This window comes from Pelodiscus sinensis, chromosome 4 (assembly GCF_052426305.1).
Source record: "Pelodiscus sinensis isolate ZL-2025 chromosome 4, ASM5242630v1, whole genome shotgun sequence".
NCBI classification, from domain to species: Eukaryota; Metazoa; Chordata; order Testudines; family Trionychidae; genus Pelodiscus; species Pelodiscus sinensis.
The window spans coordinates 28,411,975-28,556,153 of NC_143055.1; the positions used below are offsets into that span (position 1 = coordinate 28,411,975).

At 42.1% G+C, this 144,179-nt stretch overlaps 2 long non-coding RNA genes across 4 annotated transcripts; both read right to left on the reverse strand.

Moving 5' to 3' along the window:
* Nucleotides 1-21,765: 21,765 nt before the first annotated feature.
* Nucleotides 21,766-107,540, reverse strand: LOC149524499 (uncharacterized). Of its 2 annotated transcripts, none has more exons than XR_016349401.1 (3): nucleotides 107,231-107,540; nucleotides 35,818-35,965; nucleotides 21,766-22,251 (listed from the first exon to the last, which is right to left on the reverse strand). It is a non-coding gene; the product is annotated as an uncharacterized LOC149524499 (long non-coding RNA). The 2 variants fall into 2 exon arrangements; XR_016349402.1 differs by lacking the exon at nucleotides 21,766-22,251 and adding an exon at nucleotides 33,290-35,311.
* LOC102463868 (uncharacterized) lies at nucleotides 35,987-56,841 on the reverse strand. Of its 2 annotated transcripts, none has more exons than XR_016349399.1 (4): nucleotides 56,724-56,841; nucleotides 55,687-55,763; nucleotides 43,207-43,308; nucleotides 35,987-37,327 (listed from the first exon to the last, which is right to left on the reverse strand). It is a non-coding gene; the product is annotated as an uncharacterized LOC102463868 (long non-coding RNA). The 2 variants fall into 2 exon arrangements; XR_016349400.1 differs by lacking the exon at nucleotides 35,987-37,327 and adding an exon at nucleotides 39,451-40,063.
* Nucleotides 107,541-144,179: the final 36,639 nt, after the last annotated feature.

Here is a 144,179-nt window from a genome sequence, read left to right on the forward strand (position 1 = left end):
CTCACATGAACAGTAACAAAGAGTCAATGCTTGCAGTTAAGTGTGGGTGTAGGTTCTGATCCTGCAAACACCTAAGTGCCTATGTTGCTGTGTCCTGAAACAATTACAGCTGTTTTAATATGCTTACTTAAAGTTACACATTGGATATCACTTGAAATACCAGTAGCAGGTATATCTGCTGAGCTGTGTAATATTTTTGAGGCTGAGTAGTTACCCATTCTAATTACCCAAAAGAGGTGCATGATTTTGTACTCATACTTTAGGTTTGTTGTTTAGCCAGTACTTCAACCTCAAAATAGGGTCTACACTGTAAAGATCTGTTCCTGCAGTGTTTTCAGCATTATAACTGCTCAAGTTAGTAAGATGGCTTTAAAGTTGACTCTGCCCTAGAGTTCTGGTACAGCATAGAAACTGACCATTAAAGTCTGGGCGACATGAGTGATTTATCTGAGCAGTAGTCATGCAGGTTCAAACTGAGGGCCGACGTAATAATTCTTATGGTTGCCAGTTAATTCCCAGTAGATAGACAGTCACGTTATTAATAAAGCCCCATTAATAGTTTAGAAAACCCTTAGTTGAACCCTACTTTCAGTTTCATTAATTAATTGCAGTAATTAACATTACAGATTGCAAAAGCTTAATAAAAGGCATTTCCATTAATAGGTTTGTCACTTGTAGTGAAATCAGAGCCCTACAGTACTGTAATCAGGGAGCATGTTTGGAGCAATCCAAAACCAGGAATAAAACAGCAGTTCAAACCAGGAATGTACCTTTGAACTTAGAAAAGCCAGTCATCATCATCAGTCTCGAACAAGAGACGTTTTCTGTCAAATTATTAATATAACAGGGATTTATCATTTTTAAACTAATTTATCTATTACCTTATATGACACTATGCTTTTCTATGTTAATCTAATACATCAGCTTTATGGACAGTTCTGATTTCTCTTTATTTCAACATTTAATAATAAAATAATAAAATAATAATAATAATAATAATAATAATAATAATAATCAGATGGATTTGTTACCATTTGTTACCCCAAAGTGGATCACAACCCTTTTTTAATAGAGTTGCCAGGGATGGCATTAGACTCAGCCAAAAGCCTCAGTCCCACCCTCAGGCTTCAGCTTTGCCCCCTCCCGCCCCAAGCAACAAGACTCAAAGAGACTCAGATTTCAGTCCCCTCTTCGGGGGCTGTATAATAATTTTTGTTGTGAGAAAGAGGTCACAGTGCAATGAAGTCTGAGAAGTCCTAGACTGTGGGGAAATAGGGAACAATCTGCCAAGGGAAGTGGTAGTAAATAGATCCAGAAAAGCACTGCCATCCAAACAGGAACAAAGCACAAGGGGGCCATCTTAATCGGTTGATGCTCCTTTTGATAGGAAGACAGGGCTCATTCATGATAATATGAGGACTACACTGCACTATTCTTTAGTATGATATAAGATGCCTGGCACAGTTAGCAATAACGCATTAGGGCATAAATGAGAATGTGACCCTCTTTCTTCTGAGCTGTTAGTGAACCAGTCTTTTCCTGGTGTTAATACAGTGCTGTTGTACAACTGGAGAGGATGTCTTTCAAATGAGATGTGAAAACAAAACCTTGATTTAGGCCACAGCTACACTAACAGGACCATCAATGCTGTGGTGATCTTCCAGCATTTGATTTAGCAGGTCTAGTAAAGATCTGCTAAATCAAATGCTGACGGTGCCCCCATTGATCGTGGCACTCCTCTCTGTTGCTATTGCATGGAGTAAGGGAAGTTCATGGGATTCTCCTGCTGATCTCCCACTGTGGGAATGATGCCAAAGTTCAGCTTAAGATACATTGACTCCAGCTACTTTATTTATGTAGCTGGAACTGCATACCTTAAGCCGACCTTACCCTGAAGTATAGACCTGGACTTAACTAATGTATTTGAGCTTTTTCTACAGTATGCAACTCTGTAGACTCCAAAGATACCATTGCATACTCAGCAAGAGAAGGAATGTTGACCACAACGTCACAGCCAAATTCCAATTGGATAATTCCATTCTGCCTACCTTCCCCTTTTTCCATAAGACAAACTATTCTTCTCCCACTGTTTAAACTATCAGATATTGTCGTGTGCTGTTAATTATTTTCTGCATTTCACTCCAAAAGCAGATGCATTTCATTGGTAGATTAAAGTAATCCCTGGGTATTTTTTGTAAAAAGTTTTGAGCCTTCTGAATGAAAGTCCTATATAAGTATAACATCACTGTCATTAATTCACATTCTAATACTTATCCTGCCCAGTAAGAACTCTAAACAGGCTTAGAAAGTAAAAATCAGTTCTATCTTTAAAACATAAAAACAGTCAACTACTAGCAGGGTCCCATACTCTACAGGCCTGATACTAGCAAAGGTTAATGGGATCAGACTATTATTCCTGCCTTTGTTCTGAGGCCGTGAATGAAAAAAAATGGTAACAAAAGTATTCAGTAACATTTTACAAAGATTTTGATGCTCTGCATTAGATGTTCAAACTCATGCTCTGTAAAAGAGGTATATCTTTATTCCATTTAAAATGTGTATTTTTTTCAAGCCTATAAGCTTTAAATATTTCTAGATTAATCTAAGATAAAGAAAACAAATGCACCTTTCATGACAACTGATTCAAAATATAATTTCATAAAATCATATTTTCATTATTCCTCTGAGCATACTGTGACCAGGGACTTTATTGTCAACTTTATCCTGACATTTGGCAGCCATCCAGAAATCATGTAATTTCAAGTTAGCGCTTTCACTCCATTCTGAACTCTTACTGACCATAATTTAGAAATAAAAATGCTGAGAGAACTGTGAATCCAGAGTGATGCAGCTGATGTGTCTATTAATACTTTAGCTAAGTATAAAATATTAATCATCGATGTTACTCTTGCATATGCACTACTAGAGAGACAGGCAACTTTGGTCCCTGATTAGGTCTCAAGCTATGTTTTTAAATAATATATACAATAGTAACTTAAGTCAACTTCCTCATCTGCATCTTGTATAAATGACAGCAGGATTTTGGCTGGAAAAACGTGAGGCCATGAGCTGAGGTAGTGTCTGACCCAGTGCATGCCAAAGGGTAGCTGGCAAACCAGAGGATATGGAAGGAGGTTCTTTTCACAGTCATCTGCTGGAATCCATGTTGTAGCACCAGTTGAATATTTTTCAAGGTAATCCACAGCTTAGATATAGCCTCTGTCCTCAGCCAGGGCCAGACCCCTGACAAGCTACGTTCTGTGTCGTTACCATTTTAAACAGCCATTTGATGATTCCTTGGTATAGGGGAATACTTAGGTTGCACAGAACCATTATAGGTGCCTACAGCACACTGACACCTCGCTTTGTGCTAGGTCTCTATGCCTTGGACTCCAGCTGTTGCAGTGACTTTCTAGTCTGTGCAAATCTAGACATTAGAGCAGCCATGAGGTTGTTCTATTTTATGTCTATCTCTGGGATCACAGTTCTGGGGCATACAGGTGACTTAAAATTACAGAGAGAACATCTCTGGTACATCCCAGAGTGCTGGTTGAATTTTCTGGCTCAACTGTGTCTTTATAACACAACATGTAGTAGGATACAGCACTGAGATAAATTCTCTCTCTTATGGGCTATGTCTACCCTATGGGGCTTTATCGGATAGCCTTTTTCTGATAGTTTTTTTGGAAGAGATTTTTCCAAAATTTGGCCCATCTACACTGGGCCAAATTTTGGGGAGAAAAACCCCTTTTGGAAGAGACCTTCTTCCTCGTGGCAGGAGAAAAACAGGGCTTCTGAAAGAGTGCATCTGCTCTTCTGCAAAAAAAAGTGGAAGACCAGATGCATTCCCTGCATTCCCTGGACTCCATAACTATGGAGAGGTATATGGAATGCTAAAGAGCCAGAACTGTGACTCTCTGACTTTCTGTAGGGGTTCAACAGGGCTCCGTCCTTGGTCCTTTTCTCTTTTCCCTCTACACCTTACCTCTGGTAATCTCATTCACAACACAAATTCAATTGGCATCTCTGCTGACAAACTCACAGACCTATCTCTCTATTCCCCACTGTCTCCTGTTCAGACTAAAATGTTAGCCGGACTCTCGGTTACAGCCTTTCAGATGTCTTGCTGTTATCTGAAGCTAAATATTGCTAAAACAGAGCTCCTAATCTTCCTTCCCTCCTACTTGCTTTTTGGATTACTATGAACAAAATCATTAAAAAAACACCTATTATGCTTTCTCCTGTGCTGCCCCACATGTTTGGAAGGACCACCCCATGAACATCCACAAAGCTACCTCATTATCCACCTTCTAATCCCTCCTCAAAGCTCTCCTTTGCCATCATGCCTACAAAAAAAGCTTGACAGCATTGTAGTGGAAATGCGGAAGACAATTGTGAGGTCGAGGAAATTAGGTGATGTACCACAATCGTTCCTTTTGTGCCTGCATTTTCTTACAGGCTTGGATGCTCTAGGCAGCCATTTGTGCTTTTTGCTTCTTATTATTCTTTTGTTATTCTCAAAGAGTTAGCTGTTTGCTCAAGATGGTACATTGTAGGAATGCACTGTTGACTTTCAACAAGTTCTGGGACAGGTCTCAAGGCCATGCACCTGGTATGGGAGTGCAGGAGGGCTTGGGAAGATCACATAGCTATCTTTGCTGAATGTTTCCCATCTGATAATGCTAATTATTTGGCCTGGGAAAATATGCAAAGTATCAACAAGCTAATTATTGGATCTGGGAAGATATGCAATGTATCAACGATCTTGTTAGGTTCTCAAAACAACAGGGTTGTGTCTATACTGGGCCACTTATTCCGGAAAATCAGCCGCTTTTCCGGAATAAGCTGCGAGCTGTCTACACTGGCCCTTGAATTTCCGGAATAGCATCTAGCTCTACTGTACAAAATCAGCCGCTATTCCAGAAAAACTATTCTGCTCCCGCTCGGGCATAAGTCCTTATTCCAGAACACTGTTCCGGAAAAGGGCCAGTGTAGACAGCCCAGTAGTCTTTTCCGGAAAAAAGCCCCGATCACGAAAATGGCGATCGGGGCTCTTTTCCGGATAAGCGCATCTACATTGACCACAGACGCTTTTCTGGGAAAAGGGCTTTTCCGGAAAAGCAGCCTGCCATTGTAGATGCTCCTTTTCCGGAAAAACTGAAAACGGAATAGTATTCCGTTTTAAGCAGTTCCAGAAATTCATGCCAGTGTAGACACAGCCCAGGTGTAATTCAAAATTACTGTAGCTCCAACAGTATATAAGTACCGGAGATATTCCTAACATTAGAACCTCAGTGTAGACCAAAGCCTCAGAAGGTGCTATGCATTGGCCACCGGGGTCCATCCGCTGTCCTTCTTCAGGGGGTTCCCGGCAGCAAAAGGGAAATAGGCATTGCATTTTATTCCAAGATCTGCTTAGGCTTAATAACCAGGGCTTGACAAGCAGCAGTGAGCCCTCCTCACCAGCCACGCAGTTTGGCACGCTGCGCATGCACTGATTGCGCTGCGGCACCGTGCCGGGCTAAAATCTATTCTCCACGAGTCAGTAGATTTTCCTAATTGTCGAGCCCTGTTAATAAGTATTGTACTTTCTTAATAAGCATTGCATTTTTTTCTAAGGTTTGCTTAGGCTTAATAAGTATTGTATTGTTTTAGTAAGCATTGTATTTTATTTTGAGGTTTGCTTAGGCTTAATAAGTATTGTATTTTACCCTAATATTTGCTTAGTAAAATCTTTAAGCCTTCACCCATTTTTTTCCTTAAGCTCCTCCATCTATCTGTAGGCACTGGTTGTTTCTTGTCTTTTATCTGAATTGTAAGCTCCTGGAGCCCGAATCATTCTTTTGGTTCTATGTTTGCACAGAAGGACCCTGGCCCATGGGTAGGGCTCCTAGACACTAAAGTAATATAGACAAATAGTAATAATTCCCATACAGAGGGACAGATAAGGAATGTGAGGTTCTTTGCAAATTTGCTTACCTGTATGGAAAAAGGCAAAACCAAACCTCCTTATTAAGTCTCACAGTCACACACACAACTGTGAGTGTATAGGTACCCAGAACAATGGGGCACTGGATTTGACGGGCGCTGCTATGATATATGATTATAAACTAATCACAGTGAAACAGGTTGGCCCATTATTCTTTGAGAGAGCTGACATATAACCTTTCTTTGCCAATCTCATGTAATATTTTTCAGCTCATAAGAACTAAAGAATTAATGTCACTGCAGAACAAATCAAAACCTCCACAACACCCACATCCTGCCACATATTATGCTCCCTGTTTACTTGACATTCAAGCCATGTTCACCAAAGGTTTCATGAAACATAATGGAACTCAGTGTGAACCAATGGCTGAATTTGTGGCTATAATTTGGGTCAGACTCATGTTACGAAAGTTTGGTGCAGTGCTACTTACATAATATGGTACATTTTTACTACTTTTATTCATGATCTTGTGTAAGTTTCTGGCAGTTTCAATATATTAGATCCCATTTAGACAACATTAAACTGAGAATTCACTACTGTATAAATTTAATTCCAATTATTCTTATTCCCTTGTCATCTTCTGGTTGTATTCTAAAGTACTTTCAAAATCGGCATATTTAAGAGGTTATAATTCACTTGACAGCTGTAGAAATTACAATTAAAGGAAAAAATAATTGGTGTTATTTTTTATGTTCCTTTTATTATAGTTCATGTTTAAGATTATTTCTTTTTAAGATAGATAACAGAGAAATGTGTTCCCTATCTGCCTACATTATCATAGTCCTAGTGCCTCCCAAGAATTTAAAAACAGAAATAATAATCTACTCTTTCTTCTTTCACAAGAGTTAAAGGCCAAAAGGAATCACTAGATCACCTAAGGTACACTCCTGCCAATAGAATTTCATCTAGTTATTCCAGTATTGAGTCCAATAACTTGTGTTCAGCTAAAGCATATCTTTCAAAGAAGTATCCAGTCTTGATCTCATGAAATGGAGAATCCAGAACTTCCCCTGGTACTTTGTTTCAATGGTTAATCACTCTATCAACAATATGGCCTTATTTCCAATTTAAAATGAGTCACATTCAACTTCTGGCTATTGATTCTTATTTTGCCTTTCTCTACTAGATTAAAGATGTCTTTAAAGCTCTATATTTTCTCCCCATCAAGGTTTTTATATATTGTATTCAAATCACCTCTTGAAAGTCTCTATAATAAACTGAGCAGCTGGAGCTCTTTAATTTTGTCACTGCAAGACATTTTTCTCAACATTTAAATCATTTTTGTGGCTGTTCTCTGTGTCTTTTCTAATTGTTCAACATTGTAAGTGGTGTGTACACCAGAAAGGGACAACATGTTACAGTACTAGTCTCTCAACTATGGCATTTAGAGGTAAGAACACCTATTCACTAATTCTGCTGTTTATGCATCCAAGGAGTACACTAGCCTTTTTTGCCACAACTATATTTATCTATAGTGTTAGATTCTCCTTTTTTTGATGTACTGAGATCAAGACTGAGCATCTTGCTGGAAGATACACATTAGTCAAACACAAGTTACTGGGCTCCGTTGAATGGTCAGCTGGGTTAAACTCTATGGCTGCATCTAGACTGGCATGATTTTGCCGAAATATTTTTAACAGAAAAGTTTTTCCGTTAAAAGTATTTCCACAAAAGCGCATCTAGATTGGCATGGATGCTTTTGCGCAAAAGCATCTGTGGCCAGTCTAGATGCAATTTTGCACAACGAAGCCCCAATCGCCATTTTAGCCATCGGGGCTTTTTTGCACAAAGCAGTTCTTCCCTGTCTAAATTGGCCCTCTTGCGCAAGTATTCTTGAGCAAGCGGGCTTTTTCCCCAAGCGGGAGCGTGAAAGTATTTGCACAAGAAGCACTGATTTTGTACATTACAAAGTCAGTGCTCTTGCACAAATTCCAGTGGCCAGTGTAGACAGCTGGCAAGTTTTTGCACAAAAGCAGCTGCTTTTGCGCAAAATCTTGCCAGTCAAGACGCACCCTATGGGCTGGATAATAGAGGAAGTCAGACAAGATTATCTAATGGTACCTTCTGGCCGTAAAAATATATGAATCTGCTTTCTGGGATACAGACCACCCCAGTCTGTAAGTATGGCCTGCAGTCTTTGTCCTAGCTATATGGCCTTCCAATAATCTATATTAAAACACATTTTATTTGAATGGGCCCAGCTTAGCCAGTGAACCATGTTGTTCTATATAACTATACAGTAGCTAACACTGTTTACCACTCCCCAAGTCTTGGGTCATCCCCACATTTTTGTCAGTACTAGATCACTGATAAAAATATTGAATAGCATCAGTCCTGAAACTAATGCCTGTGGCACCCCACTAGAAACATCCCTATTCTCTGAGACTCCCCATTTATAACTAGTTTTTAAAAATCCATCAGTCCATTCTCACTGCATTTAACATGTGCTTAATTGTTATTGCACAGTGTTAATTATTTAATAAGGATATCAGGTGGTACTAACTCAAATGCCTTACAAAAGCCAAGCCTATTGAGCCCCCTCTTTCCATTGCCAGTCTCTGCACTTCACCCCTTGGCAAGAAGAACCTTAGATAAAACACCCTCCCCTATCTGCAGTCAGCCTTCCCCTTAGCAAGAGACTGGGCTTGTAGTCTTTCCCTAGAGTAGCGATTCCAGCCTCCCCTTCAGGAGTACTTCACTCCCCTGCAATCTCTTAGCACAATGGTTGTTGGTGTTTCTGTCTATCTATCCCTCCTTCAGAAAGCACCTGAAGGCTTTTTAAAAAGGTCTTCAGCTGTCCTGAAGTGGATTCAGCTGACCCTAATTGGGCCAAGATAACCCTGTCCCAGCTGATCCTAATCTGCCTAAGACAACCCCTTGTCAGCTGCTCCTGCCTGACCTGAAGTAACTCACTTCTAATTAACAGAGGACTTGGCTTTTTTTTTCACAAAGGCTACGCCGACACTGGCAGCTTCTTGTGCAAAAACTCTTCCAGAAGAGAGCATCTACAATGGCTTGTGCTTTTTGCACAAGAGAGGCACTTTTGCGCAAGAGCATCCATGGCAGTGTAGACGCTCTCTTCCGCAAGAAAGCTCTGATGGCCATTTTAACCATAGGGTCTTCTTGCGCAAGAAATTCATGTTGCCTGTCTACACTGGCCTCTTCTAGAAGAGCTCTTGCACAAGAGGGCTTCTTCCTGAGAGGGAGCATCAGAGTTCTTGTGCAAGAAGCCCTGGTTTTCTACAGTACAACGTCAGTTTACTTGCGCAAGAACACACGGCCAGTGTAGACAGGTGGCATGTTTTTGTGCAAAGAGCTGCCATTTTCACACAAAAACCCACCAGTGTAGACACAGCCAAAGTGTAAAAAATGAACTTATTGAGATGAAGCTAATTTGGATCAATCAATTTTGCATTTAGGCACTGATTCAGTGAACCATCCCTATTTAATAAAGCACTTAAGTACATAGTTAACATTAAGCACCAGTTCTTCTGTGCCTTGCTGAATAGGAGCATTAGTTCCTAATGTGTTGCAGTTAGTGGTCATATTTATTTCATGTGGTAGTCTAGATCTCATCTAAGTCTAGATTCATCTCCTGTAAATATACACACACCCAGCCAATCCACAAAGAGCCACTAATGTGAGCATTGGAGAGGTCAACACATCCTGTTTGCCTCACAGCATGACTGCAGTGGTGGCCATATGTTAAAGGAGATGGGTGTGATAAAAAAATAAAACTCCAGAACAACAGAATAGGGAAAACCTGGGACCATGTCTGAATCAGGCTTTAGTTTGCAGCCAAGTGCAGCAAAAAGGGGAGGAAAAAACAACTACTGCCTAGAGCTCTGTTCTAACCAGGAAAAGATAACTTATAGCCTTCTATAACACAGTGGCTCACCCCTTGAGGGTAAGCATTAGCCAGTCATGATTACACAATGGGCCATGCCTAGGAGAGATCAGCGTGATTGCTCTACAGGAGCAACAGGAAGTTGCAATGAAGGAGGAAAGCTGAGGCGGTGTGTCAGAGTCTGCAGAGAGTGAAGAAAAACCTCTTGCAGAGAAGACCCAGAGATTGGGGGAGTTGCCTAAGGCCTGGCAGGAGGAAGAGAAACTTTTTGTTGTGTGGACTTACATAGTGTTGGGGGATTTTGAACTTTATTTGCAATGCATTACATTAATAAACCCACTACCCAAGAGGGAGGAGTATTTTTGACAAAGAAAAGGCCTGAGCGAATGTTTATACAAACACTCCAAGAGGGAAAACTGAGGCAAGCTACCTAGAGCATGCCCCTCAAACCAAGAGCAGGTGCATGAAAGATGGCTAGCCCACTACACCCTCAACTGATTTTTTTCCCTAATAAACTCTTTTAAAGTCTTAGGGCTTTCACTACATAATCAGTTCACCGGTGTCTTTTTTCTTAGCAAGTTAGGCCCCAGTGCTACAAACACTTCCCTTTGCTAACCTGAGATGTCCCACTGAGCTCCATGGAACTGCACATGCAAGTGACATTTGTAAATATTTGCAAGAGTTTTAGCCTCCACAGTGCATGGACACTGGAAGGAATGGAACCCATAAATTACCATTGCTAGCTCCAGGAGCAACAGCTGTGACAAAGTCAGGTTAGAAGGTTTGATTAGAAGGGGAGAGAAGCAGCTCTAAGAAACAGAAAACCCCCTCTCAATTAGCCAGAGCCTGCTTCAGGGCAGCCAGGAACAGCTGACCCAGAATTATTAGGGGTGGAGTGAGAACAGGGATGCTATAAATCAATTAAGGGGCAATTTAGTGTACTTCAGGGTGTCATGGGGTCCTTTAAAAGACCTTCCCGGCTGGGTTGAGCAGTTTGAAGGGAGGCAGAGAGGTGGTATGGTTGCTATGGTAAAGAGTCCCAGGCAGGGCTAAAGAGAACAGTAGCTTTGTTAGAGAACAGGGAAGGTGAGGGGCTTCCTTCTCCAAGTAGCCAGAGGGTCCAGCTGGTAACTGGAGAGGACTGGTTGCCCAGGCTGATGAAGGGCTTCTGTCCCAATGTTTTTTTTTAGCCAAGGGATAGAAACCCAAACACTAGGCAGGGCAAGAAGGATCAGTTCAGTACCTAGACTGTGGACTGAACAGAGTTCTGGGGCCCATAGGTGGGACTGACTATGTCACACAGTGGAAACCTAATGCAGACAGTTGTACTGCCTTTTTACCACTGTCTTCACCATTCTTACAGGGGTCAGGGCAATAATGCTTGGACATGCTGTTCTACATTTGCACCAGTAGTGAACCCCAGATCCCATGTTTGCTACTACAGACAAGTCTGAAGGAAGTTAACCTGTGGTAGAGCTTAAGAATATCTCCCCTTCCAAAAATAGTTACTTCCACTGAGAAGCATTATTAATGAAGCTTACTCTTGTCAGTGCATGAAATTAACCTTTTCCCTCTGTTTCTGGCAAAGGATGAAATTGTTGCAACTGTTAAATTATCAGCTTTCTAATATCCATGTAACAGAATACTTATTTATACTTGCTCTGAAGTGCTCAACTGTGTATTCACAAACTTTCAGCGGGTGAGCCTTATATGGTGACACCATTATGAAGCAGGTACATGGGTACTGTCTCCATTTTACAGTCTGGGAAATTGAGGCATTGATCCAAAGCTTATTGAAGTCAGTGAGAGTCAGTCAATTCCACTGTGCTTTTTGAAAGGGAGTCAGGGTCAGTAAGTCCAGGGAATAGTCTTGAAGATCACACCATTTTTCCTGATGCAGTGGGTTTGAAAGAAAAGCCCTTCAGCCTGATTCACCAATAAGACTGCTCAGTTCAAGGCAATGCAATAAAATGAAAGATGTAATGAATTTTTTAAAAATATTGGTAGGCTATTAAAATGATCCTTAGTCACGGGGAGAGCAGAATGCCTTTTCCATTTGATTGCTGTTAATTATTAATTTTTGTAATTGTTTTTTACAACAATGCAATATTAAGGGCTGTGTCTACATTGGCAAGATTTTGCGCAAAAGCAAGTGCTTTTGCGCAGAAACTTGCCGCCTGTCTACACTGGCCGTGAGTTCTTGAACAAGAATCCTGATGTTCTAATGTAAGAAATCAGTGCTTCTTGCGCAAGAACTATGACGCTCCCACTCATGGATAAGCCCTCTTGCGCAAGTGTAGATTGGCAAAATCAATTTCTTCCGCAAGAAAGCCCAATGGCTAAAATGGCCATCGGAGTTTTCTTGCACAAGAGAGCATCTACACTGGCACGGATGCTTTTGCACAAAAGCACATCTCTTGCGCGAAAGCACATGCCAGTGTAGACTCTCTCTTGAGCAAATACTTTAACGCAAAAACTCTTGTGTTAAAAGTATTTGAGCAAATTCTTGCCAATGTAGACGTAGCCTAAATGTCTAGAAGGGAGTGTGGTCTAGTGAGTTAAGCAGGGGACCATGGACGTAATTCCCATTTCTTTGCCCCATGTATAGCCAGTGACATCTGTGAAAAACAAGTGCTAAGTGACAATAAAGCTCTACCTTTCTGATTTGATGGAATCATATACCTATTTTACAATCCCGTTGTGTAACCCACAGATCTGGGTGGGTGTACTGTCCCATGTAGTGGCACTTAGATCACTTACAAAGAGAAAGAATGAGTTTGTTCTGTGGCTTTAGCTGACAACCAGCTGGCTTTTAGCTCAAGTTGTAGTGGCTCCTACACTAAGCTCTAGAAGTCCCAGGTTCAGTTCTGTGTGTTGACATTACGTTTGAACTGGTGCAACTGACTTCTCAAAGGGCAAGCAATGCGGAATAGTATAAGTCAGGATTCCTGGGTTCTGTTCCCAGCTCACAAGGACTATGTCTACACTGCATGCTTATTGTGAAATAACAGAGTGTGCATCTACACAGCAAGCCCGTTATTTCAAAGAAATTTTGAAATAACAGGCTTCTTACTCTGGCTTCTGTAACCCTCATATCACGAGGAATAAGGAAAGTCAAAGGAAGAGTGTTCTTCCTTCGACTTCCAGCTGTATAGATTTCACCAAAAGTTGAGTTAAGGTACTTTGACTTCAGCTACGCAATTAGCGTACTCAAAGTTATGTATCTTAAGTAAAATTTAGCCCACAGTCTAGATGTACCCATTGTCACTTCTTTAATACTAACAGGCTACGTCTACACTGGCCCCTTTTCCGGAAGGGGCATGTAAATTTCATGAGTCGTAGTAGGGAAATGCGCGGGGGATTTAAATATCCCCCGCGGCATTTAAATAAAAATGTCCGCCGCTTTTTTCCGGCTTTTAAAAAAGCCGGAAAAGAGCGTCTACACTGGCCCCGATCCTCCGGAAAAAGCGCCCTTTTCCGGAGGCTCTTATTCCTACTTCAAAGTTTGAAGTAGGAATAAGAGCCTCCGGAAAAGGGCGCTTTTTCCGGAGGATCGGGGCCAGTGTAGACGCTCTTTTCCGGCTTTTTTAAAAGCCGGAAAAAAGCGGCGGACATTTTTATTTAAATGCCGCGGGGGATATTTAAATCCCCCGCGCATTTCCCTACTACGACTCATGAAATTTACATGCCCCTTCCGGAAAAGGGGCCAGTGTAGACTTAGCCACAGTGAAAAGTGCCCCAACCATAAAGTGAACAAATGGGGAAGCTTTCACAAATTATTCCACAAAGCCACAGCAAGCCAATCTGATATTCTGTGCAAAATGTATATACAGAATATCTGCTTCTGAACACTTTCTATACACAAATGCAACAGACAGGCAGGGCAAGAAAACAAGTTAACTTTAATTATCTGGATAGTTAAAAGGAAATGTGTGCAATGTTATTACCTGTTTAACTTAAAAAAGCTAATAACTACTTTATTTTTAAATTGGACAATTGGGAGTAATCAATACTTTTTTAATACTAGTGTGTGTATTTTATCTTAAGGCCCATTGCATTCTCTTTGTTTGGCTCTACTGACCAATAGCATCTGCGTATCAAGGTGCTTAAACTCTATTGAAAAGCAATATTTGTGGATGAATTCTCCTTTCAGCCCGATGTATCCCATGAGACAAATCAAAATTACATATCTGACTTAGCTAAATAAATAAATAAAATAAAAAGCAGAGGGCATTTTTATTCATTACCATAAAAGAAACCTCTCCTGACATAAGTGCCATTTTCATGCCTCTTGTTTAAAATGTGTATACAACAAAGGGATCCTGAATTGCACACTGTTTCTGGTTGTAATGAAAGCCATCTGAGTCATTTTTGTGTCTTTCAGATGAGTAGCAATGAGGAACATCCTTTTAGACAGACAAATGATCTGAGACAGTTCCCAAAAGATATGATTATATATAAGCACCTGCTTGCTGTTATGATGATTCAGTCAAGAACAGTTGTGAATGCTTTTCTGAGTTCTGCAAAGCTATTAACCTTAGTGGAGAGCAAACCAGCTTTTCCCTGAAGTGTTACAGATTCTGAAAATCTCCAGCAGTGCTCAGGCATAATACGATGGCCAGGTCCTTGTTTACTGATACTGGACACCAGACAATCCAGTAAAAACTAGTTTCAGGCTGCAGAACCACAAGCATCTCATCCTCAGTGAATTTATAGGTGTAGGCAATTGTTTAGCAACTGAAAATAAAAGATTCTAAATCCAGAATCTATCGAACCTTGACTGGCAAGATTAACAGTGTTGCCAGACTGAATGCCATTTTGACAATGGTTTCTGGCAGATTGTCTTCTAGAAGAATCATTCAATAATCCCATGTTGTGGATTTTAATGGAAGAAAGGAAGTATTTGGACAAAGACTGTATGGCATGAACTCCAAAATTAGACCCCCTTTAGACTCAACACAGAGGAGGGGAAAAAAGTGACAATAACATCATACTGATGGCAATTTTGAGGGAAGGATCTGGCAGTCAAATAAACTAATAGGGTATGTCTACACTACCCCGCTAGTTCGAACTAGCGGGGTAATGTATGCATACCTCACTTGCTAATGAAGCCCGGGATTTGAATTTCCCGGGCTTCATTAGCATAAGCGGGGAGCCGCCATTTTTAAATCCCCGCTGCTTCGAACCCCGTGGCTACACGGGGCTCGAACTAGGTAGTTCGGACTAGGGTGCCTATTCCGAACTACCGGTACACCTCGTGAAACGAGGTGTAACGGTAGTTCGGAATAGGACCCTAGTCCGAACTACCTAGTTCGAGCCCCGTGTAGCCGCGCTACACGGGGTTCGAAGCAGCGGGGATTTAAAAATGGCGGCTCCCCGCTTATGCTAATGAAGCCCGGGAAATTCAAATCCCGGGCTTCATTAGCAAGTGCGGTATGCATACATTACCCTCCTAGTTCGAACTAGGAGGGTAGTGTAGACATACCCACAGTGAATATCCAAGAGGTGGATCAGCATGGAGCAATTGTTCTTAGTGAGTGCTACAACTATAGCTATTCATGATAGTTAAGCTTGGAATGTTTACATTTTTATTAACGTTGGCAAACATCTATTTCACTGTGCACACACAAACCAACAAAATATTTCCACTAATAATAATCAAAATTGACAAATAGACAAAGAAAAATATTGTTCACGGGAGGAGTCTCTGTCTACCATAGTATCCATGAGTGCTCTGCATGGGTATGTCTACACTTTCCCCCTAGTTCAGACTAGGGAGGCAAACGAAGCATAACGAAGTTGCTAAGTGCACGAGGAGTAACAATTAATTTGAGGGAAGGGTTTTGGATCGGCCTACCGCGGCAAGTTAAATTGGGCGACCAGCATTTTAAAACAGCAACTAGCTGTGAATATGCTAATCAAGTGCGGGATATTTAAATCCCGCACTTCATTAACAACTTCGGCATGCTTCATTTGCCTCCCTAGTCCGAACTAGGGGGCGAGTGTAGACATACCCCATGGTACTTGTGGGGTACCACATACAGCTTGCTTAAAAGCAGCTCATCACTGGATCCTCTGTTGTACTTCCTAGCCTTGTGGTACACCTGCTGCCATTCTATCATTTCCATGTGGCACTGATGCTCATCTTTGGCATAGTCCTTCTCCTGCATCCCTTGTGCAATCTTTCATAGATGTCCAAATTTCTATAACTGGTCTGTAGCTGTGCTTGCAAAGGTTCTTCTCCAAATGGGGCTAGTCTACTCCAGACAGAAGCATGTTTAGATCATGTAGCCAGTATGGTTGGTTCAGCAGTTGTGCACAATAGCGTAAAGCTATAGGGTGTGCTCACCAAGCTAGACAGTCAGGGTAATGCTATTCATGGGTAGGTTACTTTGAAACTAGATCAACAACAGCACAACCAACTTATGTCACAGTAACACTTTTCCCCATATGTGGCCAGCCTCAACAATAAATATCCAAGTGAGTAGAGATGGAATATTGTTTGCTAACAGTCCACAATTGAAAGAGCCCTGAATCACAGGAGAGTGTGACTAAGCCGAGCAAAATACATTAATAAGAAAAGGCCATTTCTCCTCCCTCTCAATGCATGAATAATACACCGATAAAGCTTTATGCCAATTTTTGATTTAACAAAGTGCTCTCAGGCCTTCCGTCGCACTGAATGCTGACTTGATTGCACATTGTAAAGAGTGACTAGCATAAAGGTATATATAGTTTCTCCATGTTTTGTTTACTTTGGTCTCATTTTGAAATGTGGAGATTTGTACTGCCTTTTTTTTTCCTACTGTGGTTTTCCAGACATGCTCAAACAAAAAAGTGCTGATCATATCACCCAAATCAATAAACACTCCTACACTGTATAAGGAAATTGGGTAACTGAGTCGAGTTTTACAGTACTCTCAGCAGTGTGCATTTTCTAGCATGCATAACCTGAGTGACATACTTGAAGTGGTTTGGCTAGCCATGATTGACAAGAGATTAAGCTAATCTTGGGTTTCATGCACAGGCTTGGACAGGGGAAGCTGATTTTTGCTTATTTGTATTTTCTGTACCAATGGGAACAGGTAGCATGTTTGCAGAGCCTGGTGGAGGAGGGCTGAGCATTAACAGTAACAATTCACTAGCTTTCTCCAGTCAAACAAAGGATTGTGCTGTGGGAAGCAAAGGATTATGCTATATGCAGTTTGTTGCATTTACAGTCTGAAGGCCTGCTTTCGCTGCAGAATCATCTAAAAACCTGGGTGATGTCCCTAATCCAGTTCCCATCCACACAGAGAAACCTCACACCGAAGGCTTCGCACCTGAGCTGGCTGACTAAACTGGAACTGCAGGCTAACACATAAGAGCTGCTTGCTCTTGGGCTGATAACCCACTCACTATGCAGTAAATGCAAGCTAGACCACTCACATGCTGATCGTTCTTTCATTGCCTTCCCACAGTTCTCTCCCGTGTGCCCAGAAGAACAGACAAGCTCACTCACAATTAAGTTAGATAGACATCTGTCAGGGGTGGTGTAGACAGAGCTTGGTCCTGCCTTGAGGGCGGGGGGCTGGACTCGATGACCTCTCGAGGTCCCTTCCAGTCCTATGATTCTATGAATTCATTGGGAAAGATTTATAGAACAGCTCACTTTAGTGCAGCTCTAAGAAACTTGGCATATGGTCCCACAAGTGATAGCAACACATACCGGGGAGCATTGTTGAGTGAATGCAGTCAAGTATGAATTTGCAGTGTGGGTGCTCAGACCTGAACTAGACTAACCTGGGTGTTGAGCTGCAGAGTTAAGTATGCAGTGAGGACTATCACTGAGGTTTCTAGTAGACTGAATCTCCAGGAATTCCTTTTTTATTCTTTTCATGGGGAATCCATTCACCTGCTATTTTACTTCACTTGTTACTATTTAGATTAGGGGATAGTTCCAGCTGTCCAACAGAAGTGAGTCTGCTTTTATACCTTTGGCTTCCTAGCTACCTGAGGGCCTGATCTAACTCTTTCAAGTCAATGGACAGACTTTCATTGACTTCAGGGAGACTTAGATCAGGCCCTAAGGGCCTAGTCCTAGGCATGGTCTGCACTTAAAACTTAGGTTGACCTAGCTACATCACTTAGGGTTGTGAAAATTTCACATCTACACATCCTAGTTGGGACAACCTTACCCCTACTCTAAACACAGGCCAGGGCAAGAATTCTTCCATCAGCCTAGCTCCTGTCCTATGAGACGGTAGATTTACTAGAATGATGGAAAAACCCCTTCTGTTGCTGTAGCAAGGGTCAAAACTACAATGCTACAATGAGCTTCATCTGTGCTGCCATAACACTTGTGGTTCAGAGACATCCTCCCACTGAAATCAGTTATAAAACTCCCACTGTGTTCATTGAACTAGATTCAGGCCTCTAAGCTGTGCTCTGAGAAATGGATTCTCAAAGTCAAGAGTGCGCGCCACTCTGACTTTTTCAACTGCAACAATGCTGAGTGGGGTGTAAATATGAATATAATCAGCTAGCCTGCCATATACATAGATTTTTCTAGCAAGAGGATGGGGATGGGACAGGAGCAGATGCAGTGGAGTTGCTTCCCTAAATAAATTGTCATTGCAACATTTATCAGATATATGTCCCCCACCCCCAGGCTGTGTCTAGACTGCCCAGTTTTTCCGGAAAAACTTGCCAGCTGTCTACACTGGCCGCTTGAATTTCCGCAAAAGCACTGATGATCTCATGTAAGATTGTCAGTGCTTTTGCGGAAATACTATGCTGCTCCCATTCAGGCAAAAGTCTTTTTCCGAAAAACTTTTGCACAAAAGGGCCAGTGTAGACAGCAAAGATTTGTTTTCCGCAAAAAAGCCCCAATTGCGAAAATGGCGATCGGGGCTTTTTTGCGAAAAAGCACGTCTAGATTGGCATGGACGCTTTTCCGCAAAAGCATTTCCGGAAAATCATGCCAGTGTAGACGTAGCCTCAGTGTTTGGAAATTGCCTCTAGTCTTTTAGTCTCAGTGGAAAGGCCTGACTTTTTCATTTAAAAATTCACTTTAAGACAGATGAGCTTTAAAAATTCAATATACTTCCACTGAATGAAAGGGTGGATAACTTTTAACTCAAAAAAACCACAGGGAATGTTTTTAATGTGTTTCATTTTTAAATGAGCAAGATTGAGCTATGGGATGCCGAGCTGAAATGCAGAGAAAATCTTCACATCTGATTATTGAACCTCCAAAAATCAAGTTATATTTCCATTTCTGACAGGCTTCTAGCTAGGAGGGTCCTCGAGGGCAGCTTATGTTACTGAAAATTGGCACCGCACAAGGAAGATCAGGACTGGGAGGGCAAATGATCCGGGTACTATTATTAAACTTACCACATATTGCCAGTGACTCTGGTCAGATCACTGAGGTAATGTCTACATTGCAGCTCAGAGTGTGGTCCGCCATTTGCACCAGTGGACTCGAAGGAGTGTGCTAGAAACAGCAGTGTGGACCCTGTGCTCAGGCACTGAAATTTTAGGGGGCTGGGCTGGACATCCTGAGCATCAGCCAGAACCACAACTCTACTGTTATTTTTAGTGCACTATTTCAAACCCCAGTAGGATGAGTCTGCCTAGGCTGGGAGGCTTCCTTCAAGCTGCCATGTGTGTAGACATATCTGAGAGCCTGGCCTAAAACCCACTGAAGGCAGTAGAAAGACTCCCATTAACTTTTTGGGGCTTTGGATCAGGCATTTAGGGCTCAGTTATGAGCTGCTTTATGCACTGCACAGGGGAGTAATGGGTATAAAGTTGCCTCTTAGGGCACGTCTATACAGCAAGGCAAAAGCCAAAATAAGTTATTCAACTAAGCTACGCAACTGATGTAGCTCAAGTCGAAATAGCTTATTTCAGCTTTTGGCACTGTCTACACAGGAAGAGGTCTGAGGAAGAGCATTGCCTGTAGTGTAGATGAGGACTATGTTATTTCAAAATACCGTCAATCATTTCCAAATAATGCTGCTGTGTATTTCACAGCTGTGAATAAAAACTCCTGAAATAGCTATTTCAAAATATTGCATCCACAAGACAAATGCAAGAGAAATTGCACATCTGCACTGATTGGAGGCTGAATCACATATAAAGTCACCTGGAAGCACTCTGGGCTGGGCATCCAGACAGCAGCCATTTCCTACAGCTGTGCCTGGGGCTCATGCTTAAAGGGGTTACCCTCTACGGCCATGTCGCAGGCCCTTCACCTTTGCCTGTTTCCTTGGGGGACAGCAAACTCATCTCACTGCCTGCTCTGGTTGCCCTTCTAGGCATCACAGCACTCCAGCCATGGAGCTAGACCTGCTGCAAAGCACTCACCGGCTCTTACACCTCCTGCTGCACCGCCTGTGCAGTTACTGGAGGCTGCCCTCCTGGCTCTGCAGGAACAGGACCCATCACTTCCTGTGAGGCATCTCCTCACCTTTGTCCATGTGGTGCTCGTGCAGCATAGCCTCACCTGCTTTCCCCTGCACACCGTGCACTGCCGCTTCTGGTGACAAGACACCAGTACTGACTGGTGGGACCAGATTGTCATGGAGCGGTGGGACGATCAGCAGTGGATCCAGGACTTCCACATGCAGAAGGACACCTTCCTGGAGCTGTGTGAGTGGCTCGCCCCTGCCCTCAGATGATGGCACATGCCCTCAGATGATAGTCACATGTGACCCGCCATCTCCCTCCAGAAGTAGGTCGCCATTGTACTTTGGAAGCTCACCGGACAGCTACCACTCCGTTGGGAATCAGTTTGGCATGGGGGGTTTGACGCTCTCATGCTATTGTCCCAGAAGGGTGGTGAATCACTGGAATGGCGTTGCCTAGGGAAGGCGGGGTGGACTCTCCCTCCATGGAGGTTTTGCAGTCCCATCTTCCCAGAACCCTGGCGGAGATGGAGTTAATTGAGGTTGCTCCTGCTTTGGGAGGGTTTTTGGGCTTGGGGAACTCGTGAGGGTTCTGGCAACCTGATGATTTTCTGTACACTCTCACATACGATGGTGGTGAGGGCCATCAATGCCATCCTGCTGCGCAAGGTCATCATCCTGGGTGACATGGACCCTGCTGACTTCCCCAACTGCAAGGTGGCCATTGATGGCACCCACGTCCCCATCTGGGCCCCCAACCACCTGGCCTCTGATTTACATCAACTAGAATAGGTACTTTGCAATCATGCTGAAGGCCCTCGTGGACCACCTATACCACTTCACTGACATCAACGTTGGGGAATCAGAGAAGGCACATGACTCCTACATCTTCAGGAACTCCAGGCTGTTCCGGAGGATGTATGACAGCACATTTTTCCCCAACCACACAACCAGGGTTGGGGACATGGACATGCTGATGTGCATCATGGGGGACACAGCCTACCCTCTGCTCCCCTGGCTAATGAAGCCCTACACGGGACACCTGGACCCCAACAAAGGAATGTTTCAATGACAGGCTTAGCAGGGCCCACATCATCATGGAGGGCACTTTCAGGTGTTTGAAGGGGAGGTTCTTCTGTCTCCTCACCCTCCACAACCTCTGCAAGTGGAACGTCTCCCAGATGGTATCAGACTACTGTGTCATGTACAACTTGTGAAAGAACAATGGGGAGACATTCCTGCCAGGGTGGGGGTCAGGGGCTCAGCAGCTTGAAAGGGCCTTTGAACAGACATGTACTACTGCCATCTGGCTGGCCCATCCAGAAAGCTGTGTGTATCCAGAAGACCCTGCAGGAGAGTTTCATACAAGGACATCTGTGACACTCTCCCCTGGGCCTCCCCACAAGGGGCTTCTGCAGTGCACCTCCGTGCCTTTCCTTCTGCACCTTCCTTCCCCAGCCTTCCTTTCTCCCTGCCCCCTTCTCCTGCAGATGCAATAAACCAGACTTTCTGTTTTCAAAGAATAACCAGTTTTTATTTGGGGTAAATATAACTGGGGAGGGACCGGGGAAAGAATCTGGGAGAAGAGAGGTGGAAAGGGGGGAGGTGCTCAGGGCTGGGGCTGTTGCCTGCCTCAGGTGGTCCCACCACCTCATGTGTGGGGTCCTCAGCAGCCATGGGGAGATGAAGGGGAGAAGTCAGAGGGGCGGGGCAGAAGCAGGAGGTCAGGGGACTGCTCAATGGCAGTCACCAGGCGGTGGCGGTGTAGGCCACACACATGCTCCAGGTCTCTTGGGGCAACTCCCGCTAGATGGTGCGGTGCAGCTCCCTGTCAGCATGGCACTCCTCCAGGCCGGCAGCCACCCTCCAGTCCTTCCATTCCAAAAACTGCTGCAAGGAATGCAGGCAGGCAACATGTTCCTGCTGCAGGTCTTCCTGGGATCATCTGCAGTGGCAGCTCTCACAGGGTCATGAAGCTGGTGCGGGAAGTATTGGACATGCTTCTCATGCAGCTGGTCCTGCTGTGAAGAACAGAGAGAAGGGCAGTCATCCCATGAGACAGGGAGCCTGAAAAGCCTAGCCCTCATGTGTGAGCCAACACTAAAAGGTCTCATTTCACACAATGGTGATGTGCCTCAAGCAAGGCCATCTGTGGCCTAGACAGCGGGCACTGTCCTGCAAGAGCACAGATGTCCCAGGGGAGCCTCGCTACCCCCATGTCCCAAAGACAAGAAGGCATGAGAAGGTGCCGGTCATGCCAGGAGCCTGCAAGTGGGAGGGAGTAACAAGGCAGTTCACCTTCCTTCAATGCTGCACAAACTCCAGGTCTGGCAATGGTGGCATCCCACAGGGAAAGGACTTGCTGCGCAGACACTCACCTTATTTCAAAATAACACTGCAGTGTAGACATGCCCTTAGTGCGCTGTGTAAATTAACAGAATTGCTAGTCCATGTGCAAGAAAACCTCAACTATTGCAGGGCCTTTCTCACTCCCAGGTAAGTGGGTAGACAGTAGACAAGCAAAAGGAGAGTGGGTGGAGCCTTAACTTAGCTTGACACCAAAAAGCCAGCCAAAATATCTTGCTTTCTCTGTGAGCAAGAGGGAATCAGGAACTGGATCAGAACTAACTGAGTCAGTTTAGTCCCTCATCTGCTTCTGGGGCCACAGGTCTCATGTCAGTTCTATGCATAGTCCTTGACCTCTATGCTTAAAAACTAAGAACAAGACTTACATAGTTGTATGCGGTGCTGTTATTGTCATGCTGATCCTACCTTATCAAAGAGGCATGAGCGGGGGATAAGGTGATATGTTTTATTTGACCAGCTTCTGTTGGTGGGACAGATGAGAACTCACGCTTACACAGAAGTTGATCCAATAAAAGATATTGTCTCACCTCCCTTGTCTCATTTTCAATGCCTTCTGTTGGTAAAAGAAACTTTCAAGCTTACACAGAACTCTTCTACTTGTCAAACAATGTGGTGAGGTTCATTTTATTAATAATGTTGGTGAAGCACTTTGAGAATTTTGCAGAGAAGGCATTAGACAAAGTTTTGTAAATAACAATGCAAAAAGAAAAAAAAAGGTATAATGATGATGGACCCCAAAACAGCTAAACTACAGCAATCTATATCTATATGTCAAATCCAGATTTCAGCTCCTTACAATTCATCTGGAAGGGAGCTCATTTGCAACACAAGCCAATATAGTGTTAGTATTAGCTACCAAATTCATCCAGATCCAGGCTTTGACTCACACACATACTTGGTATGTTGAGATCCAGGGACTGGTTCAGGCCCACTGCTACTTAAAAATACTTAAAAACACATTAACTCAGAGCAATCTCACATCTTCCCTTCAAATAATTTTTGAGAGAGCAATATAATTGCAGTTATTAGGTCAATTTAATATAATATATATGTTTTAACCTTCACTTCTCTTGCCGAATTGGGGGTCATGACTCATCGACACACAGTCTTCAAAGTCTGCCAGCCTGGATGCTTTCCCTAATGATATTGCTTGCTTTGTGGGTTGATATAGTGACAGCTGAAAAAAATGCTTATTCTTTGAAAGGTCAGAGTACAGCTTAATCCACATCAGAGCGACCATTTTCTGCAAAGCTTATTGCTGAAACATAGATTTTAACCTTTTTACTTCTCAGCTTTTCAGACTTCTTTTCATTTACTGTGCTCCAGACTGACACACCACATATCTTACTTTATAAGTTTCCTTTCTTCTCTTTAAATGCTAAGCTTGGTGGATCAGAAAGTATATTCTTCCTTCATAATATTCCATCTTAAGCAAAAGACTGGTGTTTCAGAGATTTGTGCTAAACAATTCATATAACTTATATTGCATGGTGATCCTATGCTTTTTGGTAACAATCATATCTGAAAGCATCCACCAATGGTTTTTCACTACAGACAAAACTTGTATACCATTCTTTTATGCTGGTTGCAGTCAAAGTGTTATGAATAAGCAACTCAGATTGAAGTCAGTTTTCTCAGAGCAACAGTACACTCTTATTCTCTCTGTAATAATATCAAAAGCATATTCCTCCAATGCAATAGTCCCAAAATAGTCCATAAACTATATAGAGCAGAGCTACTCAACTTTGGAAGCCCCAGGGGCCACAACGATACTCACAGCACATGCTGAGGGCTGCAACTTAAGTGTGGTTGCATATACATGCAAATATATATGCAAATATATGCAAATAGCTTCTTTCACTGATGGACGTAAATACAAAGATTAAGGGAAGACTACACCACATTCAGGGTCAATTTAAGTCACTTCTGCTGATATTAATAAAATGCAATATTTACCCAATTTCCACCCATATGACAGCACTTTTAATGAGCAATGACAGTCCAGGAATTTAACTACTAAAACGCATATCAACAGAAGACCATTATATTGACTCACTGTTGTGGAGCGTGTTCCCAGTGGAGGCCATGTTCAAAGGATCCCACCTGTGGGACACATGTTGGGCCCTGTGTAAATCCAAACTGCACTGTGGACCACAGGAGGCCCATGAGCCACATATTGAGTAGCCTTGATATATAGCATCTAATGCCAAATTTACATACATAGGGGACTATAATACACTGTTACAAAAGAATTTTAGAGATTACAAGTTTTTTTCATTACAACTAGAGAAACAATTTAGGGTGGCCAAAAGATACTTGCAAGTACCTAATAAGCAATCAATAGAAAATCAGTAAACAAAATATAATTATACTACAGGAGTGATCAGAAAATTATTATGTGATTACATAACAGTTCAAATCCTTTTCAGATCACTTTACTGATCTCACTTGGCACAAAAAAATCAATTAAACAGCTTCTCATAGCAAGTAAATAATGGCCAAAGGTTATTTTTTTTTATGAAGCAGTTCTGTTGTACATTTCAGGGAGATAAATGTATATAGTTAAATATTAAGATATTTGAAACCAGTCATTTATAACTGGCAATCAAGGTTAATTACAACTTTATTAACTGAATGTGCATGGGTTTAAATTATTTTAACTCTATTGAGAAAACAACATACCAATGAATTGACACACCAGGTCTAGAGGCGTTGTATTGTTCTACTACATAGAAAAGACATTCCTTCTTTTGCTTTGTAGAGCCAAATTCTTCCCTAGTCTATAATTCATAGAGCACTACTGTAATCAATGCATTGCATGAGGTATAAGCCGGGGCCATATATGGGCCATACACACCACATAAAAAACACATGTATTGCTTTGTGCCTGGTATACATTATAAAAATAGTTAATTTTAAAAACTAGAGAAATGCGGCCATTTCTGAGTTTAGGGGCAATAGCCAGGCAGAACACCCAGGCTACATCTAGACTGGCATGATTTTCCGGAAATGCTTTTAACGGAAAAGTTTTCCGTTAAAAGCATTTTTGGAACAGAGTGTCTAGATTGGCATGACGCTTTTCCACAAAAGCACTTTTTGCGGAAAAGCATCCGTGGCCAATCGAGACGCGCTTTTGTGCAAAAGGGACTTTTGCGCGAATGGGAACAGCATAGTATTTCTGCAAGAAGCACTGATTTCTTACAGTAGGAAGTCAGTGCTTTTGCGGAAATTCAAGCAGCTGATTTTCCGGAAAAACTGGACAGTCTAGACACAGCCCCATTGTACAACAAGGGCATGAAAAGATTTGATTAGCAACACTGTTCAACAAATACAATGATATCTTTAATGTCTGTAAAGAACAATCAAGACCTTAGTGTTTAAAACCCTGATCCCAACTGAAGTCAATTCATAGGAGATTAGGTTGGAAGAAATCTCAAGAGGTCATCTAGTTCAACCCCTGCTCAAAGCAGACCAACCCCAGCTAAATCATTCCAGCCAGTGCTTTGTCAAACCAGCCCTTAAAAACCTGTAAGATGGAGATATCACCACCTCGCTAGGTAATCCATTCTAGTGCTTCACCACCCTCTTAGTGAAATACTTTTTCCCAATATAGAATCTGTATCTCCCCCACTACAACTTCAGACCATTGGTCCTTGTTCTGTCACCTTCTATTGCTGAGAATAGCCTGGCTCCATCCTTTTTAGAATCCCCCTTTGTGTAGTTGAAGGCTGCTATTAAACCCTCCCTCTTCTCTTCTGCTAACTAAATAAACCCAGTTAGGGTATTGTCGTTTACTTCAATAAAAGCAAAATCAGTGCCTAAGTCCTTACCCAATAAAAAGACATGACAATATTTCTCTCAACAGGAGGAAGGGATAAGGTGGCCATGTCTGAATTTAAATCTGTAGTTTCAGACTTAGCTGTTAGGCCATTCAACCATGCCTGTCGTATTTAGGCACCAAAAATTACCACATAAGAAGCATGATGGAGCACAAATTGATTGGAAAATGGTTCCGTATGAATTCAACAAAGCAAATATGGTTACTTTTTACACCATGAATTTTATGCTCAGCATTTAAAGCATTCACCGCATAAGATATTTCAAAGCCACACATCATTTGTGATCATCATTTATAGCTTATGAAGGAGACCATTTCCACAGGGATCCATGCATACTACCTAGTCTCAGTAAAATTTAATTCTTATTCACTGATGCAAGCAGTAAAATTCAGGGGAAAGTGGATACTTATATAATCACCTAATTACAACAGAGCTGCACAGAGATGTAAACAGTAGAAATGTTCAAAAGGGGTGGTTTCTTCACAACTGCTTATACCATTGTTTGCCATTTAATTCTAAACAATTTTGTGCTCCACACACTTCCATTTCAACCAGGCCATATTTGTCATTTCACATTTTGATTAGTTTGTTTTTTTTAGGTTCTCATACACTGGGCTAGAGCAGGGAAACACTGCCTGGACATGTGCATTTGAAAGAGGCAGGATATAATATTTCTTTCTCCCCAATGCCATTCCATTCCTGCTACCTGTAACTCTAGCCCAAGCAACAGTCAAACACAGCACAGATGGTGAAAGGGGACAGAGAACAATTAAAGATTATAAGACAATAAGAAACTCATAGCATCATAGAATCCTAGGGCTGGAAGACACCTCAGGAGATTATTGAGTCCAGTCGCCTGCCCAAAGCAGAATCAACCCTAACTCAATCATCCCATCCAGGGCTTTGTCAAGCCGGGACTTAAAAACCTCTAGGGATGGAGATTCCACCACCTCCCTAGGTAACCCATTCCAGTGCTTCACCACCCTCCTGGTGAAATAGTTCTTCCTAATATCCAACCTAGACCTCCCCCACTGTAACTTGAGACCATTGCTCCTTGTTCTGCCATCCATCACTACTGAGAACAGCCTCTCTCCATCCTCTTTGGAACCTCCCTTCAAGAAGTTGAAGGTCTGCTATCAAATCCCCCCTCACTCTTCCCTTCTGAAGACTAAATAAGCCAAAATACCTCAGCCTCTCCTTGTACGTCATGTGCTTCAGCCCCGTAATCCTTTTGGTTGCCCTCCGCTGGACCCTCTCCAATGCATCCACATCCTTTCTATAGTGGGGGGGAAGAAGGGCAGAACTGGACACAATACTCCACATGTGGCCTCACCAGTGCCAAATAAAGGGGAATAATCACTTCTCTAGATCTGCTGGCAGTGCTCCTCTTAATGCACCCTAATATGCCATTAGCCTTCTTGGCTACAAGGGCACACTGTTGACTCATATCCAGCTGCTCATCCACTGTTATCCCCGGGTCCTTTTCTGCTGACCTGCTACTTAGCCCGTTGGTCCTCAGCCTGTAACGATGCTTGGGATTCTTCTGTACTTGTTGAACCTCATCAGTTTTCACTCTGGACCCTATCCCTACTGTCCAACATATCTACTTCTCCCCCTCATTGAATTCCTTAACTTGTTCATGCCAGGAAATCTAAAATGTGTTTTTTAAATTCATAATCTTTTTTTGTCAAGAAAATTTAATACTGTTTTTGAATGTTATCTGGGCTCCAATTAAACCCGTTTTCAATCCTAACACTGCCTCTATACAGCCATTTGTTGAAGAATTATTCTGTGTGTTCTGTTACTCTGTAAACTATCAGTAAAGAAAAAGAAATGCATACTATACAAGGTGATTTTAAGGAAAAATATTAAAGAAAAATGTTAGAACAAGAATTCCTTCAAGTTAATTGAGTAGTCCAAGCAGTGAAATACCTGCCCATACATTTATACTTATCATTACTCTTTACCATGCATATATTGTGACTATCCTACTGAAATAATGTTCTGCTGTCTTTTTAATTATTTATTAGTCTGTTTCTAAGACAAGGGGAATAATATTACTTTTAATAAAAAACAATCTCCAGTATCATATAATCATATGATTGGAAGGGATCTTAAGAGGTCATCAAGTCCAGTCCCCTGCACTCATGGCAGGACCAAGCCCAATCTAACAGGTGTTTGATCCTAACAGGTGTTTGTCTAAACTGCTCTTAAAATCTCCTGTGAAGGAGATTCTACAACCTCTTGAGGCAATTTATTTCAGTTCTTATCTACCCTGACAGGAAGTTTTTCCTAATATCCAACCTAAACTGCCTTTGCTGCAATTTCAGCTCATTGCTTCTTATACTATCCTCAAAATTTCGAGAACAAATTTTCTCCTTCCTCCTTGCAACAACCTTTCACATACATGAAAGCTTGTATTTTGTCCCCCTCAGTCTTCTCCACACTAAACAAACCGTTTTTTCAATGTTTGTTCACAGGTCATGTTTTCTCAAACTTTAATCATTGGTATGCTCTGGACTTTCATCAATTGTCCACGACTTTCTTCAAATATTTTAAAGGATGAGTCCGAAATCTGTAAGTTGCTATGAATCAGATCTCATAACAACTATCTATGGGATGTAGACAGATCATTGTGCTGCTATGGAATTCTAATAAAGCCCTGCATGGGCGACCTAGATGAGTCATATTATGAGATGAGGGCCGAGATTTGGACATAAATATAGATCTGAACACCTTCAAATATTAGGTTTCAGATTTAGGATTTTGGAGCCAGCTGCTGAGAGGTGCTAAGCACTCACAACTCCAAATGACTGTAGATGAATAGCACATCCCTGGAGCACATACCTCATTTAGAAATAGAGAGTAGCCAATCCTACAAATAAGGGCTAGCCTACTTCTCAGATGAATGGACCATAATGACTCATTCTGGTTTAAATTGTTTGAATCTACTGAAATTGGATGTGAAGATTTCCAAGTTCAGATCAGAGCTAGGATTTCTGTTTAGACCTACAACATAATGCTTCAAATGCCAATCAAAGTTCACCTTTGTTGGGAGATACTCACTTCTTGTGAGTGCCTCCTGTCAGCCAGGTGCAAACCTGTACTTCCTCTGGTCTCAGCATCCCTATGTCACCTATTAATCCGATCTGGTGGGTCTTCAGTGGCTCAGACCTCCAGCTAAATCTAGGATTGCTACCGCTTCTAATTACTGGACCTCCAAAGCTCCTCTCCTTGCTCTGCCTCCTCCCCTCTACCTCTGTCACTCATTAGATCATCGCTATCTGTCTGCCACCCCATAACCACCAGAAGCTGGGCTCCCTCTGCTCCAGGACTGGGAAAGAAGCTGCTGCAACTGACAAGGAACCTGTCTGCAGGCAGAAGGAGGCCCCAGCTGAACAGAGTCTGGCATGGGTGAATGATCTGGAGCCTCCCTCTGCCCTGCAATAACCCTGAGACCCTATGCTGCCAGCACACCTAGATATCTTCAAGATACCACTGACTTCCTGAGGAAGCTATAGAATGTCATTAATCTTCCTGAAAGCACTATCTTGGCCACCATGGACGCAGAAGCTCTTTACAGCAACATTCCACATGAAGATGGATTACAAGTAATCAGGAACACCATCCCCGATGATACCACTTCACACTTGGTTATAGAGCTCTGCAACTTTGTCTTTGCCCACAACTACTTCCGATTGGGATACAATTTGTATCTCCAAGTCAGCAGCTCAGCCATGGGCACCCTCATGGCCCCACAATATGCCAGCGTCTTTATGACTGACCTTGAACAACGTTTATTCAGCTCTCGCCCTCTAGCACCCTTACTTTACTTATGCCACATTGATATCGTCATATGGACCCACAGGAAAGAGACCCTTGAAGAATTTCTCAGGGATTTCAACAACTTCCACTCCACCATCAACCTCAGCCTGGATCAGTCCACATGGGAGATCAACTTCCTTGACAATACAGTAGAATTACATGATGGACACATTTCCACCATCTTATACTGGAAACCTACTGACTGCTACACTTACCTTCATACCCCTAGCTTCCATCCAAGACACATTTCTCAATCTATGGTTTACAGCCAAGCCCTAAGATACAACTGGATTTGCTCCAGTCCCACAGACAGAGACAAATACCTGCAGCATCTATACAGAGAATTCTTAAAACTGAAATACCCACCCAGAGAAGTGAAAAAACAGATTTACAGAGCCAGAAGAGTACCCAGATATGAACAACTTCAAGACAGGCCAAAAAGAGAAAACAACAGAATTCCACTTGTCATCACCTATAGCCCACAACTTAAACCCCTTCAATGCATTATCAACAATCTATCACCTATACTGGAAAATGGCCCCTCACTCTCACAGGCCTCAGGGGGAAAGCCAATCCTTGCCTACAGACAACTCCCTAACCTCAAACAAATTCTTTCCAGTAACCATGAAGTACACCTCCATCATAATCATTCAGGAACCCACCCCTGCAATGAGCCCAGATGCCAACTCTGTCCACACATCTACACAAGCGATTTCATCATTGAACTCAACCACATCAGCCCTTTGTTGGTGTCTGCAGCCCTGTTTCTGGGCTTAGTTCTTAGCCCCTCTGATTAGCCTGAAGTCTTCCTCTGCCTTGACATAGAACAATGACCCCAAGTCTTTCTCCCTGGATCCTCTTTGTCTTTTGTATTTCCATGTTTTCCCAGGTCTCCAGTCAGGTCACTTTTTAAGTCCAGTCCCTTTCCAGGGTAATACAATCCAACAAATGGTTGGCTGTCTCCAGAGTCTTCAGCCTCATCTCTTGGCCTGTTTAAACTCCCAGTCCCGTTCCTGGGCTTTTAATACAGCGTCTTATTTCCTTGAGGCTTAGGCAACTTCCCATGGCCAGTGGTGGGACCTGTGCCCACACACTACTCTGGGTCCCAAGCCAACAAACCTACAATAGTTTCTTTAATAGTTGCTGCTTCTTCATTCCTGAACTCAAGGTCTTCTCTCAGATCTCTTTGTCTTAAGAGTTTGTAATCATCCCTGGTCTTTTTTTTACTCAGGATTCTCTCTCCCAGGCCTCTGTGCCTGTTGAGCTTCCCAGTGCTATCCCTTCTTGAGTAGGGTTTCTCACCAGTCTCTTTACCCATGGAGTTTCACAGTATTTTAGTCCTTTTCTCCTTTCTGGTCCCAGCCAGCAATTGACCTGCTCAGGCTCTGGCAACTCCTTTTTAATGGGGCTGCTGAACTCTGACTGGGCACTTATCTGCAGATCTTCTAGGAAAACCTGGAGGACCTACCTTCACTGTTCTTTCGCTGGGACAGGGTATTGTAGGACCACAAGGCCTCCGGAAGAGGTCCTTAAAGGGCTCAGTACACCTGATAATAGCACCGCATTACAGAGCTTTCTTTGGGATAGGTAAGCTCTGATTCACCTCAATGCAGGCTACGCACTTCATGGGGCATTCTTACCTTCAGTGTGCCTGAACAACTGCCAATGGAAAACATGTGCATGTTTCAAGAGGAGAGAAAAGACATGTTTGAGATTGCAATAACAGTCACCGATCTGGTCTCCTTTACATTTTATACAGAGAGAACTACATCAATTTTTAAGGTGGACTTTATCTAGCAATACATTTTAGAAATGTGCACCTGTTTGTGTCTGTCCATTATTCTATTTGTTCAAGAATTCCTACTAACAGTAAAAACTAGAACCACCAAATTTAGTATGTAGCTTCCTCTTATCTTAACTTAAAGCAAGGTCAGGGTTTGGTATGCCAGGAAAATGGGAAGTACTGGGAATGGGACTGTTTTCCACAACATGGAAAGATAGGAGCTCAGGGAGGAGGGATATGATGCTAAGAGTGGTCACTGGGGAAAGTGAGTGTAGGGGAGAGCTATACTGCAGAGGGACCACTAGAGGCAGCCATACTACCAAGACAGTGGCCTGCTGGGGCTGGGGCTCACCATCAGACTGAGTAAGTAGCCCCCTGTCTCAAATCCCTTTCCCTGCTGGGCGGGGGGGGGGGGGGCTGGGGAGAGAGAGAAGGTCCCTGTGAGGCAGGAGGCTGGAGAAGAGAGAGAAGGCCCCTGACATCAGAGACTGGGGGGGACAAAAGGCCCCTGGCAGCTGGGCAGGGAGCTGCAGGGAGACAAAAGGCCCTTTCAGCTGGGATGTTCTGGGGGAGAGACAGAAGGTATGTGCCAGCTAGAGGGCTGCAAGGGGAGAGAAGTCCCCTACCAGCAAGAGAGGGGAAAGAAAGGTGGATGGTTCCCCCACCCTGAAACCTCACTCTTATACCTCCCTACATCTCCATCCCAAAGCCCCTTCTCAACCCCTCACCATGACTCCTGCACCCTCCATGTTCCCAGACTTCTGCCCTGCCCCCTCCCACCTTCATCCAAAGGCTTTACCATGACTCCTGCACCTCCCACACCATCCCCCCTTGCCCTGAAGGACCCAGGCAATGCTAGGTACATCTTCTAGTAAGAAATAATTAAACATGCAAGAGCAGAGTCAATGAAACTCAGCAATCATATTATTTTTTCAAGCACACCAACTCCTGCCTCATGATGCATAGCACATGTCACAACCTAATATTTCCCAGTAGAGCCCGTAACAGTGAGAACTATTGATTAAATGTTAACCCGGTGACTTTGGAAGTTGAGATTGTACAAAGTGCATCCTATTATCTGCAATGGTGATATGTCAAGAAAGACCAAAAATGTCAAACAGTTGCTTTAATATGAATTTTTATCCAAGTGTTCAAATTTAAATTAAGATAATTTGAGGTTTTTTCCATTGTGTTTATATTTCTCTACACTAACATCAGGTATATCTATATGTAGTAGTAGTCAAATTAATCCCTATCTGATAAATAGTGTTACCCATGTGGTAGTAGTCAAATTTTGAGAATTGCAGCCATGTAAATATAAATATGCATGTTATTCATTATACAGATATGATAAAATACACATGTATATGGCCAGTTATTACTTATTTTAATTATTTAAATATCTCTGAATTGGTCATTTGCTCCTAGAATAATTGTATTTGTGCATGCAGATTAGATGCACAAATGAATGCATAGTATTCCATTTTATTCTTACTTAAACTGATGTAATTTATTTTACTCTGAATTTCATTTCTGGTCATTTTTCCTGAACCTCATCTTCCAGCTATTCTTTTTTTTTCTTTTTTTCCTAAATCCTTAGCATCTTAGCTGTAAAAGAAATTCATTATTTTCTTAGCTGTAAAAGAAATTCATATAGATGAATATTTATGAGGCAGAATTTTCTTTATCCAAAAAAAATATATATAATCTCATTCAGAAAATGTTTTAGATTTTACAATATAAATATAATTGGCAAATTCAGAAATAGGCAATGTCCAAAAGTGTGATTCAGATAATAATCTGAGGCTCTGGAGCAAAACTCCATTGTGAAATATTCTGGGATAAATTCCTTGGAATGCTTTGCCTGGCTGTGTGCTCTTTTCCTGATTGATACAAAAAGTGATTGCATTCAGAACATCTTATAGGACGCATGGTTTTTAATACAGATGGTCCTGAAGCAAAATCCAGGATCTATGAAACATTTAGATCCGAATCAAAATATTGTAGTTTGGATAAATCTTCAGTTTTTGTATTTTTCTTTATTGTTCAAGAAAATAATAGCCTGGCACTTAATGCTCAGATACTGGTTTCATCAGAGCTATCGGTACCAAGTTTCTGCCTCTCCAACTTCTCTCAAATTTGTCAATAGCATTCTTTAAGGAACACAATAATGATTTAATGTATAGTACAGTCTAGGCTTTAGTACAGTCTAGGCTTTAGTACAGTCTAGGCTTTTGCACAGAAGTGGCATGTGCAGCGTCTGCCTTGAAATATTTGGAAGGCACTTAAAATGTCCTCAGTGACACACTCTCTTTGTAAAGGCCTCTATAAATCAAATTGCTCCATCACTTTATCTGCTAACCTATAAAAGAACTCTAAGAAAGTTCTTTGCAAGGTATAGTCAATTCCAACAACTGTCATGGCTTTCATTTACTGTGAACAGTATAAGTAAGACTCAAGCAATGTACCAAATACGGTAGGAACATAAGAGAAGTCCTGCCACTTTTATAGAATGCATTACAGGGGAGTTCCGCTGTGGTGGACTTTATGGTCTTGTGATTTTATGCAGTGTGCCTTCGATTACTTGTTTTTTATCTGGATCTATTTAATCAATTACTTTAATTTACTTTCTGAGCTGCCTGCTAGTTATTGCGTGACAGCTTTTCAGTGCCTGCAAACTGTACATAACAATAATCGTTACAGAGAATAACTGTACCCTGAAGTGCTTTCTGAGCCTCTCTTCTTTTTGTTTATTATTAATTATTATTATTACTAATACTATTAGTAGTAGTAGAAGTAGTAAAATACTGGAGGAATGGCACAATAGTGGCAGGTGCTTTTTTGCTTTTATATGTGAACTATATCATTATTTCATTCCAAACTGAATTCTGATTATTGAATATTCAAAAAGATCCAATTTAATGAATGTTAAATGAATCAATTACTGGTAAATTTGAATGTGGAAACAATCTGAACCATCATAAAGAAGTGCACCTTGATAATTTCCTAGAGCTCAGGTCCACTAGTTGGTAAAACTAGCAACTCCTTCTCATCCCCAGTTTGAAGCAGAGGTTCCAGCCTGGCTCATGGCATATGAATATAGCATGGCCATTAGTGCTTGATTATGTCTGACCAGCTGCTGCCAGACCTCACTGTGCACACTCTTCTGACCACTCTTTGGTGAGCTCAGCATGTGCTTCTTTTGCACTTCCTGTCTTTTCTGCTGCTTTCTCGTTTCTACTCTTCCTTTTGCTGTCATTTTCTCATCTGAAAGAAACCACAGAAAGAAAATCTTTCTTTGACTCTTCCCAACCTTCACACTTGAGAATTACTTCAATTGTTATACCAGTGCTTCAAGTGTAAATCTCAGGCCAGGTCTACACTGGGAGGCTGTGTCTAGACTACACCTCTCTGTGAACAGAGAGATGTAGATTAGGCACTTTGAAATTGCTAATGAAGCAGGGATTTAAATATCCGGTGCTTCATTAGCATAAATATGGCCGCCGCTTTTTTTTTTTAAACGGAGCTTTTTTGAAAAAAAACAAACAAACCTGCAGTCTGGAGGCGGTTCTGTCGAAAAATAAACCCTTTTTTCAACAGATCTGTAAACCTCATTGGTTTCTCTCACCAATCGTTCTTCCCAACCATGGCTGATTTTCCCCTAGTTAGGAGCTTACCTTGCCTTCCTAGGAAAGACCTTAGCTTGAGCAGGCTTCCTACCTACATTCCATTCATAGAAACTTCAATCTCCTTGCCTACGTTGAAGGACCCACCTTTCTCAGCTTGCAAAAGCTCTAGCTTCTTGTGTGTGTCCAGTGATGGAAGTCCAAGATTGTGTCTGGTTTTGACGTTACATTTCCAGTGTTCAAAGTCTTTGATTCAAGATGGTGATAGAAATGTAGCCGTGTTAGTCTGGTGTAGCTGAAACAAAAAACAGGACTATGTAGCACTTTAAAAACTAACAAGATGGTTTATTAGGTGATGAGCTTTTGTGGGCCAGACCCACTTCCTCAGATCAAATAGTGGAAGAAAATTGTCACAACCATATATACCAAAGGATACAATTAAAAAAAAGAACACATATGAAAAGGACAAATCAAATTTCAGAACAGAAGGGGAATGAGGAGGGGGAAAGGTAAATGTCTGTGAGAACTCATGCAGAGGAGCCAACAGACTCTGAGGACCATGGGCAAGCTGGGGTGTGGGGGTGAGGGGGGGGCGGTCAGCTCCATGCTTCTGGAAGAGGTGGGACCTCAGGCAGAAGGGGCAGGACTAGGGGCAGCCAGCCCTCAGTGCCACCCAGACTGTGGTGTGCCACGCCAGCCCTTAGAGTTTTTGGCCGCTGCTGCCACAGGCCCGTTTGAGTTGCAGCTACCCTCTTTTCCTCTTTCCTCCACCGTTGGCGGGTCTGAACTCATGTTGCTCTTTCCTTTCTATGGACCTCCCATCCCTTTGCTGATGTCTATTTAAATGGAGCTTCCATTGGTTTTGGTCACACTGTGCTTAATCTCACCAGAGACAAGTAAATAGTTGCCTTTGCTCCTGTCTGGGCGGGAATCTCTTTCATCCTGACTGACCAAAGACTTTAAAGCATAATATCATTAAGTGTCCATATTTCCTCAGATAGTGTTAATACATACATTTCACAATAATATTAATCAGCAGTGTGCTATTAGCTTTCAGAAATAGCTCACTCTATGTGTTTTCATAATACAATAATACTGTGACTAGAACCTCATAGTTAAAAATGCCAGTATTACGGACTGACTGATCAACCACATTCCTCATTGGGAACTGTAGTTATACAATCAGGCAGCAGCAGATACAAAAACCAAAAAGCACTGTACTCTGTTAAATGTAAACTATTAAAAAAGGGGGGAATGTTCAAAAATGATTTGGTAAGGTAAGGAAACTGTTTCTGTGCTTGTTTCATTTAAATTAAGATGGGTAACAGCAGCATTTTTCTTCTGTGTATTAAAGTTTTGAAACTGTGTTGTCAATGTTCAGTTGTAAACTTTAGAAAGATCAACCAGGACGTTTTGTCCAGAGTTATGAACAACCTTCATTCCCAAGGTTTTCATAATGCTGAGGTTCTAAATTGCCTCATACAAGCCATTGATTCAATTGGTTATAACTTGAGGTTCAGTTCCTTATCTCAATAGACTAGTACATCTTTGCAATGTATTCTTTGCAAAGTTGGGCCCAGACCAAGATTCTCTCTCCTGTTGGGTGTAAATGCCGTGCTGTCTTTTCTCCCATGTCTTTGCTTGATAACTTGGTTACCTGAAGTATAAAAATGGACCTTCATTGTCTCTGCCTCATGATGGGGCTGGTTGAGGAAGCAAATACATATGCCCTTGTTTAAGGCACATCAGTTTTCAACATCCCCTGACAGGGCCATCCCTAGGAGACTGCAAGTCCCAGGAGATAGGTACTGAGTTTCTACTCTGCCCCTCCCCCTGCTTTGCCTAGGCCCTGCCCCTGTTTACATTTTTCCCCAAGGCTCCAACACCATCTTGCTTCTTCCCACCCTTGAGCCATCCTCATCCCACCTCTTCCCTCACCTCTCCCCCCCCAGTTCTGACTGTCTTCTGAGCATCCTGTGCCCGTGCTCATCTTTTCTCCCCTCTAGCACTTCCCAATGCTGCACAACATCTGAACCGTGATGCTGGGAAGAAAGGGGTGGTACTGATTGGTGGGGCCCACCCACGGGCAGGAAGGCCAGGGGAAGGTTTTTGTAGGGGGGGCAGCCAGACGATGCTCAGTGCCTACCATTTTTTTTTCAGTTTACCTTGCTGCACCCCTGTCTGCCTCCTGCCTCACCTCCTTGCCTGATTTTGCCTGGGACAGTCTCATCAGTTTGCCATATCCAAGGGACAGCTCCAACCCCTGACATGTCTGTTTTAAACACACATAATAATTTGGGAATACATCCATAACTCTTAATACACACCACATACATACATCACACAGGAGTATTAATGAGCTATTAGATTTCAAATGATTCTTCTTAAGACACATTTTGTAAAAGACTATTACAGTAGTGTAGAGGGTGAGAATACCCGAGTGCTTAGGGTCACACCCAGCTTATTTTCTTGGGAACAGCAATAGAAGGTGAAAACTGGAGTGGACACAAAATGTAAGAATACTAGAAAGGGGAGATGAAAAAGTCAGCCTTAGAATACAAGAAATGTTGTGATCAGGGAACTGGGAGTCAGCCTCATTGGCTTTTTTCCTGAATCTGACTCAGTGACTGATCTTGGGCAAGTCAGTCTCTCTTAACTTCAGCTTCCCCATGTGTAATGCATAGGGTACTGTGATCACTGCTCTTCCTATTTTAGAGTGCCCACAAGAATGCTACCTGCTTCACAGACCCAAGCAAAGAGACAGGTCCCTGCCCTGAAGTGCTTGCAATTTAAAATCACAAGGGACACAATCAGGAAAGATGCTCCACCTCTAGGTGGGAGTGGTCAGTCTCCATCTCTCTATAGTGCAGGACACTGCTGCTGCCATTGCAAAGGTATCAATTTGCACCATATTTATGGCTGTGGTTTTATGGCATATGCTCTTTTAAATGGAACGGATAGGAACAGACTCACTTCACACAGACCACTAAATAGCTGACAGATGGTAATGACTTTTGGTCACAGGTGACCTAAAGGGGAAAGTCGACACATCTCATTATCCATCCCCTCAGCCATCCAAATATTTCTTCCCCCACCTCCTATGGCCTGAAAGAAAGATTTCTCATTTGTCATGTAGAACCTTCCCTCTCCCTCCCTCCCCCCCCCCCCCCCCATGATCTTTCCTTCAGGCTTGGCAGCCCCTGGGGCTTCGTGGGGCTGATATATTGTATTTGGAAGGTTATTTTCAGCAGCTTGCAAAACCTGTAGCAAGCATCACCAGGCCCAGACACAGAACTCTAATTGAAACTGTTCCCAGCTACTCTCTATCTACAAATACACATCCTGATTATGACAAAGCTCATGAATAATCACCAGTATGAACTTGTTCCTCATTGTCACAAGTTCAGGAAAGCAATGGGGATCCAATTGCACTGCCCGATCCCTCTGCACGGCAAAGATGACAACGTTCCCATTTTCTAAAAATAATTACCTAGCCCAGTGTGAGTCTGAGCTGCAACAGACGCCCGGATGACTCACAAGCACAGAGATTATGAAAATGTATTGATGCCGTAGCATTAGGATTAAGGCTGAGTGAAGCTGTAAATATTCAGCTTTACTTCAAGTCTCACCTCAGCTTTTCAAACTTCTGCCCAAACCTTTTTGGGAATTAACACTGCATTGTTGTTTCTTTAAGTACCTGAAAATATTAACTTATAAGAGATTGTGCATGCAATGCAGCAAATTTCACTCCTTGTTAGTATTGTGCATTGTATCATTTCTTAACAGGTGTTTTACAAAGGTGTAAAATAAAAACTCTTCAATGTCTATCATCTGACTTCATAAATTTAAAATTAGATGATTTCACTATCTCCCTTAATCCATATTATAATTGCTGTAAATTTTCAGACTGTGCCTCTACAGGGATTCTCACATATACACAGTATATCATAATATTTCAATGATTTGTCTTCTTTAGGACTCTTTACTTACAAATTTATTTATGCACACTTCAGATTCTTAGCTGGGATAGACTGGCATAATTTCATTAATATCAACGGAGTTTCAACTTTTAACACCAATTGAGAATCTGGTTCTTTGTATTTCAGCTTCGGTGTTGGCTTAAGGTAAACTAAGTAGTTAAATGTGTATATTGCTCTGTTGAAGGACATATATAAAACCATTTTTTCTGCCTTGTAAGATAATGTATCAGATTGATCCTGCAGTTTTTATTAAAGCGCAACTCACATTTATTTCAGGGAGGCTGCAGCTTACAAGAAGAAGGCAAGGTTGTTGGAACAATTTGTATAGTGGGCGTGCTGATAGCAGCCAAACTGTAATCCCCGTTTATGATAGAAACCAGGTACCTGAATTGCAGCAGTTATGGAAAAGCATGCTAAGGATATAAAAAATGGGAAGAGAATTATTTCAAAATGGGCCTGATTTGATGAATGATGACATATGATAAAATGGGATATTGTCCTCACCCAAGGGGAGCAACCCCCCATCCCTGTAGGTCTGCACCATATTTTCTGCTATTAAGAATGTTGGGAAGTCCTTCCATCAACTTCATTGGGCTTTGAATCAGTCCCTTATAGATCAGTGAGTGTCTGGACTCAAGCTAACAGAGTACCCTTAGCAGTCTGCAGGTGCTATTCAAATAATAATAAAGAGGGAATGGATGGTAACAAAGCATTTCCACTTCCACTTCTAGTATGAAGAAGTGAATTATGAGTGTGCTTAGCTATAGGATTGTCAATCTTTTAGACATCAAATTTGATTTACTAAGGAAGCCAATGTCATATAAATCAAATTTCACTTAAATTTACATTTATGAATAAGACCAGAATACTTACTCATTGTCATGCCTGTAACTCATTATCAATATTGAAGCTATTAGTGGCCACTCTGACTAGGCAGAGGTATTTAATGACACACTTTCCTCCAAGAAAGGTATAAACTCAATCAATTAAGGAACGCTCTCCTGGAAACATGCACTAAAATTGAGATGTTAGAATGACAGAGGTGGCGCTCTACTGCTGACACAATAAAAAACCTGCCAGGTGTCTGACATGTGTATACACATAGTGCATGTATAGCCTGGTCCAAAAAAAAGGATGTTGAAAGAGCAACTTCCTCCACACACTGAAACTGATCGAGAGACATACAATCTTCATTGAAATCTGCAATCCTCAAACAATACCATAACCCTATGTTGCTTAGTGCTGTACACACATGGAATAACAGACAGTTTCCGTCCCAAGAGATTTACAATCTAAGGGATAAGAACCAGTTTTTTAAAAGGCATTTAAAAACCTAAAGATGCAGCTAGGTGGTTAGTGAGGTTAAGTGTAACTTCTAAAAATTCTACTAGATGCACATCTGCACCTTTAGGTACCTAAAAGCCTTTAAAAGCTGGCCCTAAATTCTTACAACCTTACTCATGCTGAGTAACAGCTTATTATTCAGAAACAATACTGCTATTTAACTATGAACAGGCACACTTTTCTGAATGTAATATCTCGACTGTTTCCGGGTTAGCAATTTTTCATTCAGAAATTCGTTTTTGATTAACAATGGCTATATGTTGAAACTGGAATCTGCCATTAAAAGATTTCACTGAAACCAAATTCTGTGTGTACATCATAGGTAAAAGTTTTGAGAGTTTGGGGGTAGGGAGAATTCCTTTTCTTACTCTCCTCCCCCCCCCCCCTTTTTTTTACTCCTTTGTGCCACAGAATGCAGTAGGGTGGACGAGATCTAGTGCTGTCAGATTTTTCACCCTCCATACTTCTTTTGCTTTTGTTTGGTTTTCACTCCATCTCACTTTTCTCATTGTTGGGAAAGTTACAGAAATTTCAACAGGTTTCAGAGTAGTAAAATAAACACTGAGAAAAAGAAAAATTGACAAAGTGTGTGTGTATGGGGGAATAAAGGTCGTCCATTTTATTGCTCTTAGGGTATGTCTAGACTGCATTGCAATTTTGGGATACCGGAAGTATCCCGAAATAGCAACGCCATGTCCAAGGAACACATTCACTATTTCGAAAATGTTTTCAAAATAACAGATGCTCTCTTTCACCATCCCTGTAAACCTTATGCTACAAGGAATAAGGGATGGCTTGAAAGAGCACTTTATTTTGAAATTTAGTGCCGTGTAGATGTGCCAAATTTCAGCATATTCTCTTTCTAAATTAAATTAAAAAAAGATTCACAATTTGCGTAGTGCAAATTGCATATCTTTTTTCAATTTTAGAGTGCAGTCTAGATGTAGCCTTAATTTTGAAAAGGAAAAAAAAGTGAGAGAAAAACAAAAAGACAAAAATAAAAAGAATCTGTTGCATTTCAAATCCTGGGAGATGAAATATTTGATTTTTATTTAGAATTCCCTACTTCCTAGTCTTCGCTACTTTGAGCACTTTGCTTTGGGGCCTGGTCTACACTAGGGGATAGGTCCAAATTAAGATACACAACTTCAGCTACGTTTAATTGCATAGTTTAAGTCAAAGTATCTTAAATCAAATTTTGGCACCCTACACACTGTAGGAAATCGAAGGGAGCACACTCTCCCTTCAAGTTGCTTTAATCCTTGTAGAAGCAGAACTACTAGCATTGATAGAAGCACCCTTTCACTAAACCCACTAATTTGAACCATAGAAGATCGACTGTGGCTGCTTCGATCTCATTTGTAGTGTAGACATGGCCTGGGAGAAATTGCACTTTATATCCTAGATGCAAAATTTTATGTCCTTGTGAGATGAACTTTTCCAAAAGAAAGCCAACTATTGTCACACACACACACACACACACACACACACACACACACACACAGGGTATGTCTACACTACCCCGCTAGTTTGAACTAGCGGGGTAATGTAGGCATACCGCACTTGCTAATGAAGCCCGGGATTTGAATTTCCCGGGCTTCATTTGCATAAGCGGGGAGCCGCCATTTTAAAAACCCCGCTGGTTCGAACCCCGTGCAGCGTGGCTACATGGGGCTCAAACTAGGTAGTTTGGACTAGGCTTCCTATTCCAAACTACCGGTACACCTCGTGGAACGCGGCTACACGGGGTTCGAACCAGCGGGGTTTTAAAAATGGCGGCTCCCCGCTTATGCAAATGAAGCCCGGGAAATTCAAATCCCAGGCTTCATTTGCAAGTGCGGTATGCCTACATTACCCCGCTAGTTCAAACTAGGAGGGTAGTGTAGACATACCCACACAGAGCAATCTGAAGATGATGTTTTAGAACCTGAATAAAGTCCTTAGCTACCGGAGTGCCACCACTTTACTTACTATGCCAAAGAAGCTGCCAATAAGCCTCCTGTACAAAATTAAAGCCCAAGGAATAACTAGAGAGAAAATTAGTCTCATTCTGCTATTGAGCTATACCAAAAATTCCCACGTACTTGACTGAGATTTCTGAAGCAGAATGAATCCTGATCCATAGTAGATATTTTGATCTAGACACCCTCCCCATCCCTTTCATCAATACAAAGTAATGATTTACATATTTGATACAAATATAGGTACTCACAAGTATTTCCTGTAATTCCACAGATCCATTTAATAAGTAACTACTGAGTAGATCCGACGTGTAAAACCATAATTGATGCTTAGAAAGTAACATGTTTATTCTCTGATGGGGGAAAAACAAGCATAAACTGAGTTAATATGTAATGGAATATATGTTAGTAATGCAGAGAATTTCAGAGATGTGCTAAACCAGGTCTCAACTATTCTGGGTACAGACTAACATCAAGGCCTTTGGCTATAGGAATCAATGTTTTATGCCTCCATTTCATTTGTGTTTGTATCTACAAAGATGCAAATAGCAGTGATGTACAAAGAATCAGCATGATGGCTTTTAATTAAAATTAGAGATGGTGATCAAGAATATGCATAGAAAACACCAAAGTACTGGTACTGATACATAGGAGCAAAGCTATCAGAGGCTACAATACAAGCTACAAAAGAAACATAGTTCTTTCTGAATGTGTAATGTAGAACTCTCTGCTCATAACTAAGGTAGGCTGCGAACAGGAGGCCTGCTGCCATAACGGCATGTGAATTAGAGCTGGGTAGGACAAGGTTATGCTACTCTGTGAAAAATATTCTGATTCTAGATCAGAATGAATTGAGATCCTTCAAGGTGTGTAACAAAACACCAGAAAGGAAAGACCGGGATCGGAATGTCCAGAATAGATAATAGCTCCTGATGGTTAGGGTGATGACCTATGTTGGAAATTCAGATTCAAATTCCTGCTCTGCCTGATTTAAAATGGGGATTCAAACCCAGATATCTCAGGTGAAAGCCACAGTCTCTGGGCTACTGGCTATTCTAGGAGCATGGTGGTTCTTTCGTTAGTGTTAACTAGAAATTCCATTCCAGATTCAATGAATTATCATATTCTGACCAAAAATAAATAAGCATTTTGTTCAAAAAGTCCCAAATTCTATTGTTTAATATTTTAGCATCTGCAGCCTGCTTGTAGAATTCTCTCCGCTCAAACAATGAAACGAATCCCCGAAGCTGACACTCTTTCAAAACTGAAAAATTCTCTTTCAGGCTGAAATTTTCCATGCTTGGTTACAACCTAAAAACAATCTTTTTGGGGGATTAAAATCCTTTATTTTTTTTATCATTTTTCGGTATTGGATACCAAAAGTAAACTTTCTTAGCATGTTGAGGTTTGTTGTTATTAGAGGAGGGAAGTTTTGTTTTTTGAATGATTCAAACTGCTGACCAGGCTCCCCATGCCTAAACTTAGGAGGTATCTGTAAAAAGGCCAGCCAAAACCCATGCAGCTCTCCCTTCTTCTGAACTTACGGTCATACAAAGTTCTGACATAGTACAATCTGTGAAAAAGTGCTTCTATTGACAATAAAAAGGTGTTGTAATAGTAGCATTAAGGTGCCATTTCTCAGTTTTTGTGTTTCTATATGGAACCATAACACCGCATTAACATAGATTTTTTTCCCCTCCCATTTATGAGATATATGCAATTTATTAGACTCTCCATGTTCTAGAGGAGACTGTGATCACATTATATGGGGGGGAAACCTATAAACAGAATATACAAGAGCTACACAGACTTGAAAACATTTCCAAACATGCAAGCTCAGAATACATTTTGCCATCTCAACAAAACATATAGCACATTCCTTTTTGCTCTGGATGAGGGTAAAAAAGATTTTGACTTCAGAGCTATTTAAATAAAGTACTCTTCTAATATCACAGTCCACTGAGCTCCATATCCTCTTCTTGCATTGATTTCTGAAGTTCCACATTTACTCCTCATTTAGTTTGTTCTAATGGGCAATAGGAATAGTATTTACAGCCTAGAAATGCTTCCCACTGCTCCTATCCTTGAAAAGCCATTCTCTGCACTTGTATTCCTGGTCTCATATGCTCTATTAGATTTAAGAAGTAGCTCACATGTAATGTATTGTATCTGGGTCTTTAATGGAAGAGAAAAAAAGCTCTTCTTTTCAATATTAGAACAATACCGTACTTACAAAATGTTTCCTTAATTCTTGCTTTTAGATCTTACATTCTAGTATAGTGTGCCCTTTACTACTTATTCTAAACATCGGCTGAATGCTCCCTAAATATAAATGGATGTGGTTTCAGACTTTTTAGAGATTGGGTGGAGGTCTGGAAAAAATGTAACTTACATGTAAGAAGAATTTTTTAAGATATGTGGTTCCAATCTGCATAGAGAATCTCTTTGAGAAGTTATTGTTTCTACTTTCAGACCTCCCACAAATAATACAACAATGTAGGTGATCTTCTAAAGGATTTTGTCATTTGTAGATAGAATACTAAGGCTTGATAGACTTCCCAAAATGATGTTTCCTTCCCTCACTGGTAAGTGCATGGTCTGAATAAATGGTAGTCTCATGCGATATTGGATATAAATTTAGGGTATGATCTTGGACATTTTATTTTTATGGATCAGTGTGACGGGGCTGGCCTGCCCCGCACTGAACAGGGGGGCGGAGAGCCTGCCTATTGGGTGGAATATGCCCCTCCCCAACAGCCCTGCTGGGCATGCTCACAGTGCCACCCCAGTATAAAAGGCAGTATAAAAGGCTGCTGGGCTGCTCAGTTGGGGTTGGCCTCTGGGGAGGGAGGAGCTCCTGCCCAACCTCCAGAGCCACAGCTGGACCTGCCACCAGAGCAAGAGCTGGGACCGCTGCGGTTGCTGCTACCATCCTTGAGTCGAGCGCGCCCGCAATGCTGACCCCGGGGGGGCTGCCCGCCCTGCCGCGGTAGACAACTCCTTCACAGCTGCCCCAGACGCCGGACCTGCCAACATCATGGCTGCCGCCAGCCCAGCGTCTGCAGGTGGGGTCTCCACCGGCCACAGGGCGGGAGTAGGAAGCAACCCAGGACAAGGGGCAGGGAATCCCCTCGTGGGCTCGGTGCGTTTCGGGGAGAACTCCAGTCAGTGGTGGGAACCACTCACCACTAATAGGGCCTTGGGTTGGGGTCCGGCAGAGAGGGAGGGCCCGGACCCTCCTACCCCATCCACCCAGAGCGTGGACTAGGCTGCTGGGCCTGCATTTTTGCTGGACTAGGCCTCAGGGCCTGATTTGACCTTGGACTAGGCCACTGTGGCCTGCATTGAAAGAGACCAGGCCTAGGGGAGAAGAAGGTGGGGCTGGGGAGCCCACCACAACCAGCCATATGGGTTCCATTTCCCCTACTCTTCTGGCTGAGGTGATAGCAACCAGAAAGGATTCCTTCATTGATAGGCCAGCTAAGAAACATGAGATTAAGGGTTCAAAATGATTTTTTTGTTAATGCTGATAAGACTAGCTTGAGATCTCATACTAGGGTAGATTTCACTGTCAGAGGAAAGTCTCTGACAAAACAGTTTAGAAAACTTACTGTAACAGGTTCACTGAAGATTAAATAGTTGACCATCACAGAGTGAGAGACACTGATAGCCCCTAACTGGACCCACTAGAGCTAATTCCTCCATCTAGTCACTTTGAAGCAAACATCAAGAAATAAAGGCTACATATGTGTCAATAAACATAAAAATCCAAAATGTTTTTCAATCACTGATTTTATTATGAACACAGCCTGCATGAGTTATCCATTTACATACATGAAACCTCCATGCAATGTTCTGGGTGCTGTACAAAACCAATAATTACTCAGGTGAGTCTTGTAGCATATCACTGCTAAGGGATAGTTCTGAAGTCTTTGAGGAGAGAAAGTATTCCCACATGGCATGGGTGCTGGCATCTTTGGGTATGTCTACACTACCCTCCTAGTTCGAACTAGGAGGGTAATGTATGCATACCGCACTTGCTAATGAAGCCCGGGATTTGAATTTCCCGGGCTTCATTAGCATAAGCGGGGAGCCGCCATTTTTAAATCCCCGCTGCTTCGAACCCCGTGTAGCGCGGCTACACGGGGCTCGAACTAGGTAGTTCGGACTAGGGTGCCTAGTCCGAACTACCGGTACACCTCGTTTCACGAGGAGTAACGGTAGTTCGGAATAGGACCCTAGTCCGAACTACCTAGTTCGAGCCCCGTGTAGCCGCGCTACACGGGGTTCGAAGCAGCGGGGATTTAAAAATGGCGGCTCCCCGCTTATGCTAATGAAGCCCGGGAAATTCAAATCCCGGGCTTCATTAGCAAGTGAGGTATGCATACATTACCCCGCTAGTTCGAACTAGCGGGGTAGTGTAGACATACCCTTTGGGAGTAATCTGATGATGTTTGCACCAGATCGATTTTTTTTTCTATTTTGCTCTGGTATTACTAAAAACTACACTGAACTGATTATAAATCTGTTTCAGACAATTAATTACAACCATTTACAGGTAATTACAGATAGACTTAGAAGAACCATACTAACATTGCAGACATTGAAGAGTTTCCATCTCAGATCAAGGGTACCAGAAAGAAACTGGAGAAGTAATTGGACTACACTCTCAGTTTGGAGCAAGAGAAGAAAAAGTGTTTAGGCGCAGAACATCTTCTCAAGTATATGAAGTGCCTGCATGCCCACAGTGAAATACACATTAGGAGCATCTCTCAAAGAAGACTATATGCTTTTTTATTTAAACAAGCTACATCTAGGCTTTGATACATCTACAGAAAAATATACTGGTCCTGAGGCTATTTGAATGGAGCAGTGACACAAATGAGAAGCAAAGCCCATATAAACTTTTGTTACTTGTTAAAGCTGAGTAGATTAAAAGAGTGATATGACTTTAAATGTAATGCAGTCTTGACATTGTGTCTCATCTACCAAAGAAACCACCTTCATGGTCTGTGGTATTACTACAGTTGAGATCATTCTGAGGCACGAACATAATGGAGTCCTGATCTATATCAAGTTCTCCTATATATCATAGTAATACAAATAATAAATAATAGCAGTCTCCTTCCTGGAATAAGCTGGTCATAAGGACCCTATTATTTTTCTGCTAGAGAGCAGTGATATGCTACAAGACTCACCTATATTTCTAAGCTTTTCCTGGGAAAGAAGAATAATAACTTGGGGTACGTCTACACTACAACGTTAATTCGAACTAACTTAGTTCGAATTAGTTAATTCAAACTAAGCTAATTCGAACTAACGGATCCAGACTAAAAAACTAGTTCGAATTAGCGTTTTGCTAATTCGAACTAGCATGTTCACATTAAGTGGACCCTGAACCAGGCTTAAGGATGGCCAGAAGCAGTGCCGGCAGGGCATCAGGGGAGGACTTAGAGTGTGGAGCTGCTGTCTCAGGCTAGCCGAGGGCTGTGCTTAAAGGGTCCCGACCCCCACCCCGGACAGACAGTTCTCAGGGGTGCCCCGCTTGCAAAGCAGTCCTGGCTTGGATTGCCCGGACTACCCACACTGGGCACATCACAGCACTCGGCCATCAGACCGGCTGCGCTTGCCGCAGGCTGCCATCTGGAGAGAGGGAGCAATTGGGGGGCTGCAGGAGAGCTTTTACCCCAAAAGCCCGCAGAGCCAGCCCAGTCCTCCCCATTGGGGGCTCGTGCCCCATTCCTCCCTCACCTCCTTCCACTTACCCTTCCCTAGCCCCTCTTCTTGTTGTACAAAATAAAGCACAATTGTGTTCAAAAATTGAATCTGTCTTTATTGAATAAAACTGGGAGAGACTGGGAAAAGGAGGTGGGAGAGGGGAAGAGAGAGGCTGGGAGAGGGGAGGGCAACTAAAATGATCAGGGGTTGGGAACAGGTCCCATATGAAGAGAGGCTAAAGAGACTGGGACTTTTCAGCTTAGAAAAGAGGAGACGGAGGGGGGACAGGATAGAGGTCTCTAAAAGCAGGAGCTGGGTGGAGAGGGTGCATACAGAAAAGTTCTTCATTAGTTCCCATAAAGAAGGACTAGAGGACACCAAAGGAAAGGAATGGGTAGCAGGCTTCAAACTAGTAACAGAAAGTTGTTCTTCACAAAGCAAAGAGTCAACCTGTGGAACTCCTTGCTGCAGGAGGCTGTGAAGGCTACAACTAGAACAGAATTTATAAGAAGTGAGATAAAGTCATGGAGGTTGGGTCCATGGAGTGGTATTAGCCAGGGGGTAGGAGTGGTGTCCCTGGCCAAGGTTTGTGGAAGGCTGGAGACGGATGGCATGAGACAAATGGCTTGGTCACTGTCTTTGGTCCATCCCCTCCAGGGTTCCTAGGGTTGGCCGCTGTTGACAGACAGGCTACTGGGCTAGATGGACCTTTGGTCTGACCCAGGACGGCCATTATAAGCTCAGGGCTCAGTGTCGGGGGTCTCAGTGGACCACCTTGATTTTCATGCACACCTGCTCCTGGGTGGCCAGGCTGGCAGCTCTCCTGCCCTAGATGGCCACTTTCCTGTGCCTAGTGCGGAGGTCGTGGACGAGGTCCATGATGTCCGCACTAGCCCAGGCAGGTGCCCGCCTCTTGCGTTCCCGGGCAAGCTCCTGGGAGCCGCCAGCCTTGTCCCGGGAAGAGGGGGAGGGCTGGGGGTCATCGGGTGGGTGGCTCGAGCCATGCCAGGTGCAGGGTCTGCTGGCTGGGTGCTGGCAGGCTTGCACCTGGCACGGGCACCGTAGCCAGCCCGTGCCCCTTTAAGGCCTCCGGGGCCGGGAGGGGGGCTGCCGAGTTTCCCTGGTGGTGCCCAGAGTGGCCACCAGGGAAAGCTGGGGAGGGTTAGCCTCCCACTAGTTCGAATTAAGTGGCCACACAGCCCTTAATTCGAACTGCTTAATTCGAACTAGGCGTTAGTCCTCGTAGAATGAGGTTTACCTAGTTCGAATTAAGCGCTCCACTAGTTCGAATTAAGTTCGAACTAGCCGTTTGTACGTGTAGCGCCTATCAAAGTTAATTCGAACTAACGTCTGTTATTTCGAATTAACTTTGTAGTGTAGACATACCCTAAGGTGCCACAGGACTGCTCATTGTTTTTAAAGATACAGACTAACGTGGTTACCCCTCTGGGTCTTTTTTCCTTGTAGTCCTTCTGACCTATTGAGTAATTATTGGTTTTGTACAGCACCCAGAACATTGCATGGAGGTTTCATGTATGTAAATGGATAACTCATGCAGGCTGTGTTCATAATAAAATCAGTGATTGAAAAACATTTTGGATTTTTATGTTTATTGACACATATGTAGCTTTTATTTCTTGATGTTTGCTTCAAAGTTACTAGATGGTGGAATTAGGTCTAGAGGACTATGATTTTAAAATGCTTTATTTATGAGTGAGATTGTGTACTCTAAACCATGTTTAAATGAACACCAGTGGTTACTAGAAGACTGTATTTTTTAGCTTTTTACATTAGGATCTGAATCCCCCCTGCCCGGTATTCCAGGGTCCTTATTCTACAGCCTATTACTATACACTTAATGTCCTCTCTCTGCAGGTTGCCTCAAAATAGGAGAGTCCAGGCCAAAACTCCCACTGTTAAACTGGCTTATTCCCGTACTTCCATCTTTGCAGCTCTGTTGGTTCCACTCCACTGTCTTGAAACACTCTAATAACTCTTGTAGACAGCTCTGTAACCAAGAGGAGGAAATCCAATTTTCCCATTGAATGAAATGAAACTCCTGTGCTACAAAACAGAATAGTGCATTATCTGTGTCAAAGAAGCAACATATTGTGCAGACTATGTACCAATCCAGTTTACTAGAACAGTCAAGGAAATCCAGAGCCTACATGTGTTTGTACTAATGCAAAAGATCAGAACTCAGAGTAGTGCTCTTAGAGTACCACAAAGGATTTATAGCAAAAAAACCTAAATAAGGCATATCTAAAGCAAGCATATATGTACTCCCAGCAGTAAAGAATCCTGCAGCCATCTCTGATGGAACAAATTTCATTAAAGCACAGATTGTATCAAAGATGAGATTTAAGGTTGTACTTTAAACACTCCTCTTGTGCAAGCAGCATTAGGCTTATGCCAAAATACTTGGGATTTTTATGGCAATAAGACAGTAGCAATATATGAGTGTGGAAACATCCATTTTATCAAGAACGTTATTTCGGCATTTTGTCTGTTTTTCTTCACATAGCATATATACTCCAGTGGATCAAAAGATGAGAATGCATTTTCTTTTGTCTCGCTTACCTTTTTCCAATGAAAGACAAGGAGGAGAAGGGAGGAAGAGAAAAGAAAATGATGGTCAGAAATAGAAAAGTTTCAGACTGGATCAAATCAGGTTCTCTGCAACAGTTTGGCTTTAATGGATGGCATCATTATACAGTTGTAAGGGTTGCTAAGAGTATTGGTAAAACAGTGTGTAAGTTGAAAAACCAATCTCCAAGAATAAATGTACACTACATTGCAGCAGACGTACTTCTCATTAGTTTAACTCAAATGTCACCAGTTAATGGGGAAGGTGATTTAACAGCTGTCTTAAAGAGTAACACTCCGACTCCTTCAACACACTCTCTTCAGCTACCTTACTAATATACATCTTCTTATTGGGGCTGTAGCACAATGAACTGTTTTTATATTTTATGAACCACTTGATGGTCTATGTATTTTAAAAACAATTTAAGGAGAATGCACAAAATATTCCCAGAGCTAGCGAAGGAAGGAATTCCATAACAGAAACCACAGACTTTAAATTACACACGGCAGGTGTACACAACCTTGCCAAGCAAAATAGCTTTGACACAAACCAATCGATAGCCTCAATGAGCTTGGTAAGCACCATGACAAGAATTGTGTACACTGCCAGAGCATCCAAATTTGACACTGAGCTACAGACTGAAATCATATGAATCACACGATAGTCATTCTTTAAACCTGTTCTATTCAGTAGCACAAGAAGACGTTTTTATATCCAGCTGGAAGGTTATTTTCTTTCATGAAAGGAAGACTGCCAAGATTGTCAAAGAGAAACACTGATTATACTTTCCCATGTGTAAGTACCTACAATTAACCTCTTGTTAAGGGTCTAATATATAACAATGTCATGGAGGTAAAAGGTGGGAGTTATATCACCATCTTTTATGATTTTTCAGGCAGATTAAGGAACTTCAGAAATTTGTTGTTATATAAGTGCAACTTAGTTGGTCAGAACTATTGTTCATCTTGCCAAGTTCCCCGTTTTCCAGATGTTGATAGCAAGGCATACTTCAGAGGGAATGAAGGAACAGGGCAGTCATTAAGCAATCCACCCCCAGTTGTCTAGTCCCAGCTTTCAGCAGTCAGAAGTTGAGTCATAACAGATCGGGTGATTGTTCCCTGCCCAGCTTTGCCAACACCCCATGATGAACCTGTCCTCCATGAACTTAGCCAATTCTTTTTGGCATTTACAAAAGATTGCTCATTATGTGAAAAAATACTTCCTTGTGTTTTTTTTTTTAACTTGCAGGCCACTAATTTAATTGCATGACCCCTGGTTCTTGTGTTGTGAAAAGGGGTAAATAACATTTCCCTGTTCACTTTTTCCATTCATGATTTACAGAGTTCTGTCATATTTTACCTTGTCATCTCTTTTCTAAACTGAACAGTCCCAATCTTGTAATGCATCCTCATATGGAAGTCATTCCATAACCCCTAATTGTTATGCGTTGCCCTTCTCCTTTTTTTCCAATTCTAATATATTTTTTCACGTGTGGAAACAAGAACTGCATGCCATATTCTAGGTGTGAGCATAACATGGATTTATATAGTAGCTTTTTCATTTCTTCTATCTTATTAGCCATCCCTTTCCTAGTAGTTCCTAATATTGGTAGCTTTTTTGACTGCTACTTCACACTGAGCAGATGCTTTCAGAGAACTAGCTATAATGACTCTGAGATCTTTGTCTTGAATGGTAACAACTAATTTAAACTCATTTTATATGTATAGTTGGGATTATTTTTTCTCCAATGTTCATTACCTTGGATTTATCAACATTAAAGTTAATCTGCCATTTTTTGCTCTATTACCCAGTTGTATGAGCTCCATTTCTAAGACTGTCTAGACTACATAGAATTTCCTATGGAATTTGCATATCTTCTTCCAATTTCACTTTTAAAAGAGGATCTTTAAAAAGTGAAATTAGTCTGGATACGGGGGTTTTTTTCAGGAAAAAAAGTCTTTTTCGAAAAAAATCACTCTTCCTTATAAAAAGGTGGTTTATGCAGTTTTTTTGAAAGGTTTTTTTCCCCAAAAAAACCACATCCAGACTACTTTCACTTTCAAAAGATCTTCTTTCAAAAAAACCCCATAGTTAAGACGTGCCCTGACTCTTGTCGATTTGGATTTAATTATGAGTAATTTTGCACCATCCAGATCATTTATGAATATGTTGAAAAGCACAGCTCCCAGTACAGATCCTTGGAGGACTCTATTATTTATCATTCTCCATTGTGAAACTGTCCATTTAATCCTACCCTTTGTTTCCTATCTTTTATCCAGTCACAGACCCATGAGAGGACCGCCACTCATATACGCTAGCTTACTTTGCTAAAGAGCCTTTGGCAAGGAACCTTATGAAAGGCTTGCCGAAAGTCTGAGTATGTATCCACTGAATCTCCCTTGTCTTCACGATTGTTGACTCATCAAAGAATTCTAATAGATGTAAGAGGGATCTAAAGGATCTAGCTGGAATGGGGGCAAAACCCATACAATTTTCTATGTAAATTTAGTTTGCTCCAGCTTTTCTGAGATGTGTTAGATATTCAGCAGATAGAGTGGTATTTTGCCCATTGTAGTCAACTTAATTTGTAACCCAACACCAGCTATGTTTGTATTAAATGCAGGGGTAGTTAAAATATGGTTACCAGTGTTTGTAATTTTGCGGGAATACAGAAAAGTAGGACTGTGCTAAATTGTTCTAAATGAAAGAGCTCACAGTTAGCAGAAAGAATCTCTCAAATGCAGGGGCTCAGAGCCCTATGAGAGGTAAAGGAAGGTTATTCTGGTCAGGAGGCTAAATGGCTTCCTCTGCCTGGATTGGTTTGACCTATTTGAAGAACAGAGCTAAATAGGCATCCTAGGTGCCTTTTTTCTTATGTTAATTGTGTTGGAGTGTGTTTCTCCTACCCTGCTTGCTAAGAGTTGAAATCACTGGGAGCATTTGAGACAGCCAAGAAGTGGATGATGTGATGAGCAGCCAGCAGGGTGGCAGCAGAGAGAGGCGATGAATGGCCAGCAGAGCAGCAGCAGCACAAGTGGTCAGCAGGTTGGTGGTGGAGAACCATAATGAGTGGCCAGCAAGTTGCAGAGATCAGTGAGCAGGAGGGGAGGTAAACTCTGTGGATGCATCTCTGAACTCTGAGTCTGCCCTTGCCAAGGGCAGCTACTGTGAGTGGGGCGAAGAGAAGGGATGAGCAAACATGATTCTGGGATGCATTAATAGGAGTGTTATGAGCAAGACATGAGAAGTCATTCTTCCGCTCAACTCTGCCCTGATTAGGCCTCAGTGGGAGTATTGTGTCCAGTTCTGGGCACCACATGTCAAGAAAGATGTGGAGAAATTGGAGAAGGTCCAGAAAAGAGCAACAAAAATTATTAAAGGTCTAGAAAACATGGGCGATGAGGGAGGACTGAAAGAACTGGGCTTGTTTAGTTTAGAAAAGAGAAGACTGAGAGGGGAAATTATAGCAGTTTTCAAGTATCTAAAAGGGTGTTATAAGGAGGAGGGAGAAAAATTGTTCTCCTTGGCCTCTGAGGATAGGACAAGAAGCAATGGGCCTAAATTGCAGCAAGGGAGGTTTAGGTTGGACATTAGGAAAAACTTCCTGTCAGGGTGATTAAACACTGGAATACATTGACTTGGGGGCAAGGGGTTTGTGGAATCTCCATCACTGAAGATATTTAAAAGCAGGTTAGATAGACATCAGGGATGGTCTAGATGGTATTGGATCCTCCTGTGAGGCCAGGGGACTGGACGGGCTTGTCTACATTGGCCCCTTTTCCGGAAGGGGCATGGTAATTTTGAAATCGCAATAGGGAAATGCGCGGGGGATTTAAATATCCCCCGTGGCATTTAAATAAAAATGTCCGCCGCTTTTTTCCGGCTTTTAGAAAAGCCGGAAAAGAGCATCTACACTGGCCCCGATTTTCCGGAAAAAGCACCCTTTTCCGGAGGATCTTATTCCTACTTTGAAGTAATAAACTCTTCTGCTGAACTTATGCCTGCATTATTTTTACTCTTGAATGATTTGTGTTTGTTTATTCTTTCGGGTTATTGGCCAAAGCTGAGAGTTTGTTAGCTAGGTGTATCTGACTCTGACCTCTCTAAACTGCTTTACAGAATTCTCCTGCTTGCTGCTTCTCTTTGTTACTTCCTCTGCTGGTTTAGGAGCTGGTTTTTTAAACCCCCATTCTTCCTGAGTGAGTACACCATCTTGTCAAAGGATTCTAAAGGGTTTAGGAATGGAAGCATAGAAGTTTACAGTCTCTTCAGTAAGATCTCAGCCTAGCCTAGCCTAGCATAACAGGCCAATTGGCTTAACACACAGCCTCAAAACAGACCACATTAAAAACTTTGGTCAAGCAGATGTGTAACAAGCAAGCCAGCAAACACACAACACACACAGACTAGCAGACAACAAACTTACCTGAAGGCCATGTAGTTGCACCTTTTTCTAATGGAAAACTCCTTTGATTGATGTTCCGGCTCACAGGTTTACATTTGCTTAATTTATGGAGGAGAGAACACAGCTGATGTCAGATGTAAGGTAGCCACTGGTTTTTCCCAGATAGTCTGGGTATGTCTACACTACCCCGCTAGTTCGAACTAGGGGGGTAATGTAGGCATACTGCACTTGCAAATGAAGCCCGGGATTTGAATTTCCCGGGCTTCATTTGCATAAGCGGGGAGTCGCCATTTTTAAAACCCTGCTGGTTCGAACCCCGTGCAGCGCGGCTACACGGGGCTCGAACTAGGTAGTTCGGACTAGGCTTCCTATTCTGAACATGGAACGAGGTGTACCGGTAGTTTGGAATAGGAAGCCTAGTCCGAACTACCTAGTTCGAGCCCCGTGTAGCCACGCTGCACGGGGTTCGAACCAGCGGGGTTTTAAAAATGGCGGCTCCCCGCTTATGCAAATGAAGCCCGGGAAATTCAAATCCCGGGCTTCATTTGCAAGTGCAGTATGCCTACATTACCCTCCTAGTTCGAACTAGGAAGGTAGTGTAGACATACCCACAGGTTTTTGGCTTCTGTGTCCCACTGTCATTAAGGGTTGCCAGGTGCCCAGTTTTTTACCTGAAAGTCTGGTCAGACAGCGGCTTTGCAATCCTAAAATGGTACCAGAACCAAAAGTCTGGTCACCATAGGGCAGAGGGGAGGTGCTGGATCATTAATCCGCAGCCCCTGATCAGTCAGGGCCACCTTCTATCTGTGGGCAGGCTCCTTAAGATGATGCAGTGAGCATGGAGAAGGGGGAAGAGGAATGAGTGATGGAGGTGGGAAGAGGCTGAGAAGGAATGGGGACTTGGAGGGAAGGCATGAGGCAGGAATGGGGCCTTCTATGTCCCGTTACCAGCAACTGGAAAGGTTGCACTTCTAGTAATTTGTTAAAGCTTGAACAATATAGTTACTCATTTTTAAGTGCAGGAAAAAAAATGAAAGTGAAATTCTTAAAACATTTACTTTTAAAGGCTTAACTTTACTCCCTCTGAAGTCAATAAACCAGTGGAAGGCATTCTATTCCTGTAAGCCAGCCATGCATCCTCAACTTGTTCACATCCCTTCAGAAGACTCTCACTGTTTTACAAGATTCAAAAATTCCATTTTAGTGATGAGAAAAAAACAGAAATGCATAAAAATTAAACAATATTGTATTTATCTCTCTATTTTAGAAATGTGCATCTGTCTATCCGTGATTCTGTTTGCTCCAGAACTCCTTCTAAAAAAAGGTAAGAGCTAGGACCACCAGATTTGGTATACAGCTTCCTCTTATCATAACTTAAAGTAAAGTCAGGGTTTGGTTGTGTCTGGAAAATGAGAAGTGCCGGGAACGGGAATGTTTTCTTTAACATGGAAAGTAAGGGGGCACAGAGAAGAGAAATGCAATACTGAGAGTAGCCATTGAGGGAAGCGAGTCCAGAAAAAACTATAATATAATTGACCATTGGGCTGAGTGGGGAAGCTGGGGGTAGGGAAGGGCGAGGGCCTCTGCTGGCCAGAGGAGCTGAGTGGGGGGAAGGGATAGGGGAGAGAAAAGGCCCCTGCTGGCCAGGGAGAATGGGGTGGGAGAAAGAAGTTCCCTGCCAGTCGGTAAAATAGTGGGGAAGAAAGAAGGCCATGGCAGTGGGGAGGAAGAACCTGCCAGCCAAGGACAATGGTGGGAGAAAGAAAGCCCCTGCCATGCAGAGTGGAGAGAAAGCCCTGCTGGATCGGACTTGCTGCTCTGAGGCCCTCCTCAAGCACCATATTCCAAGCTCTTTGCCCTGAGCTTCTCCTCTACCACCACCCTGACTCCTGCACCACCCAGATCCCCAACCTCCTGCTCACTAAGAATCCCAAAGCCCTGCTCTGACCTTTGCACCTCCCACATCACTAGCCCACTGCATTGAAGGACTGAGCAATCTGGGTAAGTCTTCTAGATTACATATCATAAAAGACACTTGCTCAAAAAGATCTACATGCTCTAAAATTTATTAAACCTAATGTAACTCAATAATACCACCCAACATTATTAAATAGTTATATACAGGTAGCTCATTAATTCAGCCCTACAGCAACATTAAATAATCACATATAGGAAAAACATTAACTCAGACATATATATGTAACTAAACTATGCTATTACGATCTTGTGGATCTTCCATGTTGTCGATCCATTTAGCTTTCTTCGGGCACAAACTTTTCCATTTTCTTCTTATACAATGCTCAGCACAGGATTGGTGCTCAACAAATAATACATCAGAATAAAATTATATATATATACACAATTTATGAAGATAAAGCATGGCCTCCAAGTGCTGAATAGCTAGCCTGAAGTCACAACAACAGGACTAAACTACATGGAGAGATAAGAATCTAAGTGAAAGGATTGAAAAATTTAAAAGACAACTAACACTAATTAAAGAGTTAAAAGAATAGCAAGCTTTAAAAATATCTTGGCTATGGTAAGGGAATGTTGGTTGCTATAATGGATTTTGAAACTAATGACCAAGATTTTCAGAGGACCTAACCTTTTTTCAAAAAGCACATTTGACCATTGGTAGATGAAGCATTAACCTAATCACATCACTAGTTTTAAACTACAGACATGAGTGCTTTTTTTCCCCACAAATCACATTTCTTATACAAATGGGTATAGTCTAATAGTAGCTGACATAGACTCCGTCTTATATTTCCCGACAGCAAATGATGTTTCTTGATTTGAACAATATTCTGACTTTGCTTATTAACATTCCATTGGATCAGTATTTCAGCTTCATTAAGGCCTGTAGCCCTTTAATTTTGCCACTCTGGGAGCCTGGTAAAAATGTGAGATAAAGGCTTCCAAATCTGTCTGAAAGCTATACTTACTGACCTCAAATATGTGTATTCCCAAGTCTGCTCACAGTAAAAAAGCCTGTAAAATGTAAGACCTATTTGGTGTATACTGTCCTTATAAGTTCAGAGGTCGCTGCCATTTTATATGCATGTACGTGTGCACACAGACACACTACATAACATCCTGTGGAGTCCTTACTTTTGCACTTGCCCATTATGTACTTTTAGGTTAGCTCCTGCTGCCTTTGCTCCCATTGAGTGGTACCGTACTCTAGAAGAAGTCCCATTGAAATCTCTAGAACTGTGTGGAATAAGGCACTACACAAATTAAGGGTGCTAAAATTGAGCCCCCAGTATAAAAATAACTTATTCTGACTCCACTTACGTGACCCTGTCCCTACCCTATTGCACTCCCTATCTCTTACACAGGAAATACAGGGATAGAAGAGGGGGTTTTGTCTGTTCCCTGCATTTTATTTCCCCCCTTTTTCTGCTCTTTTGACCTCCCCTTTTTTTAATTTCACAGGGATTCCTCAGTTGTTTCTCTCTCAGTCACCCTCATCATTCTCCTTTTCCAGCAAAAAAGAGGAGGAAGCTGAGAAGTGCAGATTCGCTATCCCATATCACGTCAATGGTCCATCAAGTCTTCCAGGGTATGTCTACACTACCCCGCTAGTTCGAACTAGCGGGGTAATGTATGCATACCGCACTTGCTAATGAAGCCCGGGATTTGAATTTCCCGGGCTTCATTAGCATAAGCGGGGAGCCGCCATTTTTAAATCCCCGCTGCTTCGAACCCCGTGTAGCGCGGCTACACGGGGCTCGAACTAGGTAGTTCGGACTAGGGTCCTATTCCGAACTACCGTTACTCCTCGTGAAACGAGGAGTACCGGTAGTTCGGAATAGGCACCCTAGTCCAAACTACCTAGTTCGAGCCCCGTGTAGCCGCGCTACACGGGGTTCGAAGCAGCGGGGATTTAAAAATGGCGGCTCCCCGCTTATGCTAATGAAGCCCGGGAAATTCAAATCACGGGCTTCATTAGCAAGTGCGGTATGCATACATTACCCTCCTAGTTCGAACTAGGAGGGTAGTGTAGACATACCCCCCGTGACCCTTTCTCTGACAGCAGCTGAAGCATGGTGCTTCAGAGAACGGTAAAAAAAAATCCAACTTGGTGTAACATGCCTGTCCAGTTGTTAAATGCTAGATGGAAACGACCTGTTACCCTTGTCTATAATTCTATAAACTTGTTCATCTGAATTCTGAAAGTAGTATGGGAATGGGACAAATAAGCAATGGTTGGTTTTTTTGGAAATTCTCCTTAACCATTATTTCTGATTTGAGCTCACACAGAAGTCACTCTGTGGCAGTGAGTAGTGCTAGAATGATCATGTAGCTTACATTCAGACAAAGCATATGACCAAGCAGAGAAATGCATCTTTCTACCTCCTGCACCTGCACGTACAAGCAGCCACCACACTGGGCTTTCACAGAGAACTGATAAAACGTGCTATTTTGCTGACTGCACTCACTTTATACATAGGGATAAAAGCATAACCTTTCAAGCTGAGATGTGAGCAGGACTTGGAATCCATTTTGGAGTCTGAATCTGATTTGACAACAAAGATCTGTGTGTTTGTTTTTGTTGCATAAATAGAAAAAAGCAAAGAAAATTATCTGATCTAGCACTAACAGGCTAATGTGATCACCCACTCCTTTCCTGAAGACTTCAACTAAGTTGTGTACTCGTATATGTAGTTAAGTAACAGGCTTTTGAAATATTCCAATGCACATGTACTGAAGACAACTATTGGTGAACATGTTTTTTAATTGCTCCAAGAACAAATCTATGTTAAGATGCATATTGCTCAAATCTGACAAGTTATGAAACTTTCAGGAAGGAGTGCCACTGGTGTGGGTTAAGGCAGTTGCTGGAAGGGTCTTCTAGATCAGTGATTCTCAACCTGCATACCATTTTGGGCCTCATATACAGCTCTTTGTGTATTATGTGGGCCACCTACATACCCCAGGTTGAACCTCTCTAATCCAGCACTCTATTCTCTGGTCTGGCAACATCCATAGTTTGACATGATTTTAGTTAGTCAGATGTCCACTTACCATGGGTGTGGCCAAGTTTCCCATACTCATAAATGTTGTTTTCAGCTTCCAGTCCTGGCTCTAGGTGTTCAGTGCTGTTATTTTGCTCTAATTTACCCCAAATGTCTTCTGAGAGCCCAGTAAGCAGTGGAAGTGTTGGTATTGCTGCAAGACAATATTGACCTCCCAGGGTTCGGCAAATTCTTTGGTTCAGTACCAATCAGGTCCCAAGGGTGCTGGATTAGAGAGGTTCAACCTATTCCTGTATGGCTTTGAGGATGTCACATGGACCACAGCTTCATGCTGATTGGGCTGCAAGTAAGAGCAGTATTTCTTAAGCTCTGTGCTGAGACCCACTGTCACTGCTCAGGGTCTACTCACAGCCATACCCCAGAGGAAATATATCCCAGAATTCGGTGCTGTTCTGAATTCTGAGCTCCAAAGGAACATTATTATGATGTGCTAAATATGAAATCCTTTCCACATATTAAAAGTCATGGCCTGAAGTGCTGATTTCAGATCTTATGGAATGTAATTCTAAGACAAAGGAGTCAGTCCAGCTCCATACAATACAATTAAGATCAGAATCTGGCCCTGTCTTTGTTGGAGATCATCATGTAACCTGATGAGAACACATGTACATCACTGAGAATGAGGACTGGTATTTCTATTACGAGTTTTATTCTGTGTCATGTTTTGTTTTCTCGTTCCATTCATTAGTGCCAGACTACCTCGAAAATTTCCAACAAATAGGAACTTAAACATAAAAAGCTGGCTTATGCTATCACATTGTTATAATAACTATTGAAAAACACACTGCAGCAACATCCAGAGACTTAAACAACCTCCGACCAAGAAATTACAGTGGGATTGTGTGTAAGAGATTAAGAAACTAGAATTTTCTTTATAATTATTACATGCTTGCACTTTGGACTTCAGTCACATGAGTCTCTTGCTTCAGTCTATTTTCCAGCTGCAGTCAACAGCACATCAGAGATTGTCAGGAAAGATTAGACAAGGACAAAATGCATTCTGCTCACAAGCATTAAGTTTAATTTATTTATTTTAGTAGCTAGGACTATTTTGGTTTAATTTGGTATAATTAAATATTAGCCACATCACTGGACAGACGCACAATCCAAAGGGTGATATTTCTGTTTAAACATTTTACATGGCTTCTCTGCAGTCTGTCCAGGGCTATCTAGGTGCCTGTTTGTACTATTTGCTGTTTATCACGGGAAGGCTGCTTAGCCATGCCAGTTTATAGTGTCAGAGAGGGAATGGCACCATGCCAAAAAATTCAAATCAGATCATGATTATGAGCTCCACCACCTTAGAAGGAAAAATAAATCTTGCCTGCAGGTGGATAAAAATTCAATGCTGCTAAGAAAAAAACGAAAGCAACACTGCTTTTACCTCCAAGAAAAGTGTCTCCAGCTGCCGCATTATGGTATAAAACAAGTACCACATGTCAGACTAGTAGTGCAGTGTGGTGCTGAAAAAAGAAATGGCAGGCACCATCTGTATCGTTATGAATTCAGCAGTTGCCTAGAGAGTTGCTGCCATTGAAAGCAGCAAGATTACTTCTCCGCTATTAAAAAAGTAAACTTGACAAGACTGGTTCAAAGGGGTTGTCATTAGGGAGGCTCACATTCCAAAACATCTCCCACAAAGTGAATAGAGAACAGAAATATACAGGCACTCAACATCACCGGAGTGACTGCCAGAAATTACAGCAACTTTCACACTAAATAAAAGACAGCTCTTGTGCAAAAGGCTAAGGGGGCCTGCTAATTATTTGTGTGCATCCTTTTTAACCGATTTCTAGCACTAATTGACTTTCATTATTTCTTATGAAGAATCCATAACAGCTCTAAAGATAAGTAAAGGGATCAAATTTACATCTTGCAGTCTTGCAAGCGGGACAGATGTCTGCACCATGAAAGGAAAACTAACTTGGCCCACAGCCTTGTTGTCATAAAATGGACAGTGATTCTAAACCTGTTACCTGTGGACCTTGGGGCCTGAAGACTATGTTTAAGGGGTCTGCAAAAGACTTAGTCTGAAAATTGAACAGAATTCAACAATATATGCAGATAATAGATTTCTAAGGGGGACTGAATCTGCATTTGAAATCCTTTCAGAGTCTCAAATGAAAAGCCTGAAAACAACAGAAATAGCACTTTTAAGACTAGGGTCACCTGACCATACTTGTGGCTACTCATACAATCATGGAGTTGCAATGAGAGAAACAATGGTTAAAAGGATTACAAGAAACCTGCACTACCCCAAGCAGGAGTATTTTGCATCATATATATAGTAGCCCAATGTCTGTGACTCTGTAACGCTGAAATGCTGGCTGACCTTCTGGGCGATGCTTTGCCTCCCTGGCTGTTCCCTCTGGGTGGCGCTGTTGCCTGAGTCACGTCCTTCGCTTCCTGTCGTGGCACTCGGCTGACTTCTGCGCCTCTCAGCTGGGCCACCTCGTGGGAGCAAGAGGCGCAAGCTGCCGTTTGGGCCCCTCACTCCCCATGCAGCACCGCTGCATGGGGAGCGCGGGGCACAAATGGCTGCTTGTGCTGCTTGCTCCCCCACAGCGGCCCGGCTGAATGGTGCAGAAGTCAGCCAAGCACCATGGCGGGACGCAAAGAGGGGTGGGGTGGTGATGTACAAGGCCAGAGAGCATGACTCGGCCGTGTACATCACCATCCCACCTCCATTCATGGCCCCCTTCGCCTCCTGCTGTGGCAGTTGGCTAACTTCTGCGCTGCTCAGCCGGGCCACCACGGGGGAGCCCAAACGGCCACTTGAGCCGCTTGCTCCCCTGCGGCGGCCCAGCAGAGCGGCACAGAAGTCAGCCAAGTGCCACGGCGGGAGGTGAAGGGGGGCGGAGTGGCGACGTGTAGCGTGACAGCAGCTCCAGGCCCCGCTCCTTGGCCATGAATATCACCACCCCGCCCCCCCTTGACTGATTTCTGCGCCATTCTGCCAGGCTGCCGCGTGGGAGCAAGTGGCGCAAACGACCGTTTGGATTCTGCACTCCCCATGCAGCACGGGGAGCGTGGAGCCCAAACGGCATTTGGGCTCCGCGGTCCGCCAAGTGAGAGGCAGGAGAGGGAGGAGAGGAGAGGAGAAAGAGAGAGACAGAGAGAGAGGCAGGAGGCAGAGGAGAGCTGAGTGGGGGGAGGCAGCAGGAGGAGAGACAGACAGACAGAGCAAGAGACCGGAGGTTCAGGAGAGAAGACCAACGTGGAGGAGAGACCTGAAAATCCTGTTTTATGTTGGGCTAATTGGCTAGTTTGTAAATATGTGTCTGTGTGTGAGATACAATCTGTTTGCTGTTCCTTGCTACTTTCAGATGCCTCTACCTCACTTTTAACCTGTCTGCATTCTTTAAGAACAGCATACCATCAAAGAACTTCTGCAGAAAGGCATAGGGTGTCGGGTGGGGGTGAATACAGGAGAAGATTAGCATAATGCTGATGCATTGCTCATTGTTAACATGCCAATTCCAGTTTTGAGCTCAGAGGGCATGTGAAGGGCAGGTAAACTGTTAAGAAATGGATGCAGTGCTTTGAATGGAGTGGATAGATCTGTTCTGAACTTTTAAATCTTTTATAGCTGTGATACTTCAGACTCCTAAAAATGAATCAGAACATCTGACAGGCATTCCATAAAGTTCCACAGACAAGCAGTTCCAAGATTTAGCTCTCAGCATTTACCTTCTGATATGCTGACAAAGGGAAAATAGTTTATGCAGAGGTCTGTGGGACCTTTTGCACCTAAAAGAGACTGGTAAAATTTAGCTTTTTGACTGTCTCTTTTCTCAGATAAAAAATTAATTTAAATACCTGGAAGATTTTCCCAGTTCTACCACAAGAGGAAAGGCTATTGCATCTGTGAAAATAGGTCTTTGAGTCTCAAAGCCTAATATGTACACTAAGAAAGAGATGAAGCTGAAGGTCCACAATATTCTCCACCCAAATATGAAAATGATTCACTATATTTATATTGCTCAGTTCACCTTAAAGGACCCCAAAACAGTTTACAAGTGATACATATAAGATTGCTTAGCCATAATTGAAATGCAGAGTGAAGCTTTTACAGCAGCTATTTAGAACCATGCAATGAAATTACACAATGGAGCTCATTGCAAACCCCATCTCCTTCATGGTCAAAACACTTTGAATTTTCCAATGGATTATTAAAAAAGCAAATAGAAGAACTTCCTTACCTTTGACTTAAAATGACATTTTGTTTCAATTTTTGCAAACTAAAACTTTCATTTTTTCAATTTTTGGTTTCTAGATTTACAGGTTTCTGTTCCCAGCTCTGCCACTTACCACTCTATGAACTTGGGCAAGTCATATCTCCTCCCTGTGCCTCTGTTTCCCCTTGTACCCTGAGTCTGTCTGTGACAAGGCTGGGGAACACCACACCTAGTACAGAGCAAGTGGACCCATCTCCCTTGTGGAGTGCACATACAATTCCATGCTTCCGTGCTTTGTTCTCCCCAGTCCCTTCCATAGGTTCAGTAGTGCAGCAGTAGGGCCTAATAGCCAGTCAGTAAAATGCAGGGCAGTGCAGCCCAATGGACAAAGTCAGTAAATTCATTCCCCATTCACAGGGCAGTGTGGTCCAATAGCCAGAATCAATACATTTACTCTGGTTCATATAGCAGTGTGACTCAATGGCTGGAGGCAGGAGACAGGGGACGGGGTTACATCCCCTTGGCAGCAGGGGCCAAGCCCTTCCTCCCCACCAAACAATATCTCAGAGTCCTGCTAGTTGCTGTACCTTCAGCTACTGAATCAAAGGGGAAAAGTTCCTAACAAAACATGCTGATTCTCCAGATTAGTTGTCGCCTTCCCCAGGCTATTTCCTGGTGCCATCCACACATCTGTAGTGCAGGCCTCCATCTCTCCTCCCTGGTCAGTGGACTGCCCACTCTTCACTGCCACCCAACTCCATAAGTCCTCTGGAAGCATCCTGCATTCAGTTTGGGTTTTGGCATCTCCATCCTGGGTTCTGTGGTGACTTCCCTGGAGCAGGCAGTGCACATCTTTTCCCTCTGGCTGTCTGCCCCAGCTGAGCTAAGCCATTCTCTTTAATATGTGTGCATCTGGATCATACCCAGTAAGACAGAAGAGGTGGGGCTTTCTCAACCTTAATTGCAAGATTAACCCTGTCTTGTCCAGTGTGGGGCAAATGCACCCTGTCACACTGTCTGACAGAAGTTCTCAAACTGGGCACGGGATCATGATCCCATAGGGGAATTGCAGGTTGGTTACAGGGGTGTTATAATTTGTCACCTACATGGGGCTGATAGTCCCAAGCTTCTATAAAATTAACTTAATCAACATAGATTAAATTAACTTAAATTAATTAATTTATAAGGGAAGGTCATACTCAGACACTTACTGTGGGAAAGGGTTACCAATACAAAAATCTGGAAACCACTGGTATATGTAGAGCAGGTGCCCAACCTATTACCCAGGGACCATACTCAGACCACCAAAACATTTCAGAAAGCTCTCAGCCTGCTTGCACAATATACTGGCATTCATCTGATTCACTAGCATTTTGTCTTCACATTTACATCAATTTCATTTAAACAAGTATGTAAATAGTCACCATGGATAGAAACAATCAATCTAAATACATACAAAACAAGCTAAATATAAAATATAAATCAATACAAGTAATTTTAATCCATAGAATCTGTTTGGCCCACACACAATGTTGTACTTAGGTTTATGAGGCCCACCAGTATAATAAGGTTGGACATAACTGATTTTAGACTGCAGGCTCTTCAAGGCCAGAAATGTCTCTCACTATGTGTTTGCATAATTCCTTGCACAATGTGGCTCTGATACCTGTTGGATCCTGTATGTCAGTAGTGGGCAACCTGCAGCCTGAGGGCCACATGTGGCCTATTAGGGGTGATCCAATTGCACGCAGCAAGACATTTTGCTGATGTTGACTGTCCACAGGTCCCACCCTCCCGCAGCTCCCAGTGGCCATGGTTCATCATTTCCAGCAATGGGAGCTGTTGGGGTGGTGTCTGCAGGCAAAAGGGCTTCAGGGACAGGCTGGCCACCGCTTCCTGCAGTTCTCATTGGTGAGGAATGGCAAACTGCAACCACTGGGAGCTGCAAGGGGCTATGTCTGTGGATGGTCAACATCGGTAAAATGTCTCGCAGCCCACAACCAGATTACCCTGATGGGCTACATGCAGCTCGTGGGCCGCAGGCTGCCCACCACTACCATAAGCACTGCCCTGTTACTAATGATACTAACAATAATGCTTCCTATTTAGTTATTTTGCCTCTTCTCATCTAGCCAGGTCTTATTATAAAGATGTTAAAATGTACCCAACGACACCCAAAGATTTGAAGAATCACCAGCATTATTGGGACAGGGGTAGCTTCTGTTATCAGATTGTCAGGCTGATGAAAAAATGAGGAGGCGGGGGGCAAGGAGAGGCAAATCCTCCCACTTAATGACTTAGCTTTTAGTTGAAATATTTTTAAAAATAGTCCCAATATTTATCAGCTTAAAGCTTAACCCTACAATGCTTCTGTCACGTGAACAGTCTCGCTTGGGTGAACAGTCAAGGACTTTCATACTGCAAATAGCTATGCAAGAAAAATTCATACCTGTACTGCAGCAACAGTGCAGCTGCACTGTGCTAAGCCAACAGTATAAACAGAACACAGGTATTTTTACTACTAATCTCTTTGTGACATGGTGTTAAAAATTCCAGAATCCTGTCTAACAACCCAATTACATCTTTCAAGATTGTTGCTGAAATACAGGTACTTATTTTCCTAGAGCAGACATGGCCATTTAGATTGGGAGACTGACATATCTGTTCAGGTCCATTATATTCATAAAAAAATAGAGATTCATAACAAAAATCTGGCAGAGTGAAAATAAATGCTTCTGCCCCTTCCTTGATTTGAGTTAATGTACACAGAGAAGCAATTAAAAAAGGCTTAACTTAAATTGGTTTTCCAAGTGAATGATGGCTTGGATAATGCTGGCTGGATATATAACGTTTATCCCTTGGGTTAATGATCACACTCTTTCAATTCTCTTTAATCCCATTACAAAGTTAATAAATATTTCTTTTGTACCCGCATTGTTTTCAAAAACAAGATTAAAACATGGAGTTCTAATCTGAGAAAGATGCTGTTTCTGAAAAGTTTAAGTGTCATATCTAATCTATATATTAAAGCACCTAATAAAATCTCATCTGCTCCCAAGATTTTTCTTTCTACAGGCAATTCAGTTCAAAATACTGCCAGAGTGCATAGGGAATTTGAATGGGTCATTCTCTGGATCCATGGGATTTATGTGGGCATACCATGCAGACCTGAGTACCTAATACAAAGGGGCACTCATCACAATTTTCTCTTCTGCATGCTATCCTAACATAAATATTAGGCATACGGTGAGCAACAATAACCCCTACATTTAGATTACCTAATACATCCCATTATAATATTTTTGTAATCTTTTCCAAAGAGTTTTATCACCTCCATTTTTTGCAGCAGGCATTTGATGCCTTTGGATCAGAGAAGTGCCCTTTGCTGAACTCCTAATACATAATTTAGCTCTGCTATCTGTAGAAAGTACTGGAGAAATACTTGTTGCAGATGATGGCCTGAAAGGTACTCAAATTATTTAAGTCATGCCTATTTTCATCCTTTCTAAGATCCATTGGCTAGGTCAGAAAGAGAAATTTCTGTATGGTTTGTTCTACACCTCATACATAAAAACACTAGGGCCATGCTGCCTTTTCTTCTTTTCAATATTTTTGCCAAATACTAATAGAACATTTGACTTTTTGAATATTTTTAAAATTCCATGTGTTAAAATAGCATAAGAACACAATCAATTTTTATTGTATCCATTGACAATCAACAAAGTGCTTTTTTTTTGTTCCCTGAACTGCATTTATCAGCTGATATCAAAATGGAAAGTCCAACAAATAACAGAGAACAATACAACCAGATAGTCAGAATAGCAGCAATCAAAAAGGTTCTCTGACTATTGAAACTTCAGATCAGAATAGATTAAAATTTTACGTTAATTGGACTCATTAAAATATTGACAAGAACAAAAAGACAAGAGATTCAGCAAGCAACAAAATACTAATTATGTATCATTAACTCTGCTAAAGTAAATCACAGCAAAGGCTAAAATATCCAGGCTCACACTCTGTTAAGGGCAAGGAACATGCCATCAGGGGGAAAGGCACAAACGTAAAAGGCAGGATTTTCCACCACACTTCCCAGTTTCCTTGTGTATGTAGGTTTACAGCAGACTGTTAGCATAGTCCCTGACCTTTCAAAGTATCAACAGGGGCATACTGAAATCAATGGGGCTCCAAAAACCGATCGAGTCTGCCCATTTGTGTCCATTAGAAGGACTTAGCCTTGTTGTCTAACTTGCTTTTTTAAAGTAATGTACAAAATTTTCATTGTAAAGTCATTGCTGGTATAGTATCAGGTGAAGACAGTAAAAAATCTTCAAATTAATAGAAGACTAACGATGTGCAGATACTTTAGTAAGTGGTTGGGACTGCATATTAGTGTAAGGAATGGACCTGAATGAAGTTTTTTACTGAAACTTTTTTGGGGGAGAGGAGATATAAATTTGGCAACATTTAAATATTTGATGAATACATTTTGATTTCACAAAGTTGCTAATTTTTTGTAAAAACAAAACAAAATAAGAAAAATATCTCCCCAACATTGAAACATCTTTGACTGACTTACAAGGAAAGATTATGTGTATTATATGTATAGACATTAAACCAGGGCTGGTGACAGACTTTGCTAGGCCTTGACAATGTGAAGGGTCTCAGCTCCAGGGGCCCCAGAAAGAGCAGAAGGAGTGGGGTTAGTGCCTAGACTCCCCCAGCGAGCTTTCTGCAATGCCCAGACCATGCTGTGCAGGGCTTTGGCAGCAATTTAAAGGGTCCAGGGCTCCAGACACTGCTCCTGCTGTGATAGTAGTAGCCCAGAGCCCCAGGCCCTTTTAAAATTGCTGGGCCCTGGGGCAACTGCTCCCTTTCCCCCACACACCCTGTTGGCTGCCCTGCACTAAACAATGTCACAGGGAACATTATTAATAACTTCAGCTTAAACACCAAGAAGAGAGAGGAATTTAGGTGTGTTTAAGGATGTCAGTAGAATTAATGGAAACATTTTAACTGAATAATATGAAAACCTTTAGAATTTCACACTTGGGACATAATATTAACACCACTGATGAAAATGTACAATAAGGAACAAACAATCCTCCATCGGCAGAAGAATGGACTACACAATTTAATAGGTCTTTTTCACCTTTTAACTTCTATGATCCAATATTTTGTACTTTAAATAAGTACTCTAATACTCACATACAGAAATCACAAACTAAATTGAAATGTTTAAAAAACTGAATTATAAAACTCTGAAAAGTATCAATGAAATGTAAACTAACCTTAACTATACTGACTCTGAGTGCATTGTAAGTGTTATTAATGCTGAGCTGCCAAGAAGAAAAAATACAGGGTCAGCACATTTATATATCTGTCTGTCTGTCTGCCTATATTTTAGAGGTGTCTGGCTCGCTGTGAGTCCATCCGTCTGTCTGCGAGTCCTTTTGTTCAAGAACTCCTCCTAAACAGTAACCCTTAGGACCACCAAATTTGGTGTGCAGCTTCCTCTTGTCCTAACTTAAAACAAGGTTAAGATTTGATTGTAGCAGGAAAACAGGATATACCTGGAATTTGATTGTTTTCCATAACATGGAAAGGGAGGGGGCTGATCAGAGGGACACAATACTATGCAGTTACCATTGGGGGCAATGAGCGTGAAGGATAGCTGTACTGCAGAGTGGCCACTGGGGGCAGCCACACATCGAAGGGAGTGACCGACACAGGTAAGGGGCCCCTCCTCCCCCCTAAATCCTTCCCCCTTAGCTCTCAGCCCTAGTGCTGGACTGGTGTGGGGAGCTCTGCTGGCTCCACCACCATGGGCCCCTGGAACACCACCAAGGCTAATGTGTTGAAGAAGTCAGAGTCATGTGGAAAAGAGATCATCTGCAGGCTCTATTTTGAGAGGATGATACTTCCTTGATTTGTTCTTTGATTCTATCCTCAGCTTGATTCACACAAATACCCTTCAATATTCCAAGTGTGACTGTCCTATCATAATATAGTGATTATTTATCTCCTGGCTCTGTTCTGTGGTACCTCTGAAAACTCTTTTCTGCCATACTTGTCTTTTTCACATCAGGCTTGGATTCATATGTAGAATAGCACTAATAAAAGGGTCCTTTCTTCAAGAAGAAGATTAAGGTGATCTCATACCAAACACTGTTTCTATATAGGATTGTTCCTTCTGTTTCTATATAGGATTGTTCCTTCTGTTTTCTTTAGACTTAGAAAAAAAATCTTCCCATTTAACCTTTACTTTAGGGACTACATCACATCACAAGCCAATGAACATAACATCAAATCCCAGTAACTGAGGAAAGGGAGAGGCAACAAGAGGAATGGCTTTTATAGGAAAAGCCAAAATTTGTCATGTTCTCACTGGGAAAGAAAGACAGTTCAAAAAGAAAAAGGTCAAGGACCTATTTACTGTAGGTCTTGCCCTTTTCTTCCATGATATAGTTGTACTTCTCTATCCTTGTTTCCTTCAAAGTAATGAGCAAGTCTTTCAAACCTTTAGTTGAAATAGGTGCCCTGCTGTTGTCCCAGTCAATGCACAAGACATGATACATAGAGCTGGGAGACATTTTTTGTGAAAAAACTTTTTCATTTTAAAGGTCAACCTTTAGGGTCAGCCAAAGCAATTCCCAGGGTATGTCTACACTACCCCGCTAGTTCGAACTAGCGGGGGTAATGTAGTCATCCGCAATTGCAAATGAAGCCCGGGCTTTGAATTTCCCGGGCTTCATTTGCATGAAGCCGGCCGGCGCCATTTTTAAATGCCGGCTAGTTCGAACCCCGTGCCGCGCAGCTACACGTGGCATGGAGTAGCTAGTTCAGATTAGGCTTCCTAATCCGAACTAGCTGTACTCCTCATTCCACGAGGAGTACAGCTAGTTCAGATTAGAAGCCTAATCTGAACTAGCTACTCCGTGCTGCATGTAGCCGCGCGGCACGGGGTTCGAACTAGCCGGCATTTAAAATTGGCGCTGGCTGGCTTCATGCAAATGAAGCCCGGGAAATTCAAATCCTGGGCTTCATTTGCAATTGCGGATGACTACATTACCCCCGCTAGTTCGAACTAGCGGGGTAGTGTAGACATACCCGCAGTTTGAGGTCAATTTTCTCAAATTATTTCAGCCACAAAAAGGAAAAAAATGTGTGACAAATGAGCTTATTTTGGTATTTCTGAAACACAACATTTCAACATTTCAACATCTCATTTTGGAAAGGTATTTTGTTTCAACAATTCCTTCAATTTTATTTTAAAAACTAACAACATTTTTAACAACTTACAACCTTTTGATTTCAGCTGGCCAGAACCCTAGTCATTTTACTTAAATGAATATTTTTTCACCTATTTGGCCACCAAACTGAAAAAAAAAAGTTATTAGCACAACTTTACTTAGGTGCCCAATTCTCCTCTCACTTACATCAAAGTAAATCCATTGACCTTAGACGAGTTACTTAATTTACACTAATGTATGTGTGCAGAATCAGGCCTTTAATGTAAAGTGCACACACAAAAAACTACAGTAAAAGAAATATGTCAAGGTTGCAAAGTCAAGCAAACCAACGATACCCATGGACCACATACTCAGGCCTTCAGAGCACATAGGACTAGCCATGCTCCAACTCTCCACTCAGCAACTTTCTGTTCTGACACTGGCTTACCCAGGACTCATGAAGCCCAGCCTCAATTTGAGGCTCTGGCTCTGAGGTCCTATTGGCAGAATCCCAGATCAGGTGACTGATCTGCAGGCCCTACATAAGCTAGGAGAAGGCACTGGAAGCTGTGATCCATCCTGACCCAGCTTAATTCCTGGTATCCTGGGCCCAGCTGGCTCTCAACTCATGACTGTGGATTGTGGTCCTGAGCACTAGATAGAGCATTCCATGTGGAACGAGGAGTAACGGTAGTTCGGAATAGGAAGCCTAATCCGAACTACCTAGTTCATGCCTCGTGTAGCCGCGGGGCACAGAGTCCGAACTAGCGGACATTTAAAAATGGCGGCGCCCGGCAATATGCAAATGAAGCCCGGGAGATTCAAATCCCGGGCTTCATTTGCAACTCCGGTTGCCTACATTACCACCCTAGTTCAAACTATGGTGGTAGTGTAGACATACCCCAAATTAATCCAAGGCAGGCTTCTCCAATGTAGACATGCGATCTCGATTTAGAGTCCCAGGAAGCACTGGTGAGAATAACTTAGAATGGCCCGGGTGAGGCGCTATTTCTAACTAGCAGCAGTAGTATGTGAGCACATGCCTTATTTTGAAAAGCTATTTTGGAATAGGTTTTATTCCTCGTAAAATGAGGTTTACAGGTTTCGGAATAAGCTGTCCATTATTTCGAAATTATTTCAAAATAATTGAATGGCTCTGTAGACACTCGCACTGTTATTTTGAAATAATGCTAGTTATCTCGAAATAACGGTGCAGTGTAGACACACCCAGGCAGTCCAGAGCAATGGATCCCCAAAGCCTAGAGTCCTCCCAATTCAGAGGCAGTCCACCTGCACCCAACCACCCTGGGAGCAGGGGCGTACATAGGTGAACTTTTATCCACCTTTGCACATGAAGCTTCACTTGCACTGTCTGTAGTTTGTCTGTACCCAAGGATCTGACCCCTTATGTCAACCATTGTTGCTTTTAGCAGCTCCACTCTTTCCCAATGACCTCTCTGTCCTTATATACTTGTAGCATATTTTATTATGCAAGCATTTGAAATTCTTGTTCAATCTGCCCTTCATTTTGAAGCTTTTATTTCCTTATCAGTACTTATACCCTTAACTCCAGGACCTCATTCTTTACACAATTCTATGTCTGACTCTCTAATCCTTGATTACTTTTTGCACTTTCTTATTCACAGTGACCTTTTTAACTCCTAGTATATTTATTGTTAGATGGTGCTCATAACCATTGGGCTTATAGCCATTTATCTTTCAACATGTCCTATTCCCTCCCTTTTTCTGCCTTCCCCCTCCATTTAATTTTCATTTGTCATTCCCTTTGTTTTTCCAAATACTGCTCTGCAGAATGCTAGCATCTTAAATGAAAAAGCTATATATTGCTTAGCTGCTCCCACACTGTTATGTTTCCAGTTGTTGCATTTCCTTAGAGAAAGAGCAGACAGATGCTTTTTATCTGAGTGACTTACTTTGCAGTAAGGAAAACAACAATAAAGAAAATAAATGAACACTAGTGCACAATACATGTACCTCCTCCGAAATAAGCTTCAGTGAGTCTGATAACAAAATGGAGGCTATCTGTGGGTCCAAGGTGAGTTGTCAGACATTTAAAGTTGCAGTATTCCCGCATGCTCCAAAATAGAAACAAACCATAAAATTATTAAGCTACATGTGCCCAAACCAGTCATCTCTTCTTTCAGGGAAAACTAAGTCAAGAATTTCTCCCTCTGATTATCTGAACCAAATCCTTGGATTCCTATTAACCCTGATATTTGAAGGTATGCGAACTGCACAGCTAGGGCCCATCTTAATTGCCTTCCTGTTAATCCTTCTTCCATATCCTAGGGTATGTCTACACTACAGAGTTAGTTTGAACTAACGGACGTTAGTTCGAACTAACTTTCAAAGGCACAACACTAGCGCTCCGTTAGTTCGAATTTAATTCGAACTAACGGAGCGCTTAGTTCGAACTAGGTAAACCTCATTCCATGAGGGATTAAGCCTAGTTCGAACTTACTAGTTCGAATTAAGGGGTGTGTAGCCCCTTAATTCGAACTAGTGGGAGGCTAGCCCTTCCCAGGTTTTCCTGCTCCCCTCCCGGCCCCGGAGCCCTTAAAGGGGCACGGGCTGGCTATGGTGCCTGTGCCAGGTGCAAGCCTGCCAGCACCCAGCCAGCAGACCCTGCACCTGGCACGGATCGAGCCACCCACCCGATGCCCCCCAGCCCTCCCCTTCTTCCCGGGACCAGGCTGGCGGCTCCCGGGAGCTTGCCCGGGACCGCAAGAGGTGGGCACCCACCTGGGCTAGTGCAGACATCGTGGACCTCGTCCACGATCTCCGCACTAGGCACAGGAAAGTGGCCGTCTAGGGCAGGAGAGCTGCCAGCCTGGCCACCCAGGAGCAGGTGTGCAAAAGAATCAAGGGGGTCCACTGAGACCCCCGACCCTGAGCCCTGAGCTTATAATGGCCGTACTGGGCCAGACCAAAGGTCCATCTAGCCCAGTAGCCTGTCTGCCGACAGCGGCCAACCCTAGGGACCCTGGAGGGGATGGACCGAAGACAGTGACCAAGCCATTTGTCTCGTGCCATCCCTCTCCAGCCTTCCACAAACCTTGGGCAGGGACACCACTCTTACCCCCTGACTAATACCACTCTATGGACCCAGCCTCCATGACTTGATCTCACTTCCCTTTAAACTCTGTTCTAGTTCTAGCCTTCACAGCCTCCTGCAGCAAGGAGTTCCACAGGTTGACTCTTTGCTTTGTGAAGAACAACTTTCTGTTACTAGCTTGAAGCCTGCTACCCATTCCTTTCCTTTGGTGTCCTCTAGTCCTTCTTTATGGGAACTAATGAAGAACTTTTCTGTATGCACCATCTCCACCCCACTCATGCTTCTAGAGACCTCTATCCTGTCCCCCCTCTGTCTCCTCTTTTCTAAGCTGAAAAGTCCCAGTCTCTTTAGCCTCCCTTCATATGGGACCTGTTCCCAACCCCTGATCATTGTAGTTGCCCTCCCCTCTCCCAGCCTCTCTCTTCCCCTCTCCCACCTCCTTTTCCCAGTCTCCCCCAGTTTTGTTCAATAAAGACAGATTCCATTTTTGAAGACACGTTTTCTTTATTTTGTACATCAAGAAGAGGGGCTAGAGAAGGGTAAGTGGGAGGAGGTGAGGGAGGAATGGGGTACGAGCCCCCGATGGGGGGGACTGGGCTGGCTCTGCGGGCTTCTGGGGGTGGAAGCTCTCCTGCAGCCCCCCAATTGCTCCCTCTCCCCAGATGGTAGCCTGCGGCAAGTGCAGCCGGTCTGATGGCCGAGTGGTGTGATGTGCCCAGTGTGGGTAGTCCGGGCAATCCAAGCCAGGACTGCTTTGCAAGCGGGGCACCCCTGAGAACTGTCTGTCCTGGGTGGGGGTCGGGACCCTTTAAGCACAGCCCTCAGCTAGCCTGAGACAGCATCTCCACGCTCTAAGTCCTCCTCTGATGCCCTGCCGGCACTGCTTCCGGCCATCCTTAACCCCGGTTCAGGGTCCACTCTGTCTGGACATGCTAGTTCGAATTAGCAAAACGCTAATTCGAACTAGTTTTTTAGTATGGATCCGTTAGTTCGAATTAGCTTAGTTCGAATTAATGTTGTAGTGTAGACGTACCCCTAGAGTCCTGCACAAAGTTATGAGTCATACTGATCAATGTTTTAAATATGATTTGTTCCATTGTACATCATCTGGTTCATTGAAATCTGCTCCTAAAGTCTTATTTTTAAAAATCTCATTGTCCATAATTCACCTTTACCTGAAATCTGGGTGAAAATGGGAGTTCAAGAATCCTGCTTTTTCTGCATTAATACAGGCCTAGAAGATAACCTGGATGCAATTTCATGCAGAGCTCTGTTTGCCTATTTTCTTTACCAGGGAACAGAAAAGCAATTTATCGAGGATGTGTCATGGTGAGATTAATTACTATCTGATCAAACCATAATTTACAGCTGTGCCAAAGAACAGCATATAAGCATTGGGTGCAAAGGATTTGTGAACTGGAAACTCCGGTAGCGCTGAGGAACTCTGGAATGGGGTAGAGTGATTGTTACTTTAGTCAGTTGGCTTTTGCCCCATCCACAGAAGAGGTGGTGAAATTTCAAAAAGCTAAAGATCATTGAGTCTTTTCTCTCACTATAGGATGTAAAATTTCCAAAGCCATCAGTTACCATGGATTTTCCCCCTCAATCAAAAGGTCATGCATGATGGATATTCCCAGAGCGCACATGCTATTTCTGCAGGCAGTCGCAAGTACAGTATTGACAGATGGTTTCTTGCGTGGGCTGACCATACCTCTTTCCCTGAATTCTGCTGTGCTGTACCACCAGCTGCACAGGACACAACATTCAGCATCAGCACAGGTAAATAGCCTGGATTTGCAAAGATCCATCAGCCAGAATGCACTGCTGCATGTGCATTTTAGGAGTGTTAACCCTTGAATTAAAGTGTTAAACCAGACAACACGTATTTCTTAATGGTGAATTTCACCCAACCTCTGCACAGCCATGCACAAAGCCTGCATTTATTGACTTTATATTCGTCTACTACCAGGAAATGTTGATGGGGAGCCAGTTATTAGCCTATCAGCATACGCCTGTCTGTTTGGTGGGTGAACAAGGTCTTCTGCATTCTTATGCTCTGGCTACACATAGGGGCTACGTCTACACTGGCCCCTTTTCCGGAAGGGGCATGTAAATTTCACCAGTCGTCGTAGGGAAATCCGCGGGGGATTTAAATATCCCCCGCGGCATTTAAATAAAAATGTCCGCCGCTTTTTTCCGGCTTTTAAAAAAGCCGGAAAAGAGCGTCTACACTGGCCCCGATCCTCCGGAAAAAGCGCCCTTTTCCGGAGGCTCTTATTCCTACTTATTCAAATTTGAATAAGTAGGAATAAGAGCCTCCGGAAAAGGGCGCTTTTTCCGGAGGATCGGGGCCAGTGTAGACGCTCTTTTCCGGCTTTTTTAAAAGCCGGAAAAAAGCGGCGGACATTTTTATTTAAATGCCGCGGGGGATATTTAAATCCCCCGCGGATTTCCCTACGACGACTGGTGAAATTTACATGCCCCTTCCGGAAAAGGGGCCAGTGTAGACGTAGCCAGGGTGTGTCTACCAAAATAACCATTATTCAGAAATAACCATTATTCCAAAATAACTATGCGAGCATCTACACAGCAATTCCATTATTTTGAATTAATTTCAAAATAAGAGATGGCTTATTCCAATTTCTGTAAACCTCATTCTATGAAGAATAACGCCTATTCTGAAATAGCTATTTTGAAATAAGATGTAGACGCACAACTTCTGTTATTTCAAAATAGCCCCTCACCAGGACCATTTTAAGTTATTCCTTGTGGGGCTCTAAATAGAGATAGCACATCTACATTTGGTAAGCCTACCTCAGACTACTTTTGAGGCTTCCCTGCAGTGTAGACGTGCTATTTCAAAATAAGCTATTTCAGAATAACTATTCTGAAATAGCTTATTCCAAAATAACTGTGCAGTGTAGACATAGCCATAGTCTCCTGCTAGAGTGGGTAGGACTCCTCAAAGCTGTGAGTCTTAGAGTTATTACTTCATTGAGGAGCACACATTTCAGAGTTATTATGTTCCAGGCTGTCTGCAGACTCAAGAAAATGACTCTGCACTCAGTTCTGTTTTCAAGCTTTCCTTCACAAGCATGAGGGCTGCATGCAGACTTTTTATCCCTAACGAAAGATGATGTAATCATATCGTTCCAGGAGCTGGAGCCCTGAACATGGGCTTATGCTTTAGTCCAGCTCCCATGAACCCACAGTCCACAGTCCTTCCCCCCAACTGTTACACATTGTGTAGAGACAATATAGAAACCAGCTCAGTCACCTGTACGTTTCTCCTCAGCTAACTCCTATCTGCAGTCCTTAAGCTATTGGATTTGTTCCATCCCGACTGGACAGAAGTGAAGGACAGTCCAAAGGACCCCAAAATATGGAGAACTATGATAAGATACCATAGTAAACTAGTGTATCTTGTTCAATAGAATGCTACTCTGGATGCAATATTTTAGCAGTTTTCTAATTTCATATTTTTGTCAGTCTTGCAAAAATTACCATTTTACACTTCCCATATTTTCAGATTAGATCAAAAATGTTGATATCTCACTCTGTGAAAATCAATGCATAAAACAATGATATGCAAGCAAAATACCCAAGCAAGATAATGAAATTTTAATGTTCTTTTTGGAGACTCTATGATTGAATGGATAATGCGCTAATCAGTTCAGTTAAATGAAAATAGGCTAACATCCCAAAACTGAATTCATTTCATACCCTAAATATGCCCCTCATTTTTATTTTATATATCATTCAGCAATTGTCTCATTGTTTTCAGTCACGGTCTGATAAAGTAGATTAGCTTTACCCTGGAAACATCATGCTTTTGCAGTGTCTATTTATTTATTTCCTATGTGCTTGTAAATTTCTCATTCTGTACAACAGGTATCTTTTCCCTCACCTTAGTTATTTGTTGGGGGCGGAGGAGGAGGAGAAGCTTTGTGTAACAGAGAAGAGATAGGAAATGCAGTTTAAATGGGGGCACAATTCCTTAAAGTTAAAGTAGGAGTTTAAATTCAGGAGCCCAAATAAGTGTCATGATTTTCAAAAGCACTGAGCCCCAACAGCTGTCACTTAAGACACGGGAAGATATTGAGCACACAGGTATTTTTAATAGTCAGGCCACTTTTTTAGGTGCCTATGGACTCAAGAGCCTACTTTTAGATAACTTATACTTTAGAGATGCAGGTTATAAGTGCCAGATCCTGGAAATATATGTCCTAAATTAAGACAAGGATTCAATATGTGCTCGATACTCCAAACAAATTATGCAAATACACTCGATTTGGTGGAGTTGAGTATGCAACTGTCTTCAAAGAATTTAACAACCATTAAATCTCTTTTAGCAAAATGCTTTGATCTTACATACCCACAGTGTCACATGAAGGGGCAGGGACATAGTTAAGATTATATGATTGTTTTAAATTGTGCAGGATTTAAATTGCTTGAGACTTTTTTGCTTGCATTGAATGTAACCTTAGTTTTGAATTACCAGGCTACTGTTTATAGTTTGGGTTAGTGTGAAACTAGTGTTCTCACAATAATTTTTCCCCTTAATAATTGATAAATATTTATAACCTTAACTCCAGCTTAATGAAGATTTTTGCCTGAGAATAATAATTAGGAGTCCCTGTCAAAAACCAATGTTGAAAATAATTGTCATTCAAATACTGTTGTTCCTGAGTATGTATAAGTTATTATCTTTCAAGATCCAAGGAAAAAATCTATGTTGGCAAGTTATTTGATATAATGTCTAACTACATGTGAAGAGATCTGTTTTAACAGCATACCAGTGAGGTCTAAGTTGCAACCAGGTGTGATTTGTTTAACAAATTAACAATGTGTTTCCCTAATAAGAAGTGTGTTGCTTTATATTCTGCACTGAGGATTTGCAGCTACTTTAAAAAATCTACAGAGATTTCTAACATAATGAAGGTTAAATTTACTTTGAAATGTATGACCTCTGCATAAGATCACACTGGCAACATTGTATCTGGATTATTACACTTTCATTAAATTCATATGCTTTTTTGTGAAAGGTAACACATTTCTTCTTAAACAAATAAATGAAGATCTATTGAACTATTAGAAATTAAATTTATTTTAAAAAACAAATTAGATGTTGCATCTTATTCCTGCTTAAACTGTATTTTTTTTTCGAAGAGGAAAAGGAATGAGGTTAGACAGATCTTCCCAGTTCATTTCATGCTAAGATGCTGAACTGTTCTTGTTTCCTATCTCCACAAATCAGAACAGTATATATCAACTTGCCACAAGTGGACACTTTCTATAGAAGGCTGGTCTAATCGATGATCTGCTTTCCATGCTAACTTGGCATAGTGATGTGACATTTCCTTCCCTACATATACAGCAGAGATGTATTCTGCTTTATAGCCTCACAACTGATTATTTTGTTTTCATGTCTTGCTTCTATTCTTATATATTCCAAAGCTGCAGAGATGTTTGATGAGGAACCACTGACTGGAAAAACCCTTTTGTATAATTTTGTTATTTTATGAGGCTTGCAAAGTATTGTTGCTGCTGCGTTCTCTTCAAATCAGTATGGTATATGCCAGGGGTGAGCAAATACTGGTCCATGGGCTGGATCTGGTCCTCCAGGCTCAGCTCCTGGAGGGCCCTTATTGCTGTATTTACTTGCGCCTCTGCAGGTACCAGTGATCGCAGCTCCTATTGGCCATGGGTCACCATTCCTGGCCAATGGGAGCTGTGGGAAGCAGTGTTCCAGTCCACACCATTTCCCACCACCCCCATTGGCTAGGAATGGCAATCCATGGCCAAAGAGAACTGCGATTTGAAGGCTCAGGTAAATATGACCTACCAGAAATTAATTCTAATGAACTGCCGGTATTTTATTGCCTATCCCTGGTATATGCTGTCAAAAGATACGTGAATGCAACATCTTCCCTTTTCAGCAAAAGTGATGACATTTTAAAACTTTGGAGGAGGAAACAGTAAGTAATCATTAAAAAGGCATCAGTAAAAGCTTTTTAAAAACTCTCAGATCCTAATAAAACTACATTTCACTTGTTCTTAGAAAACTTCTCTATCCAAATACATGTAGATTTTATTAAGAGCTTGTGATGCTTGGTACCACCCTTTTCTAAACATCCCAGCATTCATTAACTAAAGGGTTAAACCCAGAAAAATAGGCAACCAGAAAGTGTTGACAGGGAGCCAAGAGAACCAATGGGAAGAAAGTGTAAAGTGTTGAGATCTGAATTGAAAGGGAGTAGGCCTGCTGAAGGGTTGTTTTTTTTTGGGGGGGGGGAGAAGGGGTATTGCTTTATCGTTGTGTTTTGTTTTTTAGGGTTTTGTTTGTTTGTTTTTGAGAGAGAGAGAGACTTTAAATCTGGAACTGGGGGGAAAAGGGGGGAGGGCGGGGAAGACGAATTAAACCAGGCAGGAATATTCATGTCTAGAAGAAATACCCATATCTAGAAATTGACTGGATCTTCGAAGTATGGATATGTGAGTAGATAGGGAATGTTTAATTAGATCAGGTGATTTTCTTTGGTAGTTTGGTTAAATTCCTCTGTACTGAGTCCATGTGTCCCCCCATGACAGTGTAACTAACGCTGAATCCCAAGAAAGCAATTTTCTGTGCTTGTCAGGTTAGTTTTCCCTTAAGGAGTTCACTAGCTTACCACTTCCCCACAAGTTTGCGGGGTAGTTGCTTCTCACTCTCAACTCACCCACGGTGAGGTAGGGGGACCTGGGTGTGCCCACGCCACTGGGTCCTGGTCCCGGGCCCTAAGGGTAGGGACAACAGCCACTACCTGGTTGGTGGGGGGAAACACTGAAACCCTCCAAACGCTTTGGCTAACCCCACCCTTGGCCTCTTCCTACTGACACCCCACCTGCTGCTCACCATCCGACGGGGTGCAGCCTTTTCACCCATACTGGCATCCTCAGCTCTGCTCCCATTGTGGTCTGGGTATGTTGGGCATCTCTCCAATCCCTGATGGGATGTCGTGGGGCTCCCACGTCCCAGAGCCTACACGGTCCAGCCCTATCATGAGTTCTCCCTTCGTGCCAGTGATTGCCTCTTCCCACAGGGGGAGGGCCTTGGGGCTTCATTTCCTGTCCTGAGCCCCTCCCAGTGGCGTGGGCAGCCGTAAGCTTGGGGTTTAAATCACCTGGTGTTCATGGGGGAGCATGTGCAGCAGTGCTGGAGAGGTGGCACTCATTCGGGCCACGGGGCAAGATCCTCCCTGGTGCGAGTGCGGGGCCATAGTGCCCCGTCACAGTGCTTTACTGTGTTTTCCTCAGTGGCTCTCTATCACCTAGCAACCAAGTATGCTTTACCAAGTATATCTTTTTGTTTTGTTAATACAACCACCTTTTTAAGACTATGATCTGATTTATGTGTCCTGGAAGGTAATAGGAGCTCTGTGTATGCATGCTTAAGATTGAGAGGTCAGCTATCAGTGATTACAGTTTGTTTTCTTTTTCTTTAAGCTCTCTAGTGGTAAAAGAATTTGGGGTACCTCTCTGGAAGAAGTTCCCAAGTGAATCTTCCTGGGTTCAAAAAGAAAAGGTTTTTTTCCCCCCTACTTGAGTGGTGCTAGCAAACCACCCATGCTCAGGGAATCTGTGTTTTTAAGCAGAAGTTAAGGTCTCTTGTGGGCCCCCACATTCTGCACTTGAAATGCCAGAGTGGGGAACAGCCTTGACAGAACTACTTCAGTTTCAGGCAGAATGTTTAAGCTGTGCTTTGATAACAGGAAAACTTACGAAGAATTGTTTGTAAAATATCATTTGTAGGGAGTTGATTATAGTTATTGCTATTATCATAGTGCCTGGGAGCCCCATTAATGAACGTGGAGATCATTGTGCTAGGTTCTGCACCAACACAGAACAAAAAGAGTCCCAGTTTTGTTGTTGTTGTTTTTTGTTTTGTTTTGTATTTGAGAGAGAGAGAGAGAGAGACTTGATACAATTTAACCAAGAGACAACAGATATATGTAGAAATACCATGGTCCATACAACAGGTAGTGGTCTGGTGCTTAGACCTTATGGCAAAGGAGAATTGTAAGGAGGGTTTTGTAGGTGAATAATGAGTTAGTTATGTGACTGTTCACAGGGAGCTTATCCCCAGCATAAGGGGCAGATTGGGAGAAAACACAAAAGTGCTTGTTTGAAAATTTAACAAGGGGGATTTAGTAAGATGAAATCTAAAGGGAATCACACAACCTCTCCAATTTTTTTTCTCATAAGACAGTCTATGTTCACATGCACACCCCTCACACACACATATGCACATGTGAACAAAATATTTTAGCAATGATTGATCTTTTATTTCTCCCTTCCCAGTGATTCCTGGGGCTCTAAGTCAAGGTAGCATGTCCATATTAAGGATATGTCTACACAGCAAAGTTATTTCGGAATAACGACTGTTATTCTGAAATTACTATGCGAGTGTTTACACAGCCATTCCATTATTTCGAAATAATTTCAAAATAATGGGACGCTTATTCCAGAATCTGTAAAATTCATTCTACAAAGAATAATGCCTATTCCGAAATAATGATAGAAATGTAGCCATGTTAGTCTGGTGTAGCTGAAACAAAAAACAGGACTATGTAGCACTTTAAAGACTAACAAGATGGTTTATTAGGTGATGAGGAAGTGGGTCTGGCCCACGAAAGCTCATCACCTAATAAACCATCTTGTTAGTCTTTAAAGTGCTACATAGTCCTGTGTTTTATTCCGAAATAAGGCATGTGTAGATGCTCCACTTCTGCTATTTTGAAATCAGGGCCATTCTAAGTTATATGCTTTCCAGTGATTCCAGGGGCTCTAAATCAAGACAGGACATCTACATTAGGGAAGCCCACCTTGGAATAATTTTGAGGTTATCCTGTAGTGTAGGCATGCTATTTCAAAATTATTATTTCAGGAGTTATTATTTCAAAATAAGTTATTCCAAAATAATTTCCTAGTGTAGATATGCCGTTACTGTGTGGAATTTGTCTTGTTTAGTTTAAGGAGGCTTCCACTACTTCCCTTGAGAAACTTTTCCACTGCCCCATGCATATTAGGAACAGGACGATTTTCATGATGTTTGTTCAGAAAAGTTTATTTTCTTAATTGAATTCCATTACTTCTAATTATATCCCCATGTATCAAATTATTTTTCCTCTCTTCCTTGGTGTTTACATCTTTAAGATATTTGTAGACTCACATCTCCATTCTCATCCACTTCAGTTCCTAAGCTCTTTCCATCTTTCCTCATAAACAAATACCTCCATCTCATTGTTTTTCTCTAAACGCCTCCCGGCTCATCGATATCATTAGTAATGCAGTGCCCAGAAGAGGATACAATATTCAAGTTTCTTTTCTACTTTTGTGAAGGTTGAATAATATATCTTTAATTTCCTTTGAATGAGCCTTTATGACAATGTATATAGCAATACACTTGTTTCTTTTGGATGCTTCTTTGGAGAAGAGATGAAAGATCACCATGTGAAATGTTTGCAGTGAAAACTCAAGAAACTTGGCCAATTTTATCTTTCAGGACAAAATGGGAAAATCAGAATATGTTCAAATAGTTCACTAAGGTTCATGAACCTTCCCTGTGAACCCATCCATTTTCAAGAGTACCTAATGTTCATTTAGAGTACCATATAAAAATTGGGTGGAATGCATAGCTCCAAAACAAAAGCAAGGGAAATTTGGTTCATATTGGTTCCTTTTCATTTTGAAATCTAATTTGTTCAAAGCCAAATATTAGAGCAAAACTGCAGGAGATGACAGCTGAGATGGGCTGAAACCAAGAAACACCCACACTATCACAAAGCCAAAGACAATGTACCAGATTTTTCTCTCTTTACAACTTCATCGCAGAATGTCCAATTTTACAAACAAAAGGGTAATACTGTAAGACAATCCAATTCCAATTTATATTATTTAGTTTAAATTCAAATGCACATCATATATGTTTTAAATGACCCTCAGGATTTAAGAAACAGAACAAGAGTATAGTTCCCAGAATCCCTTCCCTCTACAGACCCAGTGTGTGAATGGTAGAGTGAGTACAACAGTTTCTGATATCAAGAAGAGGTGAAGGCTTATTTCAGTCCAACAGAAATCCATCGGAGGCAGGTTGAGACTGAACAAATGTCATAAGTTTATGAAGTCCTACTGCCCGTATTAAGTCAAAGACCTTCTCTAGTTATAGTGTTCCACTGTTACTATGCACCTAAGGCCAAATTCTGCTTTCAGATACACACAAGTAACTCCAACTCGTGCACAAATGAGATCACAGTTTGAGCCACAGTATTTGAATATTGCATGCTATATGCTGTCTTGTCTGTGCACCGAAAACTCACTGATGACTGAGGCTGGGCTATACTTGTCTAGCAGATGTATAAGCATGATTATTAAAATAAAGTTCTCTCAAAATAATAATGATTTGCCATAAACCCATAGAAGTAAGAAAGTTCGGAGCTGAAGTTGCTATAGCACTTTTATCGAAGCTGCTGTAGGTACTGTTAGGTTGAACCCTGCATGATATTAAAGTTTCTCCTGTAACTTTCATTTTCTATTAACTCCCATTGCTTATCACCAGGGTCAGCAGCATAGAAATAATCAGAAATGATGAGCCATCACCACAACTATTAAGGGTTTTGATGGAGGCACATGATTTTCTGACAATTACACCATTACTATAAAGCCTATTACTTTGTATGGTTCATTATAAATGAATAGCAATATCAGAGTTCAAATGTTGTACAGAATAGTTACACACATTCAACTTATAATGGTGGAACATGCTCATACTGATAAGAGTTTATCTTCATTATTTCACCAGTCATCTGCAGGCTTGTCAGCATGTGGGGCAAAAGGAGCCGTTGCCACAGGATCCACCAATTCAAAAGAGCCTGGAGCTCCTGGCCACCAGTACTGCAGCAGTGGCAGTGGCCAGAGCCACACACTCTTTAAGTCACCATCAGAGCCCCAGGCAGTACATTTGGGGTAGCACTGAGGACTGGCTACACCAGCCCTGCCTCTTCCTTCCGAGGCTTCTCCCCTTCCATCAGCATCCCTCACCCCTCTTGCCCAGGAGCCCAGCAAGTCTATCGGCCTCCTCCAGTCTTCTGAATAGATATGTAGTTACGGTAGATCTTTTGCCTCCGTGTTTATATCCCACATAACTTCACAGGCTTGATCCAAGATGTGTTGATGTAGCTTCACACCAGTATTATTTCTGCAGATATATACTGACAACGTTTTGTTTAATGCTGACATGCTAATATCTTTTCCATAAACAGGAAAAGAAATCTGGCTGCTGTCCTGACATTTTATGGTGATATTTCTTGATTTACAGTGACAATTTTCTTTAATCTAAGCATAATAATGTCCTTTGATTTCCATGGACAATGGGGTATAATGGATGACATTAAGTTCAGTTTCTGTGAATGAGGGATAAGTGAGTATGTGTGTTATGTATATTCAAAGTGAAAGAGGGAATGATAAATTACTGTATTTGCTCAGTAGATTGTATCATACAAAGTAATAATGTCAGTAAAACTGTTTATCAAAAGATGGAAAGGAGTGCTCACAAAAGAATGGTCTTGAGGCTGAGATTTTACATTGGGACTCACCACATGTGGGCATTATTTCTAACTCTGCCCATGACTACTTCTGTGGCTTTAGACAAAGCACTTGCGCTACGTCTACACAGCAGCGTTATTTCAAAATAACATTAGTTATTCCAAAATAACATAGTCCATGTCTATACTACAAGCCTTTATTTCAACATAATGTTGAGCTGGAGGACTTCTTACTCCAACTCCTGTAACCCTCATTTTACAAGGAGTAAGGGAAGTCAAAGGAAGAGTACTCTAACTTGGACTTCCTGCTGTGTAGACAATACCAAAAGCTGAAATAAGCTTTTTTGAATTAAGCTACATAATTGACGTAGTTCTAATTGCGTAGCTTATTTTTGCTTTAGCTCTGCTGTATAGGTGTGCCCTTACTCTTTATGGGTCTCAGATCCCTATATGTAAAATGGTAAAAATAGCTCTCTGTCCTAAATCTTATATATCTAGAAATTTGATAGGGAAATAGCTGTGCAGCATTCAGATACTAAGGTAATAAAGACTATATAAGTTCCTGGATAAATTAAAGAGACAGATACTGCAAAGTTTCCACTTAACTAAAATACCATCTTGGGTGAGGAAAGGAACTCATCTGAAATTAATTTAGATGAGGGTTTTTAAAGAATATAACTGTTGTAGTTCCATTGCTCATCTCCTAATAGTATTTCCCAAAATGTATGTTCATTCAGACTGACAACTTTCTTTTGCTACCTTTCAGACTGTAGCACTTGCAGAGTTTAGGTTTTAAAAATCCAGACACTGATTTCTAATAGAAGAAATAGGTAAGCCTTATAACTTGGCTAACAGGCCAGCTTTGACCTTGTCTGCACTTGCAGCAGGGTTCAGGGGACACGTAGCTTCACACCACAGTGAAAAGCAAGCTGTGTGCACACTCACTGTGGTGTGCAGCCATATATAACAGTGAAAGGCTACATCAGAGGGAAGGCAATGGGGAAAGGCTCTGGCAGGCAGGAGCTCTATGAGCTTTTCCCCACTGCCTCCCCCATGAGACTTTCACTGTACCAGACTGGAAAAAATCTCACAATGTGGAGGCAATGGGATACCATTCTGCTAAAACTAACAGTACAAATGGGGCGACACCAATTGGACATGTAGCAAGCTGTATAGAATATCTCCCCGACGGTCCAGGTATGTAGAGCATTCTACTCACCTCAGCCATTCCTCATCATTTAAAATGCTATTTCTACTCATGATGGCTGGCATACAATGTCTGTACTTTACACGCCACTGAACGTTTAGACATATTTTTGTCTATATCCACAGTACAGGGCATAGCCGTTGACAGCTGTACATACAGCAAACTAATAGAAGATAAAATGTGAATAGTAAGCCAAATGAAATTAAACACACTCAGCTCGTTGCAGTTACAGCACGGTGTATTTTATTGGAAGGTCCAAACATTTTCAAACCTAGAGTAACTTCTTTGTATAAAGAGGGGTAGCTGTGTTAGTCAGAATCTGCAAAAGCAGCGAGGAGTCCTGTGGCACCTTATAGACTAACTTTCAGTCTATGAAAGTTAGTCTATAAGGTGCCACAGGACTCCTCGCCGCTTTCTTTATATAAGACTATAGTAAAGCAGCAGTGAATCACGCTGCTTCTCTTGTATGTTTTATCTGGAATCTTCATGAAGCCAATGAATTCTGAGTTCAAATTACTATTTTTAATTTGCTTTTGAAGCCCTTTAGGAATTTCAATAACAGCTGTATGGTTAGCTAGCATCATGATACACTAATAAGCACTGACGTATGCAATTCTGCCAAAACAGGCTAGTTAGAATGTTGGCTGCTGGATTTTTGCAGCCACCAGTCTAACTTTGGCTATATAGAGAGGGTTACTTGCAGGGAGGTCCAACAAGCAATCTGCAAATAGACCCTTAAATCTTTTTTTGTTTTTAAGACAAAGCATTCATTTTCAGTGGCAAAGCTACAAAATAAGTTCTCAAAAGCCTTGCAAAAATGCTTTATTTATAATGTTTATATTAAAATGTCTTTACAACCTCCACAGTGATGAAAAATAAGCTTTGAAATTAAATGGAAATGGAGGTTCATTTCCATAGACCCTCAGATTTGCCAGGCTATATGCAAAGTAAAGCACTCCAATGCTATCATGATGGGCTTTATAGAAGTACATAATTAATTAATAATTGCCTCTCTGAACTCCTTAAATCCATTCAGAAACATAAACTCTTGCAGAATGTCACATAGTCCACTTGTTAAGTGCATTATCAAACCTAGTTTCCATAAAAAATCACTGGTTGCTTTGTGGTTCTGGTGTTGATTTAAGGTGTTAGGTTTGACCTACAAAGCTCTAATTGGGTTGGTAACTGTCTGCCTAAAAGAAAACTGTCTCCCCATGAAAAACGGTTCCAGTTTCACAGTACATTTTTTATTGAGTCAACATTTTTGTTGTAAAATCCATGAGCACTATGCATATTATTATCCATTATAAAAATACCATGGTCTAAATGTATTGGATTTTGTTTTGTGATCTGTTGTCTGTGGGCTAGATTCCATGCTGTGCCTCTCAAAATTCATGCCTAAGTACTTTTTCCCAGCAAGCTGCTCCTGCTCCTTTACATTTATTTATGCTACAGAATAGTCACAAAAGAAGATTAGCAGGAAGCGAAATCTAGCTCCACACATATAACTGATTACTTGCTATACAGAGACAAGATAGGTGAGGTAATATCTTTTTTTGGACCAACTTCTGCTGTTAAGAGTGTCAAGCTTTCTGAAGATGAGCTCTGCGTAAGCTCAAAAGCTTGTCCCTCTCCTTCAGCAACAGAAGTTGGTCCAATAAACGATATTACCTCACGTACCTTAGCTTGGTTTATACTAGAATAGGAAGGTCAGCTTAAGGTATGTAACTCCAGTTACACAAAATGCATAGCTTGAGTTGGCTTACCTTAAGCAGAACCATGGCAGTATCCACACAGGAGGAGGCCAATAGTAGCAAATGCTCTCATCAGCTTCCTTCACTCCTTGCAGAAGGAGGAGTACTGGACTCTGGTGAGGGCTGCCCTCATCATTCGATTTAACAGGTCAGTCTATACCAGTATAGACCTGCTAAATTGAATGCTAGATTGACCTTTGGAGTGTTGATCTTTTGGTAAGTATAGACATGCCCCTATTCTCTCTATTGTACTGGGACCAAAACAACTCCAACAACACTTCATACTCACTGCAGAGGTTGCCAAAGAAAAGATAAGTTTGCCTTGCTCCATACTGTTGAAAGTATTCAGATACAGAAGTTAACATCGATATTCACTTTAGGCCAGCCATAAAAAACACCCTTTTATTCAGGAATGCTACCATCAATATTACCTTTTCCTTGCAAAAGCCTGACTGGCTGCATCATTTTCAAAGATATATCAACTGTCTTTTTTCCCAAAAACCTAAGCTACTTGTGTTAGCATACCTGTTTTGCAAAGAGCAGTAATAGAAACTTAATTTTTGTTCTAATACATAAACATTCCCATTCAGGTGACAGGGAATTTATTGCAGCACTTACAGGGACTGTAATGGCTGTAGTAACCATGCAGTTAAGTGCTGTTTCAGAAAAAGAACTGGCAAAATATTTAATGAGGCACTTGACTTTCTTTAAGACTACAGGAGTACCTTGCTGTATGCCAAATCAATCTGATTTTGTACAACGTATCCATTCAGGAAGCAAATCTGGATGAAGGAGAGCCAAGGGAGCTAAGAGATTGGTTATTACATGGTGCCAAGGAAATACCACTTCCCGATACAATTTCTGAAGTATTAAGAATTACCCATTTACTAGAAGACATAGCATGCAAAGAGGAACTGGATGGAGTCTATGGAAATTCTTCTATCTTTACTGATAGGCAGTAAGAATTTTGTTCACTGGTGCTATTCCAATTACTATTTATCTTGCTCTATAATGTCAAGATGTTACACAATTAATTCACCATGAAATGTAAATATACCAATCTTACAGCACAAATTGAAACACCTTGGTCAAATATATGGATAGGTACCAGCAACTAGCATTACTAAACTTTGACAGTAGCCATTTTTTCCCCAATCCAAATACCATCTTCTTAACCTATTCCAACTCAAAGTCCCATTTCCAAGTAATTATCAAGTGAATTTCAAGAGCAAACATCTTGATATGAGAAATTTCAGACCCCCAATTCTGTCTTCACCGAGCAGAGAAAAACACTCTTCTCCAGCCTTCAAAAATCTCTTCCATAAAATGTTGTTCTAAGAATCAGTATAATTCTGATAAAATTGCTACATAGCTTTATTCCTAGAAACAGAGGTGTCTTTAGAATCCAATGCCTGATGTGATCAAATCAACCTATGTTCATTATGAGTCCTTATAAAGCAGAATCTTCTGTCATAACAGAAAAAGTTTCAAAGTCTTTTAAAAAGCAATCTTTGTGCAGAGAGCATAAAATCAGTATTGCCTAGGGCTGCATCTAGACTGGAAAGTTTTTCCGCAAAAGCAGGTGCTTTTGCGCAAAAACTTGCCAGCTGTCTACACTGGCTGCTTGATTTTGTGCAAAAGCACTGACATTCTACTGTCCAAAATCAGTGCTTGTTGCACAAATGCTTTGACGTTCCCGTTCGGGCAAAAGCCCTTTTCCGGAAATGTTTTTGCGCAAGAGGGCCAGTGTAGACAGCTAAAAACTGTTTTGCGCAAAAAAGCCCCGATGGCGAAAATGGCGATCGGGGCTTTCTTGCGCAAAACAGCGTCTAGATTGGCATGGACACTTTTCCGCAAAAAGTGCTTTTGAGGAAAAGCGTCCATGCCAATCTAGATGCTCTTTTCCGCAAATGATTGTAACGGAAAAACTTTTCCATTAAAACCATTTGCGGAAAATCATGCCAGTCTAGACGTAGCCAAGCAGAAAAGGAAAACCATGGCATGTGCCTAGTTGAGTACTGATGTTACTGTGGTGTCATTTTGACATCAAAGAGGGTTATAAACTGACAATTCAGACTTATCACTATTATCATCTACAGTGTCACCAACATTTTTCTTATCAGCAGATGTCTATGCTGGACTGAACAGTTATGAAATGACATCATAGGGATGATGTGTTTAATAGTAAATGTTTCTACCCCAGCTTAGGTTGCTGTAATATTGTGATGCACGCCAATCTTGGCTGACACCAAATGTTGAACACTGAGGACCTCCAGAGTTAAAAGCTCAAGTCTCTATACCTTGAACTAACAACCTAATTTCTATAGCTGGAGACAATCTAGCATCAGATTCTGAAAGGGAGGTGTATCATACATTGAACAGTGGGTAACAAGATATGCACAGAGCTCACTTAGAGAATCAGCTTTATTGCAGTACTGTACTTCACACAGATGATGTGGTGGACAATGTACATCACCATCAGACATTTTTTTAATTGGTCTGGTCCTAATTTGGGAGTCAGCGTGTCAATGGGAAGAGCTATTACTTTTTTACCACCTCTGACACCTTTTGTGCCTGGTGAGGATGACACACCAAACATCACAACAGCAGCACAATCACTTTTTAGACAAGGCACCCTCAAAAACAATGACAGCACAAGTTGGTGTAATTAACTGAACCCCCTTCTGCCCACTGCACAGCAGCAAACAGCAGGGGTGTGTCTAGACTACATGCCTCCTTCGACGGAGGCATGTAGATTAGCCAGATCGGAAGAGGGAAATGAAGCCGCGATTAAAATAATCGCGGCTTCATTTAAATTTAAATGGCTGCCCCGATCTGCCGATCAGCTGTTTGTCGGCAGATCGGGGGAGTCTGGACGCGATGCCCCGACAAAGAAGCCTTTCTTCATCGACACAGGTAAGCCTCGTGAAACCAGGCTTACCTGTGTCGATGAAGAAAGGCTTCTTTGTCGGGGCATCGCGTCCAGACTCCCCCGATCTGCCGACAAACAGCTGATCGGCAGATCGGGGCAGCCATTTAAATTTAAATGAAGCCGCGATTATTTTAATCGCGGCTTCATTTCCCTCTTCCGATCTGGCTAATCTACATGCCTCCGTCGAAGGAGGCATGTAGTCTAGACACACCCCAGGAGAACAGGTGGCACTGCAAATGTGTAGTGGAACCGCCATCAGAAACAGAAATTGCTCAAGGGAATGCTCTTATTAACCAAAAAAATTGCTAACTTATTAGTTGCAACTCTCTTACTCTCCAGGGCATCAGCTGGAAGGAATAATACAAGAGATGTCATTAGTATATGGTCACCCACAAATGGGAGCCTCAGGATCCTTTCCAAAGATTTTATAATCCAACACTTGTAATTATCAATTACATTTTGCTGTTCAACTTTGAAGCATCATATGATCACTAACCACAATAGCAGGGTTCTGTAGATAACGGAACAGGACTCTGCAGCAAGTGCAGCCCGGGACACTATGGGCTTGTTTTATGTGACTCTCCTATACTATGCTGAAAGAATAGGTGATAATGAAGAATCTGATGCAACACTACATTACATGACTTCAAAAAGTTCAAAAATAGAAAATTCTGTCATTGGCACCCTCGGTACTGTTTCACAACCCCTAGATTCCTTTTTATTTTAATTGGAAAGGATTTTTTCTCATAGCCTTATAACTTTTTAAACACCCCCTGAGTTTAATAATGTCCTCCTTTCTGATCCATGTCCACAACACCTGTGTTTAATAAAGGCTGTTTCTTTTCCTTTTCCTCCCTCTGCCTTCTGCACAGCCTTTGTGAGTATATGTATGTGTAAGTTATCAAAGGTTTTTTTTTGGCCACCCCACTCCTTGTTTTCCTCTTTCCTTCAAGATAATTTCAGTACTTGTTGTCATCCAGACTGAAAATGTATATGGACTAGAATGCTCATCAGCAAGCAGTTCTCAAATAATTTCTATCACAGAAAGGACAAATTGTTGTTTCACTCCAGGAGGGAGCTTGTGCTTTGAAACAGGAAGTTAAACACAAGCTTTCATCAAGAACTAGGTGTGGACTGTATCAAGATTAGGAAAATATAAGGAAAATCTCAGAAAACCTCAAATATGTGGTCCAGTTTGGAACCTATGAATCCTAATTGCATTCAGGCAAAATATGTTTACCTGTCTCCTAAAATAATTCTGCCTGCCCAATATTTTAAATGACATACTAAGGCAGTATATAAGAATAAGTCAAGACTACAAGATCACTTCCATAAACCTCAGTACTTCGAACAATTTTGTGGTATTTTCTTTCTGGACAAAGACCGTAGCTAAAGAGACTTGCTTCAGGGCAAATCTGCAAAAGAATGAAATTGGTTATGTGCAAATCTGACTTGAAAAGGGTTTTTCTACCTTATTATCCATTATACTGAAATATGTTTCTCAAATGGTACTTTCAATAGTTGTAAGGCATAATAAAATTTTAAAAAGCATGAGAAATTAGTGGAGGACCAACTGGACAATGACCTGCCAGACACAATATTAACAGATAAATTAGGTTTATAGTATTGCTTGCACTGGTAGATAAAGTAATATATAAAACATTCATATACTAGCACATAAGCTGCATGTTGATCACTATACACACTCTAGGTACATCTATACAGCAACATTATTTCAAAATAACTAGTGTTATTTCAAAATAACTTAATCCATGTCTTCACAGCAGGCAGTTATTTTGAAATAATGTTGAAATACTGTCAAACTGGAGGACTTCTTACTCTGATTCCTGTCATCCTCATAGTCCGAGGAGTAGGGAAGTTGGACAAAGAGTGCTGTATTTCGAAATAAGTGCTGTGTAGATGTTCCCAATTTTGAAATAAGCTATTTCGAAATAAACTACACAATTGATGTAGCTCAATTTGTATAGCTTATTTCGAGTTAAGCCCTGCTGTGTAGATATAGATATAGATATAGATATAGATATAGATATAGATATAGATATAGATATAGATATTGGGTGCATCTACACAGCAGGGCTTAACTTGATATAAGCTATGAAATTGCTCAATTTCGAAATAAGTGCTGTGTAGATGCTCCCAATTTTGAAATAAGCTCTCTAACTCTGACTTCCCTTACTCCTCATATAATAAGGGGTACAGGAGTCCAAGTAATAAGTGGATAAATGTAAAGTAATGCACATTGGAAAAGGAAGGAACCCCAACTATACATACAATATGATGGGGGCTAATTTATCTACAACTATTCAGGAAAGAGATCTTGGAGTCATCGTTGATAGTTCTCTGAAGACATCCACGCAGTGTGCAGCAGCAGTCAAAGAAGCAAACAGGATGTTAGGAATAATTAAAAAAGAGATAAAGAATAAGACAGAGAATATCTTATTGCCCTTATATATCCATAGTACACCCACATCTTGAATACTGCGTACAGATATGGTCTCCTCATCTCAAAAAAGATATACTGGCATTAGAAAAGGTTCAGAGAAGGGCAACTAAAATGATTAGGGGTTTGGAATGGGACCCATATGAGGAGAGATTAAAGGGACTAGGACTTTTGAGCTTGGAAAAGAGGAGACTAAGGGGGGATATAGCGGTCTATAAAATCATGAGTGGTGTTGAGAAAGTGAATAAGGAGAAGTTATTTACTTGTTCCCATAGTATAAGTAGGGGCCTCCAAATGAAATTAATGGACAGCAGGTTTAAAACAAATATAATGAAGTAATTCTTCACACAGCTCACAGTCAACCTATGGAATTCCTTGCCTGAGGAGGTTGTGAAGGCTAGGACTATAACAGGGTTTAAAAGAGGACTAGATAAATTTATGGAGGTTATGTCCATCAATGGCTATTAGCCAAAATGGGTAAGGGATCGTGTCCTTAGCCTCTGTTTGTCAGAGGGTGGAGCTGAATGGCAGGAGAGAGATCGCTTGATCATTATCTGTTCAGTTCACTCCCTTTAGGACACCTGGCATTGGCCACTGTTGGCAGACATGATACTGGGCTGGATGGACCTTTGGTCTGACCCAGTATGGATGTTCTTATGTTCTTATGTTTTGTGTGCCCTGCAGTGGTGTCTTGAGAAGAAGGAGCAAAGGTGGGATGCCAACTTGGAGCTGTGCTGCACCACCTGGCAGGAGCTGTCACAGCAGACCTGGAGCATACAATTCCACTATCAACCACATGGTCGCCTCAGTTCAACAGTCTAGCAGCTTCCACCCCACACCAACTCTTTCCCAAGTCCCTCCTGCACCAGCCTCTGCTCCTGCCCCCACTCCTGCCCCCATCTCTTAGGCTTCTCTCCCTAGCAGGGTGGACAGGAGAGGGTGGAAGGGCTGTGCTGCATGAGCAGCATACAGAGAGAGGTGAGGAGGTGCCTCAGAATGAGCTGCTGGTCTTGGTCCTGCAATGCCATGTGGGCAGCCTGCATTAACTGCAGCGGGAGGAGAAGCAGAAGGTCTAAGAGCCAGTGACTGGGGTGCAACAGGTCCGGCTCCGTGGCATGCATGCTATGGCTTCCACTAGGGCAATCAGAGCATGCAGTGAGGAATACGGGATCTTTTGAAATCAGAGCATGCAGTGAGGAATACGGGATCTTATTTTCAACAGATCCGTGTCTAGACTGCCGGGTTTCTTTTAGAAAAAGCTCAGTTTTGAAAAAAAGTGGCGGCCATATTTATGCTAATGATGCGTGGGATATTTAAATCCATGCCACATTAGCAATTGCGACGTGCCTAATCTACATCTCTCTGTCGACAGAGAGGTGTAGTCTAGACACAGGCCCAGTGTGCAGCACCAGGATTGACTGGGGAGGAAGGATATGGAGAGGACGCTGGCCACATGATTCCCCCCATGACTCCTCCCTGTGCTACCCCTACCTCAGGGGAAGGCTGAGACAACCCCCGCCCCAGCTTCTGCCCCACCCCTTCCCCTGCTCCACCCTCTCTCTGCCTCTGCCACCCTTGCTCCACCACAGCTCTGCCTCTGTCCCCAGCCCCAACACCACTCAGGGGGCTAGCAGGGGCCTGACATCAGCAGCAGGGGTCAGCCCCCCATACTCACTGGCAATGGTAAGAGCCAGAGAAGTGGAGTGACATGGCCACAGACTGCTTCACTTGCCCAGCTGTCAGGTATATTGCTTCACTTCCCGCCAGTGAGTACAGGGAGGCTGCAGTCCTGCCTGTGCCCAAGTGATGTAGCTAGGAGTTGGGGGAGTGGAACCACATTTCTTCTGCGAACCCTTAGGCAAGGGGTGTGTGTGGGGGGGGCTCCTCTGCTGTGGACACCAGGCTCCCTGCTAGTCCCCTGGGCTGCCCAGAGGCTTTGGCCACTTGCCCTGCCACCCACAGTATTGGGAATCTATGCCCTCTCCGACCTCCTTCACATGTCACCCCTGTGCCATACAAATAAACAAGGATTCTGAAATACAGCTCCCTGATTCAAAATATACATATTAAATGCCAAAACCTGTAGTAATTCAAAGCTAAGGTTGCCGAGGGATAGCTTGGGCTCTGTCAGAACTCTAAGTTCAGCAAAACTCAAAATTTAAAAAACCAGAAAATAGAGTTACGGTAAACATCTTAACTCTGACCCCTGGAGCTGACACTAGGCGCTGGGAATTATCTGCATGCACGCCAGCTGCATTCACTGTGGTAGGCATAGCAGTACTGGAGGGTGAAGAAATAAAGTACAGCAGCTTGGAATAGTTGTGATTGTGACATGAAGAGACCTAGGTCTGAGGCCCACCTGCCCATGTATGTTATCAAATAAAAGAGTTGCATGTGTACCATAAGGTTCCAGTCTGCATCATTTCAGTTGCATTGTTCTTGTCATTAACACAGATTACTGGGATCTTCTTGCCATGATACAGTCATGAGGTGGGATATGAATGTAGTGTGTGCATGTAATGCCAGGTACAGAGTAGATGAGTATAGAAGCCACCCAGCTACTCTGATGTAGAGATAATATTCCAGATAGTTGTCCCCTCGCTCTGCACATGCTCAGTGTAATCCATTAGGCACATGAGCCTTGGCATACCTAACAGAAGAATCCAACTCTATTTCAAATACAGGAAACCGCCCGAGATACTACAGCCCTGACTTGCGATGCTTCCCCAGGAACCGATCGTGTCACAAGTCAGGGGCCGCCTGTAACGTTATCATTTTATTTCCCCTGAAGGCTGGTGGTTGCCCTTGAGCATTTGAGCTCCCGATGTACTGATCCGAGCCCTGGTTTTATCTCTGTCAGTCAGCATAACATGATGCCAAAATTTATCAAAGCTGTTTTTTCCACAGGTGCTGTATCTCTTGGTCAAAAGCACCCAAAATCTCTCTCACTGACTGTCCCTATGAGGCAGACCAAAGCAGTTTGATTAACCATATGGCTGTTACATCTTTTAGAAAAGTTGAAATTTAAACAGAAACTTGGCCATAACTTTAACTTTCTGTATTAAAAGTATCCACTTGCAGCTCTGTGCTTACTTCCAAGCACTTGTCAACACTGAGCACATCTCGCAGCAGGGAATCTAGGCTTTCTGTGGGCTTGGTAGTACAGTCAGATCTTGGCATGGGCTTTAACAAAAAGCATTGCTTGGGAAAGAATACAACAGGGATCATCCTGTGACGCAGAGAGAAATTAGGTGTCATTGGCAGCATCTTTGCACACATCAATAAGATAACAATAAACAGGATTATAGTTTCATCATTTTCTTATTGTCATCCAGGCTATTGTGGAATGTGGGTCATGTGCATACCAGTGCCATAAAGTACATTATTTTCCTTTCCTATGTCAAAATGTAACAGCTCTCCCAGTTTAATAAAAGCACTAAATTCTAGGCATGATAACATAAAAGGAAACGCTAACAAAAGTGCTCTGGTAGCCAAAGTTGCACTTGCGTTTCCACTGCATTTTTAAGTGTTTGTAAATCAACCATAAATGTTGTTCTGTTTTTAAACCTGGTACTAAAGTTCTCGGGTCATATTATTCCTGCCCTACCACCAAATGTGACACACATCATTCTTTTAAGTAGGTAAAGTGAGTTTTGGGATGCTGGTAAATATTGGGATTAGTTCTCCAGAGGGACAGGCAAATATGTTATAGCAAAGCTATAATGTAAAACAGAGTACTTGCTGATTTAAAAAAAATTGTTTTTGGTACTGTGTAATAAAACAAAACCAGGCCCCAAATAAAATGTTACCATTTGTTATAAATAATATACATTCACTTTTAGTCTTGGAAAAAAATGCAGGGCCTAATCCTATGAGGTAGGAGAGGGGCATATCCTGAGAAGTGCTCAGTTCCCACAACTTATACTAAGGGACTTCTGCATGGATCAGCACCAAGTCCTATGATAGGGAAGGTATTATTTTTAGGAAGTATTGTTTTGTGTTTTGCAGCACATTGTAGCATAGGGTGGCGCAGCACTCCTGAGGCAATTCAAAGAGACCGGGGCTCCATCTGTCACCCCTGCCACAGTAGCTACAGCGGTGGCCAGAACATCCAGGTCCCTTTGAAATGCCAGCCCCTGGTACAATTGCCCCTTTGTCGTCTCCCCTCTCCCCATTGGCAGGGCTGACAGAATGCTACTCAAGCAGCTTAGAGCTACACAGTGACCCACTGTCACTCAGGTGACATTTTTATCTTCAAAAGAAAAGTTTCCTTTTGATTCTGCTGTCATAGTTATATACATCAGATTTGTTCAGATTTATGGTGTGTCTAGACTACATCTCTCTTTCGACAGAGGAATGTAAATTAGACTTCAAAATTGCAAATGAAGCTGGGATTTGAATTTCCCGCACTTCATTTGCATATTTGCATCATGGCGCTCTTTCGAAAAATCGCTATATCGAAAGTGAAATCACAGTCTATACGCGGTTCTTTTGAAAATAGAAGCCTTTTTCGAAAGATCCGGTGAACCCGTGAATATGCAAATGAAGTGCGGGAAATTCAAATCCCGGCTTCATTTGCAATTTTGAAGTATCTAATTTTCATCCCTCTGTCAAAAGAGGGATGTAGTCTAGACGTATCCTTATTAGTGTCTATTTTGCCAAGTTGTAGTGCACCCAACTGTAGCCACAGAAATAAGTGGATAGTGTTTTGACCAGAGCTCTGTTAGTGTATGTCTACACTGCAAAGGTAATTCGAAATAACAGCCATTATTTTGAATTAACTTTAATAGCTTCTATACATGCAAGCCGCTATTTTGAAATTAATTCGAAATAGCGGAGCTCTTAATTCGAATTTGGTAAACCTCATTCTACGAGGAGTAACGCCAAATTCGAAATAGCTATTTCGAATTAAGTGCTGTGTAGACACTTAATTCAAAATAGGGGGCCTTCAGCCCTTCCGAGGGAGCCATGGTGGCCACTCTGGGCACAACCAGGAAAACTTACTCTCCTCTCCCCCAGCTCCAGAGCCATTAAAGGGGTAGACCCTGGCCACCGTGCCTGTGCCAGCTCCAAGCCTGCCAGCCCAGAGCCAGAAGTGGCCACTGGGGCCCCTGACCAAGTGGCCCCAAAACATGAGCCAGCAAGCCACTGGCAGCCAGCCCTCCACCACTCCCCAGGAGCAGTCTGCCAGCTCCCAGGAGCCTGACAGGGGCTGCAGAAGGCGTGCGCCTTCCTGGTCCAAGGTGGAGATCATGGACCTTACTCAGGTTTGGGGGGGATGCCCCCAATGTCCATTATCTCCGCAGTAGATGGAGGAATGTGGCCGTCTATGGCAGGATACCTGCCAGCCTGGTCACCAAAGGCCACATGCAAACCCAGGAGCAGGTTTGCATGAAAATCAAGTTGGTCTGGCGAGACCCTCAATCCTGGGCCCTGAGTTTCCCCTCCCCCTTCTTCCCCTTGCTTCCCCCTTCCATCTCCCTCCTCCCAGGTTTCCCCCTCCCCTCTCCCACCCTCCCACCTCCTTTTCCCAGTTTCCCAAGAGGTTCATCCATCCCCCAGTTTTGTTCAATAAACCCAGTTTCTATTTTTGAACATACGTGTCTTTTATTTGACATCAGGAAGGGGGGCTAGGGAGGAGTAAATGGAAGGATGTGAGGGAGGAATGGGGCACAAGCACCCGGTAGGAAGGACCTGGGTGGATCTGAGGGCTCCTCGGGGTGGACGCTTTCCTGCAGGGCCTCCTGGATCCTGACAGCCCCCTGATGGACTTCACCCCCCCCCCTCCGATGGCAGCCTTCAGCAAGTGCAGCCGGGTTGATGGCAAAGACAACACAAGACACACTGGCATGCCCAGGAGCAGCTCTGGCTCCATGTGACTGAGTGCTGTGGTGTCCCGAGTGCAGGCACTCAGGGCACTCCAACACAGGACTGCTTTGCTGTCCCTCATCGAGGTAGACAAGCAAGTGGGGAACCCTGAGAACTGTCTGTCCGGGGTGGGGGTAGGGTCCCTTTAAGCATGGAGCTCAGTTAGCCTCAGGCAGCAGCCCCACACGCTAAGTCCTAACCTGATGCTCTGCCGGCACTGGTTCCAGCCAGTCTTAACTTCGGTTCAGGGTCCTCTCAGTGTGGACATGCTATTTCAAAATAGCAAAACGCTATTTCAAAATAGTTTTTGTGTTTAGATGCATTAATTCGAATTAGCTTAATTCGAATTAACTATTTCGAATTAAGTTAATTTGAAATAGTGATGTACTGTAGACATACCCTTAGGGAATTCTGATCTGCCCTTGCAGCAGTGATCTGAAAGCTAGAGATTATTGGGCAAGAAAATTACTAAAAATTATTAAAATCTAGCACCATGGAAATGCCCATCTCTATACCATTTCGGTGCTTACTTTTTAAAATTTTTGTCACCAAAAATACTCCAAACTGCAGATTTTGTTAATTTGTATAAAATATTAAAAATCCTTCCATAGCCTTAAAAGGTGATTTTTTTTTATTCAATGTGTTCAACAGTGGTGGAGAAATTAATTATAATAAAATCAAAAGCATTTTTAGCTCTCTATGGAAGGCCCTTTTTTAATTGATTAAAGAATGACTCTGTGGGATAGCTGACTTTCTACTAATAGATGGGGAATCCTGTTCTGAAACCTTTTGAAATGAAACAGCAGCTCTGCTAGATTGATTGTATTTCCAGTAAGAGGTATAAGGTACTACAGTAAAAACTGAGATACACAAAGTAGCAAACACGAAACAGTGTGGGTTCAAGACAGTCTCCCAAATTCCATGATCATTTTTAAATAGCAGATTTAAATATAGTAGGTCTGTTGACATTATTCATAATAGTTTTACAGCTCGTGCAAATATATTTCAGCCTCAGGGTTGTTGACAAAATCTTTACTTTGATCAGGCCCGCCAGAAGGGGAAGAGAAACAAAAGGAGCGTTTAACCCAGTGTCTGGCAATTCAAAAGGAACCAGGGCTGTTGGTGGCTGATGTTCTGGATCTTTAAATTGCCACCACAGCATAGCACCATACGCTCTAGATGGCTCTGAGGGCTCAAAAAGGGACATGCCACAGTACCCAGTCAACCTCTACCACCTTCCGAGAGTGCAGAGCTGCACCACACAGATACACACCTCTTCCCCAGGGGTCCATGCATGCTGTAGGCTCCCCTGAGCTTGATTATTCTGTATTTGTGGTATCTGACTGGTCACATGGTAATGTTTCTGTTCTCTGAGTGGAAGACTGATTTTTTTAAAAATATGAACCATTAGTAATTAACAATACTACTTTGCTCTTACTGAGTGAGCACTTTTCATTCAAGGATCATCAAGCTGGTTGCAAAGAAAGGTAAATATCACAATCATGGGGAAACTCAGGCCTAGATAGGAGAAAGCCACTAGCTGAATGTGGTAAATTATCACTAGAAAATACACTTGCCCACCACATACACTTGCTCACATGAATGAATGAATGAATGAATACACTCATTCACATGCAACCAGAGCTAGATGCTTGGGACCTAATCCAAAGCCCACTAAGTTGAATGGCAGTCTTCAGAGTTAACAGAAAGCCATTTATTCCACTGGCACTTGGATCAGGCCCAGGAAGAACAATTTTTCCATTAACTTACGTATGAGCAAAACCTCTATTTGGGCACATCTACACAGAAGCATTGTTTTGAAATAACAAAGTGAGCACCTACACAGCAAACCTATTATTTTGAAATAATATCACAGATATTAGCTGAACATTGTATTCATCTGTGAGGAAGATAACTAGTATTTTCCACAGTGGCCCAAGACACTGGTCCATTGATCGTGCTGCCATAAGCTGCCATGAGTACATGATGCTGTATAAAGGAGATAGGAGAAATTCCTTCTTAACCCCATAGGAGCCAATTACTTTATGCCCTGAAACATCAAGTTTGATTATCTTTACCTCAGCATATATAACTCAGAACAATACTCATCACAAATTTATCTAAACCTCTTCATTTATCATTACAGCTCTAACATCAACAATCCAATTCCAGTGGATGAACTAACATGCTTCAAAGTTCCCTAGGAATTTTTTGGTTGCCTAGTTTGCCCCGTGAGGCTGACTGAAAACCAAACACAAACAACAACACTAACATCTGACTGACAAGTAATTTGTACACCATAGTGAGATTAAGTCTCTACTAACACAAATTGCTTACAAAACGATCCTATGGAGATGTATCAAACATCCAAGATAAATGTTTAATATTTCCTTATTAAGTCTACATCTTTTTCATGCCTGACTACAAAGAGATACAGTATTTAAAGTTGAAACATCCAATGAACTCAACTCTGTATCTCTCTACTGGTTCCTTGTACAGAATGTAGTAATTCTAAATTGCATTTTTTGTTTGTGTGTTTGATCTCCAAGTATTAAGCAAGCAAAGGGATCATGAAAGCATTTTCAAGGGTTTTTGGTCTTTTATTCAGTCACACTTTCTGCTCTCTGTGGTTTAAATTATTCATAGCAAATTGTGCAGATACAGATGTCAGCAACTCATCTGCTAAATAACAAATATGAAAGGGCTGCAGGCATTCTCATAATATATCAGAGATGTACTGTACCTAGACAGTAATGATCATTCCTTTTCAAGTAACATTTGCAGCTGAACTCATTTCATTCTTTATGCCTTTAAAGCTACTAGACACTTTAAATATACTGGTTCCAGGAGAACAGTCTATGTAAAAATTGCCCTACATGCAAAGAAATGACATTAGCAGCAGAAGTGGGTTTAACTGAAGATGCATTGATATGTTCACACCTACCTATGCACTCCGTCAAACAGACCATTTCACACAGAGTGGCGAAAACTGTTCATACTGCAACTGAAATGCAATATTTGCTTTTGCTTTTTCCAAAACTTGACCCAAACTAATCATATGATCTAGATTCAGAGCAGTCTATGCATCTGTCCAGTGAGAGAACTATGAAAGGAGCCCTCCATGGCATGGTCAATGCATTGGGCATGGATATTAACAGACCTTAGCCCATGATCTCCTTGGCAAACAAATTCCCTAGGAAGGGGCATAGAGGAAGTGAGGCGATTCCCCAAAATTCCACCTCATGTCAGTCCATGAAACAAGATGATATAGCAGAGGAGCAATCTGTTGCACTCTAATGGATGGAGCGGTGTGGGCACTTCCCATGCACAATGGGCTGACCTTGGAGATACTGTGGTATTTACAATAGTGTGCACATGCTTAGCCTATCACAGAAATATGTAAGAAGAGGGGCTGTCTACCCAGAACTTGTGATGTAAATAAAGGACCTGACAAACATTTCAGAGTATAAAAAAAATAAAAAAACAACTAATGGTCCTGCAGCACCTTAGAGACTAACAAAAATGTAGATGATATTGTAAGATTTCATGGGCACAAGCCACTTCTTCAGATGAATGGAATAAAGCAGCATTTCCCAAACTATGGGCCGGTACCAGGCCGCAGGAAAAAAATACCAGGCCTCAGCATAGCTGCCAGGAGGGGAACAAGGTGGGGAGGGCTGGGAGGAGGTGTCGGGGGGGGGGGAACCAGCCGCTGGGAAGCAGGGTTGGGGGCAGCGGGGCTGTCTAGCGGAGATCGGGGTGGGCGGGCGGGCGGCGGAATCAGGGCTGGACGGGGGGCAGGTGAGGCTGGCCAGGGGAGATTGGGAGGAGGAGGACGGGAGAACCAGCGTCCGGAAGCAGGGCTGGATGGGGGCAGCAGGGCTAGCCAGGGGAGATCGGGAGGAAAAGTGGGGGGATGGAGCGAATTGGCCAGCGGGAAGCAGGACTGACCCAGGCACATGCAGACTCAGGCACATGAGTGAGTCCGGCCCCGGGGATTCCATTTTGCCCCCTCACCTCATACCCTCCCTCAAGTAGTTGCGAAGTGCCTGGCTGGTAGACACTTACACAGCGTTAGCACATCTACCAGCCAGGCAGTTCGCAGCTATGGACTGATACACCTAATAATAATAAAACTTACCTAATTAGAAAATACCGGACATTTTATATGTCCAGTATTTTCTCAATTTGTTTGCCGCACAGAACCCTCATATACTGGACTATCCAGTACAAAACTGGACACCTGGCAACCCTACCCCTCCTTGGGCCCTCCCTCCTAGCCAGATACTCTACCCCCAATCTGCTCCTGATCATGCCTCTTGGAGTGCCCATGCCCTGGCCCATGTTGGACGGAGGATGCAGCTGGGTGAAACACTAAAAATTTATTCATTTTTCATTCTTTTTTTTATATGCATTTATATTTTTGGGCTGCAAAAAATAATACTGAAAAAAACCGGGTTCCAACTAAAGTAAAAAGTTTGGGAAACCCTGGTCTATCCAGCTATCTATCCATCTTATTTGCTCTATATAAAACCATGATATGCCCACAGCTTCAATGCTGCATACAAATGTGGTAGTCTCATCTCGAAAAAGATATATTGACATTGGAAAAGAACAACAAAAATGATTAGGGGTTTGGGACAGGTCCCATACAAAGAGAGATGAAAAAGACTTGAACTTTTCACTTAGAAAAGAGGAGACTGAGGGGCGATATGATAGAGGCCTATAAAATCATGACTGGTGTGGAAAAAGGTGAATAAGGAAAAGTTATTTACTTATTCCCACACTATAAGAACTAGGGGTCACCAAATGAAATTAATAGGCAGCAGACTTAAAACAAACAACCTGTGGAATTTCTTGTCAAGGATGCTGTGAAGGCTAGGACTTTAACAGGGTTCAAAAAAGAGCTAGATAGATTAATGGAGGTTAGGTCCATCAATGGCTATTAGCCAAGATGGGTAAGAATGGTGTCCCTAGCCTCTGTTTGTCTGGAAATGGATGACAGGAGAGATATCATGTGACATTTACCTGCTGTGTTCCCTCCCTCTGAGGAATCTGATATTGGCCACTGTCAATAGACAGGATACTGGGCTAGAAGAATCTTTGGTCTGACCCAATAGGGCTGTTCTTATGTTCTCATGTTCTCATGTAGCCTCTTGGTCACGCAGTGGCCTCACTAGTTATTTAGCAGACTTCCTGCTTCTGATGTACTTTTAAAAAATTACTCTTTGAGTCTTTGGGTAACTGCTCTTCAAATTCTTTTATGGCCTACCTACTTATATTTTTATATTTAGTTTGCCAGATTTTATACTCCTTTCTATTTTCCTCAGTAGGATTTAACTTCCGCTTTTCAAAGAAAGTCCCTTTTTCCTCTCACTGCTTCTTTTATGTAGTTGTTTAGCTATGCTGTCACGTTTTTGTTCTCTTCTTATGTTTCTGAATTTGGGGTACTCATCAACTTATAGAAAATGCTTAGCAATTCATATCTGTAGCATTCAACGTAACACCCATTAAACCAGTGTTTCTTAAACTGTGTTCCAAGGCATACCAGTGTGCTGTGAGGCAGTCGGAGGTGTGCCGTGAACAACAGAGTTCCAAATGGCCACCCTTAAAGGGGCTGGTGACTTTTTTTTTTTTTTTTTTTTTTGCTCAGTAGCTTTCTCCCCGACCCTTTTTTTTTTCCTCAACAAAAAATCCTTGGTGTTCCTCTTAAAAAAATTGTTGTTTGGTGTTCTTTGGTCTTAAAAAGTTTAGGAAACACTGTCATGGCTCCTTCCCCACTCTGGCATGATAAATGCAGAAGTGGGGGCCAGCAAGTGTACCCCAAAGCCTTATCTACCAGGCTTTGGTATAAAACTTCCCCCCAAGATCTTAAAAACCTAGATCTTGGGAATAAAACTTCCGCTGCCACCACCCAAATGTTGATAAAGAAATCAGGGGAAAGATCATTTGGGAAATCTTACCCCTAATATAAAAATCAAGGCACACAATTAACCACTGCCAGGTTAATAAAAAGAAAAGAAAGAACTTTTATTATTACAACAATATTCTGGTTGCAAGTATAATGACTAGAGAGGAAGGTAACAAAATATACTCATGGAGAAATTCCATGGGCCTAGAACTTAGTTACAAAGAAAAGCCAAAACATCTTTTAAGCAGTGCCAGATCTCAGATCCCATACCCAATCCATAACACAATAAAACCTAACGAAACTACCTAAACTTTACCCTACTTACAGAAAATGAAGAATGATGTCTTGGAGAGAGAGAGAGACATGCTTGTCCCTCTCTGTAGCTGCAGAGAACTCTCAGAGAGACAAAAGGGAGAAAAGAAAAAAAACCCAAATTCCTTTGTCCCAGTTTGAAAAGTCCCACCTACATTCCTATTGGTCACTCCATCTGGCTAGGTGCAGTTAACCCCTTAATCCCCAGGCTGCTGGCTAACCCTCATAATCATGACAAACACTGCATTAAAATCAACAGAAAGACTCCCATTGAGTTCAGTGATGGCTGGTGCAGACCCATAAAGAGCATTCACAATGTTTTATATTCTTCTTTCCACATCTTATTCTGCACACCACAAAGTTCACATTTTCTCCACAAACTTGCCTACTTTATAATGAAGCACAAAATTATCTTCTAAGTTATACTGACCAATATGTGGAAACTATTCTAAGCACTATGACTGTACCAGAGCTGTGACTTAATGCTCATCTTTATATTTAGCTCAAACCATGTGTAAGCTTCTGATGTCAAACAAATGTTCTACTTTCCACTAGTTTTGCTAAGTGCTACTAAATTTAACTCTGAGTCAACACTGTGTAACTGCAAATACAAGTTAATCTGCATAGTCAGTTTATATATTTTAAGGAGTTTTTGCTATTCCAACCTTGCTGAAACAATGATACTAATTTACCAGTTATAACAATAGATTAAATTTGGTGGCTATTTCTGAGTATTTGAAATGTGCATGTCCCATTAATAGGAGATGGGTGACAAACTGCATGACTCCTGTGGAGAATAAAACTCTTATGTTTACCTTACTGTGATTAATTACTTCACTTACTCCTTCACTCTATTGCAAACATGCTTTCTGTGGCCATCAATGGGAGTATAGCACAAATGTAATTGAAATTGGACATTATTTATGGAGCATCATAAGTGTATAAATGGTTAAGAAAAACAAAACTTGTAATCCTTGAACCTCCTATCCAGTACTGAACCTCCTATCTAGGTTATCTATCCAGAACTTCCTATCCAGTACTGAAAGGCAAAGGTGTGGAACTAGGCGAACTGAAGGTACTGCAGCAGCCCCGGCTTAGTTTCCAGCATATCCAGGGTTTACAGCTTGGGTCAATGGCTCTTGGCACCCTTATTGCAAATGTTGTTCCAATGCCCCTGCCGAAAGTCAAATACAGGACAAGAAACTGAAAATTACCAGAGAGCAATAGCAATGGGGAAACTTTGGAAGGCTGCACAAAAGAAGGGTGATTTAAGTGAAGCTGGGAGGTTTGGTGAATTAGAAGTGGGAGGCTGTTTCAGGCATGAAGTGGCAGCATGAAGAAGTGGAAATGGGAAGTAGAGAGGTGGACACAGTTTAGGAGAGAGATACCAACTTTGCTTCAAAAGTTCTCCACTTTCACTCAAAAGTCATTAAATTTAATCAGTTTTTGTGACTAGGATCATATTCATACCAAAACCAGTGTATCTACTACTGGTTTTGTAGTATTCACTTGACATTGGTCTTCTTTAGATTATAATTATTATTTTGTATTGCAGAAGCATTTAGAGGCCCAATCCTGGACCAAGGCCCATTGCATCCAGTACTGTACAAACACATAATAAAAAGATGGTCTCTGTCCCGAAGAGCTTACAATTGTAGCAACTATTTTTTATGTATCTAATCCCACTGGGTACGTCTACACTACAGCGCTAATTCGAACTAACTTAGTTCGAATTAGTTAATTTGAACTAAGCTAATTCAAACTAGCGCATCTAGAACTAAAAACTAGTTTGAATTAGCGTTTTGCTAATTCGAACTAGTGCGTCCACACTGATTGGACACGGGGGCGTTTAAGGGCAGCTGAAACAAGTTCTGGCAGGGCATCAGGTCAGTAGTTGCTTTGTGTGGCTGCTGTCTGAGGCTATCTGAGGCTCGAGCTTAAAGGGACCCCCCCTGGACAGCCAGTTCTCAGCTTTTCCTGCTTCCTTGCCAACCTCGCCGAGGGACAGCAAAGCGTTGGTCTCTGTGCCTGTCTATGTCGGTGCTTCCCTTCGGGGGGGCCGCCGCAGGTGGCAACATGGAGCCACAGTTCGCCCTGCACCTTCTGGTGCACTTTCTGGACTTGCTGCTGCAAGCCTGCCAGCAATGGCTCGAGGCTGCCTGGCACCTCCTGGTGCACGTCAGCCCCCTGCCTCTCTGCCTGGCCGCCCTGGGGGCCATGGAGGAGCCGCGGCGGCGCCCCAGCACCGGCGTGCCCCGCCGCGTCTAGCGTCTGGACACCAGCACCGACTGGTGGGACCGCATCGTCCTGGAGCGCTGGGAGGACTGACAGTGGACCCTGCAGGCCCAGGTGCTGCAGCTGTGGTGCAACAAGACCAGCGGTCAATTACCCCTGGGGCCCAGGTGTGTGAAACCCAGCTCCCCTCTGCAAGGCCAGGGCCCCTGCAGGATCCCCAGCTGCTGCTCCTTGGTGGGCAAGGCCCAGGCGCATGGTCCCGGGGCTCCCTCTCGCCCCAGCCCCCCGTACACATAAGGAGAACACGATGGTACTCACATGTGGACGCCTCCCCGGCCTCGGATGACACAGGCGAGCGGCTCTGTGAGGTGCCTTGGGGGTCCCGGGTCCTGGGCAGGCTGGCAGCAGGCTCCTGGCTCTCAGAGCCCTCCTCCTCCTCCTCCGTCTCCTGGAGCGGGCCCTCTGCCCCGGGGTCTATCACGTCCCGGGGGGCAGGGACGGCATGAGCCCCCAGGAGGCGGTCCAGGGCGTGGAAGTGAGGGTAGGCCTCCGGGTTGGCCCCTGGCTGGCAGGCCCGGGAGTAGGACTGCCGCAGATCTTTAATCTTGCAGCGCACCTGCTCCCGGCTGCGCTGGTGGCCCCAGGCTGGCAGCCATGCAGCCATAGACGGCCGCGTTCCTGTGGCTAGTGCGGAGATCGTGGACATTGGAGGCTTCCCCCCAAACCTCGATGAGGTCCACGATCTCCGCACTAGACCAAGCGGGCGCCCGCCTTTTGCGCCCCCGGGTAGGCTCCTGGGAGCCACCAGGCTGGTCCTGGGGAGCAGTGGAGGGCTGGGTGTCCTCGGGTGGCTGGCTCATAGTGTGGCAGGTGCAGGGTCTGCTGGCACGCGTGCTGGCAGCCTTGCAACTGGCACAAACTGTGTAGCCAGCCCGTGGCCCTTTAAGGGCTCTGGGGCCGGGAGGGGAGCAATAGAGTTTCCCTGGTGTTGGCCAGAGTGGCCACCAGGGAAACCTGGGAAGCCTTAGCCTCCCACTAGTTCGAATTAAGGGTCTACACAGCCCTTAATTCGAACTAGCTAGTTCGAACTAGGCTTAATCCTCGTAAAATGAGGTTTACCTAGTTCGAACTAAGCGCTCCATTAGTTCGAATTAAGTTCGAACTAACGGAGCGCTAGTGTAGCGCTTATGAAAGTTAGTTCGAACTAACGTCCGTTAGTTCAAACTAACTTTGTAGTGTAGACATACCCACTGTCTGACTTCATATCTGATGAAATATAAAATAATCCACAACCAGTTTTCTGAACTCATATTTCCTGGTCTACTTTCCCAAAACCCTCTGGAGTCAGGTAGCAACTATACATACTAAACTTTACTTTAACTACCTTTAAGTTTTATTTTAAGCCACATTTTCCTTGTCAGATACTAAGGCAGATCACTTCTTTAAACAGGTGCATTATCACTTCACCACCTCTGCCACTGTTCATCCTTATTTATTGTGTTTATGCTTATACTGAACTCTGCAACCCTGTATTTTAAATCCGCAGTTGCTGTCATAGTTTAATTAGGTTCCTTATTCTAATTATATACACAACCCATGCAAATGTCTTCAATGTGAATAGTCTTGATACATAATTAAGACAGAGGTGTAGCCTTCTGCCACCCAAGCTGCTCCTTTAACACAAGAAAAGGGAAGGCAGGGAACCATAGATACACACAATGATACAGAGAAAATGAAGGTCAGAGCCCTGCTACCACAGGAAATAATTAAAAAATAATAATAACAGTAACTGATTTGGGAAGGCAAGGAGGGGAATTATACCACTGGCCTGTTGTGATTTTAATCATTGTCTTGAAGGCACTCAGATACTCCAGTAATAGGCTATCACATCAGTCTGAGTCAGCATCAGACCCAGCACTGGGGAAGCAAACATTATGATCAACAAACGTGCAGCAAAACAGTAGTAGGTACACGGAGCACAATCAGCAGAAGCCAACCCATGGGCCCTGATGTCTGAGTAGTGAATAAGTATGGCTCACACAGACATTTATCACCTGAATAATCTCTACAGAAGATATAGATGCATAGGAACATGCACTAGTGTGATGGAGACAGAGCAGACTGGCAAGTGGGAGGCACTCTCCCTGGGGAGTAAAGCAAGATGCCATTTCAGAAACTAAAAGCCATGGTTAAGTCAGCAGTGTAGTGACATTCAGGTGCCAACCACGCAGTAAATCATAATGTAAACAAAAGATCAATGCAGCTGAATGGTAGACATCACACTGGTTATTTGAGTAGCATACTATGGCAGCCCATTATTTGTGTAATTACCAAAAGCAGGCCAAGGTAATGCTCACAGACATCCATCAATACAAGCAACTATTAGGGCATTCAGTTTTGCAAGATAAAACAGCACCAACATACTTCCTTTTTTTGTATGTCTTTTCCCCAACCTCACATCTATTTTGTTAATCACAGCCAAATATTTCCCACTAAAAATCTCCTGAAGGTGATGCTGGGATACATTACTGACATTATTAGTACCTAACGCATACAATGTGTGGGTACATTGCAGTACCTATTTTCACATAACTTGCTCCTGTTTCCTGTGCAAACTTTGCAAATTACACTTGTTAACCTACCACTTAGCATAAACAAGGTTAATCAGACCTCAGTGTGTTCAAACCTGTCAAGATCAAAACCAGGACCCTCATGTTCTTCAGACATTGTTTTTTAACCGGTTAAAAGATGCCACCTGCAAACCTAGACTGTAAAAGCTGTACTAAAATTCTCCCAGCTGGAAATTGCACTCACATACAAGGGGACCAGGTATTAAATGTGCCATTAATAATATAGCATCAGTAAAGCATCTCACAAAACTAAATGGATCAGATTAGATAGTACAAGATGTACACATGGTATGTATTAACATAGCACTTCTTTCCAAATACAACACTTTGTCAGAGGTGCGCAACCTATAACTGCAGAGCTGCATCTGGCTCTTCTGAAGTTAGTATGTGGCTGGAGCTATAACCACCAACTTTTCAATGTGCTAGGGGTGGCATTGTCTAGCCCCAGTTCTGCCTTGGACTCCAGGCCTGCCCGCAAGGTCCACTTCCTCTTCCACTTCCCTCCCCCAAGAGTCTCCTGCATACTGAAATACAGCCAATTACATCAGGCTGGAGGCACTATGCGGGAGATGATGGGAGCGGCTGCTATCTTACCATGGCTCTTTAGCAATGTACATTGGTACACTCTGGCTCCTTGTCAGGCTCAGATTGGCCACCCTGGCTTTAAATTATGGTAATGTGCATAGATTCATGACTGCTTTCTAAGGCAGTTCTAATGGTTTCTTCTTTCTTGCTCATTTTTTCGCTAAAGAGAGCTATCTTAGAACCTGATCCTGAGAGGCGCATAGCCCCTATAAATCTTTCGGAAATTAATAGTGATGCAGGTGCTGAGTACCTCTGAGGATCAAGCGCATCAATTATATGTTTCTCAGAGTAATGATTATATTTATCTTCACTGTAAAGCACCATTTATGTCTATGGAGCTAGATGCAATTATTAGTGGATTATTTTATTCTTTCTGATGGAAAAAGAAAGGATAAGGTATTTTCTATATCTATGACCGTTAGAGCACTCATTCACAAGAGCCAGAGAAGAGAATTGGGAGTTTCCTTAGCTCTTGAACTAAGGGAAGCGGTGAGGTTTGAATCTGAAATAAAAGAGATTTTTTTTCAAAGGCTTGAAAGGCACTACAGTGAAATCAGTGACAACACGAGGAATCCAAAACATTTTAGTTTTTCAAAATCATTTATTTCAATTATCTGATATCATAAACCTTTTGCTTCTCCTATCATCCAGAGAATTATCCCAGGAAAAGAGTGGACGAGAATTTCTAACATAAAGAATAATACAACTTTAGTTTGTTTGGAAGTAAAAAAGCCTTTTGGATGTTCTTCATACTCCATAAATAAGAAAGGGAAGGCAAACCCTAATTTATTATTTCTGCAGGTCATCTTTAAATCTGAAACAAATAATTACATATACTCCATCCTACTGACTTCTGTATATCTCATTGATGATTCTGCTTCATTTATCATTTGTAGGGAGGAATCTAAGATCCATCATACCTTTGTCTATGAACCTATTTTCTGGGTGACAAAAATTATCATCAAGGGAATTCACTGATACTAGTTAATAAAATATCATTAAATACTATATTTCATGTTATTTTGCTGAAACACAACTGGAAACAATGGTAATTATATGGTGACTTGTGAAATGTTAACACAATTATCAATTCATACATCAACTGGGACTGACACTGAATATCACAGATAGAGCTAGATTCAGAGTTAAACATTTAATGAGTTTAGTCTCTTTTTTTGTTTTCAAAGGATCTGTGAAGACTTTGTAGTGGGTGTGGGCAATAAAACAGTGGCGGAGATATTACCTCACCTACCTTGGCTCTCTAGAATCTTAGACCAATAGGATGACAACAGAGCAAAGAGTGAAATGTTTAATTTTTATTAATTTGTTCACTATTCCAAATTTTTCAAACTATTTACACAAATGTTTTTCAGCCAATGAGTGTTTGCAAGCTTCTTTGGTAAGGCTATTTTGATTGGTCAGTATAGTTTCAGCTTCCTGATTAGAGAACTCCCAAACACACACAAAGCTTTGAATATGGTTTATTAAAAATGCTCAGGGCCATACATTTACATACCCTCTTTTCAATAACAGAAATTTGCTCCTGCAAAAGTTCATAGGAAGTAGGGGGGAGGGAGGACATGCACTTCTCGCTCTTCAATATTTTCTCTCTGATAATTTTACCACATTTGATATAAGGCTGGCAAGGAGCATTGTTGTGATAGACATACATGCTTCTAGCTGTTCCCGTTTTCTCATTAGAGTTGCTCTTCTCTGTGTTCATGCTTCTCCACTCTCTGGAAAACATAGGAGGACCTGCAGAACTCTGGAGAAGACACAACATAGGACCTGGGTTCTCCTACATCCTACCAACCTGGGCACTCCTACCAACCACTGGGAAAGTGGCACAGTCTTGAAATAGGAGACTGTCTTGATTACCATCTGGATAGTTGGTCTGGGGACAGTTTTACCCCCAAAAAGGTAAACTGTATAGTGAACTAGTTATACTGGAGAGAAAGAAGGGCATTGAATGAAGATGGTATCAGATTTGGCAGAGCTAATCCCCAAAGGTGAAGCTCTGAGGGTAAGTGAGCCTCATAATATCAACCTATTAACAGACCTCTAAACACCTCTGTGTTTCTCAAACTCAGAACCACATTTTCTCTTCTTGATTTTACTAGTTATAATTTCATGACAAAAACCCTACATTAAGGTCTCCTTAGTGTGCTTTATTTCTGTATGCTCTGAGGCAATTTTCCTCTGTTTTGTTTCCACATTCTTACTATCTATAAGCTATCCTCAGCCTCTGACAGATTTCAGTTAAACCCAGAGTACCAATGAGGGTATATCTACACTGTCACCCTAGTTCGAACTAGGGTGGCTAATGTAGGTATTCGAACTTACAAATGAAGCCCGGGATTTAAATATCCCAGGCTTTATTTGCATGTTCCCGGGCGCCGCCATTTTTAAATGCCCCATAGTTTGAACTCCCTGCCTGTGGCCACACACGGCACAGCCTAGGTAGTTCGAATTAAAGCTCCTAATTCAAACTACTGTTACTCCTGCAATGAGAAGTAATGATAGTTCGAATTAGGAGTGTAGCCGCGGGCAGGGAGTTCGAACTACGGGGCATTTAAAAATGGCAGCGCCTAGGAACATGCAAATAAAGCCCAGTATATTTAAATCCTGGGCTTCATTGGCAAGTTCGAATGCCTACATTAGCCACCCTAGTTCGAACTAAGGTGGCAATGTAGACATACCAGCTACATCTAGATTGGCAAGCTTTTGCACAAATACTTTTAACGCAAGAGTTTTGCGTTAAAGTATTTGCACAAGAAAGCGTCTACACTGGCATGTGCTTTTGCGCAAAAGATATGCTTTTGTACAAAAGCATCTGTGCCAGTGTAGACGCTCTCTTGCACAAGAAAGCTCCAATGGCCATTTTAGCCATTGGGCTTTCTTGAGCAAGAAATTCATGTTGCCTGTCTACACTGGCCTCTTGCACAAGAACACATGCACATGAGGGCTTATTCCTGAGTGGGAGCGTCATAGTTCTTGCACAAGAAGCACTGATTTCTTACATTAGAACATCAGTGTTCTTGCGCAAGAACTCGCGGCCAGTGTAGACATTCTTACTATCTATAAGCTATCCTCAGCCTCTGACAGATTTCAGTTAAACCCAGAGTACCAATGAGGGTAAGTCTACACTGCCACCCTAAATCTTGCCAATGTAGACACAGCCACACTGAATTCCCTGTATGTCAGAGGTTCTTTATTTTCTTTGATATGCATCCTGTCCAGGAAATAATCTCTGAATTTCTGGTTTGATCCCTTTCTCTTACTCTTTCTTTTATTTTCATATTAAATCTTACTAACCTCAGCCCACTACGCTCAACCATCTACATAGTATAGCTGCTGCTGCTGCTTTTTCTCATTTGGGTTCTTTATAGACTTTCCATTTTTACCTCCTAATCAAAGTCTACTAGATAGCCCAACTGCTACTGACCCAAGTCTAGTCAGAGAGTATATAGATATTTCTCCACTCAACACAAAATAACCATAACACACATTTTAAAAGTCTCATGCCAAATACACATTAAAATCTACCTGTGCCATCATTTTAGCAAAATATCAAGGAATCCCAGCTATCACAGTCCATGAGGCCCTGAGAATTGTCTGAGCATTGGCCACACATGAAGTCTTTTAATAAAAAATGGATCTCTTTTTAAAAAAAACCTGCTTTCATTCAGCCATAAGTTGTCGGGCTACATTTGGGAATCACTGGGTAGAATTTTATAGCCTATGTTACACATTATCATAATGGCCCTTTCTGGCCTTAAAAATCTATTAAGTGTACACTCTTACTTTACAAACCATGCCACACTGTAGTTTCCAAAACGCATGCAGAGAGCACTATATAGATTCCACACGCAGAAACACTCAAGTTGTATAAATTACAAGGAAATTCTATTTATCAAATCTAACTGCAGAAAGGAGCATATTACAAAGCCAAGGTTACTACAAAGCATACAGAAAACATCCCCACTGTATCAGCAAATTTTGGAAAAGCAGTTGATAATTTATGTCATAGCATCTGAAATCTCTGAAGTCATAAATTATTCAAGGCAGAAGAAAAGTCAGTTGCTTTGTGTCTTTAAAGAAGAGACATTAAAAAGTACAATGTTAAAAATAGATGGTGTTCTATTGGAGATCATGATTATTTTAAAAGTTGGCAAGTAGGATTTTTAGTGCCTAAAATGACCTTTCAAGATTAAATGAGTAAAAGAAAAGCTAAATTCTGAGGAAGTGGCTATGAAACATCCTTATACAAAAAAAGGGGGACGGGGGGGCGGGGATTTAACTTTAGTCTGCGTTTCAGTAAACTCTTCAGCGACTACAAGGAAATAAAATAACCTTACAAATTTTGTGCAGTGGCATTGTATGACATGGTGCAGTACTTTGAAACTTTATTCCAATTGAAATATGTGCAGTATACATGTATTTTGGAAAACTAAATCCTGTGGCAATGCAATAAACCAGAAATACACTGAAGAGCATAATTATTGCAAGCAACAATGAAATAGAATTTACATTTTTTGAGGTCTTTACATATATGATCAGTAAAAAGACTTTATTTCATCTCTTTTAATCAACGTTCATTCTTCTGCTTAGTTTCCTACTGTGGAAAGTCTGCACAAAAGTAAATTAATTGTGTTATATTTTAAATCAGCAGTAACAGTGTAATCAGCACTGGGTGAATATTGGGCAAAATTATTCACAAAAGCTTTTATTAATTCTGAATTACCTTTCACTACAGCCTGTTCATACCCCTTTTGCTTCACTTGCCTGAATATGTTTATGCAAATATTATTTGTGTTATGGGAGCTCCTCCAAGTGCCAATCAGAAGCAAGGTTGTATTGCGCTAGATGTTGCAGACATGCTCAAGGAATGGCTACGCACCACATAGAATCATAGAATACTAGGACTGGAAGGGACCTCGAGAGGTCATCGAGTCCAGTCACCTGCCCTCATGGCAGGACCAAATACTGTCTAGACCATCCCTGATAGACATTTATCTAACCTACTCTTAAATATCTCCACAGATGGAGATTCCACAACCTCCCTGGGCAATTTATTCCAGTGTTTGACTAACCTCACAGTTAGGAACTTTTTCCTAATGCCCAACCTAAACCTCCCTTGCTTTAGTTTAAGCCCATTGCTTCTTGTTCTATCCCCAGAGGCCAAGATGAACAAGTTTTCTCCCTCTTCCTTATGACACTCTTTTAGATATCTGAAAACTGCTATCATGTCCCCCCTCAATCTTCTCTTTTCTGAACTAAACAAACCCAATTCCTTCAGCCTTCCCTCACAGGTCATGTTCTCTAGACCTTTAATCATTCTTGTTGCTCTTCTCTGGACCCTCTCCAATTTCTCCACACCTTTCTTGAAATGTGGCACCCAGAACTGAACACAATACTCCAATTGAGGCCTAACCAGTGCAGAGTAGAGCGGAAGAATGACTTCTCATGTCTTGCTCAAAACACACCTGTTAATGCATCCCAGAATCATGTTTGCTTTCTTTGCAACAGCATCACACTGCTGACTCATATTCAACTTGTAGTCCACTATAACCCCTAGATCCCTTTCTGCCATACTCCTTCCCAGACAGTCGCTTCCCATTCTGTATGTATGAAACTGATTGTTCCTTCCTAAGTGGAACACTTTGCATTTGTCTTTATTAAACTTCATCCTATTTACCTCAAACCATTTCTTCAATTTGTCCAGGTCATTTTGAATTATGACCCTATCCTCCAGATTAGTCACAACCCCTCCCAGCTTGGTATCATCTGCAAACTTAATAAGCGTACTTTCTATACCAATATCTAAATCGTTGATGAAGATATTGAACAGAGCTGGTCCCAAAACAGACCCCTGCGGAACCCCACTTGTTATGCCTTTCCAGCAAGATTGTGAACCGTTAATAACTACTCTCTGAGTATGGTTATCCAGCCAGTTATGCACCCACCTTATAGTAGCCCCATCTAAGTTGTATTTACCTAGTTTATTGATAAGAATATCATGTGAGACCGTATTAAACTCCTTACTAAAGTCTAGGTATACCACATCCACCGCTTTTCCCTTATCCACAAGACTCGTTATCCTATTAAAGAAAGCTATCAGATTGGTTTGACATGATTTGTTCTTTACAAATCCACGCTGGCTGTTCCCTATCACCTTGCCACTTTCCAAGTGTTTACAGATGATTTCCTTAATTACTTGCTCCATTATCTTCCCTGGCACAGAAGTTAAACTAACTGGTCTGTAGTTTTCTGGGTTGTTCTTATTTCCCTTTTTATAGATGGGCACTATATTTGCCCTTTTCCAGTCCTCTAGAATCTCTCCTGTCTCCCATGATTTTCCAAAGATAATAGCTAGAGGCTCAGATACCTCCTCTATCGGCTCCTTGAGTATTCTAGGATGCATTTCATCAGGCCCTGGTGACTTGCAGGCATCTAACTTTTGTAGGTGATTTTTAACTTGTTCTTTTTTTATTTTACCTTCTAAAACTACCCGCTTCCCACTAGCATTCACTATGTTAGGCATTCCTACAGACTTCTCAGTGAAGACTGAAACAAAGAAGTCATTGAACATCTCTGCCATTTCCAAGTTTCCTGTTATTGTTTCTCCCTCCTCACTGACTTGGTCTTCCTCTTGCTTCTAATGTATTTATAAAAAGTCTTCTTGTTTCCCTTTATTCCCGTAGCTAGTTTGAGCTCATTCTGTGCCTTTGCCTTTCTAATCTTGCCCCTTAGATGTGAAAGGTGTGACTATGGTACAGATAGGCATATCCAAGCCAGGTTTATCTACCTGGCAGGAGTAACAATAGCAGTGTAGATGTGATGCTATGGACTGCCATGTGCAACATTAGCAACAAGTATCTACTCAGGGGCACCTAGCTAGCAATGAAACCCGTATTGCCATGTCCTCACTCTCATTGTTACCCATGCTAGTTAGATTACAACTGGGGTGGGGATATGCCTATCCATGCTATAGTCACATAGACACAACCTTAGTGACAGTCCCTGGATCAAAGTGCTCACAATTCTAAATAAACAAGACTCAACAAATGACTGTGATAAATAAAAGACAGGACAGGAGGAAAGAAAGAACAATGGTAAAAGAACCATCTCATATGGATGCAGTTTGTTTGGCTTCTACTATGGTGGTGGTTTGGGTTTTTTCACTTTAAATAGATCAGCACTCCCTGTCTGTTGCACTCTAATCCATCCTAGGTTGGCTGACTTCTGGAAAGTGTCAAAGCACCATCGATTCTGAGGAGCCTTTGGCAGGAAGGTTAGTGTCCTTCCACATTAGGAAAGCATCCCGATTCAGGACGGCATTTAAGCACATGTCTAAATCCTATCTAAGTCAATGTGACTAAAGCAAATGGACCTGTTTACGTGCTTTCTTTTATACTGATGCACTTACACTCATGTTTAAATGCTTTCTTGAACTACGATCTAATTAATGGAGGTCATTGCATTGATAAGGGGCAGCACAGAGGATGGCAGAGATGGGAAATGGCTGTTCTTTGTGCAAATACCCATATTCATTTTCAAACAGAGCTGACTACATGTGAATACAGATATTAGTTTTATATTTGATACAGTAATATGAAATTTAACTGCATTAAGTTTCCCAGAATAGGTAATAGGTATTTCCTTATTTTTACATATTTAAATAATACCTTAAATAAATCTTTTCCTGTGAAGTAGTCACTCTATGTTTATAAAGGTCAGCTGTCTAATTAGGCAGTAAAAACAATACCATCAGTAGGTGACTGCCCTCAAAAATATAGGTTCAATGACTATCCACAAGCAGAAATATGTCTGTTCAAAGTATTTGTCTAATGTCTATACTATAGACTATAGGCTATGTCTATATTACAAAGATAAATCGGAAAAATAAACACTATTTGTGGGACGCAATTTTATTATCTTTTTCCGATTTACTTCCAAAAGAGACTTTTCTGAAATTTGGCGCATCTGCACGGGGCCAAATTTCAGAAAAAAAGCCCCTCTTTCGGAACATCCCTTCTTCCTCATAAAATGAGGTTTACGGGGATTCCACCAAAACGTGTCCGCTTTTTCGACCTTTTTTTCAGAAAAGTGGACGCATTCCTTTGACGCCGCAGAGCTTTTCCAGGATACCTCTGGTATCCTGGAAAAGCTCTGCAGTCTAGACATAGCCATAGATAGATTTAGGCAATCACCAATTCTCTGTAAGGTAACTCAAAGAGGGGAAAAAGGACTAAATTTTCAGATAAATGATTCACTGTGCCTAGCTCACCTAGTGCTATGCTGGAGAGCATCAACACATATTTTTATTCTTGTTGTCAAAGAACAACAAGAATAATGTATTTGGTCACTAGTGGTAAATAATACATAGAAAGCAACAAACATCACTTTAACAAAACAACATTGCACCACCAGTGAGAAAAGCAACAATAACAAATCAAGCTGCTTGTACCCCTTTGAATTCTTTTGGTTACAAATGAGACTTCCAGCAGCTTAAAATCCTGGGTATGGAGGCTGCATCTTGAATCACTAATTACCTAAGTAGGTACCACATTCTAGTCTCCTTCTGTTAGAAAATCATAGCTCAGACTGAAACCCTGAGCTTAGATTTGCTCCCTTATTTAAAATTCCCTTGCCAGGTTCCTTTCCAGACCATTCAGAAATTTCTAAAGAAAACTAAAAAAGCTTGTGCATTCTCAGATTACCTTCCCCTATGTGCATATTTAGCAATGCACAGCAGTTCCTGCACTCAAGTTCATCTTGAGTGGAGATGTACCTAAGCTACAAGGCTTGTTTTTGAAATGAGAGCTTTTCCAAAACTGGCAGGTGTTTGGATACAAGATTCACTAGTTCCATAGCGCAACGAATACCACTCTAAATTCAATTGAAGGCAAAGCCAAAGAAATGATAGAAGGGATACATGGCTATAGCAGGAAGGGCCTGCAGGCTTTGGAAATACACAGAGCACAATTTCTTGTAAAGCCAATTTCTTGTAAAGCCAAAGTTTTGTTTCTGGTTGATCATAGCACAGGAGACGAAGAGATTCTCTTTGCTATTAATATGACTTATAATCTCTACCTCTAGTGCCAGAGGCTCCAATCGGTGGTTAGAGCCCCATTGTGCTAAGTGCTGTTCAAAAGCACAACTGAGTGACAGTCCCTGCCCCAAAGAGTTCATAGTCATTGGCCTTTAGCTCCTCTGTTCTTATATAGGCATCAAAATGTGCCAGCTACTCATTCAGTGCTGCAGATGTAGTATCAAACTACATGCAGCAAAAGGCTTGCTGTGCTTACCGCCCTTTTCAAATCACATTTTGTAATTCACAAGGCTAACATATAATTTATGCATTTTATCAGACTGTGTATTATTTTAATAACAACATCTGCAGAGACTGAATTGCAATATGTTCTGGGAGATACAGTAATGCCCCCAAGTTAATAAATGTTACATTTTTCATTTAGATCTTCTGCTGCAGTTTCTTTATCATCAGCCTGCAGTTCCCAGCAATTTGCTTTCCATCTCACTGGATCTGATTTCTAGTGGCCAGAGTTACAAAGATCCTGCATTGCTGTTGCAAATGATCAGGTTATAGCTTTGTTAAGACTTTCTTAAGTTGTCCACAAACAAAAGTTTAAAATAGGGCAGAACCAATTGCTATACAAAATAATAATAGGGGCTTTTTATGGTTTGTCTCTCCACCTCATTCTTAATAGTACATAAATAATGGGTATTTCCAAACTAACTCTCTTCCTGGGTTTTGCTTTATTCTTTAAGTAACAAAGTCCTAAAGGAGTCCTGCACTTGGACATGAACTTTCATCCCCAACCAGCCTTATGAATGGATGGAAAGGAATTACATCCTGCACCCTTAAGTGGTCTCTTGCCTCAAAGGATATGTCTTCATTATAGAGTTAACTCAGGTGTTTGGCACCTGTGTTAGCCTAGCCTGGGTGTGAGCAGCCCTGCTGCAAAGCCATATCTGAGTTATCATATCCTCATTTGTGCTGCACTCTCCTGTGTGTGTGTGTCACTAGGACCTCTGAGTTCTCTATGGTTCTTTGTGTTCCATTAAACTGAACCACTCTCTGATTCTTTCCTATCGATTTGTAGGACAACTCCTCTGTCATCCTGGTGCACAGGGGGAATTGTAGGAAGGCTCGGGAAGACCATCAGCTCTGGAATGGCTCAGCCAGTGTCAGCCCTGCAAAGAAGGCAAGTTACCAGTCTGAATGAAAGCAGCTAATCTACACCAGTCAGCCTGAGTTCAAAGCATCACCAAACCTGGGAGAGAAAGAAGAGTGGATGAGAAAGAACACCAAGTAAGAACCAAAGTTAAACCTGCAGCGAAAGCATATAACAGAGTGAGGCTCTCTGCCTTCCAGATTTCCATGGTCTGGCTACCATAGGTGTCAATGGAATAGCTCAACATCTCTATGTTGGGGCCTCCAGCAGACACCAGTTACAGAGCTATAAAATGGAGGCATTTGGGGTGTATTTCCTGATTGCTCAAAGAGTCTGGACTCAACAGATGAAGAGTTAACAGAACTGTAATATAAGCAGGGTCTGGTCAACTAGATACCATGCCCTGTCAAGGACTTCCCACTCTTTTCTGTAGCTTGTGCTGAACCTTCTTTTAGACTAAGATTTTTAAAAAAACCCACTTTTCCGGACAAAACTGCATTTGTACCCTTAAAAACATACTATGAATTGCATAGCTTCCAGAGTTTATAAGTCATTTATACTTATGAGTCTGCAGTTCCCTTCCTCCCCACATCTATTGTATGATTTGAATAGCCAGGAACCTGACTCATTGCATTATATATGAAAGCCTCCATAATACTCAGTACACACTGAATCTGAATAGTATAATTAGGATAGGATTAGCTTCGTAGCTTGAACTAACTTCCAAGCGGGTAGTATGAATAATAAGTGTCTAATACATGGACAGTTATGAGTACTGCTTGACATTAGGACTTATAGCTATTTTATTCTGATGTTAATCAATAATAATTAAAGTCACAAAAACAAATATAGACATCATCATTGTGTAACAGGATGTTTTGACAGAATTTTTCCAACCAACTCTAAATCTAATCTAGAATTAAACTACTACAAGTACTGATAGTAGTTCCATTCAGGCCCCAGATAATCAACCAGGAAGCAATTATTGAAACAATCCCTAACTGTAGAACATCCACTATATAATATTTTGAATTTTAAAAAGTATTTTTACATTCACAGCACCAGTTGCATCTGAGTGATTGGATAAAGGACAAATTTCTGTAATATTTTTGTAAAATACCCATATGGAATTGGTTGCTCTTAATTGAGACTAATTTTCAGTACAAAAACTCTACGGCTGTGTCTACATTGGCACCCTGAATTTAAGAGGATTAAGGGATCTTCCGGAAAAGGCTTTATTTTCTGAAAGATCCCGTCTAGACTGGTGCTTTTCTCTGGCAAAGCCCCGAGCCAGAAAAAAGCAGCAGCCATGTTCATGCAAATGCCATGGGGGATATTTAAATCCCCCGCAGCATTTGCAATTCCGACTTGTCTCATTAGCATCCCTTTTCCGGAAAAGGGTGCCAATGTAGACACAGCCTACTTGAATTGACTGCAGTCAAAATTAACTTTTCTTCTGCTCAGTGGAGATTGATAACATTTGAAGTTAGCTTGAAATGCATGAAATCAGAGGCACATAAAAAAGCAGACACTTCTGAAAACATTGATTTAAATGCCTCAGTTTCGCCATCTGTAAAATGGAGGGGGAATAATTATTTTCTCAGTTCTGAGGCTGGATCTATTAATATTATTAGGGTATGTATACACTGCAAAGTTAATTCGAAATAACAGCCATTATTTCGAATTAACTTTAATAGCATCTATACATGCAAACATCTATTTCAAATTTAATTCGAAATAGCGGAGCACTTAATTTGACTATGATAAACCTCATTCTACGAGGCGTAATGCCAAATTCGAAATATCTAATTTGAAATAAGTGCTGTGTAGACACTTAATTCGAATTAGCTGGCCTCCAGACCTTCCCAGTTTCCCCTGGTGGCCACTCTGGGCAAAACCAGGAAAACTCCTCTCCTCTCTCTTAGCCCCAGAGCCCTTAAAGGGGTAGACTCTGGCCAGATTGCATGTGTCAGATCCAGGCCTGCCAGCAGTCTGCCCCACCATGAGCCGGGCAGCCAGTGCCAGCCAGCCATCCCCTGCCCAGTCACCCAGGAGCCAGCCAGGGGTCGGAGATGCCGCACTCTATCCTGGACTAGTGAGGAGATCATGGACCTCACTGAGGTTTGGGGGCAGGCCCCCAATTTCCATGATCTCCATACTAGATGGAGGAACGCGGCCGTCTACGGCCTCATAGCTGCCACTATGGCTCAGAAAGGCCACAGGCACACCCAGGAGCAGGTGCGCCTGAAAATTAAAGAGCTGAGGCAGGGGTACGTCAGGGCCACTTGGGGCAGCTCCTCAGCAGGGGCAGACACCTGCCCCTACTTCGAGACACTGGACCGCATCCTGGGGGGCAGCAAGCCGGGACCAGAGGGCCCTGACCAGGGTGCAGAGGAGGAGCTGCCACGGAGGGTGCCACACCAGCCGGACCCCCGAGCTGTCCCAGCAGCAGAGACAACAGGGTAGTCTGGGGGAGGCAACATCATGTAAGTGCCATCACTGTCCCCTTCCCGGAGGGGTGGGGAGGGAGACCAGGGACCACACGCGTGGGCCTTGCTTACCACAGATCACGCAGCAACCTGTGCACGTGCGAGCATGTGCCGTCCCACTCCTGGGCAGGTGGCTCCAGCTGCGTGCCACACAGGGGCTGTGGCCTGATAGCTACACGTGTGTGTGAAGAGACCTGACATGTTCCTGACCCCGCAGCGGGACCCAGCAGGAGGCTCTCCTTTCACAAGCCCCCTCTAACATCTCTCCCCCACCTCACCCATACTATACACAGCACAGGGGCATGGGTGCAGGCTCGGGGCAGCTCCCACTCCTGGGGATAGCAGGACATTCCAACCATGGCCTCTGTGCAAGCACAGTGGCTCTGAAGGGGGGGGCTGGGTTTCACCCACTGTCTCCTCAGGGAGAACTGACCACTTCTCTTCTTTCTCCACAGCCGCACCAGCTGCACTTGCAGGGTGCACCACCCCGCCCAGGACATGCTCCCACAGCCAAGGGCTCCACAGGACAACCACAACATGGCAGGGATACCAAGAGCAGCAGCTGGGGGCCCTGCGAGCCCGGACCCGCATCATGAAGCAGCGGGCACAGGAAGAACAGGAGTTCCAGAGGGAGCCGCTTGCCCAGGGTCATGCCATCTGTACCCATCTTCAGACCCTCCTGCCTCTCCCTCCACCTTAATCTCCACACACCCCACCTCAACTTCAACCCCCTCCTCCCCATCCCCTCAGGGACGCCAAGGCCCCCACACCCACCGTGCTGGAAGACATGTGGCCCGACAAGTCCCCCCACCGCTGAGCGCTGAGCTTCCCCTCCCCCTTCCTCCCCTTGCTTCCACCTTTAAGAACAGGTTGGATGGACATCTGTCAGGGATGGTGTAGACGGAGCTTGGTCCTGCCTTGAGGGCGGGGGGCTGGACTTGATGACCTCTTGAGGTCCCTTCCAGTCCTATTATTCTATGATTCTATGATTCCAGCTCCCTCCTCCCAGTTTTCCCCCTCCCCTCTCCCAGCCTCTCTCTTCCCATCTCCCCAAAGGTTCATCCACCACCCCCCAGTTTTGTTCAATAAACCCAGTTTCTATTTTTGAACATACGTGTCTTTTATTTGACATCAGGAAGGGGGGCTAGGGAGGGGTAAGTGGAAGGACATGAGGAAGGAATGGGGCACGAACCCCTGATGTGGAGGATCGGGGAGGCTCCTCGGGCTCCTTGGGGTGGACACTCTTCTGCAGGGCCTCCTGGATCCTGACAGCCCCCTGATGGATCCCCCAGATGGTAGCCTGCAGCAAGTGAAGCCGGACTGATGGCAACGACCCCACGAGATGCACCGGCGTGCCCAGGGCAGCTCTAGCTCTATGTGGCTGAGTGCTGTGGTGTCTCGAGTGTGGGTACTCAGAGCACTCCAAGACAGGACTGCTTTGCTGTCCCTCATCGAGGTAGACAAGCAAGCGGGAAACCCTGAGAACTGTCTGTATGGGGTGGGGGTAGGAGCAAAACGCTATTTCGAAATAGTTTTTGTGTATAGATGTGTTATTTTGAATTAGCTTAATTCGAATTAACTATTTTGAATTAAGTTAACTTGAATTAACGCTGTAGTGTAGACATACCCTTAGAGAGTTGAACTCAGAAAGAGGACCCTGTAAAAATGTCAATAACCATCATATGAATCTGATCAAAAATTCATATCCTTCCATCCCTGAATGGCCTCCATTGTTTCTGCTCCTGCTCCTTTCTTCTCACCATAAAAATTATGAGATCCAACTAGTTGTACTACATTTCCAAAAATGTAAAAGAGAACATAGATTAGATACATAGGGCCAAACATAGGTTTTATACACCTACTGAACCCCCATCTGAGAGCAGAACTTGGCTCAGATTCAGTAGGCAAAGTTTATTCCACTTTCAGAAGAAACCCAAGCATGTAAAGTTTATAGGCACTAGTACGAGAATAAATCAATTTAAGTCCGTGTCACACCATTCTTTACAGTTTTGTAACAAGGTGTACTTTGTTAGATTTTAATCTGCATACATTTGAGACAGCAAAGCTCTTCAAAATCATCTTTTAATGGCATTGCAATTTATAGACAGTAACTAATTTCAAACTTCATAGCACTTGGCTTTTATGATTATTTCAAATCATTTAAATGCAAATGAATTTCCAGAGAGAGAAAACATCAAATGCCCTTGAGTGGCAACATGTAATAGAACTGCGAGCAGAAATCACAGTAGGAATTTGAAGCAGCCTGATAGTGTTTGACGGGAGGTCTGTATAAAAGTGTTTGCCTAAATCCAATTTACATTTCATTTCACATTATATTCTATTTACCCATTTTGTCATTTTAATATGATTTATTTACTTAATCCTACTCAGAAATCCAATCTTCCATCAGGAGCAAATGTGGAATTCTGGTAAAGATAGAATTTACAGCTATTTAGCATTTTAGGACAATAGTAATATAGTCTCTAAAATAGCACTATCTCTTTTTTTCTCCCTGCAGTTAATAATGTTACAGCATCATGCAGCCAAAAACATTCGTGCATGCCTTAAATAATTACATTTCTTTCAAGCTAAGCAATTGTTTATCTACTGACAGAGTAATATTTCCTGGGAGGCATTGCTAAGCTACGATACATACAAAATGTTTGGACAGAGGGGACTGAAAAAGATCTGAACTATTCTTAATGTGATTGCACTCAGAAGGATTGGAGCTATCATGGAATTCTCCATTCAGCTGCAGTTATAATGAAATACTGTTCATCAGTGTTTTCATATTTCCAGCAAGCTAAACTAACATGCGACCACAAAAGCTGGCCAAACCGCACCCTAATGTCTTGGTGTCTGTGAAAGGAGTGGGGGGTGGGAAAGAAGACCTATGTACCTATTTTTACTGTAGATTGTGTCAAAGTACATTATGTGAGCTTTGTGAAGCAACGTTAAATCAACAGTGTTTATGGAATGTAAGCAAGCAGAGGGCTTTCTGCTACCTACACACCTTTCAAAATGGCTTGATCTTCAGGTGATCACCTTCTCACAAGGCAAAACTGGTACACATGTAGAATCCCCACCCCAATCTTTGGTTCCACCCCCATTCATCATCATCTCTCCATAGACTCACTCCCTGTTCCTCCTCTTTCTCCTGATGCTCAACCTCCTGGCCAGGCCAGAAGCCACTCTTGGTCACTTATGGGGAGCCCTGGACCCTCCACTTTCCCTGGGCTGTGGTGCCAAAGAACAGCCCAAAGGCCTTATTCCCTCCCCACCAGGTGAAGGCCCCGGCTCCTCATAATGACTCCGTGGCTCCGTGGGCAGTTCTTACTACTGCCTGGCTCCAGCTTCTGGCCTGGTCAGGAGGCAGAGCCTGGGGGCAGAGGAAGAGCAGAGGGCTTTACAGTAAGAGAGGGATAAGGCCCACCTCGGCCGTCCCTACACCACACTGGGAAGAGACTGGTGCTGCAGTGATTCGAAGACAAATACTATCCAGGAGTCATTCATCCCAGGTCTTGGACTTCAAGTCTGATTACTCCACTTGGTCTTCTTTGGCCTCTAGGGTCAGATTTTCAAGTGGGTAAGCAAAGTGACATCTTACACAAGAGTTTGAAGGGCAACAGAAGTGAAATACTGTCATAAGGATATAAAGGTTACTAAAACTGTGCTGTTCCACTAACAGACAATTTCACAGTCAATATGTCTTTTCTATTGTAATGGCAATTTGATATGCCTTTTGTGCATAAATGTCACTATTTTGTTTATTGCCCACTTCTGTATCTATTTCATTACTGTTCCCTGCAGAAAGAAGATGCTTGTCCGGGTTGTTTTCTGAGAGCTTGCTCTAACATTGCAAGTGCAATAATATATGGCATTTTTTAAAACTGCCAGTATTGCTCAAATCATTAGACAGCTCATTAGATTTGAGAAAGCTAACTCAAAGGTTAACCTAATGCACTTTTTAAGCCTTTTTTTTTTTTTTTTTTTTTTTTGCTTTTGGGTAAAAGGATAATAATCATTTTACACTAGTCTTGTTCCACTGATTCCAACAGCGTTACTCCAGATATATATCTGTGGAAGTGAAAGCAGAACCAAGTCTCATATTTTCTTTTCAAGGGAGTGTCTACACAGCAGCATTATTTTGGAATAATGGCTATTATTCTGAAATAATGCAAGCATCTACACAGCAATTCCATTATTTCTAAATAAATTTGAAATAACGGACAGTTTATTCTGACTTCCATAAACCTCATTCCACAGGGAATAACACCTATTCCAAAATAGATATTATGGAATAGCGGTAGTGTGGATACTCTGCTGCTGCTATTTCAAAATAGCTCCTCCCCAAGGCCATTCAAAGTAATTATTCCCCATTGCCTCCTGGAGCTCTAAATGGAGATAGCATGTCTACATTAGGGAAGCCTAATTTTGAGGCTTCCCTGTAGTGTAGACGTGCTATTTCAAAATAAGCTATTTTGGAGTATTTCTTCCGAAATAGCTTATTTTGAAATAAGCGGACAGTGTAGACATACCCTGAGTAGGCAGGTAAAATTGGGGGCTCTGATATATTAAAATCAATAGCAAAACTAGCAATGAGATACAGAATTTACCATGGCCTATTAAAAGACAATACTGAATTCCTTCTATTTGCTTCCTCTTATTAGTCTTTCCAAGCAGGAAAGGATAAGACAGATGCCCATCTCTATAGAACATACTGCTTTGAGAGGAGCTGCTGCATCCTGCAGCCAACTCTTTCTTTTACTGAAAATGTCACTGAATGATGACAGGATCCCACAATCTAAGATGACTCTGAAATCCAGCTGTATCACACTACATCTCTAGTGAGCACTAGGATGCCTCTGATAACACCATCAGGACCAAACTTTGCAGTGTTTTTGTTATTTGTTTTGTTTGGGAATTTTTTTCTTTTGATGAAATAAATGTTTTTTCCTGGAAGAGACACCCTAACATTTTTTAATTTAAATTTGCATGATATACAGCAGTCCACGATGAATGTTTCTATTTTTGCTTTTATGAAAGATGAGTTGTGGAGGCTCTAGGGTCCTTCTATAGAATTTAAAGCCAAGAAACAGTAACCTTCAACCAATCAACAATTGTCTTTCAAACATTTGGTATAATTCTTTAAAACCTGCTGAGGCAGATTCTTGGTGGTGGTAGTGGTTCTTCTTGGAATTTTTAAATACCAATTGCCCTAGCTTGCTCAGTACTCAATAGATCACTTTATTTTAGACATAGCCTCTTTGTGCAAGTTCTGTATTTCAGATCAAGTACTTTAATGGCATTTGTATTACAGCAAAGAAGAGAAAAATACAGTAATGTAATTGCACTGTAATCTCAAAGTAGCATGCCTAAAGAACAAATCCACTAGTTATGTTTTTATGACAGGACACATACAATACAAGAGGGGGGGAAATCTACCCAGTTTCTAAACTATAGATTTAATATTTTGTGATGACAACCTACAGTGAATTGATCCATATTAAATCAAGGCAAGGAAATAAGCAACTGTGCTATCTCAACATAGCTCTGAGATCTAAAATAATGGACCTCAATAAAATACACATGCAATTGTGCACATTCTATGTCACTGAGACAACATGCGCTACAACTGTTAAATTGTCAAAAATTTATTAGCTTGGGAAAAATATCAGTTCATCCATCCTTTACCATGGGAATTGATTGTGATGGAACTACTAGTGATATTTTAATATCCCATCAAAGAAACAGTTCCCCTTACAAAAGTGGAAAATTAGGTTTTCTTTATGACATACCTGTATACAAACCTAGCTATGTGCTCATATAATGCATACACACACACAGATTTTGCATATGAATTAACATTCTGATGGTGGCAAAATAATCAACATTTTCTACAATAAAAGCATCTATATGAACACGTTAGGGCTTTTCTGCAGGTAAATCACAGTTTTCAGACAAGCTTGTAATTTAAATCAGCTCCATTCTGCATCTCACATGGATGTTTCCCTGGAAATAATTAAAATTAACTACATTGCTTGCCATTCTTCCCATCAGAAATAACCCACCATTGCACATACACATTGCTAATCTCAAGTAATGAGACCTTGCAGAAAAGACTAGGAAGCAACACTGTAATTACCCACAGCAGGTTATTTCAACAGATGTTAGGTAAGGGCTGTTCCCCCCTCACTCATGCTGCCTTGATCTCACCTGAACCCCTCCATCATTGTGACTCACTTCTATTTCTTACGCCTCCCTTTAGGGTAATAATGGAAGTGGATTATAACATGTTTTCTGAAGAGAGCTATATATGGTATCTGCACATTTTCAGCAACAAGATGTTTCGGTTTGTCGATCAAAAAGTCTCAGCTCATTTAATTTCCTTTATCAGTTCTTCTACTTCTCTCATTCCTTAAATTATCATCCTCTAAGCTAATACAGCACATATTTTTTTGCCTTCCACTGGATGCTTTAGTGCCAAAAGAGAGAGCACACATGACAGAGGGAGCGAAACAATCTTGGCACTTGTTCAGGTCAGTGTGAAAGAAGCTCACTGCCAATGGGGATTTCCTCAGTAATAAGCCAGATGGCATCACTGTGTGTGGGGAGATGGATTTTGTCTAATTCTCTTTAACGGCAGAAATTGCCTAGGCAGATCCTGATTTTGTCAGGAAACCAATGACTAGCTATTTTGCGTTCTTTTTATTTCTCATGACATGCTATCCACACCTGTCGCAAATGCCTTTCAGATGATGAGAGAACCTGACATCAATTCATCATTCCCTCTGTTCCTCCTGCCCACTACTAGATTCCAACTAGTTGTCTTCCTTCTCTTGTGTATTGTTACTGTGACTAAAATGTTTATTTTATACTCTTCTTCCCCTCCCACACACACACACACACACATACACTGTCTCAGGATCTGATTCAATATCTTACTTTTTTCCAAACTTGAAGCTTTTCCATGTAGAAGTGGGGAAAAAAACACTAGTGCATTTGGCAGTCTTCACCAACACACCTGGGCCAGAACAAGGGAGCTTCAGAGATAAAAGCATGAGCTGCTTCAGCTCAAGTTATAGCCCTTCAGCTAAGGCTATAACAGACTCCTTTCCTTGGCAGGTCAGGCATAGAGAGGGCCCTATAACCACACACTCACCAGTGGGTTACACATGCTTTTCACTTGCGCTCACAATTGTGCAGTACGACTACCATGTTTGCCAGATTTAGTGTAGGGAGGGGCTTTTTTGCTTCTGGAACGGCAATGAAACCGCAACAATAGATCTTTCTGCAGTGACACTGGATGGAGCAACAACACATTAGGAATAAATACTCAAAATGCCGTCCTCCTGCCATACCTCTAAATGGGAGTTTACATCTACTGACTGTTTACTTATTTGATTAGCAGGTATAGGAAACCCTGGGGATAAACTGAGGGGTATTTTTGGTCTTGAGAGTTGAGCATATAGATTGTTCACCTAGAGTACATCTACATCGCAACATTATTTCAAAATAACTTAGTCCGCATCTACACAGCTGGCAGTTATTTTGAAATAATGTCAAAATACTGTCAAGCTGGATGACTTGTTACTCTAACTGCTGTCACCCTCACTGTATGAGGAGTAAGGAAAGTCAGAGGAAGAGTGCTCTGTTTGAAATAAGCACTGTGTAGACACTCCCAATTTCAATTTTGAAATAAGCTATGTAATTGGCATAGCTCAATTGGCATAGCTTATTTCGAGTTAGGCCCTGCTCTGTAAATGCACCCCTATTGAGTAGACGGACTTTCTGAGTAAAGACCTAGATATGGACTATACTGTTTCTCCACAGAAGCAACCCCTTCCTTATATGACAGAGCAAAGAATCTTTGTTGATTAAGAATTAGTTCTGACTAAATGGCCCCCCCAACACTACTTCTATGGTTTTTCCTCTCTTTTTTTTCTCCATTTGTGGCCAGTTGAGCCCCTGCTAATATGACACCAGTACATTATGATGACTAAAATATACTGAAGCATTTTGTTTGATGGAGCCACTAATCTGATAAAATTTCTCTGGAGGTTACAAAACTCAGGATCCCATGGGAGCAAAGATTACAACACAAAAACAGCTATATTTGAACCTTGCAATGACAATGGTGTAGAAACCATCAGGCCACAGCTTGTTTCTGTAAGAATGTCTAAAACAGCCATAAAATTATATAATATACACCTCTGCAAGCAACATACTCATTGACTGTGATATCAATTTGAATTATCTAAAAAGAACCATTATTTAGATTTGCTTCCGCTTTGATACGCAGCAACAATAGTAAGTCTTGCAGGATTTTCATAAGACATAAAGTAAACCCAAAGAGATAACTTTCTCAGCCTGGAAATGATGAGTGTCAAGATATAAAAATAATTTCTTTCCTTGCAAATGAAAAGAAATTGTGATAGTAAACGCTCCGCTTTTCGCAAACAAACAACAGTCCGATATTAGAACACACAAAATAAATGGCTTTATTATTTTGATGTATGATGGAAAATTTGAAGGCTCATAAATGCAGTGTCTGGGCCAGGTCCTTCCTCTGTCTGTTTTGCACTGCCCCAGTGGCACAACCCAGAGGACATGGCCCCACATGAAGGAGCCCTCAGAAACCATTGAACCACTACAGCAGCTACTCCACCAACCCTCTTCCTGACTGCCCGCATGATGTGTCCAGAGTTCATGTACATCCTGACAATAGCTAGTTCCAGAACAGACTGTCTGGGCCACTGGTTGTGGATACAAGGTTGAACAACCTCAGTCTACTTCATTTTATGCTGGTGACCAGACCAGCAGTTTGTTGACCATGGAATTGGTAGAGTTTCAGGATCTAACATAACTTTTGCCTAGTCCCTTCTGTTGAGCCCATATGTTTAAATATGACACATATAGTCCCATTGCACCAATGGTTTATTTTCTCACATCTTCATGTTGAATTTTGTTTTCTATTTACAACCAAACTATATTTTGCTTGGCTCCATGCATCTATCTTCTATCAACGAGGTCAGAGCTGGGGCTCTTCTGAGCAGGAAGTGCTTATGCAAATTCAGGAAGGCAAATTGCCACAGTCTCCTATGCACGCCACTTCCCCTGTGCTCTGCTGACTTCAGTGGGCATGCAGGTAGCTTCTTTGGGAGAAAGGGATTTCTTTTGCCTAGGGACTTTTCACCTGTGGGTTGGTATTTACCACTCTGCTCTGTCTATCAGTATAATCCCAAACAGTATAATTCTAAAATTATCATAAATACAGGCTTACTCAAGTTAGAAGACAGAGGATTAAATGGAGTCAAAATGAAGCAAACTAGAACCTGCTTGTTATGTCTAATATTACTCAAAGCCTTGGCCAGTTAGACAGTGGCCACTGGCAGATGCTTCAGAGGATGGTGAAAAAAAACCCTTATAATGGACAAGGAGAAAATCTCTTACCATTGATTTAAGCAAAAATATACAAGTCTTACATCCTTGGGATTTGTCTGTATATCCCTTTCGCCTTTCAGCACTCCAGGGACTGAGTCGCACCCCCTAATTCAGTGAAGGTCTCCCTATGCTATTGTTTACATTCTGGACAGCCTTTGAAATAAAAATATGAACAACTTATTCACCATTCTACACACAAAATCCACTTTTGCATTTGTAGACAGGCAGTATTTTTTTCCTTATCCTTCAACTCCTTTTTGAAGCTAACTTTTGCCCAGCAATTTACATTTATCTACTATTTAATTGAAGGTTTGTCTGTCTGTCCATCTATCCATCTGTTTGTTCAAGAACTTCTCCTAAATGGTTAGAGCTAGGACCACCCAATTTGGTATACAGCTTCCTTTTTATCACAACTTAAAGCAATGTAAGGGTTTGGTTGTGCCAGGAAAATTGGATAGGTCTGGAATGGTTTTATGCTTCTCATAAAACCATACAGAAAAAGAGACAGAATCACCAGGCAGATAAAAGGGGCTGCTGGGGGCATGCCCCCTTCATCCAGGACTGTCTCAGCTCCAAATCTCCCACCCCCCAGGTGCCCTTTAGGGAGGTGGGATGGGTACAAAGTTCTCTCCCCCTGATTGATACGAGAACATTGCTGGATGTTCATCTTCATCAGGGCGTGAAGGGAGAGTGCACTATTTACTGCATTCCCCTTTCAGAGTAAGAAATGAAGGGGGTAGATGAACTTGGACATGCACCCTCCTCCCGCTAAGCTTGTGGAGCAGTAGCAGCCATGAAGAGGTGCTTCTCACCTGTCTTCAGCATCTCCTGTGGTGAGAAAGGACTGGGGCTGTCCTCTTCCCACAGAGCAGTCTGCAGACGGAACTTCTTATCCTCAGGCCCACCCCAGAACAAAGATTTAAATGAAGCAGATACATTTTCATTTCATTTTCCAAAAAACAAAAAATTATTTGGTTAAGGATACCAGTAACCTTAGGTAAATCTTCTAGTATACAATATTTAATGAAGCTCAGCCTTCATAAATAGATGAGGGTTAGTTTATTTCCATTTCCTGTCACTTAAGGTCACACCTTAAAGGAATATTTTGGTTTCGAGTTTATAGAGACGAACACCATCTATTTTGTACACATCATACTTCTTAAAAAACTGCCTGCTAAAAGTAGAGTTTAGTTTCATGTCCCTTAGATGGTCACTCTTATATTCCCTGATGGATGGCTATTTTGCCTTGCTTCATTGCCAGTTTAATCTAAATACAAATACACGCGTTCTAATGTGCCCCCACAGTTTCTCTTGGACTGCTGTCACTCTTTCACATAGACTGCTCTTCCCTTGGAAAATAATGCAATTATTTTCGTGTGATAGCTGCATATCCAATAAGCATATGTAGACAAAACTAAATGAATTGCTTGTGGACTTTATTAATACAAAATTAAAGCAACTTTACTAGCCTGTTTACTATCAGAAATCTGGGAATCATATGGGGGTTTACAGAATATGACCTCTTTAAATCTGTTTCCTGAGGGAGGAAGAGTTGATTGTTCTAGAAGGAGGAAGTGCTACTGGGGAGAGTGGAAACAAGGAGAGAGGAAAGCTAGGGGTGTGGCACTTCACACAGAAGGGCTGCAGCAAGCAGGGCTCTGAAAGAGTGAAGCAGATAAGATCCTGCCGAAAGCCTGGGAGGGACAGAGCAGCCTACAGGGGCAGAGCCGGCCCAAGGTACGGGTGAGGCGGGTTACTGCCTGGGGCACCCCGTTGTAGGGGGTGGGGGCGTGCACGTGCCCAGTGCCCGGGGGAGGGGGACGCCAGGTGCCTGGAGGTGGGGCCGCACATGCGTTGCACTCCTGGGGGTGGCGCTGCACTCCTGGAGCCTGGGGCACACGAATGGCTCGGGCCTGCCCTGGACAGGGGAAATCCTAGGACAGAAGCCAGGAGGAATGCCCAAGAGGGACAAACTAGAGCTGAACTCAGTTTCACTGCTGCCCAGAGGAGCATGGGGCTAACTGTGAGTGATTTTGCATTGAGAATAAAGAGGGAGGCTGGCTGTTAGCTAGTTAAATGGAGATGTGGTAGTTCTGGGTGGCTTTGCGGAGAGCCGCAAAAGAGGACACCATGGGGGTTTGTTGGGGAAAGTTCACTGATGCCAAAGATAATCAAGATCACTAAAGACTCACCACTGGACCTTGCACACAGAGTGCAGGAGTTCTGGGCAGACACATTGCTCGGTGTCGGCCCTTTCACATTGTGGTACCACTGGGCCTGGAGGGGGGGGCCTTATTTTGACTGCAACCCTGTTTTACTGCTCCCTTTGTACTTCTCCTGCTATTTTTTCTCCTCTCATCTCTCTGAAAATATATGTCTCCCTTTCCTATATTCACTGTACTCTTCTAGAGTGTATGGATTCACTCTGTGGGGTTTGGAACAGGTGGAAGGGACTTTACCTGCTGCATTGCTGCGTTCACCTTCTCTTGGCCTGGACTGCCTTCAGTGCAGACTCCATGTTGGCCACAAGGGCACTCAAGTTACACACAGAAATCCAGGCCTGGAAGGAACTTTTTAGTCCATCCCTCAGCCCTGGGATAAGACTATGTATGCCAACTATGCCTGACAGGTGTTTGTCTAACATGCTCTTTAAAAATATTCAGTGACAAGAATGCCACAAATTTCCTTGGAAGCCTATTCTAGAGCTTAACTAGCGAACTGATTATGTCCCTTTTAACAGTCCTTAATAAATATGAAAACTGTTATTAGTCTTCTTTTCTCAAGTCTAAACATATCCAGTTTTTTAAACCTTGCCTCACAGGTGAGATTTTCTAAACCTTTCATCATTTTGAATGCTTTCCTCTGGACTGTCTCCAATATGTCCGCATCTGTTCTGAAGAGTGATGCCCACAGTATCTCCTGCTTAATTCCCACTAGTGCCAAGAAGAGAAGCACAATTGCCTACCGTAGCTTACATAACAATATTTATCTTTGTATACTTCAGAACAATATTAGCCTTTTTCACAGCTGCTTCTCAGTGTTAATTCATTGAGTTTGTGATTCACTATTGTTTCCAGATCCTTCTCAGCAGTACTACCAACCAGCCACTTATTTCCCATTTTGGAGCAGGGCATGTAAAAAATGTAGAACTTTGCACTTGTCTTTATTGAATTTCATCTTGTTGATTACAGACCAATTCTCCAATTTATCAATATCCTTTCTGAATTCCAATTTTGAACTCCACATGGCTTGCAACCCTTCCCAGCTTGGAGTCGTCCACAAATGTTATAGCCATCTTTTCCACCCCAGGGAAACAGGGTAGTCCAGAGACTGTGGCACTGATCTGGTCTTTGTGACACCCAAGCTCATTCTCTTCTCCACCATAGAGTTCTTGTGTAACTTGGGCAAGTCATTTAGCTTCTGTGCATCTCAGTTCCCCATCCATAAGTTGTCCCAGAAAAGAGATGGGCAAGCTTGAAGAAAATTACCCATTGGAATGTCATGAAGCAATGCACCTACAACCTAGCCAATCATTGGATGCCATTATCCAAATCATTAATGAAAATGCTGACTAATGATAGACCTCCTCCCAATCATTATAATTACTCTGAATACAGTTTTTCAACCAATTTTGCACCCATATCACAATAATTTCATCTAGTCCACATTTCCCTAGGTTATTTATGGTAACATCTCTGAGCAAAGGGGACTGCATGCAGAGTAAGGTAAGGTGATACTTACTTCAAGCAAAACTGCCTTTTTTCTGTAAACTCCTCAGAGCTGGGACTGCATCTAGAGACTAAATGAAGACTATTGGTGCTGCATTGATACAAATAATGAATAAAAATGTCATCTCTGAGGCAGAATTGAGAAGAAGACAGAGAAGTTGGATTATTACAGCTTTCAAAATTCAATACCTCAAGTCATCCAGGATGAGTAATTTTGACACGTGAGTACATTATCAGTAAAGCTTCCATTATTATAAGAGCAGGGCAAGTAAGAAGATTCCGTTTCCAGACTAGTAAACTGTGATGATAGTTTTGCCAAGCCATGTTATCAGATGACTAAAAGCGTTCCAAACTGACCCAAAATTGTAAACAAACTGTTTTAAATTCTGTCCTCAGCTGAACCCCATCATCCCTATTGAAATCAGTGGCATGCACACATATAACTGAAATCTATCCCTTTGTCTGCAAAGGTTGTTTCTCTGCCAGTGTCCAGACTTTGATGTTTGCCTCATTTCAATTTCAGAAAGCGAAAGCGAATAGGAAAACTGTAGAAGATTAATATCCAAATAACTATTATAATTCAACCCAGATTTGAGTGGATTTATTCTGATCTGCACAAGTATTCTAGACTAGTCTGTTCTAATCCTCATGACATGCTCAAACTAGCACACAGTGGAATGAATGCTCTTCTAGAATTCCACATTAATACCTGGTTGCCTTAAAAATACATTTGTGATAATAGTGCCACAAATTTTGTCCAGTGCAGCAAATTGCACTTGCTTTTTTCAGAAGAAACCATTGAAGGCTATGCCTTTCCCTCCCATCTCCATATTTTCTCCCCTCCATCACACAATCAATCTCCATCATACAATCTCTTCACTCATGTGAATGGCTATAGGCCCAAAACTTTGATACATTTTTTTCTGAATACTTAGAACTAAGGATGTGAATGGTTAACTGGTAAGCATCACCCCCATTGGGTGATGCTTACTGGTTATGGTTAACTGGCAGGGATAGATCAGCCCTCCACCTGCCACAGGTAGGGCCCAGCTCCACCCACTGGGATTCCTGTGGGACCAGCTAGAGCAGCACACTGAGGCGGGGGTGCTCCAGCCCAACAGGAACAGTCCCCACCTGTAGCTGGGCTTTGCCTGGTGCACCACAGGCAGGAGCACTCCAGGCCACCGGAACAGCCCTTGTCCACAGTAGCCCACCTGGAGCAGCCCCTGGCTGCACCTGGGCTGGAGTAGGGGCCCCGCGCCCCATTCACCCCTTCTTTAATTGGTTAAACATAACATTTAATTGGTCATATGACTAAACAGGATTTTACAGCCTTACTTGGAACCTCACATTGGAAATATTTTACGTTACAAGAGGACTGATTAAGATTATTTTATGCAGCAAAAGAATAACATAGAAATGTACAATATAACCCAGATGAAAGAGTAGAAAACAGAATAAAAAGGATCTTGTATCTCAGGTCCCTTTATAAAGCACTGGAATTTTCTGAGAAATAATCTGAAGTTCAAACATGTTTTGCTGTAGCCTCCTATGACTCTAAAATTCCTGAACTTTCCACATTTCCTCCTAAATCCCCATAGCTGTGAGATTTAATTTTGTAATTGTTCTCTTGAAAAGTTTTTATATTTAGTAATTTTTAAATAAAAGGAATCAAAGTCAAAGGTTTGATCATCTAGCTTGTCTCCCTCTTCCTTTCTTTGAACAAAATGATGGAGGCATTTCCTCAGCCATTAATCAAACACAAAGATAAAATTTACCTTTACTGAACTGGTATGTAGCAAAGACAAACTGACCTAGTGGCATGAACTTAAAGAAAGCTCAGGAGGAAGAGACTAAAATAATTAGAAGCAATTACTACTAAAATTATGGTACTGAATGGGACAGTGTTTAGTAATGAGATGTCACAATTACTAGAATGCTCTTTTGTACACTCATTCGTACTTTCAATATTGTAATCATTTCTGTTTTCCTCCTCCACAATGGAACCCTGAAGTGAATTTGTTTTTCTGTCAAAAGAACTTCCTTAGATACAAAGGTTCACCATGCTCAGAATGACAATCTGAAATAATATGGGATCTTCAGTCCATTTCTCTATCAAAGCAATTTCATTGTACAGTATCTGAGTTTCATTATCTTTGAGTGTAGTTTATGATACAAATATACAAGATTTTCAGGAATGGGCAAATTGATTTGGATAAAATTAGATTCAAACATTCACCCAAACACAGACAGAATCATAATCAATCTCCATTTTCATATATTCAGACCTTGTTTACATTAGGAGGGTTTCACCAGCATAGTTATATTGGTAACGCTATACCATCAAAACCTGCTAGTGTGGATGCAGGGCTATAAGTCTGTAAGTGCCTGCATTAGGCCCTTTACTTATACAAGTATAACTGCATCTACACTAGTTTTTACAAACATAGCTACACCAGCAAAATGTTTATGTATAAACAGGGCCTCAAGCAATTCTAGAACTGGGAAATTCCACAATGTTATTGTTTACATTCTAATGCAGAACTAAAACAAAGAGTTTTTCCTGTGAAATAACATTTCTGGAAAACAAATAATTTCAGGACAATTTAAAATTTTTGAATAAATAAAAATGATTTGTTTTGATTTTGGCATTTTTCAAATAAATATATTTCAAAACAAGAAGACATGTTTAAGCCAAAAATCAGATCATTGTTTTAAAACACAAAAATGGAACATCCACCTTATCAAAGAGGTTTTTACTCCTCCCTTCCTCTGTGAAACCCGCACATTTTCCCCAAATTGATGCATTCCAGGAAAAAGTTTAGATGTCAACAAAATGGCATTTCCAAATTGAAAAACTTTCCATCTGAAATTTTTCGGACAATTTCCGTAATTCCCTTGTTTCAGTCGAAGTGGACACACCAAACTGGGGCAGAGTTTTGTGTTGTTGTTGTTGTTATTTTGGTTTTTTTTGGGGGGGGGGGCTGTCTTTTTTATAATCCAGAGAAAACAAGGCCAGAACTTTAAAGTAAATGACTGTTTGCAAGAGCTTCCCAGACCAATTAACAGTCTTAAAAACACTGAACAAACAACAAACTTTGATGTTCACTGATCTTCAGTCCTTTCAGAGCTTTAACCAAAGCCACTTAAGTAAATGGAAAGACTTCCATTGACTTTACAGGGCCTTTTATCAGGCCATTATATCTATTAGGTAATAAAACAAATAGACAAGTTTTGCTCAACCTTCATCTACAGGATAATGCTCTCACAGCACTTTTTCATTATCCAAAGGTGGCCAGGGCACTGTTATGACTGGGTAACCTAGATAAGGCTTCCAAATCTAACTGAAGCTATTCTGGGAATTTTTTTTCCAACATGACATAATATTATTTTCTTAAAATATTCCATTAAAATCTCCATTCATTGGGGGATTGATGCCAATTCCAGGAGACTCCAGGTCAATCCTGGAGGGTTGACAGCCCTAAACCTAGACCATAAAAGAATGTCTTGATAAAGTCAACATTCATATGGCTGAATCAGTATGAGACAAAACTACAACTGTCACTTTGCAGCTTCTGCCACTTCAGCATGACCAAAAAGCTCCCTAATTCCCAAGGAAGCTGCCACAAATATCCCACTTTTCATACAAGAATGTTCCACCAAAATTTAAACTACCTGTAGGAGCTACCTCAAGTTTCCTTCCTCAGAGTTGGACTAACTTCTCTGCGCTTGTTCAGCACCAACGAGGCACATCTGCATGGCTTGTTCTGCATAGAGGGCAAAGGGAGCTTGAAAGGGAAAACTTGCCAGAAGAAGGGATGATGAACAGGAAAAGGGCACCGGTTCCTCATCTTGCCTTGCCTCAGACCACAGAGACAGGTCTGCTGAGAGGCTTCTTACCTCACTGCTTCAAAGCTGCATCACCCAGCCTCCAAGCAATATGCGCTAAGAGGAGAGACTGAATGTAGACCCATTTGAACAAAACCCAACGGGCTGACGCAGGAAGACTGCCTGGCAGCTCACCCTTCCTTCCTTCTAATTTGCCATAGACTCCCCTGTGCCATGAGGGAAGAGACTTTTGTACTGTTTGTTTGCTCCAAGAAATACTGAGGCTCTGTATACACTCACGGCTTCTTGTGCCAGAAATATGCAAATGAGGCTAAGGGTGGAATATGGCCGAGCCTCATTTGCATATCTAATGAGCCTCCATTTTTGCAGAAAAGGCTCTTGAGCCAGAAGGAGCTGTCTACACTGCCCCTTCTTGCACAATGCCATTATGCCGATTACTTTTCAGGAAGAACAGCATCGTGCAAGAGGGTTTTTGTTGAGCAAAAAAGGGCAGTGTAGACAGCTCCTTCTGGTGCAAGAGCCTCTTCTGCAAAAATGGTGGCTCAATAGATATGCAAATGAGGCTTGGCGATATTCCACGCTTAGCCTCAATTGCATATTTCTGGTGCAAGAAGCCACGAGTGTAGACATAGCCTGAGTGTCCACCAGGAGCAGGCAGTGCAGTCTGGAGGAGTCTTGTGGGAACCTCTGCTACCTATGCCTTAGATTAAACAATCACCCCTCATCCCACCAAAAAAAACCTTACCAATTCCACACTTTCCCCACTCCTGTAAGGAGGGCATGATTTCCACTCAAGTCTAGCCCACCCTAAAAGAGATTCACAAGTATACCTATGCCTCTTAAGCAATAATATCTAAACCTTCTAGTAGAAAAGTACATTTTCAGTTTATACCATTTATTCAACTGAAATAAACCATACGATCAAAACAACTTTTTGGAAGTACAATAGCGATTTTGTATATATAAAATATTGTAAAATAAGCTATTCTGGTAAAACTTCTGCTGAAGATCTAGCTTCAGTGGAGCAGCAGTTTGGCCCTGTCTTCTCTCCTTCTGTTCATCAGCTCTGAGAAGGGACTATATGATGAGCCTTCATGTGCACTTGCACAAGAAGGGAAGCTTCCTTTACAGCAGCTAGCTCAGCAACCGGTATACCTGGAATGCTCAGACAGGTGCTAGAACTAAAGGTGTTACTGAACTCTTTGGCATGAAGTAGTTTCCATCATATGCCAGGTTTACAGTTGTTTCAAAGTCTCTCAGCACCCCCACCGTACAAATTGTTCCAGCATCCCTGGTCAGAAAGGACTGAAATTTGTAACACATAGATCTCGGCATGTTGAGTGGACCCACTAGCTTAACCCCAATAATAAAATGTAATCAACTGTTGAATATTACTGTACAATATACACTGCTCTAGAGTAAGAATTTGTGGAAGGGTTAGTTACATGATTCTTTGAAATACATCCAAGCTTTAACTGACTCATCCACGTACAGTATATGAATGTGTTGCAGAGAATGTTATCTTTAGATCTTGCCAACCCCCCATTACAGAACTGGAGCCTCACTGAATATTCCCCCCAAACTGGTGAAACTCTCCTCTATACCATTTCTGGATGAATAGCTGCAGCTAAAATGAATATCCATTTCATTCTCTATATCAGGACTTTCCAGTCTTCATGCTCAAAGACAAACTAGAGTAGCCAGCACAAAGATCTGAGGATTATGGAGAGTGCTTTCAAAATAAAAAAAAATGGACAGGAGAGCTAAACCTTCTAGACATTGGAAAATAAAATACATTGTAAC